A 126466-nucleotide genomic window follows, 5' to 3' on the forward strand; every position below is an offset into this window, starting at 1 on the left:
GTAACCCAGTCATTTCCACTCCATTAACTAGTGATTGCAAATCAAATTGATAGTGCATCCAAACACACTGCTAGTGAAATCATGGTACATTGAAATATTCCTTGATTCATCTGATTTGGATTGCAGAATGCCCGATGAAGAAGCCGGGGAAATCCCAGCCGCTTGCGTGGTGATGAGCCGAAATGCAACGGAGAGCGAGGAAGACATGATGAAGTATGTGGCATCCAATGTAGCTACATACAAGAGGGTGAGAGTGGTGCACTTTGTAGACAAAATCCCAAAGTCACCTTCAGGAAAGATTATGAGAAGGCTGCTTAGGGAGAATATGATGAAAAGGTTGGGCACCACCTCTCACAAGGTTGCCCATATTGGCTGAGGTTTTTGGTTATCTTTAGAAATGGATTCTTGACCTTCAAACCTTTATAAATCTATCTTTGATGTTTCTCAGCTTATATCATAATCTAATGGTGTTAGCCTTTCCCCACCTGAATTATTGGAAACATGATATTTCCTTTCTTTCCTTCTCTTTTCCTACAAAGTCACTGGATACCAACACAGGTCAGGGTCTTGCCTTTTTTAACACGGTTAAGTCCCGGATCGGGGTCAGTGTCAGGTCCGTCAACTTGGAACTGGTTAAAATCAGATCAAGTCGGGTTTATTTACTTTTAATATCAATATTATAATTTACATGTATTGATTGGTCTAGCAAAGGAATGAGATTTTCTAAGCCACAATATACGCCAATGTGTAAACGTGGGCAATGAGCATCCCAATCCATGCATTGGGTGGGAGTAACACGGTCTTTGATGGGTTCGGCCTTCAAGAATGGGACTAGGACGGACCCAAACCAAAACTTGGATACATAGACCTGATGAGTGACCCACGGATACCGGAAACCTACCAAATCCGATTCTGGTCTTCAAGAATGGGATTAGGACCAACTCAAACCTGACCGGTCCATAGCCCTGCCTGGACCTACATGAAATAAAAAAATAAAAAAAGCATGCATGGGAGAAAATTGACGGCTTGATTCAGTAGTGACCCCTCCAGTACCCACCTCAGTACTGGTCCATGATGGAAAAGCTGTGGGCCCCACCATGATGTATGTGTTCTATCCATGCCGTCCGTCCGAACTTGAATGTCTGCTGATAGGGACCTGCAAGTCTGCTATTATTGCTATTACAATAAAGCCTACCAAGTCCAATGTTTACATCCATTTCAATGAATTGTCACACTATTGTCCGTGCATTGGTGCGTACAACATATAAGCCGCCAAGATGGTAGGCCCCAACCTGATGCACTGGGGATAAGATTCAAGTTGATCACTGGAATGAATGTGCATGTGCAGCAACCTACCTGATAAGTGGATCAGCCTGAATTTCAGTTGCAAATGATCTTCAATGTCCTTTGATGTCAGGCCTAACTTGTCAGCAGCTTCCATGTAGTGTGTGAATAATGGACAATGATCATAACTCAACGGACCACTGAGATGGATTTAAACACTACATGTACATGAACATAGGCAGGCACACATGATAATCTGATAATGAAGATCTTTGCTAAAATAATGGAAAAGTCTGGTAGGTCCCCAATTGATAAGAATTATGGCCCTCATCAACAAATTCACATTTTGCTTATTTCATCTGATATGACTACATATGAAACCAGTCCTCACACATGCCATCATAACCGAGTTTGTGTGATCCGGGCTGATCATCATGTGGACCCCCTTGTGTACAATATTGTACAAAAATAAGGCCACTAGAGTAATATGAAGGACACCATCAGTGCGACCCATTAGTTTCGAAATTTTCCCATAATTACTAGCTTGATTGCGATCAAAGCAAGAAACCATTGTTACCAACCAAAGCGCCAAGGCCCGATTACATGCTACAACACAAAATGAGTATTTTGCTGGTTGGGAACAACTCTGCTCATGGAACGCAACTTTTCATGGACCCAATAAACAAAAATAAAAATAAAAATCACTCCTGGAGATGAAAACCACAATTTTTAGATTCAACGACCATATGTTCAACCAACGAATGGGTTAAGCACAAAAAAAAAAAAAAAAAAAAAAAAAGGCAACAAATGTTTCAACATCTATTTGCTGTAAATTAGAAAATTAGACCATGGAAATAAACTCGCACCTTCTAATAAGCTGTGCTAAATCCAACCTGGAGAAGCATCTTTTAAACAGTTCAACATGAAAAAAACTTTTTTTCAAGTAACTTTCAAATATTTTGGCTAATATAATTAAGAGCACATGGAAACAATACACTAACCGAATAGACAAGTCTAATTGAAACCAGAAAGTTCAAGCCAGGACATACGGTTACCCCACAACTCCTATCTATAACCATAACCAGCAAAAAGCTGATATCAAAGGTCTAAGCATTATACTGCTAAATACTAAAATAGATACGATTTCAAATATCACAAAAAAAAAGGTCTACCTGAAAGCAACCCAAGAGAACCAACCTGTAAGACATCGCCTGGCTGACATATAACCAGTTCCGAAATTGAACCGGCTGACATATAACCAGTTCTAACAAAAACAATCCATAAAGACCGTAAACGCCCAAAATTCCAGTAGCAAACCGGCTAAACAAGGTTTGTTGGTAATATGACAACTTGACAAGGATCATGAGAAGGCGGAGTAACTCGACAACAGCTGCAACACGACGACACATGACTGACTTTTTCAGAGACCCACATGTGTGCAACGCCGACGACGACTCTGGACCTTCTCAACCCTTAAAAGGGGTTCTAGTACTCACTGGAACAGTAGACAATGGCGACAAATCAATGGATGCACCAAAATATGAACAAAATTAATTTCTTCATGAAGCATGAAAGAACTGTTGCAAGTTTGTCATGTGTAAAAAGAACTCTTGCAGCTAGGAAAACATGTTGCCTCATATTTTTACCAAGTTTGTCACTGGTACATGGACAGAATGAAATAGAAAACCACAATATTAGGTGACAAATAGATGAATAAATGAGATATGTCCCATGACAAACCTTGTCGTCGTCATCAGATTTCTGCCCTGGGGACGTGTTCGAGTCAGATGGCTTATCTGCACCACAGTTTTGTCTGTTACACTTGGTCCTGAATGGATAGTTTATGTTATTACACTTCTCGCACTTCCAGCTACCCTCTGGCATTTTTGTTTCTGCAAGACCCACCACGGAATGACAATAGAGATTAAGAATTCAAATGAACTTTTATTGATAGCAAATTCAAACCAACTTATAAATATTCTTCACAGAAAGATACATACTGGAACCTTTCGAATTCTCAGACTTCGAGGCCTGTGTCAAAATGAACAAAGCATCTCCATGAGAAACAAAGATAACACAGAACATGTCTTGTTAAAAGCATTAATGAATGCTAAGTAGCTATCTAATAAAGCAAGAGAGACATCGGTTGAGTCACAAATGTAACTTGTTTTTCAAACTCCTAAAGAATAAATCAAGCTTTTCCTCCTATCTTGTAAAACTTGAGCTGCTCTTATAAATACAACTCATGGTTCCACTAGACTCTTCTTAGTTTTGATGGTTGGGCAGGTCAGACTCAAGCATGCACTGACTTGAAACGCCACTTTTCCAGATCCTCAATTCATAACCTTTCTGGCAATTTTGTCTCGACTTTCATCGGTTTCCCAAGAGTTCCAATGCTGAGCACTGCAGCCAGTGAGTTTGCAATTTCTTTGTAAAATTGCAACATTTAGTTCGTTAATTATAAGTTGCGAGTTTTGTAACACTAATGGCAGATTTTCTAAAGTTATTTGCAAGGTATTTGATAACAGTAATGTTGACCGTAATAGCTAGCCTAATAGCCATTACAATACGGACCGTAACGGCCATCATGGCCAGGTAACAGTCAAAAGAAAATTATAAGGAAAAATGTGCCAGCCTTTTTTTTAAAGGAAATAAACATTTATTAAAGAAAGAAAAGCCAAAAGTATACAAAAACCAAATGCTAGCAAACTGGGGCCCAACAACCCCAGCAGCCACACCCCACGCCAAAGCCCAACACAGGCCCAGGACTAGATAAACCCAAGGCAATGCAAACAGACTGCAAAGCCAATCAGCTAGGAGGCCCAATCTGGCATATCCATTTTCGCCTTCCTAAAGGCCTATGGGCGGAGTCACAACAATTCCTACAACAGCGGTTGTTCCGCTCTCCCCAATTTGCCCATAGACCAGCTAGCAGGCCTCCACTTCCCTCTGCCATTCTTCCCAGCTCCACCCCATGCCGCGCCTTGAAGAAGCCCTCTATATTGCCCAGAGCCACCCAATTGACTGCAAAAAGGGCCCGAATCCTTCCCACACCACCCTAACAAAGGGTCAGTGGACGAACAGATGATCCACTGTTTCCTGTTCATGGAGGCACAGGCTGCAAGTGTTGATGATAATCATCGACCTTTTCTGTAAGTTATCGATGGGGAGCGGTTAAGCACCTTCCTTTTACCAACCAGCCACGAGAAGGCGACGACTTTGAGAGGGGCACTGTAATGCCACAGATGAATATGGCTCAAAGAAAGAGTGAACTGAAGACCTCCCACTCTTGCCCTTTCGCCACACCATTTCATCCCTTTCGCTAGCTGAGGGGCAAATTATGGAGCCGAGCCAGAAGCTTGGAAAATTTGTCCGCCTCCTCATGCCATTATCAAGGACAGATGTATCAGCCCCTTTTTTGAAAAAAGATATGCATCAGTCCATAACGGGCCATTTTTTTTTCAAATTGGGCATTACGACCTTGTATCACGCAATCGTCACCACCTTTACCCTTACATAACGGCCGTGACATAACGGTTTTTAATACCATTATGCAATTTCTTTTCTTTTTTTCTTTCTTTTTTGAAAGATATCCACTATGTGAATTCTCTTGGTTCAAAGCCAATGAATCAATAATATATGATAAATTAACCTTCAAAAGATCTGATTACCCAGCATTTTAAACCTATTGTGCATTTTCTACTTAAAAGCAGTTCCTGTTAAAATCTACAGATCACAGTCTAGTCTATGAATAGCTTTTTTTCTTCAGGTTTTAAGATTTTTTTTTCCTTTTCTTTTTCTGAGCAACCAAAAAAAAAAAAAACCTCAAACTCAGGTCTTCATCAAATCCTGATTGAGTATTGAGTTTCTCAACATAAGTTAAAACCATACGATACACCTATCGAAAGATCAACACCTCAAATTAAAGCTACACTATCAGCAACATCATCAATGAATTAAATCCAGGACCAATTCCAATTGCACTGGGGTACACTACTAAGAAAACGTCGATCGTCATTTTTATCCAGAAAGAACATTAATTAATTGAACAGAATAAAGTAGTTCAAACCTGAGTCCCTGGCTTTGGTGTATTACACTTCCTCATGTTACAAACAGTTCTAAAAGAGAAGTTAACATTTCCACAATTAGGGCAGGTCCAGTCACTGTCACGCCCTGCATCTAGGTAAGGCAAATGTGGAAAGAATAAATAGGCAAGGCAAATGTGAAAAGAATGAGTAGGTAAGGAAAATGAGGAAAGAATGAAACGGCAGAGACATTAACATCTAAGTAGCAGCATAAGCTAAAGCTTCACTTAGAGATATGCAACAGCTTAAGTTAGGCATACCTGCACCCTTCTTCTGATGGTTCTCATTTGGAAATGCTCCTGGCCTTGCACCCTACAGCAGAATTTCAGCCAAGAATTTAATTGCTTTTTTTTAAAGAAGGCAAAAGCCAGTTGTAACTTCAAAGGATTACAAATTGTTTGAAGGTCAAGTGCAGGACCAAGCATTTATAGCACATCTACACTGCAACACGACCTCCAAACACCAGTGAAAACATAATCTCAAACAGTTCCAATCATATGCACATCATGATATACCATGGCAGCGTGGCCCATAGGCAAACCCAAGCCATATCTGTCCATCAGAGGGGGCATGCCATACATCCCACCTGAAGATGCACATTAGCAGTTGTCAACATAACAGTCCACAAAGATATAACTGACAAGGAAAGGTAGGATGATAGCCCTATAGTTGAGCGATAGGATAGGGGGGACCCCTTCCAGTTCCAATTAGGGAACGAGCACATTAGTAGTGGTTGAACCTTTTTACCAGTAAGTATATGGTAGGAACATGGTAGATAGAAAAATCAATTAGATAGTCATAGCTTGTTCTAGGTCCCATTGAAGTTGGGGTATGTAAAGTTGCAAGCAGTTCTAGTAGAGAGAAAATCAATAATTTACAGGACGGTGTAAAAGATTTTTTTCCCTTCTTTTATAAATCATAAAACAAAATTGATATATTTCTTTCTTTCTTTTATATATATATATATATTGCTTTTCTAGTGCTATTCACAAACTTTCAATTAGAATAAAAGAATAAATAAGGCCAAAAAAGAGAAAAACTGTTACCTGATCCCAACATGGATCCACTGGAATAAGGTGACGGGCCAGATAGATGCAGTGGTCCATACGGGCTGCCAACAGAAAGGCGGCTACCATAGTCATAATGATAACCCGTGCCTCCAGAAAATGGAAGATCATACGGTTGCAGTGATGCTCCATTAAAAAGAGAAGAACCATATGGAGGTGCACCAAGGTACATTGAAGAAGGAGCACCACTACCCATATAAGCAGCTGATGAAGTGTAAACTGGAGGAGCTTGCAAAGGCTTCACAGCAGGCTTCTGGAAAGACTCGATCATCAAAAATCACTCAGAAGTGAACAAAAATCAAAAGAAACCACTACATAGTTATGCAAAATCAAGTATAATGCTTATAAGTAGTGTAAGATCCCAATCAATCAAGGTATTCGATGTACATAGCAATTTATGTGCAGCTTACATGTACTAAAAACATAAAGATCCACATGATTTATGTATGATCCACAATATCGGTTCCTGAACCATGGAAGCTAAAACAGACCATGCTTCAAACGACTAGGCTTTGTATTAGTTCCATCACAGATGATAACTAGTTTACTGACAAAAAAAGAAAGTGGAGAGGCTATGTTTTTGTGTTCCCCTCAACTTTAAAACACACACATACACATTGGATAGCATTCTCAGTGAGCAAAACAAGTGGAGATGATATTACCTCTGTGCATGCTCATGTGCGCACATGCGTTAGAAAGATGTGAGGGGAACACAAATATATCATTGTTCCTCTCAAACTTTTCAACACACGCATGCACGCCCATGTGCACACAAACAATTGGAAATGATGCATTTGTGTATTTCCCTAAAACTTCTATCACCCCCACCCAAAACACACACACAAAGTTGATGTCAAAATTTTAATAAAGACAAGGCATCACACACCTGCATACATGAGCCAGAGATGCCCTGAAACTTTTAATAGACATACACACGCCCATGCATGTGCACACACAGAACTGCACTCAAACTTTTACTGGACACAGGGGGGAGAGAGAGAGAGAGAGAGAGAGCGTGCACGCGCTAAGAACGGATGGTCACATAATAAAACCCAGCCATGGATTTGTTATGGACATACAGGAATATAACCCATTCTCAAGAAAACTTCCTCTTTATTTTAACAAAGAATTTGTGATTTCTTTAGTTGATTCAGGACTTCTAATGAATGATTCTACAATGATCGGATGCATGTAGTAAAGTGGTAGCATTTTATGGAAGAACAGCAAGGCCAACATTTTCTACAATGGAAACTCATAATCCTTCAGCCAAATTTGTGTTGAGTTCACAATTCACATGCATGGGTCTTGCTCCAATTTGCTCTCATGGAAGTTGAATTTACAATGACATTGAAGGTATCAATGAGCACAAATATACATTAGCCCCCATGCGTGGAGTACTATCAAATTAAATGATGTTGCCACACCATAATAATAATAATAATTTGAAAACCCTGGTGAACAATATCGCTAGCAAAGCAGGGGGTGTCACTCCATCACATTGTGCAAATGACCAACAGTCATGTCGATCAATTACTTAATCCACACACCACTATCTCACAGTATAATAGTTTCTATGGTGTAAAGGGAGAGGAAGCTAGCAACTTACTGCTAAATTTTTTTATGAAAAATAAAATAAAATTGAGAGGTAACTGAAATTTTATTGAGAGGCCGCAAAAGCAGGAAAAATACAAAGATCAAGACTTATTGCTAAAATGTTTCAATAATACAAAGCCATTTAGCTTGTGCAAGACCTTTTTGCTCATACATGTTAGCATATTACTACTTGTAGACCTTTTGGAACAATATATGATTGTTCAATTATCATATATCAAAAAATAACCACATGAATGACTTACCGAGTTATGATCAGCTGGCCTAGACTGGGTACAATTCCGCATGTTGCAGGTAGTTCTGAATGAGAAATTTACATTACCACAGCTGGGACACGTCCAATCATCTTCGCGGCGACTCCCTACAGTGAACAGAAATCAACAAATAGGTCGATCCATGAGCAATGAAAAACTTCAACAATAAATAAACAACATAAAGCCACAATTTCATGTTAGCATTAATCATTATGGAGGGCCACATGCAACACACATGTGATGATGGATAGGGACAGTTTCGTTAGACCATTGCACATACAGTGGGCCCTACTAAAAAGTGGCTGTACAAGTCCATTGCAGGGTTGAAATGTATCTTAACTCCTTTCATGTGAAGGGTTTAAAGGAAACATGATTCAGCATATAAGCACAAAGGAGGAGAACTGTGGGAGAATTTGTCACTGAGAAGAATTTGGAAATCCACAACCGATATGAAACCCAGTCTCAGTCCCCAAATCCCCTAAAGATCCATTGTACAAAATTACGAATCCATCCGACTAGGAGTGCATAAGGCCGGGTGAGGGAGCCGTGAAAGACAACTCCCGTCATCATCTTCCTCAAGCGAGTATTAAACAATCAGGGAAAACAAGTATAAGATCTTTTCTGGTTATTCTCTTCATGGGCCAACACATGATTATCCGGTAAAATGGACAACATTTCAATCCTTACAATTGCATTCTAAATACTAACATCACCATTTGAAGCTGAAAACTGCCACCCCTTTCTTCCATAACCAGTCTTTTTTATATATTTTTTTTCCATAACCAGTTAACTTGGGTTTCTTAATAAATGCAAACTTCATCTCCAAGTTACGTGCCAAATATGGCAAACAGTAACTAAAATCTAGTGATTAGATATGATGAATTAAATGAGAGGAAAGATGCTGGCTACTCGCAAGATGAGAAGGGTTACAGCCTATATACTTACAGAGGGTTGCTGCGGGTACAAGAAAGGCTGCGGGCTACACATGGGGCGGGTGAGAGAGTTTGAGTGGGTAAAATCTAAGCAGTTGACGGACTTTTTGAGAGTAAAATCTAGATGACATGTTGTTAACCAGCAACACATTTCCAAATTACAAAATAATGCCTTCAGATGTACTTTTAATATTAAGTTCTCTGGTTTTGGAAAACTAAGGTACGTTGTCTACAAACCATTCACATATTTAAAGTCTTTCCATAGTAAAGTATTTCATTAGGAATCCATTTGCATATGTAAATAATTTACTGTGTTAAGTAGTTTACCACGTTTGTGTTTTGGACTATTTTTCGCATGAAAGTGATTTTCCTACATTTGTTTCTGTTCCTGCATACAGCTGTGGAGATCTATTTGTGTCCAGAGGATGTGCTCGAAAATAGATATAATATATTTATACATCCATAGTGTGGGGGCCTCGGCAACCCATCCTTATCAAACACTCTGATTGGATACTCCAAGCAATCCAATCTATGGATATTGAACTAGACAATTCATATTGATTACGCAAAATTGTTTGATCATTAACATATTATATATTTCGCCCATCATGTGGAGCCCACCTTTGCTCTCCCATCCCTCTCAAATCACATTTGATCAGATGATCCCAACCATCCTATTAGTGGTTCCAAAAAGGGACGATGCATAAGCATTTACGTGGGTTGTCCATCATGTGGGACCCACCTTCAATTGCCCATCCCTTTCAAATCACTTCGATTGGATGATATAAACATCAATCAGTGGTTTAGGATGTGGACAGTCATACTAGACAAATTCATGTAAGCCACCCATCATTCGGGGCCCACCTCTGATTGCCCATCCCTCCCAAATCACTTTGATCAGATGAACTAGCTATCCAATTAGAGATTAGAGAAATGGACAACCTATGTTGAGGTACTAAAACCAACAGGGGCAATTTACATAAGAATGTGTTTTCTCATAGGGGTGTGTGAAAATTTTTAGGTCATTTACATAGGAAAATAGGTAGGCATGAAAACGTTTACATGGGAATGCCCACGTAGACAAGCATAAGCCAATCAAGTTTCCATATGTAGATATGAATTTACGTATGAAAATGTGTGCAAACAAACATCCCCTTGTGGTGCAGGTAAAATGCTACTCACATTACATATAATAGAGATGAAGCTTCCAAACTACCATAAGGGGAAGGGTCCATGCATACATTTTGACAAACGCAATGATCATCCATAACCCGTTTCCAATTTAGAGAATATTGGGAACATTAACTAACTTGAACCCTTCTGACACACTAACCCAATTTACCAAATCTATTTTAGTTTTTGCTGCCTCATTATAAAAATTAAAATTAAAATTAAAATTAAAAACACACACACACACACACACACACACAGATGCATAGACCAAGCAATTGTCACCCTGCTTTCTTACTTCTAGATGAAATTTGAAGGACACTACCTTTCTTTTAGGTTCACATTTTAGAATTCAATAAAACCCAAACCCGCCTTAATAACCATTACCCCTTCCTAACCTTAAGAGGAGGTTGGGAACATTGACTCCCTTGAACCCTTCCAAAATGCCAAGCCAATTTACCAAATCCATATTAGCTTTTGCCACCAAAAAAAAAAAAGAGGCATAGGCGTAAGGACTTGTCACCTTGCTTCCTTATTTCTAGTCGAATTGAAGGGCACTGCCTTTCTTTTAGGTTGACCTTTTGAAATTTAATAAAACCCAAACTAGCCTTAACAAAGCCCACCCACCCCCAAAGGTCTCTCTCTTCGCTCTTCTACATTTTGGTTGCACATTGAGATGACAATTCAGTGCACAGCATGATTCCCTAGTAGGTCCAATTCAAAACATGTAGGGGTTTTATTAGCATCCCAACTTTACGGAGATGTTAGCAACATCCCCGAACTTTTTGAATGCCATGTGGGACGCCCAATCATTAATAGGGATGGTTCATTTCAATAGTACTATTGGGGGCAAGCCATGGTGCAAGAATCATGCCAATCGGATGATCCTAAACCTTTGAATGGGGCCAGCATGTTACAATCATCTGTAATTACAAGCCACAAATCACGTGGTTAGAATCATCACACCAAAGTGCTACTCTAGAATCATAAGCAATACAAAGTTGGGTCCATCATAGATGTTTCAAGATGATAATTGGATCTATTATGATTCTCCACTCAATCTTGACCATCTGTTTTCTATGCCATTGATCAGAATTTAGGATCTTCTGATTGGTGACTTTTGCATCATGGGTTGCCCCTAGTTGCATCAATGAATGGATGGTTCAAATCAACGACAGGTCATGCCACGTGCCATTTAAAAGATATGAGGCCATTGTTAACATCCCCATGAAGGAGGGAACATTCGCAAAACCCAACCAAAACAAAAACAAAACAAAAAAAGCATTGGAGGCTTCATGTTCTTGCTGCCCAAGACGACTAACATTTTAGTAGTTCATCCTTAATTCATTATGGCACCCATCCTCGATATCATGAAAATAAAACTGGCATTTTACAATGGTAATTGCTAAAGTGTAATAATCAAATGGTGTTCAACAAAAGAAAGCGGTGTACCATCAGTTCGAGCACGCTTAGCTGCAGAAGAGTTCCGATTATCCACCTGCAAAAGCAATCACTCTCCACGCATAAGATATAAGAACTCGCCATTTTCCATTCAAACATTGATATGGAGGAAATACAGCCAGAAAATAATAACAGTGCATGTGGATGCATCTGTTGAATTGAATTGCAGCAACTAATCTGATCAAGTCAAAAGATCTAAAAGACGGTTCCCTTCCATGAGAATTCATATTGGGTCTACTCTCCATATTGCAATTATGAACTTTTGAGTTGAACTTGAAAGAAACAAAAATGCAATTTGAGGCCTCTTCGTCATTATTAAACTAGCAAACATAATTTATTTTATCAATTCCTCTTCTATGATTTGAATGCACAAAATTCAATCCATTTATGCATCCAGTTGAAGCATAAATTATTCTCACAAATTTATAATTTAAATTAAAAAATTAAAAATTAAAAAATTAAAAAAAAAAAAAACTTAGACACCTGGGGAAAATTTCTCAATAAATGGTGAGCCATTTGGAAATTTAAAACAAATAATTCAGTTTCAAGCTATATAATAACATAGAAACAAACTGACATCAGAATGTGATGCAATTGAACACCAGTACCAATGACCCTTGATGCAGCCAAAGGGCCACACAAGCTGGTTGATTGAAATATGATGACCAGATCCACAGTTTGATGATAAATCTGATGAGATCAACGGTCAGCTTCCATTGTGGGGCTGGTGGGATCGATTGAGTGGCTCCAAAGCTCATACTATTTAGAGTTTTTAGGATTAGATTTACTCATGGTTTCTTTAATAATTTTCCTTTTGCATTTTCATCACTCTTTTGGTGTGATCATTTTGGGCACCAAATGATGTCAGAATGACACAAGATGGCCCCATTAGATAGCCTATTGGGTAAGCTTTCGAACGAGAACAAGATCATGCAATTCCAACATTATTTGAATGAGTCATTCCTAATTTACAAAAGGCCCATCGGGTTGTGATAGAATTTAAAAGTATTTGCCTTTTCATAAATTAGGGCTTTCTTTCTTTTATCGTAAGACTAGATAAGGCCCTCTTTATTGGAAGTGTGGCATAATGGCCTTTTGAAAATTGAAGTTCTTTGAGTTTTGGTATTTCTTTGATTTAGAAGAAGATTTAAGAGGCGCTTTTCTGATTTCTAGTTCTTGACTAGAGGATCGTGGGTTCTCCCCACAATCATTAGGTTCTTGTTCTTTGATCCGTTTGCATCCTTTGGGTTGCATACTTGCATTACCCCTTGAAATGGTGTGATCTCCTGGTCATCGACAAATAACTTGTGAAAAGTGAATAGAATGTATGTAATTATCTCATTAACCACATGAAACTATGATAAGAAGAAAGTGGGATGTATCAAATACTTCAGTGAGACATTGTAAATGGCTACGATGGTCCCAAACATGGAATGCAGGCCCACTTGGCGAATGTCCCATCTGACTAATCCATCTTTTCCCCAAAATATGTAGTGAAAACATACAGATGCTTCAGATTCCTAATTTGCACGGATATCATGATGAAAGCTGCAATAAAAATAATTTGTGATTTCTACTCTTGGTAGAATTTCCAAAAATCAGAAAACAGTACTGGTGTGGATACAAACAGCTTTTTCTTTCCGATACAACACATATTTTATGAACTTCTGCAACTAGTAGAAGTTCCGAAATCATGAATATTTTTCTTCACTCCTAAAATGGTCATGAGCAATCTTAAAAGTAGTCCGAAACTGGAATTTCCCATGAATGATACAATTTTATTGGCCCGAAAGAGCCCGTTATAGGGGCGATAGGGCTGTGCATATGTGGTGAATGATACAATACCCGATACACCGATTTAAAACCTTGGTCACAAGCCAAACACAGCCTAAACTATGAAAGCGCTGATAAATTATACATGAGCTAATGATGCAACCAAATGGCCACACAAACCGATTGATCAAAATTTGAAGAAAAGGGCCACATCTCATGCGCGCATGCTCCGCACGTGTGATTAAGAAAATGCCCACTTTCCTTTTTTAACTCATCTCTACTTTCCATTTTTAGGCAAATCTCTACATTAGGAAATAACCCCACTTTCTATTTCTTTTCTTCTTTTTTTATGATGACAAGGTGTCCCTACCCCTTTAAAGTGAGACTATTGCCTGCGGATGCATGCAATCACCCGCCAACCATGTGCATTGAATAATCCATGGGGAGAGGAATTGAACTCGTATCTGTGGGGAGCAAACCCATGACTGAAGCCGTTTGCCCAAACCCGTGATGGGTTTTCTTTTAAATCTCTACATTGGGTAACTTCCTTTGATATCTTTATATTAGGCATCTTAGATTCTTTTTATTTAAGTAATTTCTTATTTAGGTAGTTTTCTATTTTCATATATTTGCTAGCTAGGAGTTCTATTTTTAGATTACATAGCTTTTATTGCAGATTATAAGAGCTGATTATAAATAAGGCTTATGGCCTATGGAATAAGACAAGTTGATTGATATTTTCTTTGAGTAATTCTCATATTTCTCTACGGTAGTTGTTGAAAGGGGGGAAGTGATCTGCAGTTCAAGACTAGAGGACTATTGAGCTGGCTCATAGCCTTGCATTCGCAGTTTCTAGCATTCGCCTAGAAGATTGTTGGGTCCTTTCCCACAATCTCTTTCTTCTTTTCTCTGACCTATTTGCTTTCCCTTTCGGGTTTGCATTAGCTAACCTCGCCATGAGAAGCCACCAAATAAATGGAATTTCTCCAATAAATTTATTTTTAAAAAAAAATGATAAGATTTCTCAGTTGGGCAAACCAAAAAGATTACAATACAGTAAAAACAACAGCAAAAAGCAGTGAATACACTTTTCTATTAAAAATCCACGCAATTCCTGAAATTACTCAAGTAAATCAGGAATGTATTGGGGTTTTAAAAAAGAAAAATAGCAAACATTCCTTATGCAATAAGGAAGTTCAACAAGATGATGCCACCGTATGAGTATAATGGCTCGTTTGGCGGCGTGTATTTTGAGGGATTTGTGGGGATTTCATTTTTTGGTCGTTTGGTGGCAATGATTTTGAGGATTTGGATTTTATAGAAATCAAAATCCCCCAAAAGAGCCTTTTCTGCATTCCCTCCTCAAAGCTGTTTTGTATAATCAACTCAAACCCACGGGTTGTAAAATCGACTGGATTCGGATTCCACGGGATCTAAAAACCACGCTGCCAAACAAGCCCTAAAAGAGAGATATAGAGATGCGGAGGAGAGAAGAAGAGAACCTGAGACATGGTGATTTCAAAATGCAGAGCTCTTTCTTCGAATCGATGAAGCGGTTTTCTGTCGCTGAGTGAATGGAGAGAGGAAGAGCGAAAGTCAGCTGCGTAGGGTTTTTATCCGATCTAGGGTTTCGGAAGGGAAAGAATCATACATCGACCGTGGATAACTATAACTGTACTCGGGTCTTTGAGGTTTGGTGGAATACATACCCAGTGTCGGCAATATAGCCTTTCCTTATCGGGGTGATCCTTTCAATGATCCAATCCGTTTATATGATGGCTCTCACCTTCGATGATGGATGATCTTAGATTTTTATATTTCAACCCTTTGATTATTTGGCTTCTTTCATTCGAGTGTGGACGGTCTGCTAGCATTTGAAAGATCAACGGTTAAAATGTTTTAATCCGATCTTTGTATCCCACGCATTAACGGCCCACCATATCAACGGTTGGGCCCGTCGAAAAGAAAAGGGCCGAGCCGGAAGTAACCTTGGGTTCTAAAAGTCGGATGGTCCATAGATGTGAGGATCCCAAATAGCGCAGTAGCCAGCACTTAATAACCATCCATTGGATGGCTAGCGCTTGGACAGCTTGGATTAATTTATTGCCGCGCGGATTAGATACTGACAAGATCAGTAGCCAAATCGAAACTGAAGTGACGTCACCAGGCTTTGTGGACCTCACCATGATGCATGTGTTTCATCCGGAGAGATCTTTTAAGGCATAAGAAAAATAATAAGATAGATCTAAAGCTCAAGTGGACCCCACTGTAGAAAATAGTGGGGACAGTGACATCCACCGTTCAAACTTCTTAGGGGCCATAGAAGTTTCCCATCAAGCTTATATTTTGTTTTCAATTCATCTATCTCTACGTTAACTTATAAATAGGTTGAATCTAAAAAATACATCATAGTGAGAACTATAAATGCATCAATAGTGGGTGCGGCTGATCCCACTGTTTTATATGGTAGGTCCACTTGAACTATGGATCTATAACATTCTTTTTCTCAAGCAATAAAATGATCTCCACGGATGGTGGACGGTGTAGATATAACACATGTTCTGTGTGGTGGTTTGGCAGTTTTGTGACGCGCATTTATTTACTTGTGTCATACTCTTATCTTAAAAATAATAATAATAATAAAATGATGAAAGTACTTCACACAAATTTAAATGGATTAGCAAAACAAGGAGACTTTGAAATACCAAAAAATAGCTTTTTATTTACCACCCATTTCATTTACTACCCACCTAGGCCCACCCACCTCATGTTCTCCTGTTGTCTCTTGTTTTTGTTAGTTATAATATGTTAAGTAATTTTTTGTTTACTACTTAAAAAGATATACTTGTCAAGCTAAACTTGTTTAGTTGTAAAATGGGAGAGATGGGAGGGAGTCCAAATTAGAGATTCTTCTGTTTTTCTTTTTTCCTTTTTCTTCTCCTCCTCTTTTTTTATCCTCTTCATTCGCCCACTACAATGCCACGTGTGCTATGCTGTAATACGTGCTACAGTAACAAACACAATATGTTATGATGGTTACACGTATGGCTAGTAGCGCATAATCTACTTACTTTTAAGTGGGGCAAGTGCTCGAGCTCAACCAAATGAAACTCGATGAGAACCGAGTGCCAATCCTAGGTTGGGATGAAGAAAAAGGAAGAGACGTGTGTAAGGTAATTCACGAAGTTATCCTCCTTATAAATAATATTAAGTACACATAAACATACATAAAAGGAAGATGATGGGATATGTGCATGGTTGTTTGTGAAATTATCCTCTCTCTCTCTGTCTCTCTCGCATGGTTGTTTGTGAAATTATCCTCTCTCTCTCTCTCTCTCTCTCTATATATATATAACGTTTGCACCCTACATGACACATTCCATGTTACTCAATAAGAAGTCACCCTGTGCTAGCACTCTCTTACAAATGGGAAGAGGCCATCATACTCACAATGCATGGTTTCAATCATTCTTATCCCTCCACAACAAGTAGCCTATCAAAAGCAAGGCAGCTTAGAGTCATACAAACATTTACTAAAAAAGATGGATATCATTCAAAGTACACTTGACTGGTGAACAAGTGACATATGTGACCCATTTGCATAAAGAAAAAAACAAAAGATTTCAAAGTCTTATTGATGGTGGAATATTTGCAATTTTACTTACACACCCACAACTGCCCTAAATTAGAAACATTAATACAAAAAATGAAAATTTTCCTCTAGGCAATCAATAAAAATTTGAAGGCATGAATAAATTAGGAACAAATAACAAATAGTACATCTCGAATTATAAACAAACTATGTATGATGGCATAATACAACAATGATTCCAAATACTAATGGTAGCTTTACAACTGAATATTCAAGCGGAATCATATGCGGCCACCACCTCCTATGCTTAACAAATACCTATGTGTCATCGCTATACACAATTAAATTCTTTACAATGCAATAGTGTTTATCATTAGTTTAGCTTATCAGTTTTAGACATTTCACTTCCATTCAACCATACTACTGTAATTTTAGAGCTCTTATACTATATTTGATTTACTACTGTCTAGCACCATCATTGTGGTATGCTTTAAAAGCAAGTTAAATATTTACAACCATTGTCATGAATCTCTGATCATCGAGTTTTTACTTGATAGACGACCAGTCACATTCCATTAACTTCACACTACGGCAGTCCGATCTTTTCGATTGTCAATTTGGCAATGCAAGTAGTCATGCATATTTATTTTCTTTTATGCTTATTGTAATACTTTTTCATTCAAACAAGATCAATGATCTACTTTTGTTTTTTTAAATATTGGTAGTCTTGTATCAATTCAACGAAAAACCTGAAACAATGTCACTATTAGAATAAAACAAATCCTTAACTCAATGCAACAAAAACCACATTTAGAATGACTAATCCTTGTGTAAGACCCGCGTCTTAATCTGTACTGTTCTGTCGACTCCCGCGATTATTCCCGTCGAATTCCAGCAATTCGTGACCTATGTTCGACGTTTGCGCCCAACCCTAAGTCGTTTCCTGTAGATTTGAGTCGGCTTAATCCAAGACTTGTACCACTGCGACCGCACCGTCGCTGCGGTTCCAACGCCGCGACTCGCGCACCGACCCGATACCCTGGCCGAGAGATGTGGGCCCGCGTTCAGTTCAAGGAAAAACACCGTGCATTTGCAATCCCAAGAGAATCTCTACATTATGTCCCATCAATCAATCAATCAATCACCTCATGTCAAGTACAAGAACAACACATGCTTTCTTTCTCCACAAGTCAAGTAAACCCCAAAAGTGAATAAGTCTCTCACCTCACCCATCACTCACCTCACACCATCACTCACCTCACATCCATCACCCATCACTCTCTCTCCCTTACAACCCTCCCTCTCTCATTTCACGAACAAAATTCCAAGCAACCAAAAAAAAAAAAAATACACGTCCAAGCTCTTCCAAGTGTGAGAAAAGGTGTTGTGTGTGGCCCACTTCCTCTCTCAAAAATCTTCATCCTAGCCATTCATTTTTCATCTTTCATCATCAAATTGAGATCCAAGGAGATTGGTTTTCCATCGGACCAAGAAGATCGAACGGTGGGTGCTTTATAGGCTAGATTTTCATGTTTTTATGATGGGTTAAGTGAGGCCTACCGAATGATAGTATGGATCTCATTTTGGGACCCTAAGTGTGGTAGATGGCCCACCTTAATCCTCATGATCATTCCATGATGGGGCCATTTTCCATAGACCTCATCATGATATTTATTTTCCTTGCATGAATAGAGGTCATCTAGACCTTCCATTTTGGTGGAGAAGGAATCTCCACCATTGATCTTTGATTTGGTGGGCCCACGTGTATTGGGACCCACTTAATGTATGATTGAATGCAAGGGAGGGCTCATAGTGGCGAAGCCCTCCATCATCACGTCTCTCTCTCTCTCTCCTTCCTTTATTTTGTAGCCCATTTAGTGAGTGTATGCCGTGTCCAAACCGTCCATCAAATGGACCCCATGACCATCCAAGCCATGTGGGCCCTACCCTTTGGATGATGGGAAAACACAAATATCAATTGACTAAGTGAGCCACATTCACGTGGGACCCACCTCGAATATGTATTGTATCCCAAACCGTCCAGCGTCCTTGGACGCTAGACACGGTCTTTGTGAAGTGTGAACGGATAGTGGGTTGCACTCACAGCAACAAACAAAAAAAAAAAAATTAATAAAATAAGATTGGTTTATGCTTTTTAGATGGGTTGCTCGTGTAAGCCCCAGCTTGATGTATAAATTCAATCCACGTCGTCCATCCTTTTCCCCAGACTATTTTATGCGTTGAGCCGAAAAATTGGGCCAAATCGACTTTCTGGCAGGCCATAGCATAGAAAACAGTGGTTTTCACCGTTAAAACTTACATGATATTTCCACACCCCGAAATATATTGAATATTGGGCTTGTGTGGCTTGTCTTGAGCTATGGAAACCAATGGGCCGGGTGGATTCTTCCGATGCGGGCCCCACGCATGAAAAAATAAAATTTCAAAATAAATAAATAAATAAATATACGCAGTAGACGCTGCTGCTGCCAGAGGGCGTGCAAGCAGCGCCTACGGTGTGTAGCGGACGGACAGCAGGACCCACGGTCCCGGCCGTGGGCCCCACCATGATGTGTGTTTATCATCCACACCGTTCATTTGGTGGGCCCCTTCTTGAAGTGGGGCCCCCTTAAAAAATCAACCCTATCTGGAACTCATGTAGCCCACACCACAGGAAATAGTGGGATTGAATGTCTGCCATTGAAACCCATTTGGGGTTTTCACAGAAGTTTTAGATTAATATGAAATTTATTTTTTCCTTTCATCCAGGTCTGTGTGACCTTATCAACGGTTAGATGTCAAATAAACGCTATGGTGGGCCCCACGTGGGACCCATTATGGTGTATGTGTTTTATCGACATCGTCCACACCATTGGATTGTGGGACCACTGACGTATGTGTTTTATCTATGCCATCCAGCCAAAATGGCCAGGCTGCTGGATGGCAGGGACCCCACAGTGAGGTCCATGCTTTATCCATGCCGTTCATCCCTATGAGATCCACCATGATGCGTGTGTTGCATCCAATTTATTCAACCATTTTAAAAGTTTATTTTAAGGCTTAAGACTAAAAATAAGGCAAATCTAGGATTAGGTGGACCACACTATAGAAATCGGTGGGTTTAACCGTCCACCATTAAAACTCCATTCAAGTCATTATGATCTTATGGTCAAATTGGATGGGAAATAAATGTTATCGTGGGCCTTGAGAATTTTAATGGTGGAAATCGTTATCACCACTTATCTTGGGTATGACCCATTTGATATGCATAGGGCCTAATTGGTGTGGCCCTTTTGATATACATATGGCCCATGTGATGTGGCCCATTGGCCATATGAGGGCCCATTGCGATGTATTCAGAGGCCCATGGGTCGAGGCCCAATGAGATGTATATAGGTCCATTGCAATGTGTAATTTCACCGTGGTATATATAATGATGTTTATGGTGGGCCGTGCCTTGGGAACAATGATGGTTTGACGTCCACATTGTAAGAATAATGTTGGTTAAATGTCCGCATTATAATTCTCCATAGGGCCCATTGATAGGCCCGTACTTGTTGTGTGTAGGCCATCTAGGCCCATCTTCATTATAAGAACTGTTCATCACTTTATAACATGCTTAATATAGTTACATGATTCATGCCCATACGTATCATATGTATGCTTGATATGAGAAATGTTTGATCACAGCATAAGCCGTTGGGTTGAGACATTTACAGGATTCCTTATGAGACGAAGTGCCCCACATGATCGCGCGGTACGCACTAGATTGCTGCATGATTTGATGGTGTGATTCATGCATTTCACATTTGTGTGACATGATCATTGTACGCCCTAACGACATCAGGGCCGTGGCTCCACAGGCACATCGTGGATGGCCATATCGGATACCGAAAATACATAATTCTAGCACTGTAGGCACTTAGGATGTCCTTAGGTGAGAGTCTCAAAACTTTTTTAGTACTGGGAGATGCTCCAACGTGTAGACCGAGTGGATATACGAGCGCCCGAGTGTCGAATACCAGTAGGTTGCGTCTCCCGCTGTGTCGTGATCGGTTAAAAGGGGGTGTGGCCTTATCCGCCCGAGTGAGGGGACTATAAGCTACGCTGAGTTTTACCAACTCGCAAATGAGTCTGCTATCGACGAGCCGGGTAGGTATTGACAGACTACTGGTCAGGTAGATAGTGAGGTCTATTCCGCTCGCTGGGCTGTGCAGCTAAGGAGGCGGCAGTCGGTGTGGAGTGTACTAAACCCCGGTGATATCCCAGAGAGGAACTGTACTTATATGTGTACTTGATGAGTACGGTCATGCTTGCTTTGCATATCGCATATGACATTTGGCTACATAGGCCTCGCATCGCATGACCCTGGTATGGCCGATAGCATTCATGTCATGCATCACATAGTTTTGGTATAACTGATAGCATTCATGGACTTACCGCATATTTCTGTATTACTCTGATATTGTACACTTGGCGCTTGCCTTGCACACATACTTACATCATCCTTTAAGCTTTTGCAAGCTTATGCACGACCGTTGTGTGCAGGTGGCATTGGATCACAGTAGCGCTGAGGCAGGAGCGTACATTATATCATTTTGGAGTTTTTTGATCACCTTATATTTCTATTTCCGCATTGTACTCAAAGTTTTTAATATAGTGGATATGTGATGATGTTGTTTTGTGACCTGGTTATGCTCCATTACGAAAAAAATTCATACTGAAAATCCTCCTTATAGGATCCCAGGATCGGAATCTGGCATATGAATGCCGGGAGCCGAGAATGGGGCACTATGGAGGCTGTCAGTACCAGATTCGGCGATCAGGAATTTTTTGAGCCCATTTTCGGAGTTTAGGGCGTGACACCTTATCTTCCAAAAAATGAGGTATTAACGTTTATAAGTTTAATCATAATCTGGCTAATTTGACGATCGGGGCTACAAGTGTTCAATTGCTTCAAGTCGAGTACGACTCGGGTACTCCTGACACTATTCATAATTGCACATGTTTGACCAAATTTGAGGCATTTTTTACACGTGTGCCTTTGTGTCTAGATTGGATAACAACATATAGTAGGGTCATGAATTGATTAGTCTGGCCAACGAGCCTTTATACCAAGCAAATATATGGGCCAAATTTGGACACACTTTCTAAGTGCATGGAACAAGCTTATGCTTAAATATAAAAGCCTAAACAACATTGGGCTAAGCTCAAGCTTTCCCCAATCTGACCTATATCTCTACTACATTTACATATATAATAGGATTTGCTAATATCCACACTCTCTAAACCTCTTAAATGACACTTGTGTGTAATTTATTATGGATTTATCATTCAATCATTTTTATAACCAGGGCAAGCTATAGTTAGAGCTTGGCAGAATTCAACCCGATCCAATTTGATCCGATTCAAAGGTCAGGATCGGGTCAGATCGAGTAAGCCCACTCAGACCCGACCACATCGAGTTGAGTTCGGATATATGGCCAATTTGGACCGATCCGATCGGGGATCTGATCTTATATGATATGCACAATATTCATTCAACACTGTTTCCTGTAATATTGTCTACTAATATTGAGATCTACTTCATTTTTTGTTTAATACATAAAATGATCTATAAAAATAAATGGACGACATGAATGAAATAAATACATCATGGTGGTGTCCACAGAGCACGGACCACCAACCATTGGCTGGTAGCAGGGGGAGTAGCCAATCCATCTCCTCAGTAGTCAGTCCTCTCAAGTCTCAACTGGTGCCTCAAGCACCGGCTCTGAGCTATGACTTTTGACCCTTGTCCTGACACCCTGAGACGTGAGGAAGCGGATGGGCAGGTGTACCATGCACTAGCCGATGCATTGAATTAGCAAGTTCTGTGGGTCCCATGAGGTATGTGTTATATTCAAACCGTCCATCCATTTAGTGGGCTCGCCTTAAGGCTAGAGCAGAAAAATAAGACAGATTTAAAGATCATGTGGACCACACTGCAAAGAGTAGTGGGGGGTTGAACGTCTATCATTGAAACTCTTTTTAGGGGTCACTGAAGTTTCAGATCAATATGAAAATTGTTTTTCCTCTTCATCCACGTAGTTGTGACCTTATTGACAAATTGGATGGAAAATAAATGTTATGGTGGGCCTTAAGGAATTTTTAATGGTGAAAATCATATTTTTTATTTTTTATTTTTTTAAAATCAAAAGATTCGATCCGAATTGTACCCAACTCGATCCAACTCGGTTTTATTGACCAAGTCGGACTCGGTTCGAATTTGGCCAACAGTGCAGTGGATCGGATCGAGTTAAATGACCTAAATTCGGTCCCAAATCAGATCAAATTCAAATTAGTTCTTTAAAAATTTCGGATCAAGTTGAGTCGGACCGAATCCGGTCCAACTCAACTCGATACCCACCTCTAACCATAGTGCAAGAATCACGCTAATCACATAATACCGGCCTATATAATAAGCCCAATTTGTTACAATTGTCTATTGCTTACAAGACATTGAAGTTATACTGAAGCACTCAAACTAAGCTAGGGAATTGTTTGAGATTGTATGAAGCCTTCTTCAATCCAAGTACTTTGAAAAAAAATATAAAAAATCCTACACGTTGAAATCCCAATAGCAAGCTAATATAAATTTTCGAATTTTATTTTCATAAGTCATTATGCAAAAGATATTCTTAACATTTAGTTGATGAAGTGGCCACACTAGACAAGCAACAATAGAAATAACGATAAGAATATTATTTCCTTCAACTTAAGATCAAACGCAAAGGTGTCACGTGGTCGGCAGAAGGGGTTCCATTGCAGGAGAACAAAGATCTACGCGGCCAAGTCCAAACACGTCATTGGTGGACCCAAAGCATTTGGGCTGATATAATATCACTTTATGAACTCATTAGTCAACCATTTCATGCTGGAAGAATAACTTTAGAAATGCAGTAGGCAGGGATAAGAACACATCGATGTATGGTGATTACCGGCAAAAGGACAAAAGAAGTTCTGATTCCAAGAGCACAAAACCAATATTCTATTTACATGTGAAGTCCTTTTGCCTTAGAAAGCTGTGTGAATAATAAGCCACAGGAACCAAAAACAAAAAACAATTTCCTTAGAAAGTTATTGCCTCGACCCAATCTGAATTCACAAAATCACTAAAATTGTGATAGAATAAAAACCCTTCAAAAATCACAAATGACTTGACCCGAGTCCACGGCAGGCTTGCACATCTATTCCTAAATTGTTGACATGGGTTGTGATGCATTGTCCAAATAGGTTGAAATTTGTGGTAAAGTGACATTTGGGGCAGTGGGATTCCAAGTTTAGACCCATTTCATCACAAGCATGGTTAAGAGACCATGTGACTTGAACTGCCTTGCTTAGTTATGTGTTGAGTTGTATTGGACAAGTTGGATTGACTTCTGAGTCAGTCCTCTTAAAACATAAAGAAAAAAAATAAGTATAAAAATATTAAAAATTAAAATTTATTAATTTTAAGAGAAAAGAATGGTTGCCTTATTATTTTTAATAAACAACAAATATTGAATAAAATATTCATCCAAGTATCACATCATCCCGGCCCAATAATAGACATTGTCGGATTTTTGGTAGAATTAGAAGTCCAATAATGCATGTATTTTTTCCACATTGTTTATGTGACACTTGAGTTGTATAAGGGTATGTGTGACTTGCATAAGCTATAAATCTAATTTATTGATTACAATTCTATAATCCACTAAACGCTGATTTTACTTAATTCAATGGTTTTTTTTATTATAATAATCTAGGAAGACTTTAATCCTAATTTAAAATTAGACCGTCAGAATATAATAGTATTTCAGGACATAAAATCCTTATATAATAATGATGTTAATTCCAACTAATGCAATTCCATGCTAATTAATACTGAGGCCTTTGGAATTTTTAAGAGAATGGACTTCTTTAAATAAGTACGGGAAAAGTTAGAAAATCTATTTTAATTATTTGGATTTTCCAATAGCTGAGTAAATTATTTTCAGAAAAAAAGTATAATAAAATTTTCAGAGAATATAAAAATTAATTAAAAGTGTGAACAAAATGCGCTATTTTGGACTATAAAAATGGAGAAAAAAAAAATCACTTAATTTTCTAAAATTTTTTAAACTACACGATTGTCAGAAACACTTCTCCTATTAAAATCCTTTTTACATGAGTACGGTCCAGCATGCATTCATCGTGGTCCACATGCACAAATGCATGATCAGTGTTTTCCACATTAAACTAATGCAACGAACATGTGATCGTGTCCACCAAATGGTGAAGTTTTGCGTGGACCGTTGATATCTTCTGTTTTCGATCGTCTATATTTCATTGCGTGAATTGATGGTTAGGATTAACCCTTCCGTGCGATTCCTTATTTTGCATGTGCTCAGCAGACATGGGTTGTTTCGATCTTTCATTGCCACGTGGCCGGAGTAGGGGACGCGGATTAGCTGTTACCCGGGTAACAGCTTAGTGGGTGTTACCTTAACCGTTTATGGCCTAGCTTGATATATTTTCTGTATATCTACGCCGTTCATCTGTTTTTTTCATCATATTTTAGAATGCTAGTCCGGTACTTAAGAAGGTCCAAATCTCAGGTGGACCATACCACGATAAACAGTGATTAATGACCATTAATTTTTTTTGTGAGCCACAGAAGTTTTGGATCAATACAATCTATGTATTTTCCCTTCATCCAGATATTTTTGACATTATCAACAGGTTTGATTGAAAATAAACATTAGGAAAACCTTACGATGGGCTCTTTGAAAATTTTAATGGTGAGGCACTCAATCACAACTGTTTCCTACGGTGTGGTCTGCCGGAGAATTTTACTAAAATAAATTTCGATATAATTTCTAAAATGTTCTGGAAAAACGGATGAACGGCGTGGATGTAAAAAAAAATCAAGGTGGGCGTCACGGTAAGGCTAACACCCACTTAAATGTGACCCGGGTGGGCAATGCTTGCAAGACCAGAAAAGAGAACTGATCGGACACAGGCAGGGTACCATAACAATGGTGCCATACCATATTTTCCCGCTAATATGCTAGTTTTGCAGGACACCAGTACATGTAAAACGGTAGGCCCTAGCATGAAGATCATCTGCAGTGGAAATCACTTCTTTCCCATGGTCAGGTAGGCCACACCGTTAAAATAAATGGAACAACGGTGATATGACACAACTTAAATGTGTGGCTCACCTATTCATCGTACAGATTATTTTTAGAGATATTATAGTGGGTCCTACTGATTTTGACGGTACTGATTTCCTATACAGTTAGCATGTTGGCGGAAGAGATTGCAGCGTACCGAAAGTGGTGGTACAGTTGCCTGTATGTGATTAGTTCTGGACCGGAAGATGACTCGGAAATCGGAATCTCACTAACCCCAGACGGTATTATGAGGAGCTTATCCAAAGGGTTTGTACATATACACTGGATTTCAGTTTGCCCAAGTGGGCCCCGCACTTTAGTGATCTGAACCGTTGGTGCAGTGGCTTCCAGCGTGATGGCCCACGAGAAGAAAATTTCGCAGATTGGAGATTACATAAAAATGCGTTTGACATCAATGGTCCGCATCAGTCAAGCAAGTCGCATATTCGACGGTCTAGATCTGCCACCATGGAGGAGTTTTGGCTAACAAGGAGCCATCCATGTTGGCACCCCCATCACATCAACGGCTTCGATCGAAATAAAACCCATCCCGATTCCAGAAATTTCCATGGCTCTGTCCATCTCTCACCGACTCCCGTTGAAAGGTTTGCACAATACACCTCGATGTATTGCTATTGTTTACATCGGGGCCTTTATCCGTTGAATTCAGGGCCATATTTCCATAATCCAAACCATTTATGCTACGTTCCTCATCGTGGATGGTGATATAAAGAAAATATATAAAAAATGGAAGATCATATCAATGGCCCGAAAACAATAGTTAAGTGAGACAGTCCATATTATAGAAAAGAGAGTTCAATGATCAAAAGATGAAAATATTCCGATCTGAGATTTTGTTTTGGCATCATCCATTAACAGTGAGGCCCATATATAAACGGTGTGGATCATTGCAACATGACTCGACATCCAAACCATTCGTACGTAGGGATCTACAGAGACGTTTCCTTTTCTAATTAGAAGAGGTTTGCTAGAGTACATCGAGACGTATTGAATTATGGTAACGGCGGACTTTATCCTTTAGATCTGGGGTCATTTTCCAATGATCCAAGCCACTTATACCTCGGACAGTATGATTGAAAATCTCAAAATAATAGCTTATATTGAAATATGTCAACCAGATCTTCATTTTTCTATTTTTTCTTTAAATATGGACCGTCTCGATGAACATTAAAAAATCATATGGTTGAAATATTTTAGCCCGAGAGATTTTTCGTGAATAGCTTATCAACGGTTAGGATCCTCACATAAAAGTTTGATTTATTGAGAAAAGGCCTCAGTACAACTGCTAATGCTCCCACGTATCTTATCTCAATGCCTGAGGATGTGTTCTAGCAAATCTTAAAACACAATTGCTACGCTGAAAGTCTACTCGCGCAAAAGCCATTGCAGTGCTACTACTACCTATACGTTTGTTCGAGTATATCCCGAGGTATTGCAATAAGATACGTGGGACTCTAGCCGTTGAATTTAGGCCCTTTTCACTTGCACAAACCGTCTATTTTGATAGGGATCCACTTGGATGGGAGATTCCAGAAATAACTTTCGAATTGAATATCTCAATCCATTGATTATTTAAAGATTCTGATGACCGTTTATCTTCAAAGAAAAAGAGCCAAAATCTAAAAGTAAATTAGAAATAATCAATCGAGAGCTTTTATTCGTCGATTTTCCACCATCCAAAGCGAGACTCGGTCACATAAACGGTTTGGATCACTGGAAGATGACCTAGTTTCAAGGGCCAAAGTCCCGAAGTATGGTATTGCAATACTCTCGGATGTATCCGATCATTGTAAGTTTGTAAGTTTGTAAGGCATGCAAGAGATCTAAGCCGCGTTTCACACGGAAGTCGTAGGATTCGATCGATGCTCTCCTTCGAAAGGAAACCGCTTGAAGCAAGGAAAGTACGCATTTGATATACACCGTCGGAATGTGATGATCGATACTCGGGCATTTGGAAATCGTACACGTGTCATGTGTTAACCAAATTAAACCGTCCAGATTTTGTGATCCACGGTAGGTACTTTACCATCCAAAATTCAGATATATTGAACAATCGTAACGTCTGATCAATAACAATTTGTTTTTTAAAGTAGGACCGTTGATCTTGCCCGTTTCGACTGTCCATTAAAAGTCCATCAGCCAGCTTTTACGAGCCAACTAAGATACGGCCCATATTTTGAACGGTTTACTTTCAGTTTCAGTCATTCGTATACTAACTTCACGATTTCTTAGTGAAAGTGTATCAACCATCCAAACCGTTCATATACGATGGCCTCGACATGGAAGGAGACACCCAAGGATGCGGATAGCGTACTGAGTAACACAGTACCCTAAGCGTACTGAGTAAATTCTGTGGGGTCCATCGTGATTTTCGTATTTTATCCACTCCATCCATCCATTTTACCAGATAATTTTAGGGTTTGAATATAAAAATGAAGTATATATAAACCTCAAGTGGACCACACCACAGGAAACAATGTGAATTGAATATATACTGTTGAAAACTTCTTGGGGGCCACGGAAGTGTTGGATCAAGCTTGTATTTGTTTTTTTTCCCTTCATCCGTGTCTGTGTGATCGTATGAAAGGGTTTGATGAGAAATAAACATCACTGTGGGCCCTAAAAAGGTTTCAACGGTGGAAATCATTATTCCAACTTTTCCTATGGTACGGTCCACCTGATTTTTGGGTATGATTAAATTTTGGGCTCAACCGTTAAAATAAGATGGACAAACGGATGGACGGCGTGGATAGATCACATACATTCACGGTGGGCCCAACAGAGTTTACTCAGTACGATAAGAGCGTACTGAGTAACTCCCTACGCAATCCGATTTCGACACCCAAAGGACTAACTCTTTTATTGGAAATTCCCACCCGTTGATCACATAACTCCTTTTTTACTGTCTCCTTGTTCGCTTTCATGTGGGCCAATTTACAAATCTTTGCGATTTTTCAAGTATACACCTGGCCAGATCAACGGTTTGGATCATTTCAGAGATCTACCAACACGTCCGTGGAAGAGATGGAAATCGCGGCATTAGTTGCACGCGAAGAATGGACGCGGATTGCACGCGATCCCCATCGCGGGAAGCTCCTGCGGTCGGAAGCTTGGTGGGGCCCACCGTTAGTTTTGTTAAATCCACCCCGTCCATCGGTTTTTCCCTCTCATGTTTGAACATGAGGTAGATCCAAAACTCAAGTGGGCCACAAGAAAAAAATTGGAAGTGAATGCCTACCGTTGAAACCTTCCCTAGTCCACCCAGATGAACTGAAAATACAAAATATTAATCTCCTACAAATCTTCTGTGGCTCTACGAATTATTTGACGCTGGAATTTCATTCCCCACTATTTCCTTCGGTGTGGCCCACTGGAGTTTTGGATCTTGCCCATTTTCACGATTATATTGTAGCGTGAGCTGAAGAAACGGATGGACGGGGTGGATTTCTCACAAACATTACGGTAGGTCCCACCTAGCTACCGACCGCAGGAACTTCCTGCTCTATAAGTAGTAGCAGAGGTCCCTCGCGTTTTTCTAAAATCTCTCTCGAAAGTGAATAGGAAAACGCCTCTCGGGACTCAGATTCCTTAGCTCTTCTTCTGCCGCAGGGATCTTCAATTGATGGAAGCAATTCAACAACAAGTAGCGGATCGAATCGTCTCAGCTGGTAGGTCAAAGATCTTTTCTTTCTCTTTCCCCCTTCTGCTATCTGCGTAATCACATGTCTACATGCATGCATGAGGCTTCTATCTTGTTGTTAAGTGGAAGAAATTTGAACTGTTTTTTCGTTTATTTAGTTTGATTTGATGGGTTTTGAGGCAAGTTTCTCCTGTATTCGTGGAATTTTGTGTTTTTTTCTTTTTCTTATGCTATTCGTTAGTTTGATGGCTTGCAATTGCCCCTTTTGGTTTGGGAACAATTAATGTTTTGTGTTAAGAATCGAAACCAGCGTCGTGTTTGATGATTTAATGAATTTTGAAGTTTTTTTTTTTTTTTTTTTTTCTAATTTTTGTAATGCTATTCTTTCTTTCAACACCTTTTAATTGCCCCTTTTGTTATTGAGTATGTCTATGTTTTATGGGCAAGATTGAAAACCCGTCTCATGCTTGGCTTGATTCGATGGGTTTTGAACTGGGTCTTTTTTGTGTTCATGGAATTCTGCATGTGTGAGTGCATATTTGGCATTTTCTTTCTGCTTTGCAATTGCTCCTTTTATTGGTAGGATTGTCGTTTTGGACTGAACTGTCGAAAGCTCGTCTCATGTTTGGTTTGTTTTGATGCTATTATGTTTTCTATAATCTTCATTGTTCAACTCCTTGCGGTTACTAATTTGGGTGTTGAATCAATCGCCTTTTATGTGAAAAATTGAAAACCAACCTTTTGTTTGGCTTGATTCATTATTTATTTGTTATTCAATCAATTGCTGTTTTATGTGAAAAACCTAAAACTGTCTCATTTTTGGCTTGATTTGATGGTGCTTGAACTGGGTTTCTTCTTGGGGTCATGGAGTTTCTGGTAGCTTGAGCAGTTTCGTTACTCCGTTTGACCTTTGATGGCCTTAAATTGCTATCTTTTTTGCTTGACAAACCACGAATATACCAGCGCAGCCACAGCCACATCCACAATCCTGATCCTATCAGTCCCAGTGGCTGATACAGAGACATCTCTCTCCTTTTCTCTCTCTTCCTGTTCTGATATATTTCTCCCTCCCTCACTTCTCTTGCTGTGATTTTTTGCACATATCCTTTTTTGGCTTTCTCCATTCTGTTCATGCAGACTGCAGGGCAGAAGCTCTGTTTGTGTGCAACCTTCACTCTTGAAGCAATCAAATTGTCCTATCACCATTGTCTTTAATCTCATTATGAGTTCATAATTTTCTTGTAACGTATTGCGATACGATGAATCAGTATTTGAAGTTCTAGTTTTTGGAGGATCTTTGCTCCAGTTGCAATATTTTCCAGTTTTTAAACCTTAGGATATACTACTGTTTTTCTAGAGCGAGACTGCAGCATGAGTTTGCCCAGAATGCAATTGTGGCAACTCACATGTTTCAATCCAGAATATTGGAATCTCGTTTTGTGTTATGCTTGATTGTTGGGATCTCGTTTTGTGTTGGAATCCAGACTCTAACGAGGAACTTAACATATTGACATTGGACAACGAAGAAAAACCTGCTGATGTGGAGAAATTTAAGGAACAGGTAGTTGCCTTTTTTTTTTTTTCCATGATGCCATTTTTATTATTGATTTTTAAAATTTTGTCGAATTTTGTTTATGAGTTTGCATTTTCTTATGGCTCAGCTTCTTTCTGCTAAAGACGAGAGGATGGTGTCTCCTAATGGTTCGCACAATGCAACTGCCACAGGTCCTTCAAGGGATACAACAGGACGGCTGGGATCGTTGAGTGTAGGTCGAGATCATAATACCGTTTATGCACCTAATGCCTATGCCCCTCAGGCACAAACAGTTTACTATGGAGGTTAGTTGTGAGATCCCATTGCCACAATTATCTGTTCATGGCAAAGTAGTCATAGTATATTATACAGCGCTCGATTGAGCCCTTGTTCCAACCGTTGACTGTACATGCGGGGCTCGCCTGGGGCAAACTATTCAAATGGTGGGTGCATCGTGGACAACAAATAACCCCCCAAATCTCTCCCATCATGTGACCCGTGCCCAAAAAATGTAGACCATTGGTTGAAATTGACCATTTTCATCCGATGGTTAGGATAATTTGATAGGGGAGATAGTAAACCATTCCACGATGGGGCCCACTAGATCATTGGATTTAGTCATTGTGTAACCTTGTTATCGAGTCAATGAGATCTTGATATCCAAATTGCAAAGAAATTAAAAAATACCCACAAGAACAATGGAGTAGAGAGGGAGAGAACTTTTATTGATATCAACCTTTTACAAAAGTTAAAAGAAAATACCACACTTGAATCTACCAACTCCTACACCACCACCCCCCATTTGTAGATCCCAAAGAAATCCTTGACTGAAATCTATACAACTAAGAGAATCAATCACAATTTATTGAACCCTAATCCAATTTTTCTTCATATGGCAAAATTAAACATGAAAAGCAATTGAGAGAATCAATTACACCCTCATCACATCTTTAAAATAGCCCCTTCATATCTCCCAAAAATAGTAGATTATAATCCTTAATGTGGCCCCCCAAATCTATAGATAATCAGCCCAAAAATCAGCACATGTTGGGCCTACGGTGGACTATGGGCCTATGTCTTGTTGGGCCATACAATGGGCTACTATATGGGCATAGGTTTGCCATGGATTTGCATCAGGTCGCCATTTAGAAACTCTAGTTTTTCTAGATTGAGCGTCATATAATGCCTCTATAAAATTTCCTACACCGTTTTTGGTGGCTAGGAGTAGTCAACCTTATAGGAGTTAGTATTGAAGTTATGGAGAAAAGTGAAAACTAATTTCCAAAGAGGAGTTGCATGCCGAAGACTTTGCCTAGAGTTCTCAGGTTTTGATGAAGCCCTAGGGATGGAATCAAACTAGAAGCATGATAGTTCAAATATGTACCCAATTTTGATGATTGATTCATTCCCTACATGCGACAGTGTAACTCCTGTTGCTCCAAAGTCAGCAAATAAATAGAAGGAACAGTACAGGAGAGGGTAGATATGTGGAATCGCTCCACGATAGTCTGATGTAGTCGCACCAAAGAGGTTTCAAGAGGCATCTCATCGCTACGTAATTGAATTTCATCACAGGAAACAGGAAGAAATACTAAAAAAAAAACCCACCTAATCAATATCCATGTATCATGTTCATATGTTCTTTCTTCTCTACTTACACCTAATTGGTCCATATATATTGTTCTGATCCCTTTCAAATGGAAACAAAGGGAAGAATTACAAGTAAAGAAACTAGGAAGCTGTAAATAAAGGATAAAAACATACTAGATCTCTCCCACATATCATGCATATGGGCTCTGTTATACAAACCATAATTTATCAATTGCATGATTTCTTAGGACATTTAACATCACCCAATTGGACAAATGTGCCTCACAGTCCAATCAGTTTCCATATAAAGGGGATCTTCCACACATTTGATTTTGATGTACGCGTGTGATGTATGGGGTCCAACTTTAATTGGACAGCTTGTGGGATCCAGTCTGGGTCCCTACCTGATGGATCTAATGGTCCTGGTTCAGGTGTTAGTTTTGACAATTGGGGTCAGGGTCAGTGACCCAAACCATTGACTTGTTGAATGAGTTCCAACATAGATGGACTATACACCAAAAATCTTCCAGAACTGAAGATCCTATCCCCCAATTTCGGGCCATTTTTTCAGTTGAATGTGGACTGTTGCTGTATTCCTCTCTTCAACAGTTTATTTGCAGGCCATAGATAGAAATGTTAGGGTTGGCCTCTTAATAAATTTTTGGGGTATAGTCCATCCACAATAGGCCAGCAAACTGATGTTTGGATCATGGAATGATGGCCCTTAATTGTCACAATTGAGAAGCCAAATATACTGTGCAAAGCCTATAGAGAGTTATGTACTTTTATGTGTCTTTTTGTGTGTGCATGTACACAGTGTTTGGCGCTCTTGTGGAGTTCTTTATTGTAACTCTAGTATTATAATAAAAAGGCTGTGTGGGGTTGGAAGCCCTAACACAACAACATATTCTCCAAACCTTCTCTCTCTCTCTCTCTCTCTCTCTCTCTCTCTCTCTCTCTCTCTTTCTTCCATTCCTTTCAACTCTTCCTCAAATCTTAGCAACAAGGTATTCAAAATCGGTTATGTAATGGCCGTTATGTAACAATAACGGTCATAACTGTTACGTGTTCCAGGGTCGAAACGGGCGTTACAGAAAAAACAGGCCGTAACAGCCCGTATCATAACGATAACGGTGGTGGCCGTTACGGGCACCATTACCATTTTGGAACACCTTGCTTAGCAACTCTACTTGGTATCAAAGCCCAGGGACACTTACGTTGATTGGAGTTGCATGGGCTTGCAACCATATGGCTCACGTCAGCAAGTGTACATATTGTATGACTAGTTTTGCATTGGGGAGAACATGATCTGATACAACTTGATTTTAGAGGAATTATGGTGATTTTTGCAGGATTTTTAAGGTTGATTTGAGGCGTGTTTGGGCCTTTTTGAGTCCGGCCAAAAACCGAAAATCTTCGGTTTTTTTTTTTTGTTTTTGTTTAGGTTTTTTTTTTTTGGGGGGGGCAAAAGTTTCCAAATTGGTAAGGATTTTTTGGTGTTTCATGCGCGCACAAAACACATTGAGATCAATTGTCATTTCATTCGGGAAAAAGCTGCTAATAAGGAAATTACTACTCATTTTATTCCTTTGAGGACCAATTGGCCGATGTTCTTACCAAATCTCTTAGTAGGGATGCTCTTATTTGTATAAACCCTCTACTTGTTGATTGCTGTGGAATGTAGCCAGGTTGCTTTGGCAACTAAAACTCAGATGTTGCAAAAACTCAGCTAAGTCAAATTTAGACATTAAAGACCTAATTCTAAAGTCATGTCTGAATTTCCAAACATGGAAAATATATCACTGCAATTGTACTGGTGAGTGATTTTTTTTATATATATATATTTTTTCATGTTTTGGATATTGACTCTTTTAGAGAAATCACAAGTTTTTATATTTTATTTTTAAGTGTGATATCTGCATATCTTTCTATTTTCCTCTCTTATTTTCTTATGGGATTTAGTTGTCACTGTAAGCACTTTATAATATCCACTTATGAGACTGTGCTTTTATTTCATGATGTTACTTAAGGTTACGAGAATGCTACCAGTGACTGGGAAGAATATCCTCACTACATAAATGCGGAAGGCATGGAGATCGGATCTCCAGTAAGTATGAATTCCTTGTCTATTTGCTTCTGAACTTGTGCTTTCTGATTGAGATCTCACCAAACATGCCTTTTGCTTTTGTTCTTATGCAGGGAATGTATGAAAATCCGTCTCTTCTTTTTCATACCGGCTATGGATACAGTCCTCAAATGCCATATGGACCTTATTCTCCACTTACACCGCCTCTGCCTTCGGTAAGAGGAGATGGCCAGCTGTACTGTCCACCGCAAACCCATTTCGTGGCTCCTTATTACTACCAGCAACCAGTTCCTCCTAGCATGCCATATGTAACTTATCCGACTCCCATGTCACAGGCTGAGCTATCAATGCCGGCTGGGATCGATCAACATGGCACTTTTCTTTCTGATTCTCCCAATTCTAGTGGAGTTCTGTTTGGACCACGACCTGGTTATTATGGGTCTTTTGGTAAGGGAAGTTTTGCTGGAAGTTCTGGTAACCCTGCTGTCTATGAGTTGTGGCAAGGATTTGATGGGTTCGGATCTGGTGGACCTTGGTCAGATTGGTCAAAATCCTCCGAAGGGCAGAGGTCTTTAACTCCGTTGCCATCACCAGTGGCTTCACCACAACCGATTGGCACAGTGGGGTCATTTGGGCACAACGGCGCACCTTTAGCTTCTGGAATGGTATGATTTCTTACCGAAAAAATGCAACTTTCTCAGGCTTCTGAAATGGGTCATTTGTGGTCTATTGGCGTATACACTATATTTTGTTTGTTTTCATATGGTTATTTCGTGTAGAAACTGTCAGACTTTGATATATGCTAAGAAAAGGAGCATCATGCCATGTGTTCACCACCCTGTCACCCTCACATTCATGCAACTATTTATCATTTTCAGGCTTCTCTGCAACAGAGACCGTTGCATGGATTTGGATCTGCGACAAGCTACAGCAACAGAGGCTTCTCACATGAGGGAGTGTATCATCAAGGCATGAATTTTGGAGGGTCCATATCTGGTATTGGACTCAATGACCGGAGCTGGATTGCGATGGATAAGGGTGGGCGACGAGGAAGGGGCAGTGGTTCTTTGTGCAGCTGCAATGGCACGATGGACATTCTCAGCGAGCAAAACAAAGGTCCGAGGGCGTCGAGGACAAAAAATTCAACCTTGGAACACAATTGGTCTGTTGATGGTAAATGGGGTGCATCTCCTAAGGCCGACAAAGAGTCATATAATCGACCCGATTTTGTCACAGAGTACAAGGATGCCAAGTTTTTCATAATAAAATCATACAGTGAAGATAATGTGCACAAGAGTATTAAGTACAGTGTCTGGGCCAGCACATCGGGTGGAAACAGGAGGTTAGATGCTGCTTATCGTGAGTCCAAGGTGAAAGAAGGCGCTTGTCCTGTCTTCCTTCTGTTCTCGGTGTGTTACTAACTTCCAAACCCCTTTCTGATTGAGCTTTTTGTGAATTCTTCTTTAGTTTTTTCGTAATACCAAAATTGATTCAGGAATTAGAATTTGGGTTTTTTCATTTTACTTGGTCAAGTTGAAAGCTAGTGCTGTGGGTTTGCTCCCCAATCCATAGACGCGAGTTCGATTCCCCTCTTCGGGATTACCCAATGCACATGGTTTGCGAGTGATTGCGTGCTTCCGCATGGAATAGTCTCGCCTTAAAAAGGGGCAGGGACACCTTGTTGTCATAAAAAAAGAAAAGAAAAAAAGAAGAAGTTGAAGGCAAACTTGAAATTCAAAGCTATTAAGAAAATGTAAAAGATCATTAGAAATTGGGAAAAGGTTGAAAAAGAAAATCGACTGGTGGTTTTCAACCCTTATGTGGGTTGGGAAGAACTGAACTAATGAAACGTCATTTCCTATTTCTGAGACTAATCATGGAAAAAGAAAATTATTAAATGAACTTTGTTTTTTTCCCTCATGTTTTTGACAACCGAATCATTTGTATGCATTTCCTCCTTTTATTCTTCTTGTCCGTTGTCTTGCAATTTTTGATAAATTCCAAATTTTTTTGTCAGATACAATAGGTTAGAGTTAAATTGTAAGTCTTTTTGCATCGCACTTCATTTGAGTCATAGGGTTTGAATGTTGAAACTCCTGTGATTCTAAGTTTTAACAGCTCCCTTTTCTTTTGAAGGTTAAGTATTAACAACACCTTAACTGCAGGTAAATGCCAGTGCGCAGTTCTGTGGGGTGGCTGAGATGGTGGGACCAGTAGATTTTGATAAGAGTGTTGATTATTGGCAGCAAGACAAGTGGACCGGCCAGTTCCCAGTCAAATGGCATGTTATAAAGGATGTCCCCAACAGCCAGTTCCGTCATATTACCCTTGAAAATAATGAAAACAAGCCCGTCACCAACAGCAGGGACACTCAGGAGGTACGATTTTTATTTTAAGTTACTAATTCTCATGCATACGTAGCGAGCATTAGTTTTCTGCTTTTCTTTGGGTAGCTCAATTGATTTCCTATTCCTTCCTGAAACGGTTTCTCATTTTAATGAAGAGTGAGCATATTTGTCGTTGATGAATGTTCTTTAGGATCCCATGCGGGATGTTTTGTGCATTGCTTATACTAGTTTTATATCCTCAGCTGGATATTCAATCTGTTTAACGATCTGACTTGGTGGTTCATTCATTTGAGTGAAGTCTAGTCTGCATTTGGTCCAGTTCTGGTAGTACCAGTGTCATGGTTTGTAAGTTTGAAGTTTGGTGAGGCCCTTTATGGGGTTGAGTCAAGTGTCGTTTGAGCACTATGACCTTGAGTTTAAAGATCATATATTGTAGCCTTTTAGTCTTTGTACACCCCCACCTTTTTTTACCCCACTTCCCCATTTCCTTCTTTTGGTTGTTGGGGGGTTTGAGTTGACTCAAATATCGTTTCCGTAGTCTGTCGGGCTTCTCGAGTTTAAAGATCATATGTTGTAGCCCTGTGTCCGAATAAGTTTCCTTGTTAAAAAGAAAAAAGAAAAAAAGAAAGAATGAGATCATTGATTGGAGAGACAATGACCATCTCTTTCTCCCAGCTTTTGCACCAAAGACTGCCATCTCTTTTTTTTTTCTGGCAGTTTGCAGGTACTGTGGGGTCCTAAAATATCTTATTTGGCACTACCTTTTGTTCCCCTTCGTGCTTTGCTTTCCATCTTTCCTCAGAGAGCATCTTTCTTTCTTCAGCGTGTGCAGGTTCTGCAATGATCGATATCCTATCTAGAGGAAACACAAGGGATATCAATAGGATAATATGCTTACTCATATTTTTTTGAAGATTTATTATCTATTATTTACATACTGCGCCATTTCTAAATCCAAACTTCGAGTAACTCACCAGTGTTTCATTTGGAGGATTTTGAATGTTCTTGGACATTTACAAGAGCTCAATTTCAGCATTCAGCCTTATGTAGTAGGGCCCAACACACCCGAATCTCAACACCTGAAGCTCTCGTATTTTGGCCATCAATTGCTGTTCCTGTTTTGCTCCTTGCTTTTCAACCCTTGTGTCTAATTGTGTCTTTTACAGTAGAAATAGCTTGTGGAGTCTGAGCTTTCAAGCATCGAATACTCATGTTCTGTTTTATTGCGGGTTTTCAAGCATTTGAATAGTTGCTTTATCTTGCGCAGCACTTGAATGAAAATTTAAAACTTAATTCATATCTTTTGGAAAAAGAAAAAGAAAAAAAACTTGATTCATCAATACAGGCATATTCCTTCGATTATACATCCTAGTAAGACTGTCATGTGTAATGCACTTGGAGAGTGGAAGTGGCTTGCAAGTTGTGAGAGAGGGGAGAAGTGTCTAAGAAATTACGTTTCTTTGAGAGATTTGCTAAAATACGTCCTGATGTAGTGTTATAGGATATTTACAGACCAGCATTTGATCTGGGTCCAAACAGTTTATACGACGGGCCTCACCATGGATGGGGGACACGCACGCCCACCAACACACACACACACACACACACACACTCACAAATCTGAGATTGGAGTGTTTCAACTCTTTGATCCTTTAATTCTTTTCCCTTAAATATGGACCATCTCCTTGATCGTTATTTCGTGGACTGTCTATTGAAAGTTTTGGAGCTTTAAATCTTGAATATACTCGAAGCAACCACCATCAACTGTGTATCTCAATCAATAGTTTGGATTGATGAACATGGCCCCATATCCAACGGCCACAGCTCCAATGTATCTTATAAAGTGAGTCATGACACATTGCAGCAATGAGCAAACTTCGTCTTTTGTTCTATTGGTTTATGGCAGGGCTTCACCATGCCCTTTCAATTTATTCAAAACCTTTGTCATGTTCTTTTATATTGCATGGTTTAGTGGTTTCCAGTAACTAATTGTGGGTATCTTTCTGCCGTTGGCATTTCTCATTATGGATGGTGAAGATTAGCTTTATTGATTGTATTTCCTGACTGAGATCAAGTGATCAACTCATCTACTTTGGTTTGGCTGGTAGCGGTAGACTTGTGAGAAAAAGAGGCAAACAATGTAGCTGTAGCTTTGTTGAGTGAGGGCTCTAATCGCCAGTCTTTGTATTTGGGAACTTTGGTTCCATTTTGATTTAGGGTATGTTTGGATACATGGATTCCATGGATAATGTAAGGGCTCTAATTGCTAGAGTTGGGCATCGAGTCGAGTCGGACCGAGTTAGGGCTGACCCGACTCAACCCTGTTTTGAAATAGACCTGACGCAAACTTGACCCGACTCAGTACCAAGTCTAGCATGCTTGACCCTATCTGAGTCCGAGTCTGGCCTAGACAACCCGGACCAAGTCTGACCCAGTCATAGGTACTGAGTTGGGTCTGGTGCTGCGGGTATCCGCAGGCTGAAATCACAGCTCCGAACCTAGGTGCACCTGCCGGAATTGCAGCCTCTCTATCAGCTACACGGCATCTCAGATCTGAAACGGTTTTTTTATATATATATATATATATATATATATATATATATATATATATATATATAATGAGTTGGGTTTTGGATCGAGTTGAGTCAGTACCTAGTCGGATTTCAGGTCGAATCGAGTTACTGGGTGACCCGAACTCGACTCGGTTTGAGTTCGGATTGGAAGAAGTCTACTGGGTTCGGATCGACTCACCCACTTGGTTCGGGTCGAGTTGGGTCCGAACGAGTCGGACGAGTCGAGTTTGCCATGTCTAGTCGTCCTATGCTCAGCTCTACTAATCACCCATCTTTGTATATGGGAACTTTGGTTCCAATTTGATTTTCGGGCATGTTTGGATACATGGATTGCATGGATAACATAATGACCACCCAATGATAGGAATAGGATTCAAAAAAATGGGGTGGCAGTTTGGATAGCATGGAATCAGATGCATCAGACAAATGTCACATTGTTTCTTGTGCATGGTAATTCTCTTCATGGATAAGAGTAATGATTACTGGGTGAATCCACTTGTCTGAGCAGCCCAACTGACTTTTTAGTGAAAAACAAAATTCCATTTCTGCGTGGATTCTGTTTATCCAAACACTCCATTAACAGAATCTCTTTCATTGCTTGCTCACAAAGAAAAAAAAGGAAAGGGAAAAGAAAAGAAAAATAGTTCCACTCCACTGCTGAGTAGTGTGGCCTTTCATGCTTAAACACCTGAAAGGCGAGAGTTATAATGACTCATGTTACAATATATGCAGGTGTGCATGTTAGAGGAATAGGAAACACAATGCTGAAGCAAACAATGTGTTTGTCCAAGAAACTGTGCATATTAGTCTGCTTTTGGTAGTTCAAACTGTACAGTGAGCCCTACCGTGGATTGGAGATATCTCCAAAATCTTACCTATAGGAATATACTAGGTCCCAATTTAATGTAGACGGCTGGCTATTATTGTCCATTTGGAAGCTACCAATTGAATGGCTATGATAACTTGATATAGAGTACATGTTAGAGCCTGCTCCATTTTATGATGGGGCCCACCAAAAGGCAGATGATAAAATGATGCTTCTCATGATTGAGAAAGTTATATGATGATCTCTCAGGTAAATCCCATATAGCAGTGTTTTGATGATCATGCTATCAAGGATCTTAATTTCTTTTATGTCGATCTTAATTTCTTTTATGTCTTCTGGACCAGTTCTCACTCTATCATGGTTGCTGCAGGTGGGATTGGAACAGGGGCTAGAGATGTTGAACATCTTCAAGAACTATGAAGCAGACATGTCCATCCTTGATGACTTCGGTTTCTATGAGGATAGGCAGAAAGCCATGCAGGAGAGGAAGGCCAGGCAGCAAGCCCAGCAAGCCGACCTGATGCCAATAACAGCATCCACAGGCAATGGGCACCGGAATCCTGTGCCTGTATCTGGCGATTTAATAAAGCAGATGTCGAAGAGCTTCACACAGGCGGTTCGATTGGAAGATAGTAGTAAAGTCGACCCGGCCATTGAAAAGGCAGGATCTACTGCTGCCAGGACTCCTACAGGGGCCAAGGCTGAAGATCTGGCAAATACAGGGGCGGACGCACCATTGCAGGGCAGTTAGGTTGCATTTGGTGGGATATCTCGGGCAGGCAGGTCAGTCCAACCCCACGTCATCTGCCACATATATGAATTGGGTCCAAGGACGGAGGGTTACGGTATGGGTCTGATTGCTCGAGCCAGCGAAGGTTGCGGTGTTGCCCAATATAAACATCTCTTGCCCAATATATACATCTCTTTTCAAGCGGCAGCGCCATGTATAATTATGGTGGTTCCCCTTCCTCTGGTTATAGTGTTAGAGTTTTCATTTTCACTCTCTCTCCCTCTTTGTTTTTTCTTTCTTTTTTTTTTTCCCTTGAAGGAAAGCAGTCATTTGGAGGTCCCATTGTAAAATTCAGAAGCAGATAATAAGCAATGCATTGAGGTTTTTTTTTTTTTGAATAAATTCCAAAACTAGTAATGTCATGAAGTGGGGCCCACTGTGGATGTTAACGGTTCATCCAGCTGGTTCTGAGATGCTGTGGGCCATGCCACAAATTTATTTCTGATCAGATGATTCCAGGCCCATTTTAGCTTAAAACAATATCAGGGCCTGATTGGCCACCTGCATTAGCTGGGATTAGATGGGATTGCATTCGTTGTCCCAAACCACAGGTCGAGAGGGAAGGATTTCGCAATCCTCATTGGATTAGCTAATTTCCGCTGTTTTTCCCCAAAAAAATGCCTAGTTTGCATCCGTGAAAGGGCACGTGGGGCCATCATGATGTAAATGGTGGTATCCACGCCGTTCATAATTATTTTTGGGTCATTTCAGAGTATGAACTGAAAAATGAATTATTTTTGGGTCATTTCAGAGCATGAACCGAAAAATGAAATATAACCAGGAATGGAGTGGACCACAACCTAGAATGAGGTAGAACCGTATCAAGATTGCATGATGTTCGTTTGAATATTAAAACGTCCTTAAAGTGGGTTCACGTGGCATTATCTGGGTCGTCAATTCACGTGAAGAGGATAATCAGTGAGTTCATGGTCCACCCACTGGATTGGAGCTCATCCCGTCTCTCACCTCATTTAACGCATATGTGTCATACCTGGACGACACGGGGACAGTTCATCCCAAAGCCTCTGTCATTTATAGGCCACGGACCCAAAATCGGCTTGATTAGATAATGCTAACCATCTAAACAATGTACATTCTACTTTTGAATTCCAACTTCTACTGATATTTATCTCGCCACCAATTTAAGGGTTAGAATTATTTGACGAGTGTGAATTTTGGTTCATGTTCCACTCATGCTTAGTCTTGCTGAACAGACGGTCTGGATATCTTGCAAACATACCAGGTATATGGTAATTGATATGGAGGAATAGTAAATTTCGTACATTAAGATTCATCTGATCAGTTCCTCGTTAGATAAAAGCGTTTGCAAAATGAATTTTACAATCCTACAGTATTTTTCCAAACATACTTTAATCCTATCCCGCTGGCCTTCCAAACATGCCATTACAAATTACGGATAAACTTAATCCAAAGACAGTACCTTACACATGCATTAATTGCTACGTATTCAATTCAATCCACTTTAATCCCACCTAATGCAGTGGCTAAACAGGCCCAGTGTCATAAACCTGGGATGGAACACGATGATTGATGGCTGAGAGGCAACTGTCCTATCAATACTTTACTTTTATTGAGCGAGTATTGGGCCAGATAAGATGGCTAGGATTCTGAGACCAATGTGGGCCATGACCTATTATTCACATGGTACACCAAATCAATGGTTTTGATTGCCCTGAATGAATGCAACGTGCGGAGAGCCCTTCGAAATCTCAGTCCTTTCTTTTGTTCATGAGCATCTATTCTTGGTTTTGACTAGTGACGGTCTGGATCGTCCAGGATAGGAAATTGTTTCAACCTTTTAGCTCATGATATTGCAGGCCTACATTATAAGAAAGTAATGGTCGAATTTTGATTAACTACTGCGCGCACCAGATCACTAGACCAGCGTAATACTTTTGATTCACCCCACAACATTTAAGTGAAATGATCGGTCTGGATCTCTCTCACATGTTACCACATTCACCAGTCACCAATTTTATTTTTTATTTTTAGATAAATTTTAAAGGAAAAGGAAAGGCAGTCCGTGTTTGTTGCTGGTAGCCCGGGAAAAGCAGCTAAAAATAGAGGGAGGGAGGGAAGGGAAAAGTAGGGAGAGAGGCAAATGAGGGGAGGTTTGGACGTGGCAGGAGTTCTTCCTTTTCTTCTTCTTTCTCTGTTGCATGGCCAAATCAATGCCAGCGACGGAACACTGATAGCTTCAGTGCTCCTCATTGCACTAAGATGGTTCGGATCTTTCTTCCATTTTCTGCTCTGCTTTTGGGGCTTCTCATCATCCCACTCCATGGAAAGACCGACTCTCCTGATGGTATTCCTCCTTTCCATCTCCTCTTTTCTTCCCAAAATTCCTGTTGTCTGTACAATCCCATTCCATTCAATCAAGGAGAACGCTTGCTTACCGAGGGCGTGGTGAAATGATTTAACGTGATTGCAATCAACCCTGTCCATCAGGTACACCAACCCCTTTTGGCCTTGATCACGGAAGTTAGTCCGATTCGACACTCAGGTGGGACACCCAGATTAAAATTTACACAAGTTCTTATCGTATGCTCCACCTGAGTTTTTTGAGCTCTGGGATTTTTTGGGTTATCCTTTAGATATCCTGATGAGGCAATTCAGATGCATGCATAAAGGATTGGATGGTATATAAACACCATGGTGGGTCACCAGTACTAATGGTGGACACTCCATCCCAACTCTTTCCTTTGGTGTGACCTAGCTGAGTTTTTGGATCATCATGATTTTCAGGCTCTAGGGTGACAATGGAGGGGCATACCTGATGGACGGGGTGGATCTCACGAGAGTTCCACCCATATGGTGCTAGGGACCTAAGGGAGTTATGCCACATTGCTTCTTCAATCAGTGGCTTACAAAAGTCTGCAATGGCTGCCTTTCCAGTGAGGGTCTGAGATCCCAATTTATGAGATGTTTATGATGGTCCAATCAAAGCAATTGTTTATTAGGTGGCTCATCAATGGTGGATATCATCATACAAATGCATGCGTGTGTTCATGGTGCACCATATGAAGGTACCAAAATGCACTGCCTCCAGGGGCAGTGGATTACCTCCTATCTTATGTAATGACAGAAGTTTTGATACAGTATGGCTATCCATGTGTGTTTATGCTACCACTGTCCACGTGGTCTGCGTGTTCCTCGAATCGAAGCATCCAAACACTGGGCCCTCCTTCTTTATGGGGTGTATCTGCAAAAGTTGGATAGATTAACGAGGCTCTGAATAATGAATATTTTTTCATTGAATTTGGACTATTGGCCTCTCGGCATTTTAACCTCCATTTGCTAGTGACCACAGACCATTAGAATCAACTGTCTGTTGTGACTTTCATGGTTATGGTCATGATCAGGACAGTTTAAATCAAGGTGCATGAATTCCCCATTTACATTGGCTGTGCGCATGTGTATGGATCATCTTACTTGTTACACTATCAGTTAACCCTTTCTTAAATGGCATGAATTATCCACTATGAAGGCGGCATGAATGGGTGTCAATCTATATCATCTAAATCGTGGGCCTAATTGTGGATGAAGCATTTTCCAAAAATTAAATAGATCGTATGATCCTAATCTTGCAATTGATGGACAACAAATTGACTAGTTAAAGAGAACTAGCCAGCTTTCAAAATTCACGGCTCATATCAGATGGTTAAGATTGTATGGCCAGTGCAAGAACTGAAAGGTCTGGATTTATGAACGTTTATGTGACATAGACGATCGAAGAGTCACTACCTACCAATTGAGGTTTATTTGATGAGGAATCATACCATACTCTAGAGCCTATAGGAGCATGGATTATCATATGCCTATATACATCCGAACATGTGTGTGAGGATTATATTCCATCCAAGCTGACCTAATTGTGAACCACTGCGAATGGGGTATAGACCAAATTCCATTTGGTTGGACGATCTCATCTTCCAGCCAATTCATGGACACATCTCCATTTGATCCAAACAATTGATGTTGTTTCTTTGTAATTGCTCATTTGGTTGCAATTGGATCGAACGATTAGGTGTACCAGATTGGTATATTTTTGAGGGAAGTGTGTAGAATTTCTTATCTTTTGGAAGAGAAATGGGTGTGACTGAGCCTAGGCAATTTGGTGTTCGACAAAATTTCAGATGCAGATGTTGCTGATCTTGAAGAGCCAATTTGGGAGGAGGAAGTTAAAACAACTATGGTGTGGTGCATCTTGGCAAGGACAAAGCTTTGGGGCTGGATGGGTTCTTCCTAGCTTTCTTTCAAGTTTTTTGGGAGATGATTAGGGCTGATCCAATGAGTTTCACTGTGAAGTTCTTCGAGTCTGTTTGGTTCTGTCAGAGATAGGGAACTCTTTCATAGTGTTAATTCTAAAATTAGAAGGTGCCAAGAGCTTGAAGGACTTTCGACCCATCAGCCTTATCGGCAATCCCTACCAAATGATTGCTAAGGTTGGTTCCAGCCCAAAGATTCAAGATCATCGTCCTAAAGGTAATCTGTTTCATTTGCAAATTGGACTGGGAGAAGGCCTACAATCATGTAGGTTGGATTTGTCTTGATTATCTGGGCTGGCTGGGCTGTGGGTTTAGGTAGAGACAATGTATTCGAGCCCACGTCACGTCTGCCAAATTCTTTGTTCTCATCAATGGATCCCCCTTCAGCTCTATTAGGGAGACTCCCTCTCCTCCCTTCCTGTTCGTGGTTGTTTTAGAAGCTCTCAGTAGGATGTTGAGTAAGGGCTAGTCTATGGGCCTCTTCTAAGGGTTCAAGGTGGAGAACATTGACCAACATATATCCTACCTCCAGTTTGCTAATGATACTCTAATTTTCTACGAGGCAGACAAATCCATGGTGGACAATCCGAGGAAAAGCGTCAGGTGTTTCGTGGTGGTATCAGGGTTGAGAGTCAACTTAGCCAAGAGTGAAATTCTCGGGATCCATTCATCTGCGGAAGAAGTTGCTAGGTTGGCCAAAGTCTTTGGGTGCTGGACTGGGTCCTTTCCTTATTGTATTTAGACCTTCCCGTCTATGTAGGTAAGCACGCCGAGCACTTGTAGGATGAGGTGATTGAAAGGATGGAGAGAAAGCTTTTGCATTGGAAGAGGTGAAGAGCAGACTTCTCTCCCTAGGTGGTAGAATCCCGCTTATCAAGTCTGCCTTCTCAAACTTCCCCTTGTACTAAATATCGCCTTTTTGAGGGGTCTGGTTTTGGAATATTGTCTGGATTGGGAAGTCTCCACTTTGATTAAAGTTTCCTAGACTTGTCAGGCTTTGCCCTTCCATGGATGTCTTGATTGCCCTTTGCTTCTTGGGTCGGGATTCAGGAGGTGTTTGGGTCACTCCCCGTAGGCGCAATCTCACAGACGCTAAGGTTGAAAACCTGGTGCGGCGCCTTTCTCGTTTGCAGGGGATTCAACCTTCTTCAGGTGTGAAGGACTCGATGATTTGGCTGAAGGATAGATCAATTGTTTTCTCCATGCATTCTTTCTATGGTATGATCTCCTAGCTTGAGGTTTGCAAGAGGTGCCGCCATACAGGACCTATTTGGTCTTATTGAGCTCCTCCCAAGGTATCGGCTTTTACTTGGCTTGTCGGCAGGAATATGGTGCTTAGTATCAACAACCTTTGCAAGAGGGCTATGGTGCTTCCAAATATTTTCCTTTTATGCAAGGATGATGCAGAATCGGCATATCACCTCCTTATCCAATGCCCTTTTCTACGGGTGTTTGGGATGGTATTTTGGACTTTTTAAAAGTTCCCTAGGTGATCTTGAGTTGAGGGGCTTTTCCTTGCTTAGCATAATGACGATTCTGGGAAAAAAGGTAGATCAAGGTGGCAATTGGCTTTTCTCATTGCTCTTTGGACCCTTTGGGGAGAGAGAAATAACCACTTCTTATGGAATAGTAGTGGCTCTCTCTTGGATGCTATTAGAAGGGCTAAAATGCATATTCGGGAGTGGGGCGCCCTGATTTTTGGGTGTTGTATCTCGGCATGCTGCGGCTTGCCTTAGTTTAGTTTCAGCCTCTTGGCTGTCTTAATGAATAATATTTTTGGACCATGCCTGAGATTGGGGTATGCACCTCGGACTGTTTGGATTGAGTACACATGGACACATTTAGTTAGATGGTTTGGTTGATGTATTTCCCTTTTTTTTTTGTGCCTCTCTCTCTCTCTCTCTCTCTCTCTCTCTCTCTCTCTTCCTTCTTGGAAAAAGCTCTTACAATTTTGTTTGGGTATTGCTTGTGAGTTCACCTCAAGCAGGGCGAAAAGCCGATTTTTTTTCTCTCTCTTCCGGATTCTAATCAATCTCTGTATTCTTCTGATTTATTTGCGGGCATTTTCAAGATTTCTGTAGCAAATACTAGTGAATTTGCTCAGAGTAAAAGAAAAGAAAATCTTATTTGAGAATATATATATATGGGAAAAGGTACTATGCGCTCGACCTCACGATAAGCTCCCGTGAGGTTGAGCTGTGTGGGGCCCACCGTGATGCGTGTCGACCATCAACACCGTGCATTTGATGGGTCCCCTCTAAATTATGGGATATCCTAAAAATCAGCCGTATACGGAACTCAGGTGGGCCATACCATCTAAAATCATGTGAAGACATGCCAAAAACATATAAAAGCACTTGGTGGGGCCCACCTGAGTTTTGAATGCTGTTGAAACTTGGTCTGAACCCTCATCCAAGTGGGACACACATAATGGATGGGCTGGATTTGCAAACCACATCTCGGTGGGCCCAAAAAATGATTATGAATGTTTTAATGGTGCACGGCCCCTCCCCACTTCTGTATGTGGTGTGGCCCACACAAGTCACGGATTGACTTGATTTTTGAGACCTAGGCCCACGATGGAATGGTGCATCTGACTAATGGGGTAGATGTTCGAAACGCATCACGGTGGGGCCCACACAACTCGACCTCATGGGACGGTCTTGTGAGGTCGAGCGCATAGTACCTTTTCCCTATATATATATATATATTCCGGTGACATGGATAGTATATGTGACAATTAGACTAAAATCTTGTTCGGAAATGCTTAAATTTTGTTGAAATTACCATGAGTTTGTTATGAAACTTGTGTTTCTAGTAAAATGGTTGCTTCTGTTGTCAGCATACAGTTTCATTGTTTTTAAATTTCTACATAGGAGTATTACAAAGATTTTCCTGCACACATTCAACATTATTAATGCGGGGCATTTTCACACTGGGCCTAAGTGGGGTGGCCTGTGGGATGCGGGGGCACACTCGGGGTGGGTGGCCCGCATAACCCATGGATTCGGGGCCCGTGTGAGGTGGGTGGCTCGTGTAGGGTGGAACCCATGGATTTAGGGCCCACGAGGGGATGGGACCTATGGATTTGGGGCTCATGAGGAGGGTGCGGCCGATGACCTAACCCATGACTTGGGGCCTGAGCTATGAGATAAAGGGATTAATTCGCCATGCTCCAACAGTTCGAGCTTTTAGAGCAAGTGGTTAATTGTCCTGCATCAATTATGCTTTTGTTATGCTCTTATGTTTATATGTTTATTGTAAGAAAGATATTGAGGTGATTCCTGCAAGGAGAGATTGAAGAGACAATTTATAGCACACATAGAGATGTGGCACACTTGTATAGGATCCAGGCCATTCATCACATTGGGGCTGACATGAATATTCCCTGGCCCAATAATAAAGAACATCCAGTTATCAGGTTGGTTGCATGTGTATGTTGAATACAGATTCTTAGACATCTTTTTCTGACTGCCTACTGCCTATGTATCTAATACATGCTTGGCTTGCCTGATGGGTGGACTACATTGAGTTTGACTGGGTCAGGTTCACAATGTGTCACAGTGACCCCAACTGGTTGAAAGGCATGCGTCTTACACTGGTGTGCTATGTTAACATGTGTGCTGTGAATAATCTTAGCACTTCCTCCTACTCTAAACCTATCTTTTCCAGGTACCGGAGTAGGATCTTGGTAATGATGTTCTCACCATATGTATTTCGACTCAAAGCATGGGGATCTAGCCATCTTACTCATAAACGCCCCCGATTTGGTTCCTAAATATAATGCAACAATATAATACGATTTATACTTGGGAGCTGATATTTACACTCCCAAGTTTTTTGAAACATACACCTGTTTTACTTTGATGTAACTATCATTTATCTTTATAATCCTCATTCCAGAGTCAAGACATCTATCTCAATTCATGTGTGCATGCTTCTTACTCTACTTGTTTTGGTCACTATTGTAGTGGATTCATTTTTTGCTTTAATACTTTGCAGTCGCTGCCCTCACAGTGATGTACACGAGCTTAAATTCTCCTTCTCAGCTCACTGGTTGGCGTTCGAGTGGAGGTGATCCCTGTGGCGAGTCCTGGAAAGGAATTGAGTGTTCAGGCTCATCTGTGACAGAAATGTATTGATTTTTGCATTAATTTTCCATTCTGTTGCTTCCACTTTTGGGTATAGCTGTCAAATAATTTTCAAAGTTTTGCACTTTCAAATTTTTACTATTTAGTGAAACTTTCCAATAAGTGGGTAGATACCGTTATTTATGTCTTCTTACAGATATGAATAGCTTGAGGATGGCATGTTAATGGACAAAATGAAGTCCTATTTATAGCATTATGGGAGGATCCTCGACCTGAGAATTCTCATGGTTTACTAGTTTTGTGATTGTGTGTTTTGTACTACTGTGCAGTGGGTAGATACCGTTATTTATGTCTTCTTACAGATATGAATAGCTTGAGGATGACATGTTAATGGATAAAATGAAGTCCTATTTATAGCATTATGGGAGGATCCTTGACCTGAGAATTCTCATGGTTTACTAGTTTTCAGTTTTGACAGGCGAGGGCCATGATTATGTGTTTTGTACTACTGTGGAGTGGGTAGATACCGTTATTTATGTCTTCTTACGGATATGAATAGCTTGAGGATGACATGTTAATGGATAAAATGAAGTCCTATTTATAGCATTATGGGAGGATCCTCGACCTGAGAATTCTAATGGTTTACTAGTTTTCGGTTTTGACAGGCGAGGGCCATGATTGTGTGTTTTGTACTACTGTGGAGTGGGTAGATACCGTTATTTATGTCTTCTTACAGATATGAATAGCTTGAGGATGACATGTTAATAGATAAAATGAAGTCCTATTTATAGCATTATGGGAGGATCCTCGACCTGAGAATTCTCATGGTTTACTAGTTTTCAGTTTTGACAGGCGAGGGCCATGATTGTGTGTTTTGTACTCTACTGTGGATGGAGTTTGCCCCAAACTCTTCCAGACCAAAAGATCCTAGACAGCAAACTTCGGCCTATCATGAGTTGAATGTGGACCATTGGTATATTGCTGTCTCAATCATCTATATATCGGCCACAAATCGAAGGGTTTCAGATTGTTCTGTAGAGGAGATTTTCTGGGCATAGTCCATCCATGGTGGCAAGTAACATGCCAATGGTCTGAATTTATGAGCCCTGGGTCTCACTTGCAGAACTGAAAACTCAATAATACTGTGCAAAGCCTCAGGTAGAGGATCCTATAGTTCCTCCATAGAAAATTAGAAATACCTCCAAGAGGTGAAATAGAAAATTTTCAATAAATGTTGATAAAATATGTTTGCATGAGATAAGTAACTGTGCTTTCCCCTTCTAAGATTTTGTCTATTCCTGCTAACATGCTTTTTTCCTTCTTCTTCTTCTTCTTCTTTTTATAAAAAAGTTGTTGTTCATTATCAGATACTTTGTATGTAATAAGTTCAAAAATAAATTAGGCTTACCTGGCACAAATTTCTGGAGTAACACTGGTTCTTGGTCATCTTATGATATATTAGGTAGACATTGTTATCTTAGTGTTGGGTAAGGTAGTATGCCAAATTGTACACCTGTGGGAGTTTTGCACTCTGATTGCTGGTCCCCAAGCCTGGATCAAGGAGGCAGGTTGAGTCATGTTGGTAGCCGTCGTGAAACTTTGGCCACAACTTTTATCATGAATCCTGATGCCGACATGTCAAAGAGTGGAATGGCGCAACAGGATTCATGAAGCCGACTCCAGTTAGTTGGGATAAGGCTTAGGTGATGACGGCAATGACGATGATGGTGAGTCTAATCATGTGGAAATGACCAAATTGTAACATACTACCGTAGCATTCATATTGAGGGAGGGAGGCGGAGCTCCAAATTGCAACCAGATTAGTTTTAAGTTTGACTTGAAAGAAATGTAACTACTTTTTTGGGGGTTTCTTCCTTATTCTATTTACTTGGAAACATCACTATTTTTATCATTTATTGCTTAATCTGCGCATGCTGTCTCACTGTCTTGAGATGAACGACTGATTTGCACATTTTATCTTTTAAATTGAGCAGCAGACTATCAGGTCTTGGACTGACTGGGACAATGGGGTATCAGCTATCAAGCTTGACATCCGTGACCTACTTGTGAGGCCTAGCTTTTTCTGACTAAGTGTTCTCACACATTGTGTTTCTTTTTTTCTTTTCTTGTTATTTTTCTCTCCTGAATGGCTCTCAACTAATGGCAATTGTTTTGTTTGTCATAGTACAGTGATTTGAGCAAGAATAAGCTTAGTGGCGATATACCATACCAACTTCCACCAAATGTACTTCACATGTAAGTCACCACTAGTCCATTTTTCTCTTTATCCCTGAACCACCCATTGAACATTTTGTCATTTTTATGATCAATGGCAACTTCTTAGGTCTCAATGCATTAGGATGTGAATCGTGTACTGATTCACCTGGGGCCCATGGTTTGATGATCCAGATTGATGATGAGATATGCCCTCCCAAGGACATGGCTTGCTGGAAAATCTTTCAGATTGGAATATCCTAGCCATTTAATCTTTGGCCTTCTTTGGGCCTTTGATGTAATTTGACTGATCAAAGGTTTTTGATCTTCCCACCTGGGGGACTTTTTGAGACTGGCACTTTCTTATTCATGTATGGCTCTTCTGATTCTTCATGATTTATATATATTTTTATTTTTTATTTTTAATTTGAAAGATGAGAATTTATTAGAGAGGAAAAAGGCAACAAAGAGGAGGGGAAAACTCCCACAAAAACTAAAAGCTAAAAACAGAGGAGAAAGAAAAGGAAAAAAGAGAAGAAGAGAGGACATAAAAACCTAGGTAGAAGCTAAAAGGAAGAAAAAGAAGAAACAAAAACCAGACCCACGCCTGGCAAGGAACGCGAAACAACTTTAGGGAGCTCAATCCCTAAAAAGCACAAGAACCTTTTTTTTTTTTTTGAAAGGTAACATAAATTTCATTGAAAGAGAAGGGTACAAATACTTAGAAAAGGCCACTGATCTGCTGAGAAGGCGGATCAGCTAAGAGGCTAGAAAAGAAAAACTACAAGATTGAAACTTATCAACTAAAGCAGACCATTCCACTATGAAATGAGTCACCCTTTGAACTACACATTGTATCGACTTTGAGTTACCATTGAAACATCTATCGTTTCTTTCTTCCCACATAGACCACCAAACTGCCAGAAGGGAGATTCTCCAGATTTTGGATCGCTGCTTTCCACACGAAGCACCACTCCAAACTTGAAAGAGGCTACGGGCATCAGCCGGGAAAACCTAGGAGCAGTGAAAGCGAGATAGAATGTAATTCCAAATTTGATAGACGAAGGGACAGTGAATGAAGAGATGATCCACCGTTTCAGCAGCAGCCATACAACACACGCAAATGTTTGTAATACACATACCCCTTTTCCTCAGATTGTCCACCGTGAGCACCTTATTTTTTCCCACCAACCAACTGAAGGCCGCAATCTTGGGAGGAGCATGAAGTTTCCAAACTTGAGGGAAAGCATCTTCTTTCACTGACAAGGGCTGACTGGAAATGATGTTGTATAAGGATTTTACTGAAAACAGACCGGCTTTGTCGGTACGCCAGAAGAGGCCATCAGAGGAACTGAGATCCAGATTGCTGTTTTGAATGCTGATTAGGAGAGCTACGAATTCTTCTATCTCCCAATCATGTAGGTTTCGTCTACACTCCGGATTCCACACCACTTTTCCCCCTATAACTGAATAACAACCCTCCACCATGATGTCCTTGTTTGAGGCAAGACTGTGAATTCTTGGAAATGCATCTCTAAGAGCGACGTCTCCAACGGTCCAACCCAAATATTGTCCCAAAACCTGGTGCGGTTTCCTTTGCCAATGGCGATGCAAATTTCTTTAAAAACCTCCTCTTTCATAGAAAGAATACCTTTCCAAAGGGCCGAGGCTTTATACGTAGAGGAATCCTTTGTCCACCATCCCCCTTCCGAGTGAGCATACTTGTTTTTAACAATTTTGTTTCGGAGGGATTCGCTTTCAGAACCAAGACGCCACGTCCATTTGCCTAAGAGCGCCCTATTCATAGTTTTAAGATCTTTAATGCCTGCCCTTCCTTGATCTATATGACTACAAACCTCCTTCCACTTGACCAGATGAAATTTTTTCTTATCTTCCTTTCTGTACCACAAGAAGTCCCTTCTAAGCCTTTCTAGAGTACCCAAAACCGACATCGGACATTTGAACAAGGACATAAAGTAGAGGGGAAGATTTGACAATGCTACCTTTATGAGTGTCATCCGCCCACCCAGAGAAAGATATCTGCATTTCCATCTCGAAAGATATGACTCAAATCTATTAATGACCTTGTCCCATAAAAACTTTGGGGGCTTTCCAATGCATAGGGGGAGACCGACAAACGTGGATGGGAGAGTACCTACTGAGCAACGGAAAAATTCGGCAAAATGCTTTGTTTCTCCTTCCTCCATATTAACTCCAAACAACTCGGATTTGGCCATATTCACTTTCAAGCCTGACACTGCCTCGAAACACCTGATGATCGTCCTCAAGTTACTCACTTTGGACTGGTCTGCTTTGCAGAATAGAAGGGTGTCGTCTGCAAACTGAACACGAGATATCTGAGCAGTCATTCCTTCCATTCTCAAACCACTGAACACACCTTCAGTTTGGCCCTTACTCAACATTCTAGAGAGGACTTCTCCTACTATTAGGAATAAAAAGGGGGAAAAGGGGATCTCCTTGATGTAATCCCCTAGAACTATTGAAGAAACCTTTTGGGGAACCATTGATTAGAACCGAGAAAAAAGCCGATCTCACATTCGCCTATCCATCTTCTCCATCTATCACCAAACGCTATCCACTTAAGCATATACTGAAGGAATCCCCAATTAACGTGGTCATATGCCTTCTCAATGTCCAACTCACAGATAATACCTTTCGATTTGGATCTATGAGTGGAGTCCAGACATTTGAGAGCAATGAGAGCACTGTCTACAATTTGATGCCCTGGGATGAAGGCGCTTTGATTTAGCTGATATGAGAGCTCCAATGACTCCTTTTAACCAAGAAGCCAAGACTTTTGCCAAAAATTTATACGGTCCACCTAGGAGACTGATCAACTTGAAATCCTTTAACTGATTAGCACCCAGAATCTTGGGAATGAGCGCAATGAAGGAAGCCCCTATGTCTTTTGAGATTCGACCTCTTTAATGGAATTCATTAACAAAATCCATCAAATCCCCTTTTAACATTTTCCAGAAGGTTTGAAAGAAGAGAATCGGGAACCCATTTGGGCCAGGGGCCTTTTCCCCTCCCAAATCCATCAACGCCCCTTTCACCTCGTCCAACGTGAAAGGGGATTCTAATGCACCTGCATCTTCTTCAGATAGAGATTCCACAGAAAGCTGATCCAATCTTGGCCTCACCTAATTATCACCCCGAAACTGATTGCTGAAATGACGAACAATCTCTTCTGAAATTGCTTCTTGCTCTTCTAGGCGGACTTCTTCTATGAAAATGCTGCTGATTTTATCAACTCTCGCTCTTGCACTTGCTATAGAGTGGAAAAATTTGGTATTCTTATCTCCTTCTCTGATCACTTGGTATGGGATCTCTGTCTCCACTGAACTTCATCTTCCATAATTCTAGCCGAATAATTTTGGATTAGCTCAATTCTCTTAGATGAAGAAACTGCAGTTCTCGAACCATCCTGCATCTCACGATCTAAAGATTGAAGTTCTCCCAAGATGGAGTTCGCTTCCTCATCTCTTTTCCTAAGCTCTAGACTTTTCCAAGTCTTTATCTTCTCTTTCAGCTTTCTCAGTTTACTGCTGAGTCTGAATCCTGCAAAACCTTCCACACTAAATTTTGCCCACCAGTCTACAATCTTCCGGCGAAAACCTTCAATTTGCAGCCATGCTATTTCAAATATGAATGGTTTAGGGCCCCAATTCCGCTCATCCACTGCAAGGAGAATAGGGCTATGATTCGAAGCAGGGTTGGGGAGAACGGATTGCGCGACTCGCGGAAAACTGTCCAACCAATCAGGCGAGATGAGGAATCTGTCCAGTCTTGACATTATTGGATATTCCCTCCCGTTTGACCAAGTGAATCTGTCGCTAGACAAAGGAAGGTTCACCAGAGCTTGGTCTTCAATCCATTTTGAAAAACGGCACATTGCAGAAGAATCCCTACCCCCCTGAGATCTTTCTACCTCATAACGAGTAATATTAAAGTCTCCTCCTACACACCACGGGCCACTGAATCTCTGCCTGGATGCATTCAGATCCTCCCAGAACTTGGATCTGATAGCATCCTGATTTGGGCCATAGACTGACGTAATGAGACAGGAGAAATCATTAGAGGTGTCTTTCAGAATCACCGAGACAGAAAACACCTGTCCAACTATCCATGAGAACCCATCGAGACGATTTCGAAGCCACTAGAATGCCACCAGATCTGCCAATTGCATCTAGAGCCACCCACTTCACATCTTTAGCACTCCAGAGAGTGCCCATTAGATTATCATTCAAAATTTGCACCTTTGTTTCCTGTAGGCAGATCACATCAAGAACCTTGGAGAAGACTCCCACCGAAGACACACTTTTGTTCTTGAAGCAACGGTTATAATGCTCCATCTAAATAGACCAGCGCACAGCAAGGAGGGATCTCCATTTCCTTTTCCCAACTGCCCCACCCTGGTTTTCATGCCACATAGAGAAGAGAGAGTCAATTGAGGGAGGCATAACCCAGGAAATGCCAGCTAGCCTTAGAACTCCCCACCAAATATCCTAGAAGAGGGGCAATGAATGAAAAGATGGTTGACCGTTTCCTCATTCCTTAGGCATAGAAGGCAGACATTGGGAAGGATCATTCCTTTTTTTCTGCAAATTGTCTACTGTTAAGACACGATTTCTCCGAAGAAGCCATCCGAAAGCCAAGACTTTAGGCAGAACGGTGGACTTCCAAATAGCTTCTGTATGCCTACACCAGATCTGATCTTGAGGAGAGGCTAGGAATCGGTAGAAAGATTTCACAGAGAAAATCCCTGAAGAAGACAGAGTCCAGCCTAAAGTGTCTTCCACCTGAGACTTGGGAGAGAACTCCTGCATACGAGATAAGAGAGCAATGAACTCTTCTAATTCTCTGTCTAAAAGATTTCTTCTTAGAAGGAGAAGCCACATACCACCATTATCACTAGGAAAGAAACAATTTCCAACAGAGGAATAAGCGTCGGTGGCTAACGAGAAAAGAGAAGCAAAACCTTCAGCGAGAGTTGGAGAGCCACACCAATCGAAAAGCCAGAATCTGATTCTTTGGCCGTTCCCTAAAATGAATGAAATCCTTTCGAACACTATAGGACCCTACTTGGCTATATTTTTCCAGATGAATGATGCTCTGTAAAGGGAAGAGTCATTGGTTCTCCAACCGAGAGGAGAGTAGCCATACTTAGCAGCCACAATTCGACACCATAGAATTTCTGGTTCTGTTCCAAAACGCCAAATCCATTTTGCAAGGAGAGCTCTATTAACCAACTCTAAATTTCTAATATCCGCACCACCTCCATCATAAGGAGTGCAAACTTCCTTCCAGTTCAGGAGATGAAATTTTCTAGAATGATTGTTTCCTGCCACAAAAAATTCTGGCGCAAGAGATCAACTCTCCCTAGAATGGACTTAGGGCATTGAAATAAAGACATAGTATATGGGGAGATTGGAATGAGAGGCCTTAATCAAGTCGAGTCTTCCCCCTAAGGAAAGGACATTACATTTCCATGTGGAGAGTTTTCTTTCCATCCTTTCAACTGTTTTCTCCCATAAGGCATTGGGAGGTTTTGCAACACAGAGAGGCAGGACCAAGTAAATTGCTGGAATGTGACCTGCTTTACAACCAAACAGGTCAGCAAGACCCTGACAAACCTCTGGGAGTATGTTAATGCCAAAAAGCTCAGATTTGGAGAGATTTACCTTTAGTCCTGTCACAACCTGGAACCAGCAAATGGTCATGCTCAAGAAAGTTATCATGGTTTCTTCTGCCTCACAAAACAGCAAAGTGTCATTGGCACACTGAAGATGAGACATGGCATAGAGAAAGTTCCTGATGGAGAAACCCCTATAAAGGCCCATCTCCTGACCCGTGGAAAGCATGCCACTAAGAGCTTCAGAAACTATGACAAATAGGAAAGGGGAGAGAGGGTCCCCCTGAAGGATTTATATGATATAGTCAATGGTCCATGAGTAGCCATACACCTTAATATTATTTTATATGTGCTGCTACAATGTTCCTCAATGAACAGAATTTAGAGCTATGATACTTGTGAATGAGAATGGAATGCATTTTATGAATTCAACAGTAGTAATATGAACTTGTTTTGCAGAAATCTTGCTAGTAATAGCTTCACTGGTGGCATACCTTACTCAATTTCGCAAATGACAGACCTTAAATACCTGTAAGTAGTGCTCAGTGCTTTGGATGATGCATCTTACTCTCTGTACTCTAGCTCTTTATCTGACAGCTGATTTTTGGGTGATGCAGAAATCTTGGTCATAATCGGCTTAGCGGCCAGCTGAGTGATATGTTTGGAAAGCTACCCAAACTCTCTTTGCTGTAAGTTAACTACTGCTTGCAATACTATTTGTTACTTGTTTAGAAGAAATATATTTAGGCCCATCCATTTTCTAAAGAGATTGTATATGATGATACCATCCAATTATTGAGGAGCAAGCACTACCAGTTTCCAATGAGTTGATACTGCCCAAGCCAGGAGTTGTTGGATACAACAATAAGCCAATCATGATATAAATGACAAAGTGGGGACAACTTGCATCATTCTAGAAAGTGATATTTGATCCAAACAACCTAAGTAACCCATAAAAGAGGCTACAAGTTGATGCTTTGCTCCCTTTGCTTCTGATGGATCCAGCCCATTCATTCATTCCACCAGGACCCGAATTGGTCCCCGTTGATGGCCGTTCGTCTGATCAGGGCAATCTAAGCATTCATATTGCAAATTATGCCCCGAATTGTTCAACAAGATTGTAGGATCAAAGAAAATGCTAGGCAAACGAAGGAAAAGTATCATGATACCTATTTATAAGAATAAAGGAGACATATAGATCTGCACTAATTATCATGGGATTAAACTCATTAGTTATACGATGAAATTTTGGGAGAGTGAATATCAAGGCATGGGACAAATGTATCAAAAAATCAGTTTGTATTCATTGCAAAAAGGTCTGTCTGTCCATCTCAATGTCGTATAGTGTATGTCAAATAAGAATCATTATGTGGACTGATTAGAAACAAGTATTGACTTATTCTAGCTTTCTTTCTAGATTGACTTTATTCTAGCCTTCTTTCTAGAAGATTCATTGTTGTATCATAGTCTATATAGAGGCCTACAGGGCCATACATATGACTCATGTGTAAAAATTGAACTGACTGGATGTTTTTCTAATGTTTTCCTCTTAATTATGAGAGTTTGGATCATTCCAGATTTCCCCTTTGTATGCGGGGGGATGATTATTCTAGTTTAGTTCTGCAATTTGTATCCACAGTCCCTTTTGGGCTGCATTACCAGTTTTGTGGCACATCCTTGGAGGCGTTAGTTGACAAAGTGGTACAATTATTCTAGTTTAGTTCCTGTCTTCCTTCAGTGATGCCATATCCCTGACCCCTCTGCGTGATTGCATATTAAAAATGCACTAAATATTTGTGAATGTGGTTTTTTCCTTAAATACTCCTATATGGATTTACATATTTACCAGTAAAAAATAAATTCATAATGTATCTTTGTGGGATTTGAATTTCTTTAGTTAAACCCAATGGCCATGTCTGATTCAAACATGTGACGCCTAATGAGATAACCAATTTTTAAGGAAGCTGGCTTGTGAAGCTGAGTTTCTCCTCTTTCAGTTGCACTGTGACTTTAAGCTATATATTTAAGTAATTAATTTATTTTTGTGTTTTTCTTATTTTTAAGAATGACAAGCTTTTCCACAATGTATTTTTCATGCATAAAGCTTAAAATGGGCATAGCCATCTTCCTCTTTGGCCTTTGCCTTGGTATTGTCACTTATTTTTGTGACCTGCATTTTCGTACAGAAATCTGATCACTAATGCAAGAATCTCCTATGTATGTGTTTTTCTTTTTCTTTCTTCCATTGATTAGCTCATGAAATGACATTCAGGGATCTCTCGTTCAATAGCCTGTCGGGTAATCTACCTCCGAGTTTTGCATCCCTCAAAAGTCTTAGCACTCTGTGAGGAACAAACTTCATCCCTCAGAACAACCATCCATCTTGAGTTTTAGTTACCTAATTGTGGTCTTTTGTTTTCCAACAGGTACTTACACAACAATCAGTTTACTGGTCCAATAGATGCTCTTGCACGTCTTCCTCTGGATGACCTGTAAGTCAGCTTTAGAATATATACATAAAGTAGTGAGTATGGCTCTTTCTGTTTGTTTAACTAAATAATAATACCAATAATAATCAACGTTCAAAATATTGGTATCACGTTATGTATTGCACCCTTGGGATATAAATACGTATCGGTTATCGCACAGGATATATCGTTTGTTTCCGGTAATTTATCGCACATTTTTGGGAAACATGGGGAAACATTGGGAAAATGGTTGAATTTTTCAATGAAACCTCAGGGATTGTTAAAAAAGACCTTAATACACACTTTTAAATCAGAACATCTAAAAAAAGAAGTGCACATAATAGGTTTCCTTTGTTTTGCCAAAAATCTGTTTATTAAACAAATTTCCATTTCAATTTTTTATTTTATTTTATTTTATTTTATTTATTTTTAATTTTTAATTTTTTATGGGTGCATGGTTGTATGCAATGTTCAAATTGTTGACGATAATATTGATCATATCCAATATTATCATTATCGCAATATGGGCAATATCAAAACCACAGTCTTTCATTTCCTTTCTTGTTGTCCATTATTTCTCGGTGAAATATCGTGTTGTCAATATTCTGAAATATCGATGGATGTTTGGATGGAAGGTTAGATGGTTGGATGAATAGATGGGATGGTTAGATGGATAGATGGGATGGATGAGATGATTGGACTGGTTTCTTAGAACAACACATGATTTTAGGCCCAATTAAATGAGAACTTATTATGTATGCATTCTTTTTGCAATTTTTCAATTCCTAAAATGCAAATTTCTGTATTTTAGTATCTCTTGAAGTTCCACTGAAAAATTTCACTGTTTTCCCCATGTTTCCCCACATTTTTGGTTATTGGCAATATCGATATTGTTTCTGTATCCCTGACAATGAAAGTTGTAGCGATATCGATACTTCGAACACTGATTAGGGGCCATTTGATAAAAATTATTTTCAGCACTTATCACTGAAATTTAATATTTTCAGTGATTTTGATCAATTCAGATCGTTTGCCAAATCCAACTTTTAAGTGCTTAAATTAATTTTCATGTAAAGTATGGGTCTTTTTTTCCAGCTCCTTTCCCTTCACTTAATGCTGAATGTGGTAGTTCATTAAAATTTCTTTTCCCTTTGGACTAAAATATCCCTAAAATTATTTCAAAATTACAATTCAGCACTTTAAGTTTCAACACTTAATTTTCTGAGCTTATTTTTCAGTTTATCAAACAACACCTTATCCTTGTTGTGTTTCTAGGAATGTTGAGAATAACCGTTTTACTGGTTGGATTCCAAAGAAGTTGAAGGATATAGATGCCATTCAGTAAGTATACTTTCAATTTTTTTTTTTTTTTTTTGTTCACTTCGTGAATCAGGCTTCATTGGTTGCTCTATATTCCGCTTGACATTGAAATGGCTTTTTGTAGGACCCAAGGAAATAAATGGTCAGACCCACAGGCAAATGAAATCAGCCACTCATTCAACAATAATGGAAATACGAAGTTTCTTCTGAAAGTAGGAGCCATTGCTGTATCAGTGGTTATATTATTGATCTTGGCTGTGTTTTTACTAGTCATTGTTGCACGGAAATCTTCATCTTCCCCACCATCACATTTTCTTGATGATGAAAAGTTCAACCAAAAGAGATCGTTTAGCCCTCTAGTTTCCCGTGAGTTTAAAGGTAATCTTTTTCCATCTCTATGCGACAAGTTTCTCTGAGTCCACTTGATGTTTATTCTAGTTGCTTCCTTTATTCTGCATTTAGATGCACTATTGAATTGGATTGGATTGCAATAATTAGTGCAAAAAAGTGAAATGACCCAATTGCAGTCACCATCTTTTGTATTCATTTTGGAGAGCAGCTTGCAAACTGCAATTGTGTACCCATCAGGTTCAACATGAAATGAATGTAACTGCAATTTGATGGTTATTTCCTCATCACAAATACTAGGAAATGTTATTCTCTTGATTGAATGGAGAGCACGCCACGATCAGGGATGTCAAGGGGTTGGGCATGGGCTGGGTTAGGTCCACCCAATCCTGACCTGAAAATTCAAAGCCTGAGCCTGAGCTCAACCTGAAGCGGGCTAAGTTTTAAAGATTTGATTTGACCTGATTAAAAGTTTGTTGAGCCCGAGCCCTGTTAAGCAATTTCTACATGCATGCAAATGGCATGTAAATATGTCAATATATGATAAACATACATTATAATTGTCATACTCCAGGCCTGATCAGCTCGATCCAAGGTACCATGATCCTGACCTATAGAAGGGCATGGACTTTTAGGCCCGAGCATTACCTGTGACAGGCAGGCTCGAAGACCTGACGAACTGGCCTGACCCTTTGATACCCTCAGTCACAATTTCTACCAAACCCTTAAGCCTAGTTTGCGCACATGTTTTTGGACAGTCTTTATTGTGTTGCTTATCACTTCCTGTATGCAGACACATCAAGTTGTTAATGGCTCTTTTGATACCATTAATTTCGAATGCTAGTCTGAATACATTATTTCTGTCCACATTGACATGGGGGGTTTTTTGTGCAGTATCGGTATTGATTGATCATTGTTTTACCTTTGGGTCATTTGTTTTAACTTCACTACTGAACTGAACAAAAGCTAAATTTCCTGCAGAGCTTCAGACAATGGAAGCTACTTCATTCACTGTGGATACTTTGGATAAATTTGCTTCGATGGGTGTTAAACCTCCTCCTAATTGGCAAAAATCATCGAGTAATAATGAAGTTATGAGTAGATTCAGTTCCAGAAAAAGCACAGATCTCATTACTGCCACAGCTTATTCACTGGAGGACCTACAGGGTGCTACTGGGAGCTTTGGTCTGGTCCACGATATCGGGCAGGGGTCAATTGGTCATGTTTATAAGGCAAAATATGAGGATGGGAAGGTATGGCCTCCTTCAGGTTAATTCCTACCTTGATTTGGTCTCTTTAGTAGATCACTGTACTACATGATTCTTTTTTTTGAAAGGCACCATACTACATGATTCTTATCCTGTTTTTTGCACAAACATGCTACAAAATATGTATAGGTTGTGTTTTTCCTTTTTGGCTGTGGTCTTTAATAAAACTATCATCGTTCAAAAAAAATGTATACATTGACAAGAAGAATGACCTATTAGATTTTATTTGAGAGGATGAAGATATCACCATGAGTTTGTGATTTCTTAGTAATTTCCTTGACCAAAACCAGTGGGGTGCTTATAAAAGCCTTTTAATTATATATTTTCTGTTTTTCTTTTCAAATGCTTGAAAATCTGCTAAAAGGAACTTAGTGAAAATCTTGATGTGTGCCTGCTTACGTGCATCCTTGAGGAGGCTAGGCACTAAGGATTGTTTCTTATTGCCTTTCCCCTTCAAAAACATGGGAAACACATAAACCCTTTAATTCTCCTCCATATGGAACATCCAGAGAGGTTTTGGGGTAGGGGTAGTTTTGACTTTTTTTCAAAATATGCCAAAAAAGTTAACATCTGTTAGAAAAAAAACTAACGATGTGGTTATTCGCGAACGTGTTATTGTTATGTGGGTATTTGCAAAAACTCTATCATTTTTGGGTAGTTGTTTGCAACAACCCCCTTTTTTCCCACTACTATTTTGGATAGAAAGACTGTCGTGTGGTCTATTGTAGTAATACTTCATTGAATAGTGACTTTGGGACCTGGTTAAACTTGAAGTCAATTTCTAGTTGGAGATAGGATCCAGCTAAATGCTTATATTAGTAATCAAGCACTCATTCTCATACACATTGCACGCATGGTCAATGCCCAGAATGTTCATCTGTTGGATGATTCATAACTCAAAAATCGTAACAGTCAGATGATCCTAACTGCCTATTGGAGGATTTTTTATTCATTGAATGTTTATCATTGGTTGGACTCTTTAAAGAGTCCATCTGTAATCAAAAGTCTAACCGGTGGCTAACATCATCCAAGCAGTGTTATTTTGGGGTAAGGCATATCTATGGTCGGGATCTCATACATGTGTGCAGAATACCTGATAACTTAGTTATAACTTATAAGAACCATTTCCTGATCCTTTCTCACATAGTCTAGGCTCTAATGCCTAGTAAACATTTTACTCTGGAATCTAGTTAAACTTGGATAGTAAAATGTATCATAATACATGGACCCTTTTCAGGTTTTAGCTGTGAAGAAGATAGACTCTGCGATTCTTGAAAATGGTGGTTCTGAAGAATTCATGAACGTGGTCTCAAGAATCTTACAGCTGCGCCATCCAAACATCACCGAACTTGTTGGTCATTGTGCAGAGAACGGTTATTATCTGTTAGTCTATCAATTCCTGAAGAATGGGTCGCTTCATGATTTCCTACATCTTTCAGATGAATACAGCAAGCCGTTGACGTGGAACACTCGAATTAGGATTGCTCTCGGCACAGCTCGGGCCGTAGAGTAAGTTGAAAATGTTGTTCACATTATGTGATTGCATGCACAGAAGTTGCAAGTTGCAACCATTATCATCAGCACCCTTCTCTGTTGGTATGAGATCTGCTAGTGCTACCCATGGAAAGCATGAGATTTTCATGCCTCCACTTTTTTATGCCATACATATGGTATTAGTGTATGGTGATACAAACTGGCCATTCATCGCACATCTCCATAAATGGACCACATGGACCAAAAATTACAATGATTGTGCAATCCTATCAATGTTAAAAATGGTGTACACGGGTCACTAAACGAATCCTTGTGATCTTTGTACACCACTTTTTTAAATGGTTGGGATTGTCCAATCATTATTGTCTAAATTTGTATGACACTAGAAAGTTGAGAAATGCAAAGTTCATGCTTTCGAGAGCATAGCATCTTAACCCTGGTTTATTATAGCTCCTATTGTGGAAATTGTTAGCACCACCATCACTAACTGCGACCATGATCATTGCAATCACTACCAGTACTAATGACCTGCATTATGCTCTTCCTGTAAAAGATGTTGGCTATTTACTCTTCATTCTTCATCATTGAAATCAGAATAATAATTACCCTTAGGGCCTGTTTGGATTGGAGAATTCTATCGTAATGCATTGCAAAATCGCCATTATTACTTGTGTACTGCAGTTGGCAAAAATAAATAAAAATAAATAAATAAATAAAAATTCTGCATCGTAGCTGACTTTTACTGCTGCATGCATCAGAGGAAAAGCCTCGTAAATGAGGCAAATCGCTTCCTGGATTTGGACGTCAATCTCCAGTAATGGAGATGACCATTTGAGGGGGCTCTTAAAACGCTAGCCTACTGAATATACATTGTCACCCTGCTCTCACTCCCAGCAATGAATCTAATCCTCATATAACTATTCCACCTCTACCTTTCAAATATGCATTCATTTATAAATTGGAACATATTTATGGTGGTGTAACGGTCCACTCTTTGGTGAGAAGTTGTATCAGATTGTTTGATGAATTTATGAACCAGATAACCTGAATTTGACTACAAAATTCATATATTTAATTTTCTAACTATCTACTATCAATGATAGATATATTAGAATGAATGTAATATGAAAATATCTTACATTTAGGTGTTTGCTATTATTTTCATTGCATAATATGTAAAATGCACATTACATCTACTATGATTAACACAATCTACATCGTCAACTTCAATCTTCCAGAGCTAAGGAGCACCCCAAATAAGCACATTAACATGTTCTAGATTAACACATCATATGACATCATTAAAACAGCAAAAGAATCATCGAATTTTCAAAAAAGGGCCGAAATAAATGCGTAAATAGAAAAAAATATTAAAAAATATAAAATGGGACCCCAAATCTGTAAAATGCACATTGTTCTACTATGATTAACACATCATATGATGTCATTAAAACAGCAAAAGAATCATTAAAAATAGAATTTTCAAAAAAGTAAATGCGTAAATAGCACCCCAAATGCACATAACACTACTATGATTAACACATTATGATGTCATTAAAACAGCATCCGAATTTTCAAAAAAGGGCCCGTAAATAGAAAAAAATATTAAAAAATATAAAATGGCACCCCAACTCTGTAAAATTTGAGGACAGATGCATTCCAAAAGAATCATTAAAAAATGATTTTTCGAATTTTCAAAAAAGGGCCAAAATTCGTAAATAGAAAAAATATTAAAAAAATATAAAATGGCACCCCAAATCTGTAAAATGCTTATTACACATCATGTGGCATGATTAAAACAGCAAAACAACCATTAAAATTTGATTTTTCAATAAGGGGCCAAAATTCATGCGTAAATAGAAAAAAATATTAAAAAATTATTAAATGGCTCCCCAAACTTGTAATCTGAGATGCATTCCTCTCCTTCCTGCTTACTGCTGTGATTTTTTTGTTTCATAAGTGATCTCCTCATGCATGTAGCGTCTCCAGCAAGATCCTCTCTCCCATTGCTAATAGAAATTGAAATTTCATGGGATTAATCAAAAGTAGATAATTGGGTGGGGTTTTCTTCGTTGTGTCTGCGGAGACAATGGTGGATGATCTTCACCTTCAACTCCTGTACATTTTTGTAGATCCTATATTGTGTATTGGCTGCATGTTTTGAACGTTGTTGAAACAAGAATTGTCGGGAATTAATAGGAACAAAAAAGGCCCGAAATATAACCGCACGAATCTGGTGAGTTGTCTTCAAATACACGGCCATGGCCATGCAATTAAGATGTCATATTCATTTCGTAAGGCATGTTATATTAGTTCCACATAATCGAGTACAATGTTCTTATGATACATTGAGATAATCCTCAAAATTAGAAGAAGTAGAGAGTTGGTTTCTGCCCACAATATCGATAGTGGAGTAGTGCCTCCTGTAGAGGTCTTGCATGTTATCCTTGCCTACGGAAATTAATTTTGTAGTGCGTATCTATCCACATTTTAGTGGAGGCAGTTAGAATTATTCATGATTGCCAGGCGTGGAGAAAAGGGTAGTCGATTTTTGGCTTCCCCTTTCCCCCACCTACAAGCACCACATGCTGCGTTCCTTGCATGGAAGATGGAGTGCGTCGGCACGATTTAAAGTCTGTCCATAGTGCTTTGTCTGTTGATCTTTTGATGTCTTGTAATCTTCAATTTCTCCACCACATTTCCTTGTCGTCGAGGACTCATTGCGTCTTCAGATTTATTAATGGAGAACATGCCTGTTGAATAAGTTAGGGTCACACGCTGTATTCTTCGCACTGCAGACCACAACAGTGTTCCACGTCAATTTTATGTTCAATATTCCATGACTACACAGACATAGATCCCAAACTATGTTGGACAGTGATGAAATTGTTGCCCTAATGGCAGCTCCGGTACATGGATTTCCCAAATTTCATTCATTATCTAGCTTCAACAGCTTGCCAGCTTCACATGTATGGCACATTGGTATGAAATTGTACTTTCATAGTACTTCAACTTTACAATGCATAACTATGCTCACAACAGTCACTCTTCAGCCACTTGGTGGTCTTTCTTTGATGAATGTCCGTATACGGGTGTGATCCCTTGGATGCCTTGGATTTTCTTTGATGAATGTCGTATATGGAAGGACTTTTGCATTTTGAGTAGAGGTTAAGCATGCGGTCTTCATTGTATGGTGGGTGCAACCCACCATAACCATGTACCATGTATATGAGCTATTAACTCATTCGCAGTCGTTTGGAAACAGCCGGTGGAAATTGACTGCTTGTGGTGCTCACTACACATTATTGTAAAATGCTGTAGGAGGGTATACATAATTCAACGGTGCAATCCAAGCACTGCAATTAGAGTGCGGTATGTGGGGATCACAGAGTACTGTAACTTCTTGTAAGGCCGTCTACTTGATTTTTTGATGCAATCCAATCAACACAGTTAGCCTGTTGGGGCAGACGACTGTTGTTTCCACCTTTGAAACAAACACGGCATTCGTACGATTTCAGGGGACAGGAAAAGTTACGTAATGATTGTGTTTTCATTTACTTTACACTGCAATCCTAAAATCCAAACAAGCCCTTAAAGATTTCCTTCGTAGGAAGATAGAAGTAGGTTGCCTTTGACATGTCATCAATCTCATCAACTCTCACACTGTTTTCCCAAGTTCAAACCTTGGAAATTGGTTTATCATCATCGTCGTCATCATCATACTAACCTGCAAGGTTTCAAATAATGGTTTGGAGTGCAACTCACCTGAGGACCAAAACCAGTATGTCGCGCCCTGACTCATCCTTTTTGCTCCCGGCTGGTCATTCTCGGTCCATACTGGTCAGGCGATTTGCTTCATTTCAGGCTGAAATTGATACAACTTGGATGATAATAGATTATATTGGATGATATTTAAAACCATGGTTCCACTATCATGCTTTACATCAATCGTTGATATTCATCTCACTGTAAAATCAGGTATTTCTTGCCACTACAAGAAGTTTTATATGGTCATATTCAGCATATGTTGGTATGATATGCTATGACATGAAACGTCCAATGAAGTACATGTTTGGCCCCGGCTTTTCAGATCCAGTTGGTGGGCGGTGGGCCCATAGTGGCTGTGAGATGCCCTTGAATCTTTCCTGTCAGGTAATCCTGTCTGATTTGGCCCCTGTTAAATGCGAACCATTGGTTGCAACAGTCCATTTCATTGGATGGCTACTATCATCTAGGAGGAGGGAGATTGGTGTATGGCCCACCAAATGATGAACCTGTTCAGATCAACGGCTTAGATCACCAAAAATTGGGTCCAAGTGGTGCTACTGCTGGGTTGATCAAGAAATTCTCTTAATTGAGCATCAAATAATACCTTTTGTACAATCAATCATTATAACTATCATCATGATCTAGTGATGTTTTGTTAGACTTAGTGGAAAAAGTAGGGTGATTTGTGCAAGACATTGAAGAAGTGAATCATGCCACATGTGCCAACTTGCCATGTATGTGTTAGATCCATGGCAATCATTGGGTGGGTGGCAGACACTGAAGATGCCTGGGCCCCGGTGCATAAATCAGGCCAATCCATTCATCAGTTAGGCTAAACTTGTATTAGTAGAATAGCTAGTTTGGAAGGAAATCACTAACAGTGTATATTCAAGGAATCAAGATACACATGTAGCCTGATGGGTAGATTGGCCATTGTTTTGGGACAGTGCATGTTGAGCCCCACCAAGTATAATGCCTGTATTTCTCATGCATGATTGACATTGTGCCTCAATCCACCTGTTCAATATCTTCCTGCGGAATCACTGTGGCATTTCTCATTGTCTTGTGGCAGCAAAAGTACTTTCTAGTTGTTACGTGTCTTCTCTCTCTCATCATGAACTCCTGTCACCTATATTATCACAACAAATGGAAAATACAATCTTTACCACCAACATCACCATCTCTTGTAGACTTGTACTGTTTTCTTATGCTTGTTGGTATCATTTTCAGGTACCTGCATGAAATCTGTTCTCCTTCTACCATGCACAAAAATATCAAGTCCAGTAACATCTTGCTCGACACTGAGCTCAATCCCCACCTTTCAGAATGCGGTTTGGCTACCTTTTACCAGGTTTTCAGACACACTAATAAGTCTTGAAATTCATTTCCTGAATCTGCATAACTTGCTCACAAGAGGTGTGCAAGTGATGGTTACAGATACATGAGTAAAAATATATAATGCTTTTTATTTATTTATTTATTTTTTACACGAGCTCACACACCCACACACCACAATGGGTACTCGAACCCATGACCTCGTGTTTAAACTCTTGTGAGTCTACCATTGAGGCATGAGTAAGGACCCATATATTGCTTGATGGTGCTTTTGTTCTGCCCAACAAACTGTGCATGTGGGTCCCACATTCCAGTATCCTTTCCTATGCAAGATGATCCTCACCAATGTGTTTCATGTTAAATATAAATTGTCCATTTTAATTGAATGGTGGGGGTTATCTGATGGGTGATTTAAGTGTATGGCCCAGCCCATGATGGGGCTGACCAGATCAATAACATATGCACTGAATGATGAGTCTCATTTGTACCATTGCTGGGTCATAAAAAAAGCATTGTTCCTTGCCATCAAGTGTCATACCTCTCTATGCACAGCTAATCAAAGATGTTGTACTCTGACATGGGGCATAGAACCGTTTTTAAACAATAAAAATAGGAGTTGATTCCCCTTGGGAGGATAGAATTTTTGTTCTCCCACTTTGGCATGTGTACGTTGATATGAATCATTCATTCATCAGGGACAACCATGACTAGGCCATAGGCAGAAAATCACAACAATGGGACAATCTAACCATTTAGAAAATGGTAAAAAACTCATTTAAATCCAGTGAATGATTTTTGTATCTGTTATTATTATTATCATTATTTTTTAACATTGGTAGGATTATTTGATTGATGTGATTTTTGGTCTATGCTCCATTGATAGAGCCTATTAATGTAAGGAGAAAGGGGGTTAGTGCAAAAATGTAACCAAACTCTCTCGAAGGAGAGATTTTATTAGCTGTCATCAACTTATTATGAAAATGACTATAATACCCTTTTTTGGAGATAACAACTAACTTTATTAGAAAGCTCACAAAATGTGAGAAAAGAATACAACCCAAAACCACAAAATCAATAGGAAAAAAAGAAAGGGCTAGCCGAATCTTCCTTTACATAAACAACCCATCCTATAAAAAGCGGAATATTGATTATCGAACTAGTTCCTTCCATCTTGTTCCGAAAACAACGCCTATTCCTAGAGCCCCAAATGACCCGAAATACTGCCATAATTAACAACCACCATATAGCTTTACTGGATTTGCCAAATCCTCCATGCCAAGGCTATTACAGATCCTTCATTGACTTCGGCATGACCCAATCGGTGTTAAGAAAATTGAGAAAATGATCCCAATCTTTAGCAGCCAAAGGGCAATGGATGAGGAGATGATCAATCGACTCCCCATTTTCCATGCACATTAGACAAACATTGGGAATGACAAGCGACCTTCTTTGCAAACTGTCAATTATGAGGAGACTCTTCCTCTTGACTAACCAAACAAAGACTACCACTCGGGAGGGGCTCCATAGAACAAATGATGAAAAGGATGAGGTAGACCCGAATAGAGAGACAACTTGGATATGAAGCTGAAGAACAATCTAACTGAGAGAAGCTGCCTCCTCGGGGGAGAAGTAATCGAAGTCCAAGTTATTAAGAGATGGTCGTGACCCATTATCCTTCAAAAGCAAGTTCAAATAGAAATCGACAATAGCTTTAGAGATCGACGATTTGTATTTGAGTTTAAGTCCTTCAACCAGGAGGGAGGAGATGCAGTTGACTTGAGCCCGGGCATTGATGATTTCATGAAATAATTTAGTGTTCTCGTCTCCATCTTTAAGGTAAGTGGCTCACGACCACTTGTGCCGCTTGATCTCCTCCTCCCTAAGTCTAGAACTATAGGTAGAAGAGAGCTTATCATTTTTAGCTTGATCCGACTTTGACAGTGGTCCCTTCTCTTCGTTGATGTTGTAGGCTTGGATTTCTTGCAAAATCGAAGACATTTTGAGAGCTCTTTGACCGAAGATCTCCCTACGCTAGAGTTTAAGCTTCGCCTTTAACATACGCAACTTCTAAGAGAGCTTGAAACCACTCCACTTGCCACTTCAAAAGAACACCACCATTCAACGATCAGAGACCGAAAATCCTCCACCTCGAGCCAAGTTAGCTCAAAGCAAAAAGGTTTTGGGCCCCAAACAATCTCATTCATTTCCTAAAGGATGGGACAGTGGTCCAAAACAGGCTTTGGGAGGCCCCTTTGGCAGGCCAAGGGGAACTTTTGCACCCAATTTGAGGAGACCAAAAGGTTGTCCAACTTGGACATGACTAGTCTCGCTTGACCATTAGACCAAGTGTGCTTGACATCATCCGACAATAAATCCACAAGACTATGCTTTAATACCCAGCTTGAAAAGCCCATCATGCTACAAGACACAAGACCAAGGGGGGACTTCTTGTGAGAGAACCATACTACATTAAAATCCCCAACGACACACCATGGTAACTTCCATATATATTTGATTGAGGACAACTCCTAAAGGAGTGGGCGAAGAGACGAAGTGTTAGGACCATCCACCCTAGAAGAGAACCATTGGAAGCCCAATGATAACTCCCGAAAAAACCACTGAGAGGTTAAATCAACCTGTCTAGGACTCCTCCTTGACCCACCAACGAGAATCCCAAAGAATAAGAATACTGAATACCCCATGACGCCTCCGATGGCATCTAAGGCCACCTAGTCTAGACCCTTGACAACCCCGCAAGGATTGGAAAGACCTACGATCAATAGATTGGAGTTTAGTCTCCTGGAACATTGATATACTAGCTTTAGATCTTTTACAAACATCCTTAATAATAGAGCACTTTCGGGGGGTACCCAAGCCCTCTAACTTTTCAACATAGAATCTTCATTTGATAACTTTCCTAACCCCACACCCTTTCCTGTTGCTTCTGGGGATGGCTTCCACCACCCCCCCCCCGATGATCCACCTGTAACTGAGAAAGCTCCCTACAATTGTTGAAGAGCACTAGGGTTTTGTTGGGACTAGACCTGCTCAACCATTCAAATGCCTCTCTCCTTCCTAGCTGGAGGAGAGCAATGTAATCTTCGCCTCTGTCGCCGAACGCCCTCTCGAGCATATGACCCACATGGTCAATTGCGTCCTTGACCCATCTCTTTCCTTTAAGAGCCGCCACCAAACTCGCTAAGATCTCTAAGGAATAGATGTCCGCTTGCAAAGGGAGTAATGTCGAGGGCCTCTTCTAGGCATTCTAGGTCGTTCAAATCGGGTCATTGAAGCTCAGCTCTCAAGTCTATGGGGATCTAATAGGGAGGGGATAAGATAATCATTTGGGGGTAGTGGGAAAGATATCACGTCTCATAAACATGATGAAGGGAAGCTAATAGGTGCACATGTGGGGGATACACATGAGATCCATCATTGCGATGCTATCAGTTTCCATCCTGTCCGAATGAGATAGAGATGATCTGTCTATCCACGTGTCACAATCTAAACCCATGTTTGAATCATCGTCATACACGAGGATCCTCTTGAGACCCTCACAAAAAAATTCAAGATGACTAGCATTAATAATCCCTATGCAATTGGCACTCGGCTCAGAGGGTGTGGAGACATGTGGCCTTGCAATGTCTCAATTCGCCCATGTGAGAGGCCACCCATCCCCCAAATTGTAGAGATAATCACTATCTTGCATCGGCATATAATTAAAAAAGGGATGACATGGCATCATCTTGGACGTAGCTTTCGTCTCAGATAGCCAATCAAAAAACATCAGAGGACTCGTAGCCCCCACACAATCAAGAAGGTAGGATCAGGTGAGGATAGCTAGCTTCGAAATAAAGGAATTGTCCTTGGCAGGAAGCCCCAGGACATGTGGCGTCCATTGAACTGGAGATAAGGCCTTGCGTCCTACCCTTCAATAGGCACACCGATCGCAATATGATCTCTCCTTGACATGTGTTCCAGACATCGTTCCGCATTGAATGTTGGTCTAAAGAAGGTCCTTCTCCTCTCACCACGTAATGGGAGCCAAAACTAAAGCCCGCTGGAAGCCATCACTAGACGACAAGGGCATTGATTGGGGAGTGATGTCACAGGGCATGTCGGGCGCGCCATGTGCAATGGTAAGACAACTTCTCTTGGCACGCGAAGGGACAATTGTCCCGCTACGACGTAGTGAGAGAGACAGAGGGCTGATCACTTGTCCTACTAGCCAAAATGCAATGCAGTGGAGGAACCTTGTCGGTCCACATATGATGGTTAGGATATGATGTGCCACGAGAGCACTGAATGCGTGCACCTTTGTTCACCCCAAACATTTTTCCATGGAAATCGACAACCTCAGCCTTGCCCCCCGGTTCCTATCCATTGTCTTGCCAAAGCTATCATCTGAGCCCCCGACACCCCTGGAAGGCACCTTAAGATGATAGTGGTGAAAATTTTCGACTTTGAATTATAATTCTCAACGATCCATCAAGAGGTCGGAGATGGATGCCCCTCTCTAGACAGTGGCTATCAAACACCATTTAAAGGACTCCCACACCTGCTCTACAACGATGGGATCGATCCTAACCTCCAGACCTTCAAAAGTGGCAACCTTTTGGACCTGAACAGAAGAGGAGGTCTTCTGGTCTAATTGAGGAGGCTACTTAATAGGAGGGTGATCCAAAAGCAATAGATTCGATGTCTTTCCCACTATAGCTTCTCGAAATAATTTTGACTTTCCAGAGATCACCTCCTCAGCAGAGAATGGTTGAATCGGACCTTTAGAAGTTGTATATTTCCTAATGAACTGCTCCCCTAGCGCTTTGCTTGTCGATGGACCATAATGGGCCTTTTGAAGTCGCACCAACTGACCATTGAACTTCTTCCCTTGAAGATCATCCATCGCCGCCTAGAGCTTCTCGTCGTTGTTCATCCTAATGAAGCCGAAGCCACGGATAATAGGGGAACCCTTCTCCTGAGGGATTACCACCTCCCTCACCATCCCTTAGTTCTCGGATACATGGCAGAAATTCGTCTCCATTCATTTTTCCGAGAACTTTTCGACAAAATTGGTTGGAAGTTCCTGGAGAGCGTTGAAACCCTTGCGGCTACCTTTCCTATTATGTCGTTTCCTTCCTCTGCCAGCCAGGATTCAAACACCATTGTCGTCATCCTCGACAGGGGATGGTTCTTCTTAGGAGTCTAATGTGCCTTTCCCTTTGGGTCATTACCTTCCATCCGCCGACTGGGATCTACTGGAAGAGGATCTCTTAGCCTTCCGACCTCTCTCAGAACCTTTGCTCGTAGCGCAACTGCGAATGTTGTGGTCCCGCTTCTGGAGGTGAAGTCCCCTTCGAACCGAACCGATCCATCTTTGGGACGACCCCCTTTCTGTTCTCTTGATCCATGATACCTCTCCATTATTTTAGTATCTTTGCATGGGGTAGAATCCACTCCATGGTTGTTTCAAACATACGAGTTGTTGTGAGCGAGAAACATATCTGCTCACATACTCTAGCAAAGAAACCTGCAGATCCTCACATAAACGATTATTGTTGATGCTCCTATCTCAATGAGCTTGGGGAGCCCCACCAACCACGATTCAACAAATTTGAACTATGTTAACACAATTTGCTATCTGCAACTATATTTGGAAACCATTCTACTGTTCTATAATTGAAATTAAATACCAAAAACACCGTCCATTAGTTGTCCATAAATCCTTCATTTAAGATATAATTTTATGTTATTTATTGGTTTATGATCTGTCCAAAGTGGGACCCACCATTTGGACAGTTTAATTTTGACTTTTGAGTTATGGGTTGGCCACTGTGGTTGTGGGTGGACAATCAATGTGTGAAGACATAATCATAATAGTTTGTCAAACATCATTACAATCATCTTTGTTGTCGTCACCACATCATCATTCTGGTTGTCATAGGCTGGGCCAAGGTCCGTCGAAGCCCAGACCATGGAGCAAAAACTAGGCCTGAGCCTGGTCAGGGTCTATGACGGGCCAAAACAAACAGGTCCAAGCCGACCACCCACTTTTGTGCATGATCTAGGTTGTTCGTTAGATGTGCTGCATTGTTCATGATATATTATGAAAGTGCCCTTGAAACACCTAAACAGGCGAGGCTAGACCAGGCTTGGTTGGGCCAGTGGGCATCAAATAAATCCCGAGCCTTTGATTAATAAACAGGCTTAAATATTAGGCAATGGCTCAGCCCTTGGGCTAATCCTGGCTGAAAGTGGCCTAATCCGAAAGTCCAATGGGCCAACCCAGCCCATTGGCATCCCGAATCATCACCCTAATGACACCATCACCACTGTCTTTGGCATATTCAACACCACTATCAATTCATCACCATCATCATGCTCATCATCGCTGTTGTCATTCTGATTGCCGGATTCTGGTCACTGGCTTGATGGAGAGGGTTATGGAATCTGGTCGCTGGCTGAGCTGTGAGGCTCAATGTTTATCGCCGGTGGTTGGTCGATGGTGGTGGTGTAATGAAGTTAATGTTGAGGGGGGAAATAACTTTTTTCTAACCAATTAACAAGAAAAACTACTCTTGTGGATTGATATTTCAACAGTGGGCCTTTTGAGTAACAATTTTAACCAAGGCAAACGATTTTCCACTTTCCATTAGTTTACCCTACATGGTTAATTAATAGATAACTGGTTAAAGTTTTAACTTAAGCGGGTATCCTCGTATCAAAACAACCCCTTAATGTAAACATGGACACTCCACCTCAGGCTGGAACGAATGTCTACCGTACCCCATCTTGTCAAGTACAATAATTTGGTGACCTGGTGAAGAAATCATTGAGTTGATCTTCATCTTCGGACTTCGTAGATATTTTCCTTGCTAGCCACCTTCTCCCTCACAAAGTGACAATCCACCTCCATGTGTCATCAGATCATGAAACACAGTGCATGCATAGTAGCTTGGTTATCACAAAATAGTTCCATAGCCTTCATAAAACCAAGTTCGGCCATGAATTTCTCCAATCTAACTTGCTCAAACCATGTTCCGCCATGAAGTTCTTCAATAAAACTATCTCATGGAAAGTGAGCTGTATAGCGTGATATTCAACTTCACCAAACCACAGCATTCTTCTTCCTTTCCCATGTGAGATGTGACTAAATCACTCCCAAAATAAGTGCAATGACCAGTAGCTGATCTCCTATCCCCTGGAGATCTGGCCCAGTCAGCATTAGATAAAGCACACATGTCATGCTTGAACAATTTGGATCTCCTCTGGAAACTATAATACTTCCACAGTATAAAATGTCAGAAACTAGAAAAAACCGACCCATGATCATCTGTGCCAACACCCTTGTTTGTTCCAGTACTCATCAACATGGCTTAAAAACCAGAAAAGTTCCATTTTCCCTTAAATCTTCAAAACAAAAACCCGATTTTCTTAATAATGAAACCAATTTTGCATCAGCACACAAGCTGGAGCTCAGAGGATGGATACAATGCTCCAGAATGCATCAAGCCATCAGCGTACACTTTGAAAAGTGATGTATACAGTTTCGGGGTGGTTATGTTGGAGCTGTTGACGGGTCGGAAGCCTTTTGACAGGTGATAACAAACAAGACATTCTGTTTCTTCCATCTGCACCTTGAATTACATTTTTAGCAGCATTTAAATGTTGGCTAATTGATCACACCCAACTTAAATCAGTTCAAAACCGATAGAAGAGCAGTCTCTAGTTGGGTGGGCTGCACCGCATCTCCACAACATAAATGCATTGGAAGATATGGTGGACCCTGCTCTACGGGGATTGTACCCGCCCAAGTCACTTTCTCGTTTTGCTGATGTCATCGCTCTGTGTGTCCAGGTATAACTATGGTTTTAAGTTGCTGCCATTAGGGCTGTCAATGGGCCAGCCTGGGTTGGTGTTGGCCTGGATTTTGAATATTTAATTTCACAGCTTGGGCCCCACCCATTGACAGCTTCTCTTCCTCTATGAATGTTGTCTATTCTTAAAACCAAATAGAACTACTTGCAATTTTGGCTTTTAGACCTTTTTTAAGGCTGCATTTGGATATAGTATGGAATTGAACTGCAATAATTAGTTGAACTAAAATGAAAACTAGTATTGAATTGAACTGCAATAATTAGTTGAAATAAAATTGAAATTACCTAATTGTACTTTTCTTAGCATGCATACCAAGGAACTAGGCTCCAAATTGAAAATACATGCTGCCAAATGAGTCCTAATTGCAATTCAGGGGCAGTTTCCTCGTTAAGAATACCAGAGGAGGTAACTGCAATTTGTTGAACTAATTCCAATTGCAGCCCACTTCCAAGATGAGTGGGTTAGTGCACGCCCTCTCTAGAGGACCCAGGATTGAATTTGGACAGAAACCCAAACCAAAAAAGAAGAAGAAAACTGGTTATTGCAATTCAATTCATTAGTGCCTTAAAATGCAGCCTCTACTAATTTCATTGCTGGTTATAGAATCCTAATTTTTTTTCATAATCAAATGACATCTCTTTGAATTCTTTTCCCAGACGGAGCCAGAATTTCGGCCACTCATGTCAGAGGTGGTGCAATCGCTCGGCCGATGTGCATGAGCATGAACAATAGGGACTGGTTAGTGAAGAACCTGGTGCTTCTAACGGACATGGATGGACCACGGAACCCAATCCATATTTAAGGGAGAGACCGTTTTTCTCGAAAATATCCATACCAAGGGGCCAATTGCATTTGTTTCTTCCCATTGAACTTGCCTGATATCGTCATAGTGTTGCTGATTGTAGCAAGTTATTCTCCTACAATTCATCAAAAAAAAAAAAAGAAAAAGAAAAAGAAAAAGAAAATTATTCTGCATTTTTTCTATGCTCTCTCTCTCTCTCTCTCTCTTAGTGTACAAAAGGATTACGCTTTTAAATTAGACAGCGCATGCTATTTCCAATATTCAACCGTTGATCTGGACTTCATCAATACTTGATTTCTTTTGGTTGTGTTTTCATAATCAATCTGAGAATGATTGATTCTATGAATGCAATTTGATGATGAAATTCAATGGACCATTTTCAGCTTGGAAATGATAAGCTCTTGAGTCACTGTATCTTGAGCACAGTTCAGGAGCTGGGTTTTGCTTGACTTCCAGGCTGGTTGGGTCGACTCAGAAACCGGACTCAGGCTTCAGCTGACCTGACTCAGTATCAAATAGTTATCTCTTAGAGCCCTATAAGCTATACTGCTCCTAGTTGCATAGGTTCACTTGGAGAGTCCAATCTGTCAATCTGAACTGTTCATTAAGTCCAGGACACATTTCATGGGCTACCATAAAAAAAATCAGATTGATTGAACGATACAATGTCTTTAATTTGGCCTTAATTTCTACAACCGTCCATTTTTCAAGCCATGGATCGGATGGTTACAATTGCCTAAGAAGAGTGATTCTTTAGAATCACAACTAATCCATGACAGTTCTAACAAATGGATGGATCAAATTAGTGATTGGACCTATTTTTGTGTAAATGATCTTAACCGTCTAAATTAAAGGCAGCGTGTGGGGCCCTGCCTATCAACATACAGGTTCACGTGCCTGATCAGATCTTTCCATCAGGTGGGCCACATTGTGAGATCTCCTGGACTGAAAATCAGGTTACTTCATGCCTCAGGTTGGGCACCACATGAAAACAAATGGAGGGCCAGAAAAAGAAGGGTTTTTAACCTGCCTGCTTTGGAGGCAGAATATCTAAGCATTATCTCCGAAGTCCACTCAGCTGAAAGCGAATAGCTCCAACACGTGTTCAATATTGGTACGTGTGAGCGCATGTGGATGGGGACGCTGATTAGGATGCGGCTTCGGTGGATCCCTGACTGTCGGGCCCACCGTGGTCTACTTGTTTTATATCTACGCCGTCCATCCGTTTGTCCAGGTTATTTTAGAGCATGAATCCAAAAATGCAGCAGATCCAAATCTTGAGTGGATCACACGACAGGAAATAGCGGTGATTGATCATTAAAAACTTCTCTGGGTCCACAAAGTATTGGATCATGCTGATATTTGTGCGGTACTTACATCCAGGTCTTTGTGACCTTATCAACGGGTTGGATGGCGAATAAACATTCCGGTGGCCCCCTAGAAGTTTCTAAAGGTGGGCGTTCAATCACCACTTTTTCTTGTGGTGTGGTCCACCTGAGATCTGGACCTGCTGCATTTTTGTGTTCATACCTTGAAATAATATTTTTAAACGGATGGACGGCGTGGATATAGGACACATACATCAAGGTGGGCCCCACAGTCAGGGATCCACCAATGCCAGGTTTGGGATTCCAGCCTGCCCCTGCCAGGACGGACACGGTCCAAGCAGGGGCTCTGTGGGGCCACCGTGATGTATTTGTTTTATCCACGCCGTCCATACATTTTTAAAGATGATTTTATGGCATGAGAATAAAAATGATGTAGATCCAAAGCTCAGGTGGACCACAGAGGGGAGATTAAACGCCCACCATTAAAACCTTATTGGAGCCACGGAAGTTTTGATCAAGCTGATAATTGTGTTTTCCCCTCATCAAGGTCAATGTGACCTTGTGAACATGTTAGATGGAAAATAAACATTACGGTGGGCCTTAGGAAGCTTTCAACAGTGGGCATCATTATCACCGCTGCTTCTTGTTTTGTGGTCCACTTGAACCTTGGATCTTACTCAAATGTCGTATCATGATGTAAAATCATCTTTAAAAATGGATGAACGGCGTAGATATAACACATACATCACGGTGAGCCGCACGCAGAACGCAATCCGCGTCCGTGGATGGGAAGGCCCCACACGCGTGTGCCTAAACACACCTGGGAGCGGATTAGGTGTTACCCCTACCGTAGGGCCCAAATTGATGATTTTTTGTATATCCATGCCGTCAATACATTTATATAGACAATTTAAGTAAGGTTTACCAAAAACTATGCAGATTCAAATCTCATGTGGGCCACACCAATGGAAAGAGTGGTGATTGAGTGCCTTACCATAAAAAATTCCAAAGGGCCCATGGTAATGTTTTAATAATTTTTATTTTAAATCCAACCTGTTGATAATATCAAGAAGATATGGATTAAGTGAAAATAGAAATATCAGATCGTTACAAAACTTTTGTAGCCCACAATTTTTTAAAAATATTTATCACTGTTTCTATTGGTATGGTCCACCTGAGACTTGCAGATTATTATGATTTGGTATAGAATACTAAAATGAGATGGAAAAATATATGGACGGTGTGGATATACAAAAAATATATCAAGGTAGGACCCACACGGTTAGTGTAACACCCACTAAACTGTTACCCGGGTAACAGACTAACAGCTAATCCGCTCCCTAATGAAATAGTAGCGTCAAATAAAGGCTGCTCCTGCCATTTCCTTATTCTCTCCACTCCGAATCCGAAACCTTTTGAGAGGAGACTGAAATGGCGTCAAATGACCAAACTACCCCTCCTCCTCGTCCTCCTCCTCCTCCTGAGAACTTAAACGGCTCCTCCTCCGCACCCTTAGAAGAAGGAAAGAGCATCAGTAAAAAGGCCGCAAAGAAAGAGGCCTTGAAAGCTGAGAAAGCCATGAAGCGTCAGCAAGAAGCTGCTGCTACTGCGGCATTGTCTGCAAATTCCCAAGAAGCCGACCCTCTTTCCATAAATTACGGCGATGCCCCACTCGTCGACCTCCAATCGAAGGCGGTCAGCGGCCGGAATTGGACTGATATCCATTCGTTAACTGAGGACTTGAAGGATAAGCAGGTTCTGATCCGTGGGCGGGCCCAGACGATCCGAGTCGTTGGAAAGAACGTGGCGTTCGTTGTCCTGCGGAGGAAGGGTTTCACGGTCCAGTGCGTCGTTACTGTCACTCAGGAGCTTGTCAGTAGGCAGATGGTTAAGTTCGCTGCTGGCCTGAGTAGGGAGTCGATCGTGGATATCGAAGGAATCGTTACCGTTCCTGGAATTCAGATAAAGGGCGCCTCGCAGCAGGTAATTCTGTAATTCTGTGGGTGTATACACACACACACACACACACGTTGATTTTAAAAAAGTAGGGAAATATAAGAATTTTGTTTTTGTATACAATATGCTCCATTTTATTATGATTTAAATACTTGAATTTTGGCTAAGAGCAATGCTTGGCCTGAACTATTGGCATTGTTTGGATGGTGGGCCCCACCTTTTCAGTAATCCAGACCGTTCATCTGGTGGGGCATGTTATGGATGGGCAATTTACTGAAGTTATTTTCCATTGAACATATCAATCATCTAATTGGTGAGCTTTTCCCAATCATCTTTGACCATCAGCTATATCTATCATTGCCATCCATTTGCAAGCCAGCAATTTGGTGCGAGGACTGTCCAAATAGGTGTGGATTGCGAGATGATTGGTCTGGATCACTACAAAGTGGGTGACATCCTCTATGGAATGCTGGTCTGAACTTTGTACTAAAAATGTTGCTAGTTCAGCTGAGCCCGGTATGTTTGTCATTGTAAAGAGACCTTTTACACTAGCCAAGTGCTTATTGCGTATTACTATCACGAGTTTGGTGATCTGTGCACCAACGGATTGAATTCGATTTCAAGAAAAAATCCTAGCAAAGAGGACATCTAGCAAGTAGTCTTAATCTCTACTTCTGTTCTTTCCTAAAGTAACATAACATAATACTTGGAGGGCAATGCCTAGAAATATTGCAGAGTATAGTGGATCATAGTCATGCATGAACTATTGTGCACGTGGCAGCCGGCAGGCACGCATTCAATATAATCCATCCAAATTGTGGGCCCCATTGTTTACAAATCTTAGCAACCGACCGGACTATGCTAATGTTCACATCAATTGGTACTTGCCCATATTAATTTGTACTGTTGATCATTTTCTTTTTAACTGTCCAGTTTATAGCCAATGGTCTATCTTGGTGGGGATCCTCCTAGCAATGGGATTTTAATCTACACCATATTCGCATGGCGGTGCTCAAGTTGGACTGTTTGGATTAAGCATGTCTGCAACATGTATGTTGGATCCTCCAATCAATGTGATTTTGGTCTTATGCCCCATTCGCAGTGGGGCCTTCAAGTTGGACGATTTGGATTGGGTATGTCTGCAGCATTTGTGTTGATGCGTGCTTGAGTATTAACCACAACCATAGGATATCATATGGTTCTTCCAGTAGAAAAAAGTTTGGATGCTTTTAGCCATTTCTTGTTCCCACCTTGGGATCAGAAGTTTATTTCTCTGTATGTTCTTACTTTGGCTGCTTCCATTTTGGTCTTTTGTTTGTTCTTTTTCTCAGCCTTGGGTCAATTCACCAAGTGTTCTTGCCATCAGTGGCAATCAGCATTATTCCACTCTGCTTTTGTTTTACTTAAATAAATGGTGGATGACCCTTAGATTTCAAAATTGCATCACTTTTTCCGCAGGTGGAGGTACAAGTAAGAAAAATCTACTGCATCAGCAAAGCAGTGCCGAATCTGCCTATCAATATTGAGGATGCTGCTCGGAGTGAAAAAGAAATCGAGGATGCTAAGAAGGTATGCACTTTCTAATGAGTTTTTCCCCCCTTTTGGCTTTTATCGAGTGGTTTTCTATATATATATATATAGGTTGAAATTGGGAGCTTTTCTATGTACAATGTAAATAAAGCTCCAAGGAAAAGATCTAATTTTTAAGACAAACGATTATAAACCCAATCCTTACATGAGGAGGTAGTGATGGTAAATAACGAATCTAGGCTCTTCGAGTATGGTAATTGGAATGACTAAAATCCCTTATTCATGCTCAACAGTTTCTTCTGGCACTGTATCTCTAGAACTCAAGCATTTTCAAATTCCCCTCTGTGCATAGCGCACAATGGTTGTGCTAAGGTGGAGTGTAGGGCCTGCTCCAATTGGCATGTGATTCATGTTGGTAAAATCATGGATTTGTTTCCTGCTATCCACAACCAACTACTTGGGCATGACCTTTCATGTGGGTGCTTTGTGTTTCATGTGGATAATCTCTTTATTCATTGCTCATTTGCGAGGAAAATGTGGGGTAGTGTTTCTTCAAACTGTTTGATATGGCTTGGGTGATGCCCGAGTCGGTAGGGGATTCATTCTTGGTTTGGGATGGAGTGGGCCTAGGAAGAATCGCTTTAATTTTGTGGAGTTTATTCTTTTTAGCTTCCCTATAAGCTATATGGGGGGAAAGAAATGGGAGATGCTTCCACAATGCATCTCTTAAGGGAGAGGAAGTTTTTTTGAAAGCTCATCTTTTTGTGCTTGAATGGGCTTCTTATATCAAATCAGTGGATGATTGTAATTTTTCTTTTTTCTTAGGTTGTAATTTTGGCACCATCTAGGCGCCTTTTTATAAAATTTCTTGTTAGGCTTCCAAAAAAAAAAAAAAAAAAAAAAAAGAAAGAAAAAAAAAGAAAAGAAAAAGAAAAAGAAAAAGAAAAAGAAATGAAAATAAAAGAAAAAAACCTCCATGGCCTACTTTGCTTGCTTGTCACCCTTTGGGACTTGAGGAATAATTGGCATGGGGATCAATACTGGGTGGGACCATGTTGGCATGTGAGTGGTGTCAATGTGAGCTTTTGCCATGGTTGGTTCCAAGAGCTTGGTAAAAGAGGAAAGTTGGGTGTCCAAGTGGTCAGCCATTGTGGAACTTCTGCCAATCTTCCATTTAGAAGCCGACCCCAAATTTCTGGGGGCAAGGCTGATGATGATTTTTCTCTTTTCCCTTTTGTTCCTTGCTTCATATGTACCAATCAATCCTTCTCTCCCATTCGTTTAATAGTAGTTTGATGGTTGTAGGCTGGAGAACTGCTTGTCAGTGTTGTTCAAGACACACGTTTAAATTATAGAGTTCTCGACATGCGGACAACTGCTAATCAAGGGATATTCCGAATTCAATCTCAAGTTGGAAATGTAAGTGTATATACTTCTGGGTTAATCTGTCTGTTTAGAACTTTTGGTGGTTGTTTTATATTCGGATGCTTTCTCCTACTCAAGGCATGCATGGTTACAGAGGTTGCGTTCTAGAGAAACCCATCATTTCTGAAAAAAATTGGACTCCCTTCTGCACTCCAGCCTGAGCAAATAAAACTAACTCACAGGTCATCTCTTATTAATCCACCATTTTGCACAAATGATTCAAAGGGCCTGAACACCTGTTTGGGTCTCTGTGCATGGATTTTTTTATTTTTATTTTTTGTGGTCTTGGTCCTTATTGTCAGAATCCCTAGAGTGTCGCTCTAAATGGCGTCCATAATCTGCTCCACTATTCCAGTAGGAGACCCCCACTAGTTCTCTCCTGGGTAACTTCTGGGTCAAGGGCATCATGACCAGCCGCACTACTCATCTGGAGATGCATGGATTCCATTCCAGTGATCACTGACCAAAATAATCCCTCAACGAAAAAGCATTCAGAATGGCTCTAAGTAACTAAAGTAGGTCTAAAATGTGTGGTTGCAAAAATCCTATAAAGGCAAGTTTATCTCTTCCCGAGCCCACAGAAATTTTGCACAGGTACCACGGGCCTTGAAGAATCAAAACACCATCGGCCAGGGCATTATCATCTTCGAAATGACCTTCATAACTTTTACCAGATATATTAGCCTCTCTGAAATGTGTTGCAAATCTGAAATTAAATCGTTGAGTTGACACGATTTGTATGTTTCTAAGGTTCTTTTGTATCATCCAATAAAAAAAGAAGAAGAACAAAAAAAAATCATTTTTACCTTTCCTTGAGACTTGCTCAATGTGCATCCCTGTTTCAACTTAGATAAGGCTTCTCTCGTTCTATCGGTGTGTATGTATGACTTTGACTGTATGCATGTGTGGAAATCTTCTGGAAATTATTCCCATCCCATCCCGTCAGGTTCTTATTTCAAAACCCCTCACTTTTTTCATTTAATTTATTTTCTTGCTTATGAAAATTTCGTATTAGTTGGAAACATATCTAGATCCATGTATGGTGATGGCAGATATTCAGACAGTTTTTGTTATCCGAGGACTTTGTTGAGATCCATACTCCAAAGTTGATAGCAGGCTCAAGTGAAGGTGGCTCAGCTGTTTTCAAGTTGGACTACAAAGGGCAGCCTGCTTGCCTAGCACAGTCACCTCAGCTTCACAAGCAAATGTCGATTTGTGGTGATTTTGGGCGTGTTTTTGAGATTGGTCCTGTTTTCCGAGCAGAGGACTCCTACACACACAGGCATTTGTGTGAGTTTACTGGTCTTGATGTTGAAATGGAGATTGAGGAACACTATTTTGAGGTTAAGTTCGATTTTGAATTTCTTTTGGTGAGCTACGGGAGTCAGTCCATGTAAACTATCCATTCTTGTGGTGAGGATTTGACTGTATTTATGCAGGTCATGGACATTGTGGACCGCTTATTCGTGACAATGTTTGACAGATTGAATGAAAAATGCCAGAAGGAACTTGATGCAATTGGAAAGCAGTATCCTTTCAAACCTTTGAAGGTTGGTATGCTCATTTTGAGTTTCAAAAATTTTGTTTGGTTGATATTGATGTTGAGTTCATTTGACATTATCAGCTTGCCTTCGTTATCATCTGTGGATGTCATAATGAGTACTCCTTTTTCCAGCTGAAAATATACAAGTAATTCTTATTTTCACATTATGTGGTTCTGATTGTTGACGTTTTATTGGGAGTGACAGTACTTGCGGAAGACTTTACGACTTACTTTCCAAGAGGGGGTTCAAATGCTTAAGGTTTGTATTTTTTGTGGGCATCCTAATTTTCTCTTCTGTACATCATCGAGAAAATTTGCATGCTTTGGATCAGTGCTGTTCTCTTGCATGCCTTGATTTGTTAAGTTGGCATTTATTAACATGAATGCTGACATGTCTGTTGCTGTCAGGCAAACCTCGAGATGCCTGAATGCAGAAATGCTAGTATCTATAGATTAGCATATTCCATGCATGAATAGGAAATAACCAAGAATGAATAAACACTTGGAATTCCATGATGTATCTTTGGCTCATGTATTCTTCAATTAGGAAAAGTTTCATTATTTTTTTAAAGGAGAAAAATGGATAAAATAAGGTGTCTCAAATTTCACATTGACAAATGTTCGAGAGCTGTCTTTTATGTTTTGAAATGAAAAAAGAAAAAAGGAATGACCTCTATTTATTTTATTGACAAGCATTTCTTGATGCCAACTATGCTGATGTGACTTGTTTCCATAGGAAGCTGGTGTAGAAGTTGATCCTCTGGGGGATCTAAATACAGAATCAGAGAGAAAATTGGGCCAGCTTGTTCTGGAGAAGTGAGCTGTTTATTCTTTCCCTTTTCTTTGGCAGCTTTCTTTACCACCTTATTTGGATACCCATTTATTTTTCACGCTTAAGTGGAGCAATAATCATCAGACAAAAAGTTGACTTTTTTATTCTGAACTTAGGTATGACACGGAGTTCTACATACTTCATCGCTATCCATTGGCTGTTAGACCATTCTACACCATGCCATGTTATGATGACCCTGCTTATAGTAACTCATTCGATGTTTTCATTCGAGGTAAGAAACTCATGATTCTGTGTGAATATGTGATTCCTGCAGATCAAATACGGATTGATACTGGCATTCAAGAACTTGCTTCTTTCTGATTTCATGGTGGTTCCTTAATACAACTTTCTTCATTAATTATTTAGGTGTTTTGTATACCCCCATTAAGGCTTGTGAGTCTCAGTATGTCCAGTTGCAGACACGTGCATATATGATCATGCAACACTTTTGAATATTTTCTTGCATTTGCACAAATTCCTGCAGCTAGGCATAATAAAAATGCATTTCTCTTCATTAGTAATGCAAGGACAGTGTTTGGGTGTGAGACAGATGAAGTGCCAGACATGGCAATCTTGACAGAGCTGATATATTGACACATCCATAAATTTGTATGATAATATTTAAAGATGCATTATTACTTAAGGGCTGTTTGGTTTGGAGTAATACCAGTGGGTACCATGGTATTTTTTTTTTCCTGACCGGTATTCATTGTAGAAAAAGCAAACACCCAAAAGTAATCATTGCAGTCTTCACTGAAAAGCTAGCTAAAAACTGCAACCAGAAAATATTTTTCCCATAGATGAATATTTTTTCACTACAGCTTATGGCAGGGGGGAGAATTGCAGTATTCATCATCTACCTAAATTGCCCCTAGAGTATCAATTAATAAGAAAATGTGTATCTTTTTCAGTAGGATTGCACTAAGCTATGATACAAACCAAGAAAAACATAGGGATTGTTCAGATTTTGTCCAAATTGCCATCCAAAGTCTTTTTCAATATGGTTACAACAAGCGGTGCAGCAATTTCTCAAAAAATATGGAGTGCCCTTGCAGAATATGATTATTTCTAGGCACCTAGTTTTGCTTCTTCACTTGAATAGCTTGGATTATTTCTAGCACTTGCAAGTTGCAATGTTTGTTTATACAACTATACTGGTATAGGTTGTTTCTTGCTCCTTGGCGTATTCAGACGTACGAAAAGTTGCGTGCAGCATATCCTTGTATTCTTTAATTGTTCGTGCCCTTGCCGAATATGCTTATTTCTAGGCACCTAGTTTTCCTTCTTCACTCGAATAGCTTGGATTATTTCATGCACTTGAAGGTTGCAATGTTTATTTATACAACTATACTGGTATAGGTTGTTTCTTGCTCCTTGGGGTTTTCAGACGTACAAAAAGTTGCATGCAGCATATCCTTGCATTCTTTATTTATTCTTGGACTGTCTAAAACACGCATGTGTTGCCCACATCCCCATCTCTACACCGAACTAAAACCCTCAGTTTCATGCCATGGAACTATATTTTATTTTATTTTATTTTTTTATAGTCCTACTATCTGAGTGATAAAGCAGGGATGCTTTTTAGTTAATTTCTCAGCCAATGTGGCATTTAACTGTTTGAAAGGAAAGATCCAAAATCTTTTCTTAAAGAACACTAGAAATGCTAGATTATTTTCTTCCTCTTAACTTTTAGCTATTTCTCGAAGGTGAGGAGATCATTTCAGGAGCTCAACGCGTACATGTACCCGAGTTTTTGGCTACCCGTGCAGAGGCCTGCGGTATTGATGTCAAGACTATATCAACATACATTGATTCTTTCAGGTGTGCTTTTTCTCCCTTCTTTGCTATATGTTCCATCCCTTGGATTTTTCTTTTCCTTTTTCTTGCCTAGACCATAAAAATAATAATAGTAATAATTTTTTTTTTTTAAAACCTTACTACCACCATTGTAAACTTGTTCATTGTATAGACTATTAGATGACTCTTGATTATAATCAACCTATATAATAGTCTACTACATTGCATCTGGGGGAGTTTATACTCTCATTGCTAGTCCCCAGTCTGGATAAAAGGAGGGTTGCGTCAGGTTGGCAGTTGATGCTAAATTTACGCCAAAACTTCCAACATGTATCTGAATAATATGACTTTCCAAACTCATGCTATAGTGTTCCTTGTAAGCGACGCACTTCCATGAAACTTGGGTATGGTGAGCAATGGCTAAGGGTTGGCTAGGGCTTCCCTAAAAGCAACACGCCACAACATCACATCGTTGCCATGAGAAGTAAGCAAGGGTTCCTGCGTCATTTTGGATAGTGTGGGTAAAAAAGGTAAGTCCAGGAGAACAAGATTCATGTTGCTGAGTGGAGTATAGGAACATTAACAGGTAAGAGTATGGAGTTGGTATATATGATGAAACGAAGGAAAGTTAACATAGCTTGCGTTTAGGAGACCAAGTGGAAAGGGGCAAAAGCTATAGAAATCGATGGATGTAAGCTTTAGTATATAGGAAAAGACAACAATAGAAAATGGGGTGGGGATATTGGTAGATAAAGATTTAAAAGATAAATTTATAGATGTTGGGAGAATAAGTGATAAGCAAGGGAAACCCGAAGAAAGAGAAAAATGAAGAAGACAAAAAAACTATCCAAGCACTCCAACAAAACAAAACCACCTTGGCCTTAAGGGGCCCAATCCCTAAATAAAACCAAAAACCCTCGAGAACATGGCAACTGCTGAAGAAGAGAGGTTTCTGAAACAACGGTTATTGCGTTCAGCCCACACCGCCCAGAGAACCTCAGAGAAGATAGACTGCCACTTTCTTTTTCCTAACGCACCTCCCCACAAATAAAAGTCCTAATGTCCTATCCTAAGGTCCACACTCAAGATGGACTGTGATAAGTGGCCCGGATGACCCAATCATGCTCTCCAAGCCATTTAACTGTCCGATTGTGTCCTCCTCGCAAACCAATGGTCGGATGGTCTACCAATAGCAGCCCATGTGGTCAGATGCACCGATATATGTATGTGGGGACTTCAGCTCGGTCCCCGGGTCCCCATGTAGTCATCATTCATCCATAACGAAACTGATGCTGGGCCTGGGGGCCTCCTTCTCTGGTATACTCGTAATGGTGCCCGGATGTCCTCATCAGGATTCTTGTGGCTGACCCCAATAAGTTGGTTAAGGCTCAAATGATGGTGATGATGATTATGATGACCACCATTGTAGCACCAGTCCTTTCATTTCTAATTCTTCTTTATCAAGCGAAAGTCATAATTTTTAATGAAATTGAAATATTCTAGAGACAAGTCCATTGCGGTGAGGCTGCAGTAGCTTCACGTGGCAAAGCTCTCAGAGAATTTCATTTAGTGTCCAAAACCCTAGTTAAACTAGAAAAGAGGTAACTCCCATCTCCTTGAATGGGAAGAACACTCACCAAGGGGTTGGATAGTCTTCTGGTCATCTAACCATGTGGAGCTTGGTCTGTCAGGCCCCTCTTGTTGATAGACCATGTCCCAAAATCTCCTTCCTGGGACATCTCGTTATCATCATCATTATAGATTTTCTCCTATCAATTCAGTATTGTCTTTTAAATTAATGGAGAAGCTCACGTTGAGATCACCACCCCAACTATTACGTATACACCGGCAAGTGTCAGGAAGAGAAATGCAGAAGATGGCTAGGATCTTCTAGTCTGGGTGATTCTTAGGATACGGTCTATCTATGATGGGATCCAACATTCCAGTGGTCTGGATTGACGAACCATGGGCCACTGCATGTCCTCGAGGCGAGGGTCATATAATGCCTATTCTCTCAAATAGTTATATCCTGGGAAAGAAAGAGAAAAAAAAAAAAAAAAGAAGAAAGGAAAAGAGAGAGACCATCATCACAAATTAACTTCTCTTTTAATGCATAACCAACTGGAATCATAGGTTCAACACTCTCTTGGTCATTGTATCTGAGTGCTAGAAATCCATGAAAGGTATTAATAATGTTAATGAATCAACCAACGTTTCAAGTGAGGAAACCTGTCTTTGCTTTCCCAACACCCATCCGATTCCAATTATCGTAATTATCAGTACTTATTGGTGCCTTTATCATTGTTGTTTTAGAAGTCAGTAAATTGTCTAACTTACTGTTCATCTTTGAATGGCTCTCTTGCTCTTTCTCTCTCCCAAATGATTGCTTATTTTCCTTTTTTTTTTTTTTTTGGTTATCTTTACTTGTTCATTTTGAAGACTTTATAACTTGAACAGAACGGATATTCTACTAATTTCTTAGGTTTGCTTAATTAATCTTTATTTTATGTCTTTACAATTTTTATTTCTAACAGGTACGGAGTCCCTCCACATGGTGGTTTCGGTGTGGGTTTGGAGCGTGTGGTAATGCTCTTCTGTGCTCTGAACAACATCCGCAAAACATCACTTTTCCCACGCGACCCACTCAGGCTAGCCCCCTAATTTCAACGGAGTTTTTTTTTCTGGTTGGGGGGGGGGGGAGACCAGTAATTCGGATTGTCTCTGGGCCTTCTAGAGGGTAGAAGCAATGAAAAATAAGAATAAAAAGAAAAAGAAAAGGAGATTTACAATGGTTTTTGGGGTCCAAACTAGAGTCCCAAATATAGTTATTTTAGATGCCAAAATGATCTTAGTTTATCAATTGATTTAAAGGCGCCCATCATGGGTGGGAGATGCGCCAAAAATCTCCCATATTGGAAGATGGTGAGCCTTTAACCTTTGGCCTATGTTTTGTTCAACATCGGCAGTTGCTTTATTTATTTATTTGTTCTCAACTTTCTGTTTGTACGCTGCAGAATGAAGAGTTGGGATCTCCAATCTGGATTTTTCTGCTCATTCCCCATCTCCTGTGGGCCTGACAGATTGACGGTCTGGACAACAGACCACTGGTTCCATGCACAGCAATCAACTGGACATGCACCATAGTTTGAAAACTCAGGTCGGGTCTACTTGAAGAGTTGACCGAGTCTTTAATCAACTTGAATCGATATTTTTTTTATAATTAAAGTTATAGTATTTAGTACATTTAAAAACCGTGGGACTAGATAATATAATTGAAATAACCAACTTAGACACAAAAGCATAGTGCATATGACAAATATCGTTCTTGGGATTTCTAGGTACATGAATTTTTTGGGATATTTCAAAATTTGAGGTTTTCCTCGGGATATTATTGGGAAAATTTTGTTAAAAATAAAAAATGAGTAGATTAATAAATAGTTTTAAATTTTCAAATATATAATTATTAATGAATTACTCAAACCTTGAATAATTTTCAAGTTAATATCTGGATATATCGTTGGCCTTTTTTTTTTTTCTAAATGTCCTAGTTGCTTTATTTATTTATTTATTCAGTTTAGATTATTGAATCACTAGCCCTGTGCGTGAGCAGTCAACTGCATGTGTACATGAACTCCATTCAAGTCGCTTCTAGCAGGGTCGGGTCCATATTTCTAAAACTTGGCCTAGTCAATTCAACTCAGTGGGATTTCGAGCTCTCATATAAACTTGCTGAATGGCCTGACTTGGTCAGGTCTTTACAAGACTTGTCGAGTCAGGTCTCGACATAGTAAACTAGCTTTTGTTTTGAAAACTAAAAATGCTTTCCAAATTAATTCCAAGAGGCAACTTCATCTATAAAAACAGACAGGAGCTTCCACTACACTATCATGTGTGGTGTATAGTTTAGGCATTTTAATTATTTTATTGGTTTTCAACAGTTTTAAATGCATTTATTTCAAAAAATCAATTATTAAAATGTTGAGTCAATTCGTGAAAGACTCAGTGGAGTCTTTGAGTTGACCCGACCTAGCTAGACATCAACTCGATTCGAGTTTTCAAGCTTTTGAACTATGGTCGGGTCAACTCAAAGGCTCGACCCGTCTTTAATTGACCCGATATGTCATGTCGATAATTAAATTTATAGTATTTAGTGCAGTTAAAAAATGTAGGGAATAAACAAAGTGTACGCTGCACATGATAGTGCAATGGGTCTCCTTTTTGAATGGAGAGTCATGGCCTCACCCGTGGGGGCTACCTTGATGTATGTATTATGTATCCATGCTTTCCAATACGTTTTTCCATATCATTTTATGCATTATACCACAAATGAAACGGATCCAATTATCATGTGTAAAATACCATAAGACACAGTGTTGATTGACCATTAAGGAGCCATAAAAGTTTTGCATCAAGCTACTATTTGTTTTTATCCTTCTCCAGGCGTATGTGACCTTATCAACGGATTGGATGGTAAATAAAAACTACGGAAACATTAAGGTGCGTCCTAAGAAGCTTTTAATGGTAAGATGGTCAATCACTGGTAATTGGATCTCCTTCATTTTTAGGATAATGCCCTGAAATGATATGTAAAAATGGATGGACAGCGTGGATACATAATACATACATCAAGGTGGGGCCCTACTGTAAGGACCGCACCGTCTTGGGCGTGGCCGGGATCTCACCTAATCCGCTCTCTTTTGAATCCTAAAAACAAAAGCCAGATGAGTGGGAAGTGACTCGGTCGAGTCAGTGGTGAGTCAATCAAGTTGGCCGAGTTTTCAAGCTGACTCGAAAAGTCTTGTCAAGTACTGTACGGTGTGCTGGCAAACATCTCATTTTGAGCTGACTCGATCTGAAAAAAATTCATGCTGGCCAGCGAGTTTCGATGAGACGTTCCATGAATATGATACCTGGGTTGGAATCTTGTGATCACCCAGTTCTAGAACCCCCATGATATGATATGTGCTATTTTTTTGCACAATAAGGTAGGCAGAATTTTCTCTGATAACTGTTAAAACACCTGAAATCTGGTGGATCTAGACCATCCATTTAATGGATGATCAAAATGAGAATGCCCTCCTCGACTGTAGAAATTGATAGGTTGGATAAGATTCTCTTCTATGTGGTGGGACTATTACGACGAATACCTAATGTACATTTGATAAGGAAGTTTTAACTTATCCATTAAACTAATCAAATGACTAACAGCTACACAAAAGCTTCTAGAAGGGAACAGACGAACAGTCTTCATTGACAGACAGGTTTGATGTTTTTTAAACTCTTGGATAGTCATTGGATTTTGTAAAAGTGTGCCTCTTTTGCACGAGTGAGGCAAGTGTGCAGCGAGTGCAATCTGCATTAGTCTGTAAAGAGCCAGACACGTGCGTAAATACATAATGTATGGGCTAGTACGTAGCTGGGCCCAGATTGGACCCGGCATAAATATCTTCTATTTTCAAAAGTTTCAGCTTTGAAAAACGCTTTGTAGGGCTGATAGCTGGGCCAAGATCATGAATCGGACCTGAAATCAGGCCCATACATTTCTGCTCCGATTAGATCTAAATAGGATCCCTACCCATGCACGTGGCATCTACCTCAAATCCACACCACCCAATTAGAGGGACCCAATGAATGGTTCAGAACATGCCCCGTGTCTAATCAGAGCTCTTCAAAGGAGACTAGTGTTTTTTTTTTTTTTTCCAAATCTCATGCAGTCTGACAATACTGCATTGGATTTGGGGCCCACCGCGAGAAATCCACTCCGCTTCTCAAGCTCACAGAAGGAAATTAGTCCAGAAACAAGGGAGATCCAAAACTCAGGTGGACCATGCCGTACGAAACAATGGGGATTGAATGCCAGAAACTTTGTAGGGGCCACAGAAGTTTTGAATCAGGATGATATTCGTGCGAACAGTTTATCCCAGTGGTAATAACCTTATTAACGGTTTGGATGATGGTCAGATCCAGGAACTTTTCAACGGTGGACGTTTCCATTTTCACTGTTTCCTGTGGTGTGGCCCACATGAGTTCGGAGCCTGAGAAACTGATAGACAGAGTGGATTTCTCATGGGAATATCTGTGGGGCCAACATAATTTCCACTGACAGGCAATCCGCATCCACTACTCAGTTGTCTGATTTCCCTTGCCTTAATATCAATATCCAGCAGATGGAAGGCGCAAATCTCGCACACGTCTTCTGTATTGACACGTGCATCTTACCAACCTCGACTCCTCCAATAAGCAAACTCGCGAAAAGCATATCCCGGGGACGCGGATTGCGTACTACCCCGCCCGTCCCTAGCTCCGAACGGGCAGTTCTGAGGGCGGGCCCACCATGACGTATCTGTACATCCAAGCGGTCTATACCTTTTCTCAGGTTATTTTAAGGCATGAGCACAAAAATGAGGCAGATCCAACGCTCAAGTGGACCACACCACAGATGACTCTTGCATTTAATGCAACTGACATTTAATGCTTTGTGCATTTTAATGCAACCAAGCTTATTATTTGGTGTGGTCCACTTGAGCGTTGGATCTGACTCATTCTTTTGTTCATGTCTTAAAATAATCTAAGAAAAGGGATTGACGGCTTGGATGTACAGATACATCATGGTGGGCCCGCCCACAGAACTGCCCGTTCGGAGCTTGGCGGGGGTAGTACGCAATCCGCGTCCACATCCCAGCATCTCTCCGTAATTTCATCAAACTTGAGTGGCATTCTCTTCGGCGTGCCCCTACCTTGTAGTCGTGCTTTTGAATACGGTACTTTCCAAGGCAATTAAAAATCTAATAAGACAACGCTTACAAAAGGTAAAAACGCTTGCGTGGTAGCTACCGAGGTCACTTTCTCGAACGTTGATGAAACGACTTAACCTTCATGAAATCTACTCCGTTCATCAATTCTATCATCCCTTTTTTTTTATTTAATCCCAAAAATCAGGTTGATTAGATATTCAGGTGGGCCACCCCAAAGAATTATGAAAACATATAAAGTCACGTAGTATGAACCACCTGAGTTTTTGAACACTGATTTTTTTGGCATTTCTCTCATCCTCATGAGGCACATCAGATGAATGGATTGGATGGTGTATAAACACTTCTGTAGGCCTACATAAAACTAGTGGTGGACGTCCCATCCCAACTTTTTTTTACTTACCCGTGTCTGATCTCAGCTATGGATGGTCATGATTTTCGGGTTCCATGGTGAAGATGAGGCTGCGTACCAGATGGACGGGGTGGATCTGCTGAAAGTTCTGTGACTCTCGGTGCGCGAGTACGCTAGTGCAGCTCCTCACAAAACCCATCCTCTATCTTCGTAAAAACCGAGTTTCATGGCTATAGATAGAAATCCTAGCAGGCAGGCCCCTGGCTTCCCTACCATTTTCGAAGAAACTCAGCAGCGAGCCAGTGGGCCCAGAGCTCCGGTGAGGTGGTGACCACCAGGCTCAAAGGAGCCTTTCTTTTCTATATCCCCATAGAATCCTGATCGTCAGATCTTAATCGACGGATAAGATTGAGCTAGAATCACATTCATGGGGAACTATTGTAGCTCTGAAGAACCAATATCAGGTGATTAGTTTCCGTTCCCGTTTCCTTACAGGGACTTATGTCTTTTTTAAATTTCTGTAGCTCGCGGGTTACACAATCCTTGTATTTTCCCTATGTTTTGTGGAGTAACTGTTCCGGTGGATCTTCGAGAATCCATAACACTGGCAAGACGATTTGCTAACCTACACCCCAGGCCAATGAGACCTTAACGTACGCTACCCACAAAATATAGGTTTCTCAAACACTGTTTCAGGCATCAAAGTACCATCTAGCATCTCATTATTCATATATGTAGGGATTGTAGGGTCCTGATGATCAGATAAGCAGGGTTGCATACACATGGGGCCAATGGTTAGCTGATCCAAGCCACCCATGCCATAGGCCCCACTGATTGGAGAGGTAGTGACTTTCTCCTGTAATCGTACGTTGTGGGGCCCACCATGATGTTTGTGTTATATCCACTCCGTCCATTGGTTGTGCCAGTCCATGTTAGGATGCAATGTAAACAATTAGTCAGATTGAAAACTCAAGTGGCCCACACCACAAGAAACAATGGGGATTGAATGCCCACCGTTGAAATCTTCCTGGGGGCCACAAAAGTTTGGATCAGGCTGATATTTGTGTTCAAATTTTATCGGCGTCTTATGAAGGGATTCAATGCCATATAAACTACTCGGTGGGCCCCAGGAAGGTTCCAACAGTCGGCGTTTCCATCCCCACTGATTCATGTGGTGTGGTGCACTTGAGTTTTGGATTTGCCTCATCTCATGTCCTAAAATGAACTAGTGAAATGGATAGATGGGGTGCATATAACACAAAATCACAGTGGCCCCACAGGTTAGGGTTACAGGGGATTCCTATTACCCTGGGTTATAGGCAAATTGCATCTGATGGAAGGAGTCCCCAAAATCTCCCGGAACGAATGATCCTAACCATTCAATTTTGGCCTCTTTTCTGTTGAATATATGTAGTTGCCACATTTTCCCCCTTAACCATCTATTTCTAGAATTGCTACATCTAAGTGTTAGGGTCAATGTCATCAAATGGCATAAGCGATCCTGTGTGACCCAAGGGAGCCGTGCGCTTATGCAATGGCACAGCTCCCCAAACTTAAAAAACAAAACAAAACAAAACAAAAGAAGAAAACTTATAAAAAATATTTAAAATTTTTTATGAAAAAAAACTGCAAGGGTAGATGGTTTTTTTTTTATTTTATATAAATATAGTTTTATGAGACTATTAGATTATAACTAGTCAACTAAACAACTGCTTAAATGAATGCATATACTAAAAAAAGTGAGAGAAAATGAGTGTATTAAGGGAAAGAGTAAGAGAGTTAAGAGATTGAGAGATGAGAGCATTAAAGTGAGTGTGCGAGTGAGAGAGTAACCCAGTTGTAAAAATACGAGGGTGGGAGTGCCTATTTATAAGCCAAAAATGAGAGAAAATGAAAAAAAGAAGTCCCACTGGTTAGAGATCTACTTGTTGGTTGGTTATGCCATTGCATGCTATGCACGTGATGGCGTGATGGCATAACCACATAACTATGGCTTATACAGTCGCACACTTCTCTGTGTGGCCGCATAAGCCCCAATGACACAATAACCATATATGCCATTGTGGCCTAAGCAGTTTACTGGTCCAAAATAGCATATGCGATGGAGAACATATGACAACACTCATTAGGTTCTTCTAGCCTTGAAGATCTCCAGGGCATCACCCATCCGCAGCAAGGCCCATCACATGAACGGTTCTGATTGGCAAACTAGGGACTCCATGTGTATATAATCATGCACATCAGAAAACTATACATTTATCAATGTGCCAGACCATACGATTCCTCTCATGCATGCATTGCCCATGCCCATAGTAGCAGTCAGCAACAGAAATAGTGGAGCATTAATACTCTGTAACTAGACAATTGTAATTTCTGATCTTCTAACAAACATTATCGCTTTCTTTTTCTTTTCTTTTCTTTTTTTCGCTTTCTTCTTCTTCTTTTTTTTCTTTTAATGGTATAAAAATCCAGTTAAAGCAAACCATCTAGCAGCTACATCTCCAACCAAACCAAAGGATACGATTCTTTCCAATATCAACAACGTTGCAAATGCACCACCTACTCCCAAAGATGTCAACGATTTCCGTCAAGTCAGCGGATATATCAATGTTGACATCTTTACATACAACGAGATGAGACTAGCAACCAAGAACTTCCGGCCAGATCAAATTCTCGGCGAGGGCGGCTTTGGAATCGTCTATAAAGGCTTTATAGATGAGAATGTTAGGTCAGGATACAAGCCCACACAAGTTGCTGTTAAAGAGCTTGATCCAGAGGGCTTCCAGGGCGATAGAGAATGGCTGGTAATTCTCTCTCCTTGCAATCTATTCTCTTATTACCTATTCTTTGATTAGTTGTATGAAGAGAACAGTCTCGAAGCTCATAGACATGAAAGGATGGAATTAACTGTTTCTCGGAGCAACTCATCTGAAACATTGATTTTACCAAAATTAAGTTCATCAATCAACATGTGCTCAGACATTAACCTGTCTTGTTCCTAGTCCTGCATGGAGAGAAGCTGAGAAAAATGTCAGAACATCAGAATGTACAGAGAGAGGGAATGGCAATTTGACTCAAAGTTCAGCTTCGTCAGCTTGATTTGGCGGGGTCGTTGTCTGAGTACATTGTCCAAACTCTGGCTTTCAAAGTTTACTCAGCCAATTATTTTAAGGAATTCAAAAGTTTTCCTATTGACCCTGAGAGGGATAGATTCATAAATTGAGAGATAGGTTTCATAGCCAAATCCAACTGAACAAATGGGGAGAAGAATACCTCAGGTTTTTCAAAGTTCAAACATCTCCAGATTCAAGAAATAGCAGTTGGAATAGCATATGAAACATCCACATGCAAGCATTTGCATGAGCATGTGCACATGCATACACACCACAAAAGCCTAAAGGAGAACTCTCCATGAGCACAGGTTCTTAACCCTTTATTAGGGGTGCAACTCAGGCGGGTTGCGCTCAGGTTGATGGGTCTGGCTGGGAGTCAAACTGAGCGTAACCCGACATCAAGAGGACTCAACCCATAACCTTACCCAACCCGAATTCCAACCAGAAGTGTCCAAACTCAACCTGAATTCCAACAAGAAGTGCCCAATCCAAACCCAACCCGAACTCCACTATAATTGACCCAACCGGCCCGACCCAAATACATGTGATAATTTCCAACCTGACCCAAATTGCTCAACCTAAACCCAACCCAAGGACCTAGACAACCCGACCTGAACTCAAGTTCGGGTTCACCCAACCCAAGCTGCAGGCCTACCCTTTTTAAACTTGTCTAGCTTATTTACTTATGGTGTGTTTGGTTTTCCAATTAAAATGGTGAATGGCTGGAAATGGGTAATGATTACTTGCTCTTGTAATTGTGTGGTGACATCACCTACATTTGACTGCAATGATGAGTTTGCTACCTTGTTTGTTTCAGCAGAAATCACTGTAAAAATGATAATTTTATAAAGTAGAAATTTAATGATTACAATTTCCTTTAGTGGTTTTCTTTACAAATGTATTTGACTTTCGATTTACGAGCCATAATTCTTGTTAAAACAAATACCTTGAAATGATAATGATGGCTCATTTACTTTGCATTACATAGTAAATTGGAAAACCAAACACGTCCTTAATGTATCTAAAAAAAAAAGAAACAGATAGACAAATGAACCTAAAGAACCCAACATCCTGCAAGTTCATTTGCAATATGAAAATACCAACAAAAAAAATGCCGTTTACAGAAGCATTAAGTCAGAAAAGTATAACATATAAAGACAATGTATCTAGGACCATGTTAAAACTGCCTGAGACTAAAAATACTACCAAACACTAAGTGAAAAGATAAGTTTAGGGTTTTCCTGGAGCTGTGTGATGCCTTAAATGCACATGAACCTGTGTTTGACACATGCCAGCATGGCAACTCATTGTTGTAGAAGATTTACGTCCTTGTTGGATCTAGGAACCACTGATAACAGACATGTGGAATCTTGTGGAGTAATCAAGCTTGTTATGATGTTTTTTTTTTTTTTTTTTGTTATAATGATTTGATGCTCTATATGGAAATTGTAAGGTGTGTATTCATAGTCTTTCACTTTTTTGCAGGCAGAGGTCAACTATCTTGGGGAGCTTAGTCACCCAAATCTTGTCAAATTAATTGGCTACTGCTGTGAGGATGAGCACAGACTGTTGGTCTATGAATACATGGCCCGTGGAAGCCTTGAAAAGCAACTTTTCCGACGTAAGTGATTAAAATAATCTGTTACTTAGATTTCTTCTATCAATGTCCAACTCTGTTACTTAATTTAATGAAAGCTCATCCTTTAGTCCTATATATACTGAGTTTCCTAAAATAGCTTTAACTTAGGTATCAGCGTCTGACAAGCATACCATGTATACAACACGCCAGACCTGACAAACCAACAGTGACATGATAACAGTTGAATACAAATAAACATATAAATATTTTTCCATATTGGGTGTGTTTGGTTGCACCAAATATCTTGAAATTTGATGATATTTGATGTTTCCAAATGCACCCTTATAAAACATATGAATGCAATCAAAGTTGGTATTTCAAAGGAAGCAAGATTTGCAATTTTCAGGATCTCATCAATAGAAAAAGGATCAATTGTTTTCAGAATTTGGGTGGTTCAGATCACCATAAGAATATTCTGTTATATCCCGAAGGTGCACAAATTGATAGAGCCCAATGCCAGATTCAAGTAAAACACTTGGTTCATCTCTTTTTTGCTTTGTTCACAGGGGCATCTGCTACACTTCCATGGTCTACTAGAATGAAGATTGCCTTTGGTGCAGCGAAAGGGCTTGCCTTTCTTCATGGAGCAGAAAGGCCAATCATCTACCGTGACTTCAAGACATCAAACATCCTGCTGGATTCTGTTCGTCTATTTTCCATTTCTCTCTCTCTTTTTAATGCATAAATGCAAATTTATTGATAAGAAAACAACAAACAACAAGGAGTAACAGGGCCTGGAAACGAACTGCAGCCAGGACTGAAATAAAAGAACAAGGCAGCATGGTGCTGCAACTGGACAATTACAAAGACAGATGACACACCATCTGCTGTAAAAAAAATTCAATTCAGCCCTGCTTCCCCCCAATTTTAGCGAGCACATCCGCAGCAGAATTTGCCTCTAGGCAAATGAGAGAAGGAAACTTCCTAGTCAATCATGAATTTTCCAGCCCTTGTGGCTCCAACCTTGCTAATTTGATGTCTGGCAGGTTCAGAAATCATTGGCAGATTTTGTTTCTTTTCAAAACAGCATTTCAATAACCATATGGAAACAAAAATAGATGAATCCCTGGGTAATCTCCTTCCATCTACTGATGAATCAAGCAGTTGACTATAATCTTTACACCAATCATGTACTTTCCAAGGCCAATAGGGTAGCCATTGGGCATTGCACAAGGAATTTTTCTTAGAACCTTTTGCATCAGGCATTCTCTACCCCCTTGAATGGTTGTACTTCTTAGTTTTTGCAATAACATTGTTATTTATTAAAAAAATCATTTTTTATCTTTTTGTAATACAGTCATCCACGCTACTAACGTTATTTTTTTATGTACCACTCCCATGATGCAAAACCTTTGTAGATAGTCATTTTGGTTATAAAGGTGTCCATACCTAGAGAAAAGACAATCTAATGAATCAATGCAAAAAACAATACCTGTTCCAATGAAAACCCAGTAATTTTGAATATTAGTTCAAACAAAAACCTTTTGGTAGTTTTTCAAGAGATTGTTTTGGTGCTTCCTGTGTATTATATTCTTTTCTCCAATAGAGTCCTAGAAAGTCATCATTGCATCAACTAATGTTAAGCCCCAACCTTGCAGAATTACAATGCAAAGCTTTCAGACTTTGGACTTGCAAAAGACGGGCCCATGGGAGACCAAACTCATGTTTCCACTCGGGTTATGGGTACTTATGGATATGCTGCTCCAGAGTATGTAATGACAGGCAAGTCTGTTGAGAAGACCAATCCGCTGGGTCCCACATAAAAAATAAAAAATTTCAAAAAAAAAAACCAAAAAAAAAAAACTGAAAATGTGCTGTGTAGGAGATATGGAAAATAGGTTTATTGAAACAAAATATCAAGTGTAATATCTTATTTTCATTTATTATTTATACAAGTAGAGCTAGCACATGCAACACATGTAGATAGATAAAATAGTACGTGAGTTGTGGTAGACAGGATGATGCAACCCAAAGGGATGTAAATGAATCAAATAAAAAGAAAGTATAGGTTGTGAGGAGAACCAACCACCCTCTAGTCAAGAACTAGAGATCACATTTTCCCCTCTTATCCTATTCCAAGCAAAGAAAATCTAACTATAGCAATTTTAAGCGTAATAATGCCAAAAATACATGACAATGAAAACAATGATAATAGTAATTATTATTATAATTCCATGCATCCAAGCATAAAGCTGTTTTTTTTTTTGAAGTAACTAAAATGGAAGAATTTATAAATCGGTTAGTCTTTTCACCCTTACAAAATAAACCCTACTAAGGGTGAAAAGACTAAAACACCCCCCTTTTAGTTACTTCATAGTAACTTTTAAGCATGGATATTCAGGTCATTCGCTTCTCTTTCTTTTTCAAAAAAAAAGAAGGTAAAAGTAAAAATATCTATGCCCACCCATGTGACATGTTGGACCCACACGTATTGATTAAAAAAAACTATATGGGAAGGGCTTGGTTGCATCAGAGGGAGGTGAAACAATTGTAAACATTAGGTTTCTTTTGATGAGCTTTCCCATTATAGTTAGTTCACCATTTAAAAAATTGGTGGTCACACTTCAACCATACACAAAGCATAGTTTTATGACAATGTAAACCATCCAAATTGTTGACCCAACTTTAGATGCAGTGCACCTAAAAGTTACACTGAGAACATTACATTTACCATCTGAAGTTGCCCTTGGAATTCGGACCACTGACTGTTTTACTTCTGATCAACCGTTTGATAACAGTCAATTGGATGGTTAGAAGTTAGAACTGCCTGATAGCATTCATTTTATAGATATGCTCCTCACACAATGAGATCAACAATTTGGGAGGTGGAGATTGCTGCATGCAGGTCCTGAATGCAAGGAGATGTCACCAACATTTTTTAAATGATGGTAAATTACAGGAGTCCAGCCGCCTTTTGTGGATAGAGTTGTGCATTGGCCTAGCATACTGTCATACCTTCTAAATTCCTTAACCCTTTAATCAATTTTAAATGCTTTTTGAGTTTCATATCGGCAAGTTTCAGCAAGCAGAAAAACCGATTGCACAAAGTTTTTTCGCTCACAGCCACTTGTGTAACCAGGTATAGCCTATCATGCATTCAGATATTAGCGTTGACTGTGTTATTATCTCATTTTCTTTTCAACTCCCTTGGTGCATGCATGTTCAAGGCATGCCAGCAAACGGGGCATGAGAAAAATCTTAATTTAGCTGTATTCTCCTTTTGTATCTATCATCTATATGATTTAAAGAAATTTCTTGTTATTTGGATACAGTTTTTCATGATATAACGTGTAACAGCATATTTGTCAATATATCTATCAGCTCCACAAACATCCTGGCACAATGGTTTTATGAGGTTGGATGCCAACCATTAACATAGCTTGTAGCTAAACATGCTAAGATGATTGGCTGTGCACTGCACATGCTTAAAGCATGATTGGAAGCCCAACATCAACATGCATTCTAAGCTTCATGTAGCATGAGAGACCAAAAAGATTAGAGACTGAAGAAACAAATATTGCCATAAATCTAACAATTTGATATAAGTGCCCACTAGTTATTCGAACAATCTATTGTTCTTACCAGTGTCATACATACCATCCACATTTACAGTAAGATCAAGATGGAATTTTTATTCAATTACATTTTGATTAATAGAGAAAACCAAGTTGTCAAACCTACTTGGTATTCAAGCATCACAATTTACAGCCTAAACCATCTATTTCTTGTGACCAGGTCATCTAACAGCTAGAAGTGATGTCTATGGTTTCGGAGTTGTGCTTCTTGAGTTGCTCATTGGAAGAAAAGCATTGGACAAGAGTAGGCCAAGCCGAGAACACAATCTGGTTGAATGGGCCCGCCCCCTCTTGAACCATAACCGTAAGTTGATGAAGATCCTCGATCCAAGAATGGAAGGCCAGTACTCAGTTAAAGCTGCCCAAAAGGTGGCCGCCTTGGCCTACCAGTGCCTCAGCCAAAACCCCAAAGGGAGACCTACCATGAGTGAGGTAGTCGGTATCTTGGACACTTTTCAAACGCTGGCAGGCAGCCAGGAAGATCCATTGATCCAGAGTGGAGGTGGCTTTGTGACACTTTATGAGGTTGGCACAATCACAGCAGGTAATCAGGCAGAAGGTAAGCAACATCCAAGAAAGATTCAGGATGAAAGAGAACGTATTACACATCAAAGGACCAAACCAGCACATGGAAGGAGCAAAAGCAAGCCTCCTATTGATTCTGATCTTTACAGCCCTTAAGATTTCAGTCTCCTGGATGTCAAACCTCAGGAAACAAAATTGCCTTCAGCAAGAAATGGTAGTCAGCAAGCATCTATAGATGAGATTGATCTGCATAAGCTCTGAATTTTTATACAAAGCAATCAATTGTTCCCTTTCTTTCATATATATTGAACTAGGAATTTGGATGTGCAAATTGCATCAGATTTCTCCCTAATGTACAAGCCAGACTCAAATTAAAAACTGGTTTTACAACTTCTATTGGTGACAACCAAAAAGTCCACTATGCTTGGAAATATGTCATACAACATACTAGTACCACATTGGCCTTAATTACCAGGAGAAACAAGCTCAAAGCCTGAAGGCCCTACAAGCCGCAAGATCATGACATGTGACCGGCAACATGAGTAGAATTCTGCAACTCTACACAGGAAACAACGGACGTGCTGAATGCTTGATGACAAGTGAATCTTGTAAAACTGGGTTCTGAGGTCATGAATACCCACTTTCAACAGTAGAAAGAAAGTGGAACAACCTTTGGGAATTCAAGGCGTTACCAGAATTTATGCTGCCAATGATATCTAGAAAAGAGTTCCTTTGTTGTTTGACACAATAAAAGATGAGGTGGTTAATATTCCAGGACAAGATGAAAACACGCACTCATAGAAGGCCCCTTAGATTCAAATGAACCAATGTTCCTTTGATCTATTTCAATATTCTGGGTGGAGAAGCAATGATGGAACTCTGACCTCAAAACTCAAGCCTTACAACCTACAATCTGTTTATGCCTCACAATTAAATTTTCTTGGCGAAGAAATGGTATGGTTTCTAAATGTTTGGTGATGTTTCTGTTAAAAAGAACTTAGTTGGGTGTTTCCCCTTTTAACAACAGGTGTGTGATTCCTTAATGCTATTTTTACAATGGATGGTCTTTGCGTCTGCATCAACTATATCATCTAATTATTTGGACTTACCACAGTAACCAGCACAGCAGTAGAAACAAGAAAGTCTTAACACTGTAACAAGATCTGTCGATATCTTCACCCATTTAGCTGTGGACCATCAAAACGCCATTCAACAATAATTCATTGGTAAATGCATCCATCATATGCATTGAAGATTGGGTCTTGTTGCATGAATATCAATTCATATGCAACTTGAAAAGCAAAATTATGCTAACAGATGAGGCCATCGTGAAGCTGAATTCCTACTTGGGTTGGGCATCTTTCTCCACCTAGCATTAGGTCTCATGTTATTGTTCCTCTATTTCCTGAGCTCAGGTGCTTTTTCCTACAAAGCAAAAAGGAAGAAGAAATAAAGAAGCATATTTTCAATAGAAAGGTTTATCAAACTTGTATACTTTTTCATGGTTGGAATTTTAATACCAACCATTTTTCAATCCTTATTACAAAAGGAACAAAACAAGTTTTATTAAGTTCATCACTTCTTCAAAACAGCTACATGCTCATAATTTCTGACAAAGCCAGACCAATCATGACAAGCATTATTTTCCTCTGTGGATTCTACAATACAGCCTGCTTGGATTCATTGATTTTTATTTTAATTTTTCCGAGGAAAATGGTGTTTTTCAGGAAAAGCCATTTTTAGAATACAATGAGAATAAAGAAAAGGAAAGATGGACAGTGACCATGTTGCTCATATGGCTCAACAGCACATGTGGCACATGTAGGGCGTTTGAAGATGGGAGTGGCACATGTTGCACATGTAGGGTGTTCAAAGATGGGAGTGGCACACATTGCACATGACACATTGGGGTGTATGGCACATTGAAACACAGGTCACTAAAAAGATGGGCGATGGCACATGCTCCATGTCAAGCAATGGCACACGTGTGGTGCTTTCAGATGCATTGGGGCACATTGGCACATTTGGGGCACTTGGATGCATGCACATGTAGGGAACTTAGAAGATGAACAGCTGCACAAGTGACTATCATTTGGGGCACTTCATAAAATAATGAGGTCATTTCCTCTCATTTCCATCAATTTCTTAGAAATGGCGTTTCTTAAGTTTGGGCAAGGAAACGAAAAAAGGGGCATTTTTCAGGAAATAAAGGGAAATGGATGTCTTTCTCGAAAAAATTACAAAAACAACCAACGGAAATGATGTTTCCTCAACTTATATGTCAATGAATCCAAACAAGCCATAGAGAATTATGAACTGAAAGTCTTACTTACTTGGGTGCCCCCCGTTGGGGAAGATTCATGCAACTATAGTCAGGGTAATCAGATGCACTATAGAAGTAAGGAGAACATAGAACTAGGGCTCCAACTTGGTTGTGGGTCAACCCGAACCCAATTGAACCAACCCAAGTTAAGGTCAGGTTGTCAAGGTCCTCGGGTCAGCTTTGGGTTGGAAAAAGCCACCCTGTGTTGAAATCAGGTTGGATTCAACTTGAGAAATTCATGTCCGGTTAGGTTGGGTTGGGAATAATCACAAGTAATTGAGTCGGGTCGGGTTGGATCAAGCATAAAGGAATTCGGGTTAGGCCCCTCAGGTTGGAAGTCGGGTCTGGTCGGGTTGGGTTGGCTCCAGGTCGACCTTTAACCCGACCCAACCTGCCTGAGTTGCACCCCTACTTAGAATGAGTACCTTACTACACAATATATGATCAAACAAACCATGGATCAAAATTCACTACAGACAACTCTGCCTTCTAAAGGATGGGTAGAAGTAATTTTCTGTTAGTTTTTGTGACTTACTGATATTTCATCAAATCTCAGGAATTAAGGTGTTTCCTCTTTAGTATAAAAACTTAAAACTTGGCTCAGACTACATGATGGTGCAAGCCTGCATCATCATTCACTCAAAACTCAGTCAAGAACTAGATCGAGTTTTGCAACTTTAAATAGCTTTTAGTCTTAATCAGGTGGAATTAATTGAGCAAGTTTTCTGAGTACTGTGTCAAGTTTGTAAACACCGGTTCCATTCATTTTGCTGAAAATAGAGTAGATGTAATTTTCTTTTTCTTATCGTTCTCTCTTTCTGTTTCTTTTCTTTCTTTCTTTTTTTTTATTGGTGGAGAAACCAGAGAAAATGGTAATTTGTATAGAAGCCTCACCCCAAACTAGACGCAACTTCAGTGCAAGTTCTGTAATGGATCTCCTGTCTGCAGGATCACAGAAATCCATGGCAGCTGCTTCCTGTATTGCTGACAAGAACTCCCTCCTGGCTTTTGGGGACATAACGAGGTAATCGGGCTTCCTTGTAGTGCTTAAATCCACCACCTGAATTTACGAAGAATGAAAAAGAAAACGTTAGATCATTGACAAAAAATGCCCTCTATGTATAATTTGATATGTTGAGCTCATGCCTGCAAGTACATTGTCCCATTGTTAGAGAGAGAGAGAGAGAGAGAGAGAGAGAGAGAGAGAGCCATCTAGTTAACAGAAAAACACGCATAGAGAAACCTGCACAACTAACAAGAGTTCCAGTGCAATAATAGATACAGATGGAAGAACAAAGTGTGAAATGCTGCAACAACAAAATTCGGGTTCGGGAGAGTGTCTCTTTTAATATGTAAACAAGCATAAATAGGTAGGAAGCGGGAGAGTCCAAAGCAGGAATTCAAAGTGGGAGCAGCACTTAGTTAGAAGGGCCCTTCTACTAAGCTTCCATTGAAGTCTACATTACAAATGGTATACCAGTATTAACTACACAGTACACCAAGTGGAACAGGCAATACAGGATGCCAACTCAGCCCTAGAAAAAACCATATTGGCTCATTTAATCTGACTCAACACAAGTAAAAAGCACAAAAAGGAAGAAATACTGAAAACTACATTAAAACGGCATAGTGCAAGTGCTGCCCTCCATCCCTTCCTTTACATCCGCATGCACGCACACAGAAGAAAAAGAAAAGAAAAGAAGAAGAAGAAGAAGAAGAAGAAGAAGAAAAGACAGACAAGTATGTGAGAAAAAGAAATCACATGTTGTTGTCTTTTATGGAAGTTTCACATATGACTCAACCAAGTCTCATGGCCTCATGTAAATCAGCTGATGTATATGCAATACAGCAAAGCAATCAGCTTTGGACTAGCTACCATTCGAACTCAATTACTTGTAAACCAGACAACTTGAATCAACAATAGGCTCAGATAACTTTTATTCCTAGGCAACCAGTCACAACCTTTGTTTGGTAGCACAAGATAGAAAATATGAGCTAGGCCAAAAAGAAATGCAAGCTAACCTTTTATTTACATAATTACCTGATGCAACCAAGGGATAATGGAGTCCAGAAACCTTTGATCTAGCAGGTTTGATGCCAGAGTCCGGAGAATTTGACCAGCTGTCTCATGTGATAACCTTTCCAATACTGGGCCCGTTCTATCCATAAGCTCTATTAGAACTAGAACATCACCAGAGCTGAGAGCCTCAACAAATGCAGCCTCGAGGTCCCCAGTGCCAAGAAAATCTTTAACACGTTTCCACAAGCTATTCTTACTTTCTAAAATATTTTGCTTGTTGTTAGCAGTACGAGCCAAAGCAGTGCGGTCTGCGGTTCTAATAGATTGACAGTTCCTCTTGCTTTGATTTCCATGATCTATGTTCTTTTCATTCCCATTGGATAATGGATTTCTGACCATATTTACTGTGGGGTCCCTCCACAGCTCCACTCCTTGTTTGACTGAAGTGCTTGATCTGCTCTTTGTGAATGTAGTTTCCTCCCATAGCTCTCTACTTTTCAAAGACAATGATGACATTCTATAACTTGTATCCACAGATGGCCGAGGAGTGCAATTAGAGAGTCTAGGAGATGAAGAGATACTCTGGCTGTTCTTGAAATGCTTGGAGCTGGCCATGTTAGAATGGTTCCTGCTGCCAGTAAGATCTTGTGCTATTGTATCAACTGTGTGCTCTAGACCAAGCACCTTTGACTGCAACATAGTCAAGCCATCCATGGTGCTCCCCATAAAAGCCTGAGCAATACGAGAAGAAGAAAAGGAAAAAGATTAGAAGAAGAAGATTAAGGGTCGTTTGGAACCATGATTTTGGGGGGATTTGAGGGGGTTTCAAATCCCCTGGTTGTTTGGCACCATAAAGTAACTAGGGGTTTCAAATCCCCTCAAAGAGGGGGTTTGAAATCCGCGGTGATAGCTTGGATTGCATCTAAAATCCTTCCAAGAGTTGCATGTGTAATATGTGTGTCACTAGAGTATTAAACTATTGGGCACATGGCCCACTAATGATATCCCAAAGCAACTAGATTATCAATTGCATCACTATAATTACTTTAATATGATGATCAGCAACGTCCAAACATTGTCCATTTAAATCAACAGTTAAAAATCGTTGGTTAGTCAATCGGACATGATCTTGTGCTTGTGGCCCATCTGAGACTTGGAATTTCATCGTTTTCGGGCAAAACATATATTTCAGCGGGCTCATTATAACCATTGTGTCAAACATTACATACATTCAATAATTAGAGATATTAAAGTTGATTTAGTAATTAAATTCAAACCCCTGTAAATATACCATGCATAGCTACTTTTGGATTAAAGTTGATTTCCAATCCAGGGTGTCAAACACAATAGGAGGATTTCAGATCCAGGGAGTTCCAAATCCGCGCTCCCAAATGGGCCCTAAGGCCCACGGGCATGCCATTCTGGCTACGCACAAATATCATCTATATGAAATGTGAATGGTGTTAAAGAATTTACCAGAAACAGAGATTGAAATAGAAGTATTTAGCATTTAAGTGAGCATGAGACAACAGAGAGGAAACATCTTTAATAAAACCCACAGAATGCGACAAACATTTACTTGTACGTATTCAAGAACTTCCCTGGTCAACACTAGGTCTCTTTATTTGTCCATTTGGTTCAGATATTTATAGCTCACCCACAGAAAAGCCAAGTTGTGTTGTCAGGTGTGGCCTAGGTCACTGGACCAGTTCTACTCACCACCAAATAGCTGGAGCAGACTCGCACCAATAATAGATCTATATCATGGGCCAAGAAAAGAAAACATATCACAACAGTTAAGTATCTAACTTCCTTTCCTTTTTCATCCAGAGTGGAATAAGCTCCAAACTAATACACTGAGGATAGTCCAGAGTCAACACTATAACTTAGCTACCAGCAATGTTTTGAATATTGGTATTGTATTGGGCTATCAGCCAATATAACCATATCATAGCCGCATTAGTTCCGTATAATACAGGATACGGGTCTGCATCAGCCTGTTATGAAAAAACTAGACCCCATCGGCACCGATACATCGAACGCATGTCAGTCAAACAAATACAGGCTTAAATAGCCACAATTGGCTCCCATTTTCCACTTTTCCCCTTTTTTCTTCTCCTTTAAATTTTCTACAGGTCGGGTATTGTTTCAAGGCCATTTCTGGCCAGATCAAAAGCTATTTCGAAGATCAAAACAAGCTTTTTTGCCTCAAATCAAAGGATTGAATCCCAGGTACCTGATTTGGAGAAAATTAAAAAAGGTCAAATTTTTATTTATTCTTGCTGGAATCAGTTGTCAAAATCCTACGATTTACAATTTGAGTCGAATCTGAAGCAAAACGATTTGAATTATACCTTGAAACCCTTTTCATATGAATCCTACGATTTATGATTCAAATTATACTTTTTCTCAACTATTTTAATTTTTAAGCTTCACTTGGCTTTGTTTTATGTTTTTAAAATTGGTAGAGGCTTTAAGAATTGTTTAGAAAAAACATTTCAAAAAAAATTGAAAAAAGAATCATTTAGAAAAGGTAAATTGTGTTATTTTGTTCTTTCTAAGAGTTTAAATGATATATATTCTCTTCAAGGTTAAATCATAGAGCTTTTTTTTTAATGATTTCCTACATCTTAACTAGTTAAAACACCAAATTGATGTATGACTTATCCAGAATGTTTTTTTGGATGGTCACAATCCAGTTGACTTGTGTGTATTGTGGAATTATGATTAGAAATCAAAATATCTTTTTTCGTCGGTCTACAAAATCAAATTTCGCTTTCCCAACATGATTCCACGTTCAAGAAAGGTAACAAGAACATATATTACTAAAGGATACTTATATGTTTTTAAGGAAAATTTCTTAAAAGACAGGAAAAAAAAAAGAAGAAGAAGTAAAGATGAATGACATGATATTACTTGGTGCATATTGATGGCAAAAGGATGATTGATGAGTTTTTAATTTTTAATTTTTAATTTTCATATTTTTTTCTAAATTTTAAGAAAATAATTATAAATAAATAAATAAATAAATAAACCTTACCATTTATGATACAATTAGCAATTTGATATAACTCAACTCCTATTACGATTTGCGATACGAAAACGATTTTGACAACATTAGCTGGAATCAAGTCAAATCAGCATGAGAACCCCAAATCGATCAAATCATGCTTCATTTGTGTTTGATTTAGTGATTTCTACAATTTCTTTTCAATGTACAATGGTATTTTTTGAAATTTTCAGAAAAAATAAATTTAAAAACTTTTTTACACTAATTGTTCTAATGATGCATGAAGAGTATTTTGATACTAATATACTATAGGTCTACATATTTCGGAGATGCACTTCTAAAAAAAATTTACAACAAATTTTTTTTTCGTATTTTCGGGCTATTTTTGGGGAATTTTCTGAAAGATTTAAGGTTTTTTTTTTTTTTTTCCAAAATAAGCTTTAGGAAAATGAATCTAATCTTAGATCTAGGTAAATACATGTTGATGAGGACATCATGTCACGTACACCCTTACGTACGTATCAGAGGAAGTGGGCCGCACCGATTTCCCTGTGGCTAGGCAAGTACCTGCGATTGTGCTGAAGACCTCATGTGCATGTGCGAGCATCTGGAAGACCCCACATTGGAAAGATGCACATATGTTGCTTTATGGAGTGATCCAGACCGTTGGATCGGAGGGACGCGACAATCAGGCCATTGGATTGCATGGATCACATGATCAAGCCATTGATTGTTGATCGTCCACATCAGTTTTAGACTTTATCATATTTTAGGATTTAATTTTTTATTATTTTATATTTGGACACATTATGAGAGTTTTAGTTGATTTTATTTAGACTGGCTATTTTCGTTAAAATTCACAAGATGGAGATTATTGTAAATTTTGAAACTTCTTGGATCTATAAAAATAAGGGGGGCATGTGACCTCTCTTCCATTGGATTTTGCGATATATATATATGTGTGTGTGTGTGTGTGTGAGAAAAACTCTTGCTTTCTTCTCTCATCCTCATGCGATTTGAAGATACTTCCATGTGATTTGAAAGGAAGATTGGTGCAAGGCTAATCTTCATCAACGGAGGTGCAAGGTCTCTATTTATCCCCACACCATCTTCTCTTTTCTTCCCCATCCGGGTATTTTCTTCAGATTCTTCATTCTCTCCATCTCAGATCTTCATCTTCTCCTAAACCTTACTTTCTCATACCCATCCACAATCCAAACCCTAACCGACCTACGCCACACGTGTGACCGTATGGCTACACATGTGAATCCCACATTCCCCTTTTGGTTTCCCACCATCATTATATCAAAACCCCTTTCTTCCATCCCCGAAACCCTAACTCTAAACCTAAACTTCCTAATTTCCCAAATTATCCAAACCTTAATTTTCACCCTGGGTTGTATTAGGCTTCCTATTTTGAAATAGACTATACCCTATGCTAATTGGATGTCCTTACATCCATTAGATCTTAGTTTCTTTTTATTTAATGATCTTGTGTTACGATGTTGGTAGCATAGGTCAGAATTATGCATGATTTTCTTTTAATTTTCATGTTATTTGTGATGAATATAGCGATGTTTGTGTTTTTTTGTTAAATATCTTAATTCGGTTATTTGATCTCACATGTTACTTAGTTCATGCATCAGTCCTGCATCACATTTTCTTTAAACATAGATCTACTGTTGGTGCTAGATTTTAATTTATTTTTTATATTTTCAGGCATTTTTTAGGCATTGTTCAAATCTCTCTTCTTCTTTTTTTTCCAAATTTTCTTCGGGAGAACAATAGATTTAGGTTGTTTCAACATATACGTACATTATTTGATCCTAAATCTACAATTGCTGTGGGATTTTAATTTATTTTTGTATTTTTCGGGCCATTTTCACCACTTTTAGGCATTTTTAGATTTATTCTTCTATTTTTTTTTTTTCAAAATTTCTTCGGGGAATGATATATTTAGGTTGTTTAAACATAAATATAAGTTATTTGAACATAAATCTACATTTTATATGCTATATTTTATTTTTAATGTATTTTCGCCCTGTTTTTTACAATTTCCAAAACAAATAATATTTTTTTAAAATATAAATTGTTGATGCATGTAATAAATTGATATGATATATTATTCATGTTTGAATATAAATTGTTGATGTATGTTATAAACCACATGATTGATATGATATACTATTAATAGGTTATAGGCAGCGTTCGAAGTATCAGTATCGCTACAAGTTTCGTTTGCCAGGGATATAGAAACAATATCTTTATCGTTGATAATATCGCCGATTCTTGAAAATGCAGGGAAACATAGGGAAAACAGTGGAATTTTTAATAAAACTTCAGGAGATACCAGTGTTATCGACACCGCTATCGGTGTTATCAGTATCGCCAAGCTGGAGATACAGTTAATATCGGGGATATTTTTATAATATCAGGGATTCTTCAAATAATGGTTATAGGTTACAGACTTACAACATATGATACATCAACATAGCTTTTTACAGACTTACAACATATGATACATAAAAAAAATAAAAATAAAAATGATAAATTCTAGGATATCTCCTTTTTTTTTCCTATTTTTATCATCTTTTTGTGTTTTTCTGTTTTTTATACTAAAAAAATTATGTCCTACTCCTATACAGTCTTATACAAGCCGATATTGATACGCGGCACTATATCATATCAGTTTTTTACCAGGCCGATGCACCCACCAATACCAATATTCGGAACCGTGCCTACTAGAGGTAGGAGGGGTGGTGTAGAAGAGAGGAGAAACAAAAAGAAAACAATAAGCCATTTTAAAGTACTTAAGAATCACGAAATTTTATACCAGAAGCAAAGCTCTAATTAGTTGGGATAAGGCTTAGATGATGGTGATGGGTATTTAGTGATCACAAAATTCTATAGTAGGAGCATTGCCTGAAGGACAAGATTCGTGCAATTATATAGCACATGATAGAAGGCATTGACATCCAATGGAGCCAAAGCAAAATACCTGTATGAGATCCAGTAAGTTCGATTGCTTGGTCTCAATCTCCAAGAGTTTCTGTCGGATGAAAGCCAATTCATTTGTGTAGTGTAGACAACAGCCATGTACACCTCGTGAGCTCAATTCAGTAACTGTTGAATCAAGACTCTTACGCTCCTGCATCCTTCGCAGACTAATATGATCTTCGGTATCAATTTCTTCAGCTGGAGACCTTTGATTCATCCCCATTGCCTTCAATGAATTGCCCTCCTCATGACAGCTATGGGCAACTGTCACTTCCTTAGTCTCAAAACTACCACTTACAATATCTGACATGGAAGAACACTCTGGTTTATCATCCATTGGCACATAATCATACCCAGTATTTTGAACCCTCTTTGCATCTGTACTTGCTCTTTCAAAAGTCTTAGTAACACAACTGCCCTCAGATTCTTCATTATGGGCATCAGCTAAAGAAACAGTAAGAGTCTTTGGAAGTGCTATCTCAATATGCCAATCATTTGTTTTAGAATGATGAGGACTCTGCACATAATTCAGACATGTTTTCCTGACAGCTAAAGGAGTCCTTTTCTTCGTTGAGCTGGTAGAAATGCCACTTACAGCAGAGCGTGAAGAAACTTTTCCTAGAGGGTTATCTTTCCACCCACCATCACTAGCACTAGTAAGATCAGCATAGTCACCTCCACAGAAATTTTCTGGCAGAAGTGTCAAATATTTAAGATTTAAAAAAAAATGAAAAAACCACCTCTTGCTATAAATGGTACATATTAGTTTTTGAGGGGTAAATCAGACTATTTTCAAAGGAAAATTTGTAACCATTTCAAATAATTCGCCATCAAACCTTTTGTTGAGGATCCAGCTTCTGAAGGTTCAGGATAATCGGATCCTGGGAGACTTTTCCAATACTGTATAGCTTGCATAACTGAATCCCTAACCGGTTTAACCTGTAGAACGTAATACGAATCAACTAAGGATGCTAGAATTGATCCTTTGTGAAGGAACCAAACCCACAAACACTATGGGTATATTGAATTGCACTGACCTTATCAAATCGGCAGGATTCAAGTGAAAGAATGCAGGAAGCCCTGAAAGACACCAGCAGAGATCCGCAACTTGCAGCAAGACCTGCCAATGCCACAGATGCAGCTTTTCGTGTTGTCCAGTCATTGCTTTTAAGAGTTTCCTGGATGCTAGTTATTGCTGCAGATAACGCATGTCCAGTTGAAGCACCCCCTGCCTGAAATGTTGAGAAAAGCATTAGAAAGTAAAGCATTTGGGTACAACCAGAAACAGGTATATAAGGACATGAGCTCATCGGAAGCACCTAAAGATGGTTACTGACTGAAGAAAACAGATTATCAACCTGCCTCTTCTATGGGCAAGTGATAGTCAAGCAAAAGGAATCAGGCAAGGTCCAACAGTACAATCACTTCATGGGATCAAGCAATCTTCTCTACAATCATAGAGGAGGAGAAATGCCAATGTGATTTTCTCGATTTTAATATTGTGGAGAAATGCAGGTATTCTTGTGCAATTATTTTAGTTTTTTTCAGTAGAGTTAATTGGTCTTGGTGGAAACTGGAAAGTGATGAACCTTTACAATCGAATCCACAGAAGTAAACAATAGATGTTGGGTAAATATTGAAGACCAAGGACCAGTTCTTTGTGAAATTAGAGGTTTCTCAATACCATTATAAATAACGACACCAAAATACAGAGAAAATAAAATAAAAAAGGAGTGCAAATTAGATATCACACTGACAATTAGTTTCTAACAGAGAAATGTGCCGATTCATGAAGAAAGAGCAACACCTAGGTAAAACTGTAAAAGTCTATCAGGCCAACTTTAAAATGTCGGAAATATATTGGAGACTAAATCAGAAAAATCATAGGAGAAGCAGATTGAATCATACCCTAAAGTCACATGCTAAAGCTTCAGATTCTTTCAACTTTTTTGGATGATCAACAAATAATAGACAAGGCCTACAATTTGAGAGACAGGATTCATGAAGCCAACATAAAATAGCTGGGACCAGTCTATGATGATGATGATGATGATGATGATGATACAACTGGAGACACAGGATTCATGAAGCCAACATCAAATACCGGCTAAATCACCATTATCAATCAAAAGGATGCATAAAATACTCAGCAACAAGAAGAATATGATAAGTCCAAATAGATGACATTGTTTTCAATAGTTTAACATTGTGGGATTCATGAAGCCAACATCAAATACCAGCTAAATCACCATTATCAATCAAAAGGATGCATAAAATACTCGCGAACAAGAAGAATATGATAAGTCCAAATAGATGACAGTATTTTAAATAGTTTAACGTTGTGGCATGTCACTTGAGCTACATAATATGGCTTAGCCTTAACACTATGGAGCTTAGCTTAGCCTTCAAACTACATAGCCTGTGAAAATAGCTTAAGTAGCATGTTACCTACGCTACACACTACGAAGCCTATGCTACACGCTATATAGTCTACGCTACAAGTTATTTTTCAGTAAAACAGAAAAATCCATTAATGTTGTCAATGATTTTTTACATTTTTATTTTCAGTAAAAATCAGCTAATGTTTTCAATGATTTTAGTAATAGAAGTAACAATATTGAATTAGTTTTGTAGCTATTTCCAATGTTGTCAAATCGCATATAATCGCATAAGCCATCAGCCCGGGTTGATCGCTTATGCCATTGCATAATCGCATAAGCGATCACTCAAGCTTATGGCTTTTTTAAAAAATAAAAATAAGTCGAAAAAAGGGTAAATTTTGGAGGAAAAAATCATAAAAAAATTCAATTTTTTAAAACGAAAACTATGTCTAATTACTACAAGTGATTGGATTGAATTTATTTACCTATTTCATTTGGTTTGACTTAGTGTTTCAAATAGCATTTATAGCATATGCTACGTCGTAGCCACAACACTACGTAGTGTAGCAAAATAGCGTAACTCCCCTGTTGCATACGCGACAGCTACATGCTATGTAGCGGTCGTAGCATACGCTACAATGTTTTTTTTTTAAAGCTTTGTTTGTTAAAAATGGTGTAAAACTCACATCACATCATGAAAAGATTAAAATGTAAAGTTAAAATCAAACCTTTCTTTTTTTACTGTCACTTAAAATGGTGATGATCCTTTGTTAAAGTTGGTGTGGAACTCACACATTAAAAAACCTTTAAAGCTAAACTTAAAAGAAAAAGGGTTTCAAATGCATTGATGACATTTGTTTTGTACTTGATACTCTTAACCTATGGGATTTTTATTTCTTTTCCATACATGTGGGTTGTGACTTTTAGTTTCAATTAGACTATTAATTAAAGCGGTTTTCTTAGAAAATTGTTGACATGATAATTATTTGATTTGGTTTATAACTTTAAATACTGAATTGGCTTTTGATAAGTGATAATTATCTTATTTGGTTTATAACTTTAAATATCTAGATTGGCTTTTGATAAGTGACAATTAACAACTTTTTTGAACATGCTTATATTTGAAAAATGAATCATCTTTTAAGCATTTCTATATTTTTTGTGAACATGCTTATTCTTGAAAAACAAAAAATCATTTAGGCATTTTTATATTTTTTGCTCTTTTTTTTTCTTACTATTTATCATGTATTCCCTATTTTTAAATACAAAAAAATAGAAGTATCGTATAGCTCACGGCTACATGCTGCGCTATTTACACTACACACTACAAAAGGCTGAACACTACACAACACGCTACCGCTATTTAAAACATTGGTTTGACTCTTAGACCATTTATACATTGAGTTATACTATATATAACAAAACAAATTTAAACAATCAACAAGTTACACTAAGAAAGAATTATTTATTAAAGACTACAAACATAGAAATTGTATTGATAACTTGAATCTTGATGAGTTGATGAACACAATACAAGTTACAACTTACAATTTACAACTTATTACAATCTACAAGAAATTTGACCGTTGGTTATGCCATCGCATGCTAGATTATAACATGGTTATGCAATTATGGCATCGCAGAACCATGGAATACTTCCTACATTGCACATGCGATTGTGTGATCACACATGACAACACTGGCTATTTCTTTATCTTTATACTTAATGTTTGGCCTATTTTTTCTATTACGTAAGGTTGTCTTTGGTTGCATCAAATATCATGAAATTTCATTGTTAGTAAGTCTAGTTTGATGCAAAATATCATAAAACTCCATGATATTTGGTGCAATCAAGCGCAACCTTAATTAAAAATCTAGAAGTTCTGCTCCATGCTACATTGCGTATGCACTTCAAAGGGGTGAACACTACACTACATGTTATTTGCTATTTAAAACATTGAATGGATCATATCCTAACATCCATTGTAAAATGTTATCCACTTTCTAATATGCCCTTCTATTTTATTTTATATGAATTATATTGAGCATTCAAACGAATCAGATGCTGAAAAGCAGTTTCACCGCTTCAGCATGTTCCATGCATTCAGTTTCATCTCCCTTCAAAATGTAATATGAATTAAATATAAAATCAATAACAAACATCTGAAGCAAAGTAATTTAATTTATAGATTGAATGTACAATTCATGGGAATGTTTATTTTTAATCAAACAAGGTTCGAGTTGAATCGTGATTCAATTTATATAGAAAAAATGGAAACATAACTGAACCATCAAATCAATAGGATTCAGTCAACGAGCTTTGCTGAGCGCACATGCGTCTGCAATAAAGCTTGTGTACATGCCACAAATGTGTCAACATGACATATACATACAAGGTCTAATCCATCCTTCAGGTTGGTCCAACCTTGTACATGTTTTCCCAAAAATAAAATCTGGTCCAATCAGCATGTGGGCCCTGGAAACAGATGGATGGTTAAGAAAACTTCGTCCAAGTTTTTCAGAGTCGTAAATTAGTTTTGCAAATTGTAGCCCACCTGACCAGTGGATCAACCAGATTCTTGGGATAGGTCGAAAATATAGTGGTGCATCTCTGATGGATGGATTGGATCTCGCACGTATGTGCCATGCCAGAAGATGTGTGCCATGTACAAAAGCTTTATTGCACACACGTTTGTGCTACTCGAGCAAATCTCTTGGTCAGCAATGCATAGAGCAACAAAACAACCTGAATAATGCTTCTAATCAACTCGATGAGTGCTGGCTTGGCCATGAAGTGTTGATTTTTAAGCAACTTGATGATGCGAGTCAACATCCGCAGCAAAAGTGCAACTGGAGGATCATTGGCAGTGTCAATGACCTTAGCCAAACACAATGCACAGCCAGACTGCACCTGCCTGTTCTGTTCACCCAGAGCTTCAAACAGAGGCTTCACTAATGCAACAAAAGGCCCATCGCCTTCACCACTGCAGTTGCTTATCTTCGAAGCCAGAACACCCACCGTCTCCACACAGGTATCCTTCACAGCAGAATCCGGATCCTTGAGGCGTTTGACAATGCTGCCTATCATCTTCCCAAGGTGAGGGCCCAGAAGCGCACCATGGAACCTGGCTAATGTACCCATTATCCTCACGCATTCCTTCCGAACAGCACTCTTCTGCTCTGAGTCAGTCTCGATAACACATGAAAGAAATGGTACGGCCTGTTCTGGATTTAATCCTTCAGCAATTCTCTCCAGTTCCTCAGCCCCAATCTGGTATGTGTCTCGATCTGCAAGCTTGTTCAGAGCAAGAACCACCCGATGTTTAAGCTCGAAAATCACCTGCTGTGGGTTGACCCGGCTGCCCACTTTCCCCCTTGAATGCATATGGGACTTCATCCTTGGCACTCCAAAGGACGACAATTGAATTTCTATTGGTTCAATGGATTTCTTAGAGCAGAACGGGGCTCCAACCTTAATTGGATCATCTCAAAATTACAAGCCCCAAATCACTAACAAATCACAAATCTGAAGGGCTTAGAAGAACAACAGAGGGCTACATGAAAGACCCAAATCTAATAAGATACCCATAAGCATTGTAGATGATATCATGAACTCCCTCTTCCATAAAGGCCTACAGTCATCACAACCATAACCAATGCCGTTAATTTCATACAAAGTGAATCAGTGACATGTCTACTAGAAGAGAACAACCAGGAAAAACAGTACAGCAAAATGAGGAGAAACATCTGACCAACACTAATCCCGTGTTTGGATGTACAATCGACTTAAATCTGGAGCGCAAATAACCAAACCAAGTTGTGATTCCGTTCAATCTAAGTTTGACGCGAAACAAAAACAACTATAATTAAAGATAGAGAAATAACCAACTAATTCTAAAACTAACTCATCCAGTTTCTTTCATCTTTGTTATCTCAATCAAAGTCAAATTCACATCAGCCTAAAGAGTACCAACTTGGATTTTAAACAAGGAAAAAGACATTACCAATAGGGAAGAGGATGACATGGGTACTGAATCTGATCCAAGAGAGAGAGAGAGAAAGATACCTGCAAATAAAAAATGGCGTTGGAAAATATCCGAGAAAAGAATCCAGTTTGGCATTTAAACTTTGACCAGACAAAAGATTGCCAGCCAAACTGAAATAGAACGTAATGAGAAACCCAATAAAAAGAAGAAAATCATGAAGAATTTGCAACTTCCGAAGAAAACTTAACCAACCGAAACCTACAGAATATCGAACGGAGGAAAAAAAACAAAAAACAAAAGATTTTCAGAATCCTGTGTCGTACACTCTTTCGTCTGCAAAAGAAATCACAAAACTAAGAAAATGTTGAACAATTTCAAAACATTGGAGAAGAAACACATAAAAACGACAGGAAAAAAAAAACGATAAAAATTCGAGACCAAAAAAAAAAAAAGGAAAATGCAAGAAATTGGGAGGAGCGAAGAAAGAACCCTAGAAATTGCAGAAACATACAAAAACAAAGCAAGGAAAATGCAAGGGAGGAAGGAACAGAAATCGAGAAAAACCGGATCCGATTCAAAGTAAATGAAAAACATATCGAAAAGAAGAACGAATATCAGACAGAAACTCACCTGAGAGAGAGAAAAAAGGAAAAAACCAGAGGATTTTTGAGGATTTTCTCTCCTTTTGAGCTCTCTCTCTCTCTCTCTCTCTCTCTCTCTCTTTCATCCCATCTCTCTAGTTTTTCGCGCTCTCGTTTCGAATTTCTGACTTCCACGGACTGGAAGGGAATTGGGGAATTCAAAGATTACACGCTCGCATTGAGAATCTGGGAACATCGCAGTACACGTGCTAAGATGGAACACGTGTGTAATATCTGGTCCATTCATCTAGTAGAAAAATAATTTTTTAGACTTATATACTCACTGTGAATTGAGTTTCACAAGTAAATGTGATCAACATTCCGAATTTGAAAATGAAGCCATGGCCCACTTGATAAATGTACTAGTTTTGGTTATGGGTTGGGACATGCTCTCAGTGTACCCTGCCGGAGAAATAGTTTAGATACTCTATACATGCTATTTTGTGGATCGTTTTCCGCGAAGCCTTCCATATTACTCACGCGAGCGAGTATCCCTAATATTCCTTAGGGGAACTCTGTAATAGCTTTCGTATACTGTTGGATGAATGCCACGTGGAAAAGATCGGGCGGTTCTGGATCGACTTCCGATTTGAATTTGGTTGACGAGTAGTTGAAAGATCCCGACCTAAAACGAGGCCCGGTACATCTGCGACGTCTGTAGAATATGCTTAATCTTCAACGAGGAGTGTGGGGTCCCATAATATAAGAATAAAATCCAATCCGTTCATAACATGAGACCCACTAATTTAACTCTATATACAAAATTGCATTCATAAAAAATTCGAATATGAGTCACACACAGGGGAGAGTTTTGATGGGCATGCTGACCATTAAAACTTTCTACATTGTCTTTGGGGCCCAAAGAGTCCTTTTCATTCCATCTAATCCATTTATATGATTCGTCCCAACGGAAATATTATACCTTCAAAATTTTAGACGGCTAAAAAATTCAAGTGTGCAATTCCATTTATTCATATGGGTTTTATATGTGATTTTAAGATACTTGAGCCATCTGAGTTTTTAAATCTTCTTGAATTTTTTTTACGAAGGATAAAATGAGGGGATGAATATGATGGACAGATTGGATCTTCTGAAAAAAACATCCTCTGCCACAAATCATGTTGTAGAATAAGCTGATTCTACACACGTTGCAGAGGAACGGGCCTCCCTTAATAATGAGGCGTTACGGACGCGAATTACTGTACCCTCCGCGCCCATAGGAATCTCCTGTCGTTGGAAGATATGTGGGCCCAAAGAGATGACCGTGACAGATCCAGTCCGTCCATCAGTTTCTTAATCTCACAATAGGACATAAACCAAAAATTAGATATATCAAAAACTTAGGTGGACCACTCCACACAAACATCGGAGATTGAACGATCACCATTGGGAACTTCGTGGCGTTGAAGAAGATTTGGATAAGGATGATATTTATGCCTACTGTTTCTCCCAGTGGTAAAACCCTTATTAACGGTTTGGATGGCATATAACATAATGGTCGGCTCCAGAAAAGTTTCAACGGTGGACGTTTCCACTCTCACTGTTTCCCGTCGTATGGCCCACCTGAGTTTGGGATTTGCCTGAATTTTTTACTCCAGTCGTATTACGTGAGCTGGAGAAACTGATGGACAGAGTAGATTTCTCATGGGGATCCAGGTGGAGGAACTTCCTTTGGGACGTGGCACAAGCAATTCGCATCCAGTCTTTACTGTGGAACAACGGTATGGATGTAGGGAAGCATGTAGAGAACGAATCGTGGGCGTTGGATGGTGATCTACGACGTCACTTTCCTTGTCAGCATGAAACGTGCTTTTCACGAGGCTCACGACAATATAGATGAGAGCTGAAAAGATAGAACCCCGAATTATTCATTTTCCGCGATCAATACTCTCTGAAATTCTTCAATGTTGTGATAAATGAGGGGAGCGGAAGAATTACTACGGTGGAGATGATGTGGACCGTGTCGTACAACCATCTGTCCATAGAACACGTGGCAAGACAATGTATCAATCACGACCTTTCATCTAAGTGAGACCCATCATAGATGAAAAAGTATTCTAATGATGAAAATAAAACTGATTTATGGCCAACATTTATGTGGTCCAACCCCCTACCTGTCTCCGGCTGGGAACGGGCAGGAGCTTTGAGTGGCTAACGTAATGCATTGGGCTTATCACACCATTCATCTATTATTTTCATTTTAGGATAGAAGACAAACAATGAGGTAGATCCAAGGCTCAAGCTAACTAACTCTTACCGTTAAAAACTTCTCAGGGCCACAGAAGTTTTGGATGGAGCGCTGATATTTGTGTTTTCTCTTCCAAATAAGTTTACGAAGAGGCCGTGTGGAAGGGGCCACAGAAGTTTTGGATGGAGCTGATTTGTGTTTTCTCTTCATCCAGTTCTAAGTAACTTTTTGAATGGGTTGGATGGAAAATACACATCATGGCAGGCCCTAGAAAAGTTTCAACTGCGCGAATCATTATCATTGTTGCCTCCTGTCGTGTGGTCCATTCGAGCCTTGGAGCTCCTCGTTTTTTATCATATATCCTAAAATGATAGGAAAAATTGGATGGATTATGTGGATAAGATCCATGTACATCACGGTGGCCACTCAAAGGTAAAAAAATGACAGCTACGATTGTCTTCCATGTGTGATTTTCCAAACATTATCCATCCATCCATCCATCACTGGGCCCTTACTATGGGGCTGTCTTGATGTCTCCTCCTTTTTCCACATCATTTTAGGGCATGATCCAAAAATGAAGATCCAATTATCAAATGGACCATATTTTAGAAAATAGTGGTGATTGAGCACCCTACCATTATAAACTTCTTAGGGCACACATTATTATTTCCTTGGTGTTTATTTGCTATCTAATTTGTTTATAATGTCACAAAAGCGACAATAAAGGAGAGAAATATATATAAGCCTGATCTAAAAATTTTATGGCCTATTAATGGTCAATTACTATTAGTAATTAAATCTATTTCATTTTTTGGATAATGCCCTAAAAATGATATAGAAAAATGGATGACCCGGGTGGTTGCATAATACACACAACAAGGTGGCCCACATGGTAAGAGACTCACCTTCTTGAGTGAGGTGGCGTGTCACCTAGCTAGCTCCCACGAGAGCAGAGCAGGTGTGGATTGGTGACCTGGTGTCTCACATAGCTGGATTTTTAACCAAATAACTTTCAAATATGTCTTGGTAGCTATTTTTAAAGGTGTCACAGAGTTATTTCTGACAGCCGCACAAGACCTAATTAAATTCCATCATGTTGTCCTTTGTTGACTATTAATGTTATAGACAGGCTACTTTATGGCTGTTTGATTTTTAATTTCCTTGATAAATATATGGAAATAAGTAATTATGACTTACTCCACCTGTTTGAAAATAGCAGGAATTACGTTTGGAAATTCGGTCCATAAAAAACCATGTCATTACCTATTTAAATATGTGGGGCCCATCATGATATATGTGACTTATCAACACCATCCATTCTTTTTAACATCAGATTTTAAGGCATAAACCCAAAAATGAGGCAAATCCAAAGCTCAAGTAGACCACACCTTAGGGAACAATGATCATGAAGACGTCAACAGTTGAAAGTTGTTTTCTCCCTAGGGCTGACATTGATGTTTATCTGTCATCCAACCTGTTCATAAGGTCACATAGCCATGGATAAAGGGGAAACAAAAATATCAGCTTGATCCAAAACTTCTGGGTTCTTGAGAAGCTTTCAATGATAGAAGTTCAATTCTCATTGTTTCATATGGTGTGGTCCACGTAAGCTTTGGGTCTGCCTTATTTTTCGGCTCATGCGCTAAAATGAGCTGGCTAAAGGGATGGATGTTGTGGATAAGACACACACATCATGGTGGGCCCCACAATTTAACATTTTTATCCACGGGTGATGTGAGGAGTGTTATAAATGAAGGTGACCGGAAATACAATGGTAAATAATTATTACTCGTTTACCTGGAATTACCACAT

The 126466-nt window shown here is 39.7% G+C and overlaps 7 protein-coding genes across 15 annotated transcripts in view; 5 read left to right on the plus strand and 2 right to left on the minus strand.

Moving 5' to 3' along the window:
• The window catches only part of LOC131256571 (4-coumarate--CoA ligase-like 1), a 3947-nt gene extending 3329 nt beyond the window's left edge, over positions 1 to 618 (plus strand). The window contains exon 6 of the mRNA XM_058257463.1: positions 127 to 618. Within this exon, the coding sequence (XP_058113446.1) occupies positions 127 to 376 (250 nt within the window). The 3' untranslated portion in view covers positions 377 to 618. The remainder of the gene's footprint in view (positions 1 to 126) is intronic.
• Positions 619 to 2281: 1663 nt separating this feature from the next.
• On the minus strand, positions 2282 to 15295 carry LOC131256572 (ranBP2-type zinc finger protein At1g67325). 2 transcript variants are annotated; one of them, XM_058257465.1, is made up of 10 exons: positions 15140 to 15295; positions 11856 to 11901; positions 8293 to 8408; positions 6416 to 6689; positions 5885 to 5955; positions 5630 to 5681; positions 5354 to 5457; positions 3285 to 3315; positions 3025 to 3176; positions 2282 to 2779 (listed from the first exon to the last, which is right to left on the minus strand). In XM_058257465.1, exons 1-10 carry the CDS (start codon positions 15146 to 15148, stop codon positions 2777 to 2779), a joined length of 858 nt encoding a protein of 285 aa, XP_058113448.1. In that variant the 5' UTR covers positions 15149 to 15295; the 3' UTR covers positions 2282 to 2776. The 2 variants fall into 2 exon arrangements, with proteins under 2 accessions (XP_058113448.1, XP_058113447.1); XM_058257464.1 differs by having other exon boundaries at positions 5354 to 5463; positions 15140 to 15294.
• Positions 15296 to 29967: 14672 nt separating this feature from the next.
• On the plus strand, positions 29968 to 42143 carry LOC131256574 (YTH domain-containing protein ECT2-like). Of its 3 annotated transcripts, XM_058257467.1 has the most exons (9): positions 29974 to 30094; positions 31551 to 31627; positions 31728 to 31905; positions 35221 to 35297; positions 35390 to 35491; positions 35612 to 35941; positions 36155 to 36685; positions 37442 to 37654; positions 41394 to 42143. In XM_058257467.1, the coding sequence occupies exons 1-9, from the start codon at positions 30049 to 30051 to the stop codon at positions 41772 to 41774; spliced, it is 1935 nt and encodes a 644-aa protein (XP_058113450.1). In that variant the 5' UTR covers positions 29974 to 30048; the 3' UTR covers positions 41775 to 42143. The 3 variants fall into 3 exon arrangements, with proteins under 3 accessions (XP_058113449.1, XP_058113451.1, XP_058113450.1); XM_058257466.1 differs by having other exon boundaries at positions 29968 to 30094; positions 35390 to 35941; XM_058257468.1 differs by lacking the exons at positions 31551 to 31627; positions 31728 to 31905 and having other exon boundaries at positions 29968 to 30094; positions 35390 to 35941.
• Positions 42144 to 43869: 1726 nt separating this feature from the next.
• On the plus strand, positions 43870 to 79138 carry LOC131256575 (protein STRUBBELIG-RECEPTOR FAMILY 5-like). Of its 6 annotated transcripts, XM_058257472.1 has the most exons (17): positions 43871 to 44139; positions 44580 to 44860; positions 50105 to 50237; positions 52188 to 52259; positions 52384 to 52449; positions 58523 to 58594; positions 58681 to 58752; positions 60336 to 60407; positions 60490 to 60555; positions 61807 to 61872; positions 61976 to 62229; positions 63181 to 63452; positions 64705 to 64976; positions 69960 to 70080; positions 77523 to 77659; positions 77762 to 77918; positions 78596 to 79138. In XM_058257472.1, the coding sequence occupies exons 2-17, from the start codon at positions 44806 to 44808 to the stop codon at positions 78656 to 78658; spliced, it is 1950 nt and encodes a 649-aa protein (XP_058113455.1). In that variant the 5' UTR covers positions 43871 to 44139; positions 44580 to 44805; the 3' UTR covers positions 78659 to 79138. The 6 variants fall into 6 exon arrangements, with proteins under 6 accessions (XP_058113459.1, XP_058113455.1, XP_058113452.1 ...); XM_058257469.1 differs by lacking the exon at positions 44580 to 44860 and having other exon boundaries at positions 43872 to 44139; XM_058257474.1 differs by lacking the exons at positions 43871 to 44139; positions 44580 to 44860 and adding an exon at positions 44264 to 44282.
• Positions 79139 to 81448: 2310 nt separating this feature from the next.
• Positions 81449 to 92145, plus strand: LOC131256576 (aspartate--tRNA ligase 2, cytoplasmic-like). The gene is made up of 10 exons (XM_058257477.1): positions 81449 to 82052; positions 83484 to 83594; positions 84861 to 84974; positions 86033 to 86323; positions 86420 to 86530; positions 86729 to 86782; positions 87260 to 87339; positions 87472 to 87587; positions 89062 to 89176; positions 91687 to 92145. The coding sequence occupies exons 1-10, from the start codon at positions 81501 to 81503 to the stop codon at positions 91811 to 91813; spliced, it is 1671 nt and encodes a 556-aa protein (XP_058113460.1). The 5' UTR covers positions 81449 to 81500; the 3' UTR covers positions 91814 to 92145.
• A 4233-nt stretch (positions 92146 to 96378) lies between these two features.
• Positions 96379 to 105502, plus strand: LOC131256578 (probable serine/threonine-protein kinase PBL17). Its single transcript, XM_058257479.1, has 6 exons — positions 96379 to 96720; positions 98729 to 99060; positions 100855 to 100990; positions 101515 to 101651; positions 102607 to 102730; positions 104744 to 105502. Exons 1-6 carry the CDS (start codon positions 96684 to 96686, stop codon positions 105262 to 105264), a joined length of 1287 nt encoding a protein of 428 aa, XP_058113462.1. The 5' UTR covers positions 96379 to 96683; the 3' UTR covers positions 105265 to 105502.
• Positions 105503 to 106253: 751 nt separating this feature from the next.
• On the minus strand, positions 106254 to 121397 carry LOC131256577 (TORTIFOLIA1-like protein 2). Its single transcript, XM_058257478.1, has 7 exons — positions 120586 to 121397; positions 116496 to 116690; positions 116295 to 116397; positions 115460 to 116148; positions 109473 to 110183; positions 108326 to 108491; positions 106254 to 106533 (listed from the first exon to the last, which is right to left on the minus strand). Exons 1-7 carry the CDS (start codon positions 121234 to 121236, stop codon positions 106520 to 106522), a joined length of 2529 nt encoding a protein of 842 aa, XP_058113461.1. The 5' UTR covers positions 121237 to 121397; the 3' UTR covers positions 106254 to 106519.
• Between the last annotated feature and the right edge of the window lie 5069 nt (positions 121398 to 126466).

The sequence above is a fragment of the Magnolia sinica genome, chromosome 9, assembly GCF_029962835.1.
Source record: "Magnolia sinica isolate HGM2019 chromosome 9, MsV1, whole genome shotgun sequence".
Lineage (NCBI taxonomy): Eukaryota > Viridiplantae > Streptophyta > Magnoliopsida > Magnoliales > Magnoliaceae > Magnolia > Magnolia sinica.

What these genes read in the sequence shown, in the direction of transcription:
- LOC131256578 (XM_058257479.1), top strand. Translation starts at nt 96,684, where the DNA reads ATGGGGAACTATTGTAGCTCTGAAGAACCAATATCAG. An exon ending in AGGGCGATAGAGAATGGCTG is followed by an intron (nt 99,061 to 100,854) that starts GTAATTCTCTCT and finishes ACTTTTTTGCAG; the next exon opens with GCAGAGGTCAACTATCTTGG. An exon ending in CAAACATCCTGCTGGATTCT is followed by an intron (nt 101,652 to 102,606) that starts GTTCGTCTATTT and finishes CCAACCTTGCAG; the next exon opens with AATTACAATGCAAAGCTTTC.
- LOC131256577 (XM_058257478.1), bottom strand. Translation starts at nt 121,236, where the DNA reads ATGAAGTCCCATATGCATTCAAGGGGGAAAGTGGGCAGCCGGGTCAAC. An exon ending in AGCTGGATCCTCAACAAAAG is followed by an intron (nt 116,149 to 116,294) that starts GTTTGATGGCGA and finishes CACTTCTGCCAG; the next exon opens with AAAATTTCTGTGGAGGTGAC. An exon ending in TTATCCCTTGGTTGCATCAG is followed by an intron (nt 108,492 to 109,472) that starts GTAATTATGTAA and finishes TCGTAAATTCAG; the next exon opens with GTGGTGGATTTAAGCACTAC.
- LOC131256574 (XM_058257466.1), top strand. Translation starts at nt 30,049, where the DNA reads ATGGAAGCAATTCAACAACAAGTAGCGGATCGAATCGTCTCAGCTG. An exon ending in GGATCGAATCGTCTCAGCTG is followed by an intron (nt 30,095 to 31,550) that starts GTAGGTCAAAGA and finishes GTTGGAATCCAG; the next exon opens with ACTCTAACGAGGAACTTAAC. An exon ending in CTGTCTTCCTTCTGTTCTCG is followed by an intron (nt 36,686 to 37,441) that starts GTGTGTTACTAA and finishes CCTTAACTGCAG; the next exon opens with GTAAATGCCAGTGCGCAGTT.
- LOC131256576 (XM_058257477.1), top strand. Translation starts at nt 81,501, where the DNA reads ATGGCGTCAAATGACCAAACTACCCCTCCTCCTCGTCCTCCTCCTCCT. An exon ending in ATCCTTTCAAACCTTTGAAG is followed by an intron (nt 86,531 to 86,728) that starts GTTGGTATGCTC and finishes TGGGAGTGACAG; the next exon opens with TACTTGCGGAAGACTTTACG. An exon ending in GGCCAGCTTGTTCTGGAGAA is followed by an intron (nt 87,340 to 87,471) that starts GTGAGCTGTTTA and finishes TTCTGAACTTAG; the next exon opens with GTATGACACGGAGTTCTACA.
- LOC131256572 (XM_058257464.1), bottom strand. An exon ending in CACCAAAGCCAGGGACTCAG is followed by an intron (nt 3,316 to 5,353) that starts GTTTGAACTACT and finishes ATTTTGACACAG; the next exon opens with GCCTCGAAGTCTGAGAATTC. An exon ending in TGAGAATTCGAAAGGTTCCA is followed by an intron (nt 3,177 to 3,284) that starts GTATGTATCTTT and finishes TGGGTCTTGCAG; the next exon opens with AAACAAAAATGCCAGAGGGT.
- LOC131256575 (XM_058257469.1), top strand. Translation starts at nt 44,055, where the DNA reads ATGGTTCGGATCTTTCTTCCATTTTCTGCTCTGCTTTTGGGGCTTCTC. An exon ending in TTGACATCCGTGACCTACTT is followed by an intron (nt 52,260 to 52,383) that starts GTGAGGCCTAGC and finishes GTCATAGTACAG; the next exon opens with TGATTTGAGCAAGAATAAGC. An exon ending in AAGGATATAGATGCCATTCA is followed by an intron (nt 61,873 to 61,975) that starts GTAAGTATACTT and finishes GGCTTTTTGTAG; the next exon opens with GACCCAAGGAAATAAATGGT.